Raw genomic sequence first — 110,321 nt, 5'->3', positions numbered from 1 at the left:
CTCTAACTTGAATGCAAAGAGTTCATGAGTTGTTATGTGGGGTAACGTGACGTAATACCTCGAACCATGAATCAGGGGCGACGCAGAAAGCACTGCATGGTAACGCAGTATATTATGAAGAAATTAAGGGGTTTCGAATTAGGAAGCAAATGTTTCGGATGAGAAATCAGCTGCAAGAAACTGAAAAAAATGGTCAAATGGAAAGCTTAGCCTTCCTGGTGGCACTGTCTGACAAAAATACAATCATGTCTGGTACTAGATGAAACTGAGGTTGCAAAGTAATGACCCCCAAAGAGCCCCAAAGCCAGGCTTCTGTTCCAATTCTAGGAACCAAATGTCTTGTAGGACTGTTGCAGAAATTTTTATGTTTTAAAATTTTTATATTTACTTGCTGTACTGCTGCATTGTTTTTACCCAAATTAAATGCAAACCACAACATTTTCTGCCAGATAATATTTATATTTCTTGTATTTGTACCTTCCTTTATATTTGTACACAAAGAAATCACTGTTTTAAAGATAGCAGAGGGCAGATACCATACTAGCTTATATTTTTATTAAAGAGCAAATGTAAGTGTTTGTTATGTAAATGTTTTATGAGCCAGATCAGCATTGTGTCATGTCAAGGTGGTAAATGGCAAAAAATACATAGGGAGAGAGCACTTTCAGGAGCACAGAGGAAATGGCAGCAGAGGCATCAGAGAAATGTGAGGGAACAAGGTTATGCGCCTCTGGAAGTGTGTCAGTTGGCAAAGGGGTGAGGAATGGCGCGACTGTTCTTCCGTTATCGGCGTCGAGGTTGCATTAGGTCAGGGTCAAGGGGAACAAGATGAGAGGGAGAGGGGAGGGAGTGGGGCCAGAGGAGGTGGGGGAGTGCGGAGGGAGGAGGACCACACCTGGTGAAGGCACGCTTCAGGAGAGCGGTGGAGCACACGCTCTGCTAACACGAGCCAAGAGAAGCCAAACTGGACGAGTTTAGGCAGGGCTGCACAGCCAGTTCTAACCTTGACATGTGTCCTGACTGACGTAAATATAACTTTATTGGATAGTGATAGCTGGAGAGAGACAGGAAAGGCAGTGAGAGAGGGGATGACATGCAGGAAAAGGCCCAGGCTGGAATTGAACCCAGGCCACTGTGGTAAGGACTCAGCCTTGATATGCCCCTGTATTTAATATGTTCCCTCTCTGTAAAAAATCTAATTAGAAAGGTAATCTCATTATTCACAGCACCAATGTGTAACAATATCCTTTCACTAACAATCATGAAATCCTTCATTTCCTCTCTACTTCAGATAATACATACACATGGAAAAAGTCTCTGACTAACAACAATTGATGTGTGAAAGTATAACTTAAAATAACTTTTACTTCATGTGGGTAAAAGTGATTATCCATAGATTAGGCATTGTGTTCAATTCTGCCTCACAGATTGTGGCTAAATCAGAAGAACTCGATCAGTGTCTTTGGTCGGTGTCTTTCATAGTGCCTTTCAAATACTGTATCTTCTCCAGAGGACACTTTAGATGAGATCACCCTGACATCCAACTCCAATATTCAGTTTGATTAGGATTTGTCCTTTAACGTCCACATAAAACAAACTTCAAGGACTGCCTTTTTTCCCAACATAACATTGAAAAGGTGCGTCCCGTCTCAAGCAGATGTAGAAAAACTAGTCCACCCATTTGTTACTTCTAGACTGGATTACTGCAACTCCTTGTTATCAGACTGCTCTAATATGTCTCTCGGGACTCTGCAGTTGATTCAGAATGCTGTTACATGTGTATTGACAGGAACAAAGATCATATTTCTGGGAGCCAGAGCTTTCAGCTATCAAGCTCCTCTTCTGTGGAACAAGCTCCCAATTTGGGTTCAAGAGGCAGATGCCATCAACACTTTGAAGAGTAGGCTTAAGAAGTTGATAGAGCTCAAGTTAGAGCTGGCTCATAACTAACTATCCCATAGTTATGTTTGTATGGTCCTACACTGTTGGGGAACTCTTACTAATTTCAGATGGCTACCCACCAATGAGCCTGGGTTTACTCAAGGTTTCTGCCTGTTAAAAGGAAGTTTTTCCTCACCACTGTCACCAATTGCTTGCTCATGGTGGGATTTGTTGGGTCTCTGTAGATAATATTATAAAGAGTATGGTCTAGACTAAACATGAGCAAAGGTGTTTGGGGTAAACATATCAACTGACCTGTGGAAAGACAACCTGAGACACACCTGTTGAAGGAAGAGTATGTAGAATTTAGTGACATCTAGAAATGTAGTTTCTGATTGCAACCCCTTTGTCTCAAACTCTTCTTTCTAGTGTGAAAGAGAAACTAGAGTGGTTATGAAACATGCAAAAAGCTGTATGTGGTTCATTTGTTTCAGGTTTGACTATACAGTATGCTGTGATGCTTTGTTGTGCACAGATGTTGACATGTCTGAGAAGTGTAATTTTTTTGTTTTGAACTTAAAAATGTGTTTTATTAGCTCAGTACTGCAGAAAGAGACACCTACACTTGAGAATATTGTTACACTTTGGAGGCATTATTTACAGCTTCATTCCAACTGCTACAGTCCTTCAACTTCACATATCAGGTTTACCAGAGGTAAACAGAAAGGCGTGCCATCCTTTCTGACTTGATATGAATCATGCACAGGCACACTGTGGTGTATTTTCGTCATACGGTACAAAATATTCTTCAAACAACTCAACTGGCTGAATCAACTCTTTTGGACAACTCAGATTTGATGTCATGTTTGTTCTATTGGCGAAACACGAGTGACGCATTGCATTTTCTTAACTGAAACAAGGTCATTTGTTAAATAAATAAGCAATTAGTATTGACACAGTGCTTCTTTGTGCGTACCCTACGCAGAGGGAATAACCCACACAAGACATTATATTAGAAACATTAGAGGTAGCATATCGCCATGTTTCATATTATACATGTAGTCATTTAGACAATGTTGGACTTTGGTTGGTGGAGTTGCCAAAGAGCTTGGCATTCACAAGCTATGTTGTTCAGAACTCAGAATGCTAATAGTAATTCTGCTGCAGAAAGCACAGTTTGAATTTGTGGATTTGTTCATTTACAGCTATAAAAAAAGTCTGCATTGAACAACAACGACAAATCAATGCAGTCATTAACAATGCCATCTGTTTGTCTGTTATTGTTTTCTTTATATGATTTTTTAATGTTTTAGTCATTTTGTTAACCGTGGATGTGACCTCTGTCATAAACATTCTCATCATAGTTGTAATGGTTGTAATCTTAGAAATACATTTGAGCTCTGTTTAAATATGTAATGTCCTGAGCATGCACTCGGGGCTCCGTGTATGTCAGACGTCCTTGAACAAGCACACAGTCAATTTTCTTTTGTCCCTGCTATATTGATACACAACAAGTATGCAATTTGACAACAAATGTTGACTGTGATTGATCGAGCAAAATTATGACTTCACTGACTTCTGCAAGGAAATCAATACTGCATGCTTTGGAAAATAGAAGACATGGATGTAAAGTAAAATAAAGGCAATCAGTAGATAATTGCATTTTCTTGGGAAGGTCATTTCAATATTCATGAGCTGATTATGATCATCAAATAATATTTATATTGTGCCTTTCTTGTCTTGCGACCACTCAAAGCACTTTATGCTACACACACTTCACATTGACTCATTCATATAGGCTGCCATGCAAGGTGTTGACTGTTCATCAGGTAGTACTTACTCATTGACAAGAAGCCATGCTTAGGATCACTGAAGTTTGACCATCTACAACTGAACAACCTCCATCCACTGATGAAGACTCCAGACACTCCTGGCCTTCCATCCATCTATCCATCCATGCATAGCCTCTACTGGAAGAGTATAAATGTGTCTACTGGCAAAAACTGTCACAGCAACGTCTTATTAGCAAAAAAAAAAGCTGTGGTTGCGAGAGTTTTACCATAATAAATACGGTATAACTTTTTCTGCTTTAATAAAATATGTAAAATATTAAATGTTAGTGCTTTACTGTCTCTAATATAAAATGTGAATGAAGATTTGTTTTACCATTTCACCACCTTTACTAATATTACAGTAATATGATATTAATACAGTATTTTACTGTACAATTCTCTAATATAAAATACTACTTTATTCTGTATACATTTACCATTTACTTAAAATGCCATATGAATAAATATAAATGGTCAGTCATGTTTCATAACATATTTTACGGTCTACTGTAATGGTCTGGCATTTTTCACCGTAAAATCTATAGACATTTTTTACAGTGTAATGTTAACCACTGATACACATACATTCAGGAGTGACTCGGTGTTGTGGAGGGTGTGTGAGCGCCACAGCTTTACAGTAAGTTACAGACTTCTGCAGTCTTCTGGGTTAAGCTTTTGATGGTCAGTCAATACCTTCAAACAGCAGCCTGGCTGCTTTCTGAACCACTTTATCTTGTCGTCAGAGGATAAAAGCGTAGTAATTGTAACTGGTAAAATAGTACAATTACTTTTCAATGACTAACATGCAGCAATAGAGCAACTGATTGCAGCTTTCAAGTAACATGCCCAACATTACGAAGATGATAACATGCGGTACCAGTCAAAGGTTTGGACACACCTCATTCAGTGGTTCCAGGTGATTACTCTGAATCTGACTGAGCGAATGCAAAGACTGTGTAGGGCTATCATCAAAGCAAAAGAATCTAAAATATGAAACATATTTGACTTTGTTAACACTTTTGTTGTTGACCATATATTTCAATACATGTTCCATGTTATATGGTTCCAAGGCCTTTAATATTAATCTATAATGTAGAAAGTAATAAGAAATAAAAACAAAACATTGAATGAGAAGGCAGGTCCAAGCTTTTGACTGTTACTGTACGCAAGTCAACACTAAAAAATCATGTCAAGGTCAAATATTTCACCTATGATGGGATCAGTGATGAAACTAACCAACTAAATTCAATGAATCATTTAAGGCTGGCAAACTGTAAACATGAATCTTAGGTTGTATTTTGTTTCATTATTTTGGTGTTAATAACATTTTACTCACCAGTGGAACTGTTGAGATCTGAGAACATGGCATGGAACAATGCTCAAGTCTGATAAATTGTGCAAACTGATGCATGAAGATATATTGCAGACTATGTTAACTGACTTCTAATGGTTTATTTGGCTAATTATACAGATGATACAGAGATTACTCACAATTATAAATATTACAGCCCTGACTGTGATCAAAGCAGTGGTCCCACTGTGAGTTTGAGATCCAGCTCGACTCTTATCACTGTGTTTGAAACATCTATGTGTTTTATCAAAGAGAAAGAGGATGTTGGACTTCAGGTACAGATAACACAATCGCAGTGGTTGGCATTTGTGAAGGGCAGCGTGTGATGCTTTGTGCCAAGGTGAGACCAGAAACACCAACACATCAGGCAAATAAACACCCTTCACACTGATAATAACATGTCTGTTCTGCTCCCAGCAGATAGTGAGGCACAGGTCTTGCACTCTTATATAATCATCTATAAAATCCATCCTCCGGGTCCCCCCCGCCCTCACCCAAACCATCACTGATGTTGTTGTGCCCAGGGGGAGCTGCAGCCTTGACTGGCTCTGATCTGATTAGAGGCTTGTTAGGAGGGGCGGGGGCTGACCTGTCAAAAGCCAGTCTATCAGCCTTGAGGAGATAAAGTGATGCCTCCTGGACCTCCGGCACTCCACACTCATGATGCAATCAGCCACCCCTTGACAACCATCACTCACTGACAAGATAACCTGTTTGTGTGTGTGTAAGAGAGAGAGAGGGGGGGTATTATTATTATTATTATTATTATTATTATTATTATTATTATTATTATTATATTATTATATTAAAGCATCTATGCCCCCTGCCCTTTCTAGAGTTCATTGCTCCAGGCTGTCTATAATTGTGCAGTTTCTATCTATGTAGACATCTGTGTGTTATAATCTCTTTGTAACATATATACCAGCACTCTATTTGGTCATGTAGAGAAACCTTTATATAATTTTTAGACCATTTTATTGATAAATTTGTATTATTTATATAATAATTCAAGAATTTTATACTTGTTTTGGATACTTGCTACACAACTACAGTCTGTCTGGACAAAAGAATAACTACATTTCATTTAAACCCTGTGACTGACTGTAGTCTGATCTATAAAGGACAGTTTATCTGCAATAACTGTGTGCAACAGTAAATATTAAATAACATGACAAAGAGTAGTCTTGCATAGTAAAACCACGTTGCAGAATATAGGCAGAACAGGAGGTTAAGCAATAATTTGATGTGCGGCCACTGAATCTAAAGCTACAACCAACTGCCAGTTAGCTTAGCTTAGCATAAAGACTGCAAGCAGGGGGAAACCTGGATACGCGGGCTCTGTCTGATGAGAAGACAATCAACTGTCCATCATCTCTAAAGCTCATTAATTAAGGTTATGTTCGATCTTGTTTAATTCATACAAAAACAGTGTTTTAAAGGTTATGTGTATTTCTTGAGCGGGCACACTGACTTCCCGGATACTGCACTCACATATCTTTGATGCTGATTTTCTCTTTGAACTTTTGGTGACAAAGCAAATAAGCGGATTTGCCCAAATGTCAAGCCATTTTTAATAGAGGGACCCAGCAGCTCATTTTTTAGCCATGCAGTGTCAGCTTAATCTCACCACGCTTTCATCCAGGATGCTGCGTGCAGTCACCGTGCTCAGCTATTGTTGGTCAAGAAATTGCTCCAGTAGCTCAACATCATGCGTGTAAGCAGCAAGCAATCACTCCTCACAGGTAATGAAGACATATCTGTGTTTGTGTAATCAGTTTCACAGCTATCATCAGAGTCGGTTGAAATAAATGATCTAACCTGCAGGCAAAGACAGTGATATTAAGTGAACATCTATTACATGTCAGTGACTGTAAAGGAAGCTTTCATAAATCCTAGCCTTGATCTTGGAGTATGAGTGAAAACAATCTGATGACCCTGCCTCAATACTTTTTATTATCTGCCTTTAGTTTTTTGATTAATGATTTATCTGTGGTCTGTTTATGTGTGATATTATCTTCCACCTGTAGAGCTGCCATTTGTAAGATACAGCCTACTGTAATATTGCAAAGATAATTTATCACCCTGCATTTATTACTCATATATGTTATTTAGTTCATGGAGGATTGTGGTGTTCATATTTTCATGTCTGTTTAGAATTTCTGATCTGGCTGTTACAGCCACATTCAACTTAATACAGGGGTGTCCAAACTTCTTTTAAAGAGGGCCAGATTTGACATTGTGAAGATGCCTGGGTGCCAATACTAACATTTAAAAAATGAAAAAAATGAACAAGAAAAGTTGCATACAATTGAACTGTTCTATAGCAATTTTATTTTCATTGTCACAATTATCTTTTTTTTAATGGCACTGTCACCAAATCTAAACCAGTCAGGCGTGAACGAATCTAAAAAACACCTTTCTTTGACATCTGGAGTCAGATAACAGAATAAACGTTAAACTTGCATGAAGCTGACAGATCTTAAGATCATGTTCATTCTAAACATGACTTACTATGACAGTGGTTCTTAACCTTGTTGGAGGTACCGAACCCCACCAGTTTCATATGCTCATTCACCGAACCCTTCTTTAGTAAAAAATAAAATATGATTTTTTTTACTGGTGCACAAAATGAACCGTGCATTAACATCACCTTGTTCAAATAACAAAACCAACACAGTGCATGAACTCACAACAACTTACCTCAGTGTGACTTCTGCTGTTGCCTTTGAGAGACCAGTTCAGATATGCGTGGCTTCACCTTGGCAAGTGCCAGTCTCATGTCATTTTCACAGCAAAGTCTGTTCCTTTTCTTAGTTTTTATGTCCAGCATCCTCGAAAACGATTGGTCACAAAGATATGTTGTAACAAATGGTATAAAAAATTCCAGGGCGGAGGCTCCACCGAACCCCTGAGACCGACTCACCGAACCCCTAGGGTTCGATCGAACCCAGGTTAAGAACCACTGTACTATGAGTAATGCAAAGTCTGTTAACATTTAAGTCTAAAACGTATCACTCTTGCTTTTGTCTTTCACAAAATCATTCAGAAATTATTTTTTTAATAAAATTATTTTGTGTCACATCTACAGGTACATACAGGTACACCAGCAGTTATGGCCTTAGAGGTTCACGTTTAGCTTCGTTATGTCAACCAAAAAAGCCAAATCCAAACTTTGGACATGCCTGACTTAATAGAACTAACTGGATATTTTCAGCTCCTAAAGCATCTGCACCGTACAATATTTGTTTCCTAACTAGGATTTTCCTAAATACATTGTATAGACTCATCACATATAAGGCTATAGAGTGGTGTAGAGAGGCGCCTATATCTTCTTATTTTGCTGTGTTCGGGACATCTCTTTGTGTCAATATTTGGGCAGTGGGTGTGTAATTCCCAGCCAATAACATTGTGCAGGGTGTGTGGGCAGTACTACAGTGGCTCTGAAGTGCAGAACACAACAGCACACTATACAAAATGACTACAAAGACCGCATTCGCCATAGCTTAGTCAATAATTCCTTACCACAGTTTGGGCTATATTGTTCTTATTCCTCATGTCTCTATTCAAACTAGCTAGAACTTAGAAACTCAAACTAGAACTGCTGAACTTTGCCTAGTTATCAGTCAGTATCCCTGAATAGATCATTACATCAGTTTCTGTGGTCTTCTTAGAAAAGCCAAAAAATGGACAGAAAAATGGAGGACAGCCTGTGTACTTGCATAACGTTCACATTTATTTGGTTTCAAGTCCTAACACATTCTAAACATGCTTTTAACACGTAATGGATCACATTCTTCACAGGTAGTTAAAGTAACAAGAGCAGACAAGAGATTGTGGAAGAGAAAAACATATAGGCGTTTCAATTGTCTGTTCACAGGTGATGACAGTGTGTAAATCTATTTCTTCCCTGAGATATGTCAAGATTTTTAGACTCTTACTTCCCCAAAACTCTTCACATCTTGTGTTCCTGTACAACAGGGTTCTAACAGCGGTAAGGGAGTCTGCTTCAGCAGAAAGGACAACTGAGGCATGGTTTGGTAAGGTGAGATCTGGAGGTTTAAGTCCAAATGTTAGTTGCTGCAACTTATTTAAAGCTCTTACTGTGAACCTATGCTCCAGATCTCAACTTTCCAGAGTTATAACAGCGTTGAGGTTGGACTCATATGTTGGTTTGCCTGTACTGACCTTTTATCAGAGATAGGTAAGTGGCTCCTTCATGAGATCGATAGTGGTTCAATAGTACTAGTTAGCCTTTACTTGCTTTAAAGGATTTTTTTTTACAACCTTTTGTGTAATACATAGTGTTAGTTCTGTGACTGGACTAAATATACAAATCAGATCCATGATTAAGTTTAAAGGCAGACCTGTTTTTTCTTTTCTCCTATTGTAGGGTAAGTAAGGCCATGCAGCTTCTATTTAACAGTCATATTAGTCCAACCCCAGTGACAACACTGCAGTAGTCTGTCTGTGGTCGAGTGAGCTAAAGCATGTACACAGGAAAAGATGAGACCACAATTACATTTTCTGATTGATAACCGGTCATAGACTGCATTGATAGAGACAGATATGATCGCAGTCCCATTGTTACCACTCCTTGATACCTTGAACTGCCTTACTGGTGAACAACAATCATGGAGCACAATGGGGAAAAACACACACACGCACGCACACACACACACACACACACACTGGCATATCATGACGTGGTGAGTATAGTGTACACAGCAAAGAGCCATTCACAAGATAACAAGACGTATTCCGTAAAGGTCAACACAGGAAAATAAAGCACTGGTTAACTGCAGCAAGAACGCATCACGTGAATGCTTAATCAGTATGCTGACATTGTCATTGACATTCTTTCATCTTTGGTATTGGATTCACGATAACAGGGCAGAAGTGAAATGGAAGATGACGCTAATTTAACATGGAAGGAAAAAAAGAGAAACTTAATGGAGGAAGAGGATCCCTGAAACGAGAGATTAAAGAGAGTAAGAGAGTGTTTGGTGTGTAATACTTTACAGTCGGAGGTCAGAGAAAATAAAAGCTGCTGACAGCAGGCGAGTCTGAGGTAGAGACGATTATGAGGCAACAAGTTAATGTATAAAAGAAAAAAAAAAAAAGAAGAAGAAGAAAAGTTGTTATAAATCTGAGGTCACTGAGTGAAACAAGAGACACATAAGAACAGAACATTGGTGCAATGAAACCAATAAATAAGACAAAAATCACCTATTTGAAATTAAGCAACATGATGACAAATAAAGAGGTAGTTTCAGTACAGAAATTGCAAATGACATATCCCTTGTCTGCAAAAAAAAAAAAAAAAAAAAAAATACAAATATAGAAAATAAAAAGAATACTTGTATCCAAATATGACGGTTAGGAAGTCAAAGCAAAGGTAGCCAAGGTGAGGTTTTATTTTATGTTGACGAGCAGAATTTGCTGCTACATTAAAAGAAAAATCCCTCTTCAGATCTTCTCCACTGTCAGATCTTAGAGGTCTGATGTTCAGAGCATTCCTGGAGTGACTTTGTTGTTGGCCACCCGGAGCCTTACTCTTCTACTTCTTCTACGGTTAGAAGTATTCTACATTTCCCCAGACTGACATTACAGATGGGCAGGATTGTTAAACATCAGTGCAATATGGCAGCTCTAAAGAAAAGCCCCTTACATTCTGACACTAACATTTAACTCTCAGCAGTGGTTATGGATTTTTTTGGGGGGTGGGTTATTCTTTTATAGACACATCACATCACTCAGACTTCTGTTTCATAAAAGTACATATCCCTGAGATTATGTGGTTTAAAGGGTCAGTTCACTAAAATTACACTGACAGAGGTAAGTGAGAAAATGTTGTCATTTAGGTGAAATGACCCTTTAGCCTCAGAAGCCTGTGTCATGTGACTGATGCACATTTATGAAATGGAGAGAGACAAATATTCTCCACACACCCATCTTTAGCTGCTCTGACAGTTTAAAACATCACTGTCACATTTGCATTGTAAAATGATTCAAATAATACATAAAAGGCTTCAAGATGTCAGTATTGTCCATATAAAACGTGGCTGACATAGCCTGAGTAATACTTCTGTTTTCATAACCACTGTTGACAAGGGAATGAGTTAAAAATAATGTCCCAGAAAAAAAAGAATTCAAATGATATAAAATGATAGGGGTTGTCTTCACTCTTTAAAAAAAAAAAAAACAGAGACAATGAATACGTGAAAAACAACAAAAACCCAAAACATTCACAATAACTACAAAGGTACATGAAAATGTATAAAAATCAAAAGATGAAAAGAGGCTAACTGGAACATTTGAAAGAGGAACACTGCATTGGTCTGGTGGTGTTAAGGCTGCACACACAGAGGTGGATGGCATTCTGATGATGCCTCTTGCTCCATCCATCACCAATGCCAAGAGAAAAGAATCCTTCATGCATGCCTCCCCTTCAAACTACAACCACATTCACTGAATGAAGGGGGGTTGGAGGATGGAGGGAGGGGACCTTGAGTGAAATAAAGTGGAAAAGAAAAACACTTTTCTACAGAGGACCTACAATGTCCTGGAACCTACGTCTACTAATAATACAAGTACATCAGCGTGGTCACTGAGGAACTCCTGAATGCAATACATAACACTCACTTTACCCTGTTTAGATCCAGGCCAGCAGGGACCTGAGAGAGAGGAACACACTGGGTGGGCAGTGGCCGAGGTCGAGGGTCAAGGTCTCTGAACCTCACCGTCGTGTGCAAAAAAGAGAGTCGTTGCGAGGACTGCATTTTGTCTGCATTTCAAATTGTTCGTACATCATGAAACGGCTAAAAACTTGAGGAATCTAAGAAGACACTTCAAGCGGTTTGAAATGATCATCTCATACTTCAAAAATAAAGACCATTTCCTATGGCTTTTTTTAAACAATGTGCATATCTGTCAAAGAGTGTATGCAAGCCGGAGGTAAGTCACCTAAATTCTCTAAACCTGGCCTAAACTCATTGAGACATGGACCGGATCAATCACACTGAATCCACCGCTTTGCCGGGTTTAAGTGACAATCTGCAAAATGTGCATAAGCCAGTTCATCTAAGAAATGTCAGGCCAACCTTACCCAGTAAAACTCTGAGGACCATACCTCAACCAAGTATTAGGTCCACACTTTCTAGTGACCCTCGGAGGTGGCTCAGGTCCGGCTTAAACTGCTACTGATCCTGGGTCTGTGCAAAATTCTGATTGGACCTGACAGGACCTGAAAACAGTCTAAGTTTCTCTAAAACTGAACTGGCCAATGGAATTTTTGAACGGATCGGAATGGTTCAAAACTGGATATGCTAACAGAAGTTCGCGCCCTACACCGGATCACTGATCGGTTCTGTATAAAGCACAATTTCACAGACTGTCCCTTTAACCAAACACCGCCTGTACCATGGACCCTTACATTTAGGTGATAGTGTGTTGAGCGCAAGCTACAATGCATCAAATTCCTGGCACTAAAGGCAGCAGAGCCCAAAAGAAAAAAAGCGAGTCATCTGACAAGAAGCAGAGGGGAAAAAACAAAAACTGGGGATCACGTCTCCTCTGTGCATACATGTGCGCACAAGACTGTACACACGTTTAGCAGCATTTAGAATGAAATCCGGCAACATTACTCGTCTGTCCAGCAGAGGGTTCTCCCCTCTGACACAGACTGATTCATTTCTTATCCTGATCCTTCATTGATAAGAAATCTTTTTTTTCCTTTCTTCTTTTTTTTGTGGAGCTATCAGCTTCCTACCCATCAGTGGGTGTTTGAAAAAAGCATTGCATAACACTTTGGTCAAAAAAGAAAAACAATAAAACTAAAAACACCAAACCTAGCTATCCCCCCCTTCCCCTGCAATAAATCCTTACATCCCCAGTCTATGATTGTAAAAAATACCCGTATGCTCCTTTTTCAATGAAGATCCCAAAGATCCAACAACTGTCACCTTAACTCATGGAATGTTAAATTGACAAGACCGCCTCCCATACGCAGGATGTCTGAGAGTCCATGCAGTTAAGTAGCTCAGTTTTGCTAATTTTGCATTTTCAGCATAATAAAACACTGTTTTTCAATCTTTGATTTATGCAGCTCCTTTGAACATTCAGTCTCTGATTGAGGTGCCAAAGCATCCACAGGGATTTGGTTTTAGACTGGGCAACTCTTCATTTAACAGCAAGAAAAGGTACCTGAACATAGCAACAACATCTTCCTGAGGTAGTCTCAAAACACTCGTCATGTGTCTGTCCGCCCCCGTCTGAATAAAATAAACTCTTTTTAAGTCTAGCTCTAACAATAGCAACACTGACACATTGAGCAAACTGGATACACACTTGTAAACTCCAAAGACCAATGCATCTACGAGCATTTGTTTTGTACAGAAGCATGTGCACAGTGTAAATCAGCATACATTCAGCTCTGTCGTGTAATAAATATATAAAGAAAAAAGTTACAAAAAACAAACTAGCTGCTTGTCACATTCACAAGAGGGGAGACCAGTCCCTCGACTCATGGGGTCGGGAGTGGGGGTGGGGGTGGGTCTAGTTTCCGGAGGAGGTGGTCACGCAGGGCGACGGGCCAGTCCTGTAGCTGGTCAGGCTGGATTTGCAGGAGTGCAAGACTGCTTTGAACAAGAGGGGGAGCTGCTCCAGAGGGACATTCACCAGCTTCCCTGCAAACAAACACATGAATATTTTTAATAACATTCACTAACACAATGGCTATTTTCTATTATGCAAATTCCATCAATATTAATACTGTGAGTCATATCACATTTAGCACCCTGCTGCTTTCAGATTTTCATTCACTAATTAGTTTCAATTGTTTCTACTCAACAGTTAGACATTTTGAATTGAAGGCCAACCAGAGCGGAGGGGGAAGATGCCCTTTGAGCTGTTGGAAGGTTTTCAATATGAAATGTCAGTGCAGGGAGTGTCAACTTTCATAGACAGTAACTTAACATGAAACAAAAAAAGGGGCAAAGTGGAGGAATTGAAATGTATTAGTGAGTGGGAACTGTCCTTGAAAGAGGTAAACTCAGAGCGGCAAAGTGGTGAGTGTGACACGGCTTTAAAGTTGTACTAATGGAATCGGTGCTGCTGAAAATGTTACGCTGAATTTATCGAGATAACAGCGAAGCATTGTGAAGGTTTGCCGTTTGCATTTAAGGTGGGAGCAAGGAGGCTTTCTCCTAAAGTGTGTTAACAAAACAAAACAAACGATGAAATAAATTGCGCCTCTATGCAGGTACGGTGAATAAAAATCATTATATGAGAATTTAGAGAATTTGTGGCTGACTCAAATCATGGGCACATGGCACAGTAGGAAATTTTACAGGCAATTTTGTTCATCAGTCATTGGCTGGCTGATGGAACCATATCATCTGCATTAGTATTGTATGAAACACAAAAACAGCTCTGAGTCTCCAGCATCTAAAACAAGAAATGTATTGGCCGTTGCACTACACAGTATTTCAAGGCCTTACCTGCAATGCAGCGGATCTCCGGGAGACACATCATGATCTCAGGGAAGCGTTTGGGCTGGTGTGGATATTTGTATTCAGTGTAGTCCTGACACACATACCAGTAGCGCTTGTTCAGCTGCTCGAGCTGGGAGATGTTGGACAGTCCTCTGATATCTGAAGGGATACAAATGAAAAGGGAGTCATGTGGGGAATACAGTAAGGGCCAGGAAAGGCTTCGGCTCTGTAATAGCAGAGCTTGAGATGTTACCTTGGTTTAGGAAGTTGATGGCTTTCATGCAGGCGTACTCCTCGTTACTGATCTTCAATTGGTGAAACTTGCGGAACAGATATATCAACCTCTCCATCACCTCCATGCCGTCCTCGCTGAAGCTGAGGAATCAAACACGAGCTTTAGTGTCAAGTCAATTGCTGTGTTACCTTTTAAAGCTATACTCTACAAACAAAGAGTTTTAGATGTCTACATGTTCCCATTAAATCTCCTGTGGTGAAAAAACACTTCAAAAAATATAAAATCCCTGTAGCCCCATTATCTTAAGCTTCTACGCTTCAATGAACAAGGCAGAAATTAGGGAGGGAATACGTCAGATCTACTCAAAGTGCTTAAAGAACGTCTTGCCAATCCCACAGCTTTTTCAAAGGAAGACTCACAGAGTTTAATTGCACTCATCACACACTTTAATTTGTTGTACTTCTGGCTTTCATGGCTCCTGTCTGTCTCAGACACTTTAGTGCTGCCGCTGTAAATCAGATATGTATTTAACTTGAGGCAAATTGACCACAGCTTCAGAACAGCACTGTACATTTGGAGAATGTGTGTCATGAGGTCAGATAATTCTAGTCTGATTTACACTGAGCCAGACGCCCCCACGCACCACTTTCTACCTAGCGAGGGACATGCAGGTATTTCACATGCCAGACGGTGCTAGCCTCAGCTCTGTCCTGAGCCCTCCTGTTCACGGACCACTTCACTGGCCCTCGTCCAACAACAATACTGTCATAGGGAAAAATATCAAACCCGCTTGGAGATACTGAGCTCACAGAGTGGAATGTCTGGCCTTTGTACAGGACTGTTGTTGCAGTGGGGAAGATTTAATTCCTGATACTGACCTTTCCTCTGAGTGAAATATGGAATTGGCATGACTCCCAGAGACAGAAACTTACGTTTAATATGGTTTATATGTTAATGGTGTGATAGCCTCCATAAAAAATAAGTAGGAGGCAGCATGATTCACTGCAGAAAAGATATTATCAACACATATGAGTAAGGGTAATTTCCTCCATCATTCTGCTGATGTGTACATAACAAGCTAGCATTGAGGTACCTCAGTGCTGTGCAAATGACCTGCAGTCATGTTATGTTAATGAGCTAGCAAACATTTGGTTTAAAGAACTACATTTTCAAACTCAGATTTGGTGGTGGTGTAGAGTTTAGTCTAACATTCACCATCCTTTTAGCTCTGTTTTGGACTCCACCTCTAACTTTTGAGACACTATTTAGCCAAATGCTCCAGCATGTTCGTCAGACAGCCGCTAACTTTCTCTCTCCGCTGTTTGATGCAGAGCACGAAGTGTTCAGTGGTTTTATCGGAGCTTCTTCACTAAAATCAGCTGAGGAGAGTGAACCAAAACAGTACAGTTCAGGGCAGAAAGACGATAAAACACTTGATAGAGTTGAGGGGGACTACACAGTTAAATACACAGTGATGATTCAAAGTATCAACTGTTCTTTTTATATTACGCATAATGATTCCCCCTAGTGCAACTGTACCCACATTTACCCTGTACCTGTTGTTTGACGGTTACAAACCAACTCTATGTCTAGTGTGGTTATGTCTTGGTGCAAAGTGAATACAGCTGCTAGACTCTTTCTTGCATGAACAGTTGTAAAGTCACAGTAACCCCTAAATTGCAATGAAATTTGAGCAATTGACCCCTCTCCCCTCTCCAAGTCCTTGCCACTCACCCCTGCAACTCATCGTCAGACGGCGTGTACTTGGCGGTGACGTTGGCCAGGTCTCCGAATATCTGGGCACTGTAGATGGTGAGGCAGGAGAGCAAGATGAGCTCCTGCCAGGTGGAGCTGAGCAGACAGGTGTAGTCCTCTATGGAGAGCTCGCAGAAGAACGGCAGCTTCTTGATCCAGGAGATCTGGCGGAAGAGCAGCTCGTCTGCCAGGCGACACAGCAGGGCAAACAGCTCTACCTGTGTCACTTTGTACCTGGGTCACACGATAAGACAATAAGGATTAGGGTATGGAATGGAGGTGATTTTTATTTTAGCAGCTTGTAAATTTACCATGGTTAGTTAACAAGTTAGTAGCCATTAGCTGTGAAATCAGTCCGATTGGGTCTGTGTCTTTTGGCAGGTTTCGGTTCTGCATGGATGTCTGCCCCAGCTTTCAAATAAAAGACAGGTCGACTTTGGTGGTCTTTTTTAGGTTCGGGTATTGATCTTTGAACTTGTTAAGACTTCTCCTAGGTGACTTCTGTTTCCTGCCCTGTCTGCTTTCTTGTCCCGTCACGACTGCATATCATACACGTGTAGAGATAAAATTTTTGACACTTTCCAATGTTTTACATGGAACGCTGTCTGCTTAGCCTTCAGCATTTTCTTTTAAATTCTCTGTTGGCTGAGTCACTGATGGAGACAAAATACCCAGTCCTTTGGCCATCATTTATTAAAAACACTTGAAGAAATACAATACAGAGTGGTTTGAAGCCTTTTTTGTAAATGAAATAAAGAGACTATTTTGATTTAAAAGAATCTCTCAAACAGCCAGATGATGTGAACAATGCAGTATTGAACCTGAAGTTTTTTCAAGTCTGTGCCAGCAGTTTGTATTTAATGGGCTAAAATCCACTGGAAGGATCTTTGAATCACTAACCAGTCTGCTTCAAATCTGCAGAATGTACCCTGTATCTTATGTATACATTGACTCACCCGTCTTCTATGAGCATAGGGGTTGCTAGGGGGGCCAGGTCTTCAGCAGCCACCAACTGCAGCACCAGTGGGTGGGACTGTGGGTAGAGGCTGCGGGGCTGGGGGGCCAGCAGGCCAGACTGGGCAGCATAGCTGAACAGGTGAGGTAGGAGCTGGTAGTGTGTGGACATGGAGGTGTTTATGTACTGGTCCCTGAGGGCTGCCGTGTAGCCGTTCATTTCCACAGAGCGACTGGAAGCACATAAAGGTCAAAGGTTACACACAGTACACACTCTCTCAGTACTTCTTCCACCACTGCATAGAAGCAAATCTGATACTTTTGGAAATACACTTGTTTACCATCTCACCCAGAGTCAGATAAAAAGATTGATACATTTCAGATCTGTGTGCACGGTTTAGAGTGAGGCTAGTAGTTTCCCTCTGCTTCCAGTGTTTGTGCTAAGCTAAGATAAACACGTCACAGACCTACTAGATCTCTGCTGCACTAAAGAGTTTTCCTACAAATCACCTTTTACCTCCATTTTAGAGAGACGCGGTGGAGCGCCATTCTCCTTTTGTCTTCTTTTAGAAACTTGGAGACAAAACTTTGCAGTTCATTTTGTACCTGAACACACACATTCTGCTATTGTTGTTCATTTCTGCTTAGATTTAATTTGATAAAAACAAGTATTCATCGGAATTGCTATCTGGCTGTGTGGCTGTGGAGATAAACCTAATGTTTATACAAAATGAGACTAAAATAAATACCGCCTTGCGTGTACCTAGACAATATTTGTCCTTGGTGAGCGTAGATAGACAATGTGCTCGTCTCCATAGCAAGAACAGCAGATAGTGCAGAGAGTTCTTTGTGTTTGCTATCATCACCAAGCCTGAGGAGCTGCATATTCAGGCATTCTTCAGCTGATGAATACCTTAACTAAAGTCTGGGTGAGATGGGAACGAGGTGTTAGACTGTCAGGGCCAGCTCATTATCTCAATGGTGCGCCCCACCATGGCGCTGTGTGGTGGAGTAGCTGAGATGAACAACTCACTTGGATGACAGAGTGGAGGCGGGTGATGGCTGGTTGCCCTCTGAGGCTCCGTTGCTGGGCGAGCTGTGGTCGCTGTCGCCGTTGTTGCCCCAGGTGTGCTCCGGGGCGTCCTCCTTGAACTCCTGACCCGACATGATCCGCTCTATCTCTTCCTCTGTGATCTAAAACACACACAAAGAGGGTTTGAGCTTACAGCACATCCTCATGTGACCAAAAGCACTGTGTCTCAGTTCAATTGATTAGCACTGACTAGCACCGCGCTGCTTTTCACTAAAATGTTGAGGAGCAAGGACACAAACACATAATGAAACAGAGAGCTAGAGAAAGAAAGAAAGGAGGCAAACAGGTATGTGTACACACACACACACGCACACGCACACACACACACACACACCTAAAATAATAGAATCCTTGCAGGTCCATACAGGGAGAAAACACAGACAAAAGGTATTTTGAAAGGCATTAGCATGCCAGAAAATATAGTGTCTTGTATCTGTGGCTCGGGTCAATTCACTTTCATTTCTATCAATTCAGCACATACACTGAAACAGCAATTCATTCCATTTTAATGACAGAGAGGTCCTTCTTTCATTACGGCTTCGAAATAAAGCTGTCTTTTAATGGAAGCGGGCGTTTGTGTGTGTGTGTGTGTTTTCCTTTTTTCATCGCGCTGAATTGAGTTGCAATGAATTGACCACATCCCTCTCCTGAATAGTAGCTCAGTGGTACTTAGCCTCATGTCACAAATTTTCCTAACCATTTGTTCTCTCCCCAGTGTTAATATTGAAGCCAGGGCTGAATAGAGAATCATCATCAGCTACACGATTATACTGATGATACAACAAGGTCAGGGCTCACTCTCATTACATGCTTCATGAGTATTCCTACACCCAAATTATTAGCATTGCAGCACTCCAGCTCACTGTTATTTAAGTGATTGGTTTGTGCTCTGAATGCATTCGCCGTGCGAGGAGTTAACTCCTGGGACTGTGTCAGAATAACATGTATAGAGTGACTCTGAGCTGGGAGGGGGGGGTCAGTGAATGCCACAATAAAAACAAAAAAACACATTTGTGGTGATTGTTGCATGAAGTCGGTGATTTACCTGAACAGGTCCGATGCTTTTGTTCCTCCCCCCCGGCATGCCGTCTTCCCTGATTGCTACGTGACAAAAAGAAACAACAGAAAAATAATTCCACATAAGGTCCTTTAACACAACATGATCCATGATTAGTATCATAGCTCTACCTAGTGGCTGAAGCAAATCACACAGTGCTTTCGTCGTTTATTTCTCTCTAACATAACTTCTCCTGTTTGTATTGGCTGACAGACACTATCTTTTCTTTCTGTTGTGTAGGAACAGTTTGTTAAGTAAATCTATTTCACATGTCAAGACAAGTTTGTTTTAGTCAAAGTATTCAGAGAATAAATCACACACTGTAAAATGAGGCAGAGCTCTGAACAGTCACTTACAGTTGTTATCCACTAGGGGGTAGCGTATGCTAACAGCCTACATGAGGACCAGCTGCAGCCCGGGCCTGCTTATTCATGACTGAGCTGTATGCATGTCACTAAGACTTCAAGAGGAAAAGTGAGCGCAGTGTTTAATTGGTAGAACTGATGTTCATCCTTCATCTGGGCTTTGAGAGTAGGCTGAAGCCTGTTTTACACATTTTGAGATGGTTGCCCCTAACTCAACAGGACTGATCCATCAGGAAAGATAATCCAGAGTTTGGGCAGAGGTGGCAGCAGATGAATCCCCCCTGACATGTTTGATGTTTTCACAAGTAAACTGATTTTATTTGTTTTACAGGCTCTACTGAACAGAATGATGGAAATGACTTTGTAATATTTTTTTTAAAACATGCTCTGCTAACTGGTAGAGTCAAGATCTTAATGCAACTAAAATATAGTTCATTATAAAAGCTGGTATTGCGCACAGTCATGCTTTTACAAAAAGTAGATATTTGTTATTTGTTATCATATTGTGCTTTTTAAAAAATATTTTAAATTCAAATATAACTGTGAATTAGTTATATCAGATGAAAGTAGGGTGAGACTGATTGGACAAAGCCTGATTTAATCCCAGTGACAAACCTCACTGTGGAGGCGGTGACACTCCTGTCCAAAGAATGTGTCTGGATTTTATAAGAAAAAGAAGCGAACAGTGGTTTGTAGAAAACAGTAAAAAAGAGCACCTATCACCTGAATGACTGTTGAGCTGTATGCCCACAGATACCACACAGATAATCTGCTGCTAAGGGTGAACTGCATATTATAGGATTTTTATTGTTTTATATGGCACTTTATATGACTTAGATTTCTTTTTTTGTATTAATTAATTAATTAAAAATATATTTCATGTTTATTGTACATGAAAATGCAAAGCTCATTATCAAATCCAATGTGAGGTGTCTGTGATGTGGCCGCACTTTACCTTTGCGGTTCATCCCCATCTGCAGACACTTGAGCAGGCGGCAGTACTGGCAGCGGTTGCGCTGCTTGCGCGACATCTCGCAGTTCTTGTCGCGACTGCAGCGGTACACGCGCTTGTTGCAGATGCTGCGCTTGAAGAAGCCCTTGCAGCCCTCACAGGAGATGATGCCATAGTGCAGGCCTGTGGCACGATCTCCACAGATAAGGCAAGTACGCTGGTCAGCTGGATCATCTGCAGAAAGAAGGAAAGGATAAAGAAGAGAAAGTTTATAACAGTTTTCCACCCAGTTCTTTACACTAATTCATCTACTCTGTGAAAAAATAAATAAAAAATAGCAATGGTGGGTGCAAAAACCTCGCTGAAGGCACAAGTTTTTAATTGAGATCATGGGGGCGGCTCGGGCTTAAGCACTAGCCAGGCGCTGGCTAATCCAAAGGATTCTTAAGCTCTAACTCTCATTATGTGAAAGTGGAGGTGTAACAGGCATCAGGACGAGGAGCGGAGAAGACTCGTGTATGTTTTATTCAGCAGCTCTGATGAGAGGAGGCAGCAAGCTAAAACGACACGACTGATTTGTTTACAGTCTCTCCTTTCTCTTCTTTTAACAAACAGGGGTATCGCATGAAGAGGCCTCTTTCTAGAAGACCTATGAGACCTGTTACCCTGTCGAAAATGTTAAAAATTGCTCCATCCATTGATTTGTGACATGCAGTTCAGGGTATTTAAACTTGGATCTATCCATTCAGAGCCCATAGTGTCCTGTAAGATGTGTCATCTTGTAACTTGCTCTTTCAATTGGTGGCTATTTTTTAAAATGCTTTGAAATCCACCAGAACCCGTCCAGCCCGGGCTGTCTATGCCTGGATGTTTTACACTAGCGCTCTCTCAATCATTAACCTTCACCATGTCTCCTAAAATGAGCACATGCTTTTTGCTGATTACTCCAAATTGTGAAAAACTGAAGACAGAAATAGGTTAGGGAGGTCATTTGGAACACGTGTGAGGGGGATATTTAGGGGCTCAGGGTAGGAGGAAGCGGGGGCTCACAGCAAGGAAGTCGTGTGGAACAGGATGTCTTAAACAAAGTACATTAAAAATAGCAGTAGAACATTATAAATGACGTGATGTTGAGACTGGCTGACATCTTGCTGACCATGACCGAAGAAAACTTTGAGACAGCATAAAAAGAAATGGGTCCAAGTCTTACACACTGATTTAAAATGATTTGGAGTGTATGATAGAACATATGCATGTGACAAGGTGGGGAGGGGACCAAGGTGGCATCAAAGAGAGTTGGATCCTACTGAGGACCATCCTTGTGAAGCTACTTTACTCATGAAGGAGCTCTAAAACTGGAAAGACAGCAATCTGGGAGAGAATCATCTCTTAATCCCACATCTACCTCCAGGCTACAGAATGCACATCATCAAACTCACTGAAGAAGAATTAAGTCGAAGCACATTCTATGCTGTCCACAGAGTTAAGCTTTGTCACACACACACACAAACCAAGAAGCCCTCCACCCCACCCCCGCTAACAGCCGCAGAGAGCAGATGGGTTGGACTCCATGGTTACAGAGAATAGCAGAGCTCGGCTGCAGCAGGAATGTGGCCTCCACTGATGTTAGATATCCAAGTGCGTTTCCAGGTGTTGGTAGCACTGCATATGTGGAAGAAAAACGAGTAAAGCCTAGTGTGAAGTCACTTGAGGCTGAAGAAGACAACTTGACAACAAAAAAAAAAACTTGGTCACACCAAGTAGATATATCTACTGACAAATCAGCATTAAGGGGTTAAAACGCAAAAAGCTTTCGAAGCACTGTTCTGCCTTCAACGGTTCTTTTCAAAGGTTCGGTTGCAGCAGCAGCAGATGGTGTTTCAGATGATGTCCGTGGTCGTGATAAACACAAAGTATGTGGACAACAGCATGTGCGCTTCCTTAAAGAGCATGAAGTAGACATAAAGGTCTGAATCTGCTGTCCAGCGGGTTAATGCTGCCTGCTGAGCCCGGAGATTAACCTGGACATCTGATTAATGTAAGACTCTTGTGTAATGCAACAACCTGCACTGTACACAGGTGGGACCTTTAGCCTCCTATGGGATTCTGTGGTTTGGAAAGCCAATAATGGAGGCAGACAAGCCGGTTTCCTGCATGGCTCAGTGTGTAAGACAAGGCGGTGACTGAACGTTGGGAATTGAGCTCCTGCTGGATCTTTGAGGGAAGATTACTGCATATGTTTAAATGCTGATGCAATACTATAGGAATGGTACTGTCACACATTTCTGCTCCAAATAAAGTTAAATACTACTAATATTAATTATTATGAACTTTGTACTTCAATATCATTATCTTATTTTTTAGAGACAATTTGTAACATGTTTCCAGGGACTACAGATGACTCACATTTACAGTAATGTTTTGTTAATGTGCACTGTCCCTGTTAATGAAAATAAATATGATACTACAGTATTATTTCATACAAAGCTACCTAAAGCAGTTTTATTGGAAACAAATGAAAGCTTTAAAAGGTACTATATGTTTGAGTGCATCTTAAATTCATATAATTAACTTAACATCTGCTTGATGTTGTTACCCTGTTAACCTCATGGGACATGAAGAAACCTGATATTGTGTCAGTGCTTGACCCAGCCACCCATCGCTGATTAAAAGGTGCAATGTTTTGACAATAAACAGACCAAAGTGACATCATCTTTAATATTCAAATGAGCAGGATTAAGTTTTTTGTGTGTGTATATAATTTAAAGGGCCAGCTCATCAGAGGCATGTGACTGGGCTAAGAGCTAAGCCTCCCAGAGAGAGGGGGCTTTCATAGTGGGCTGCAGGGTTCATGTAATAAAGGTAATTAGAAGGAGGAGAGGAGGGGGGTGCACATGGCATAAAGCCTCTTCCAGATAATGAATGGTGAATAGAGGACTTCTAAAGCCTGGAGAAAGATTACCATTTAAATGGCATGAGGTTTAAATTTGCTGCCTGCTGAAGACTGCAGGGGCAGCCATACTGTACAGAGACAATAGGGCATCACACGGTGAAGCCATCCTGGGATTAGAATTTAACCATTTTGGTGATTAACTCTTTACAGCACAGAGGTTAAGAGGACTCTGAGTGGAAGCTCTGCCAGTCAGAGAAAGGAGCACACACTTTACAGAGATGATTAACAGTAATCAGTCATGAGAAAGTGAGAATACAGCCTATCTAATTAGGGCTATAACTAATAATGGTTTTACTTATTAATTTATCTGCAGATTATTTTCATGACTAATCAGGTTTCGTCAAGCCCTAAGCAGGACATCCTCACATTTAAACAGATAGACCGTTGGTGATAATATAATCAGGATAATGACTGATTAAGTGATTAATCAACTGATCTTGTTTTTGATCTATAAATAATGCAGCACCTTAAAACAAAATAATTCACTTCCTGAAGGCCAAAGGTAGTGTGTGGACCTGCTCTTAGGTATTCACAAATGTCCCACAAACATTATACATCCCTAAATTTGAAAATGTAATTGTACAATACATTACTATAGACTGCCTGTATTCAAAGAATCATATCTATGTATGTATCCCTGTGTTTACATAAAGGCCAGACTGCAAGTTACCGAGTCTAACTAAAGATATAGTACTCATGTAACTCTTCGTTCTTGCAGTGTGTGAAGGTTCTACACAGTGCTCGTGTAAACAGGGGTCAATTTAATGTATACTGGCACACATTAATAAGTTGTGTTTCTTGTGTTAGGTCTTCCTACTGAATGAATGAGGACCAGGCTGAGAGACACAGAATGTATTCTCAAGTGTGAGTTGAGGGACAGTTCAGTAGAGATCCAGCTGTTGAGTTTGGGGAATAAAGCAGAACAACCCCTTCATGAAGCCTGAGCAGAAAGAGCGGGTAAAGCTCTCACCATCCTCCTCACACAGCAAAAACAAACAAACAAAAAACAGCGGAAAACTTATTTTAATCTATTGTGATTAATACACTTAGCCATGATGTTACTGTAAGTGGACCACATGATGGACCCAGGCATCATAAAACACAAGTCACCTCAAAAGCCGGCCATTTGTCAGCCCATGTGCTCTTTCAGAGAACACATTAAAACCATATATTTCACTGACCACCCTATGTGAAACGCCTGACTTCCTTCAGCGAGGTAAAACACAATGGCTATTAGTTGCCTTCACTCGGGCTTATTTGCAAAATCTGTCACCCTGTCTTTCAAGTGCATGGCCACCATATAAACTGGCTGATTCACACCTTCACACACTTGATCTCAGATTGTCACGTCCTATGACTCCTCCTCCTCCCGCCTGTAGATGACAGTTAAATATTCATGACATTTACATCACTTCGTAAAAAAAAGGTTCCATCTGCAACACGTTTGACCCAGGGTCTGTGGCAGTGTGGCAACATTTCCATCAGGTAACATTGTAACATTGTAAGTAAAGCCAACATTGAGATCGTGTACATTATTTAAAGGGTCAGTTCACACAAAGCACATTTTGTCTTATCCATAGTGGAGATACCCGTCTGTGAGATTTTCTTCATTCACTCCACTAGAAGAAATGAGAAACATGGGCCATTACTCGTGAGAGAGGGTCTAATAAAATATGCTATTCGGTGCATTGTGGGAAATGTAGTATCCATTGTTTTTTTTTCAGCTTTATGGGACTCAAGTCAGAATATTTTAGCCTTTGCTGCTACTGTTTTTCTTATTTTATTTGCCTACAGTGATGGTGGTATGAATGTATGGTTGATTAGATGTTAAGATTAAAGATATGTCAACTTGGAAAAATATTTCCACTATTAAGTAAGAATTTTGAATGCGCTTTCGGTGCAATATTTCTCATTTATGCGCTGTTTTTGTTCAAAGAGTTGGTAAATCACTGATTGCATGGTTATAAAAGGAGACATGACGATGAACCCCGAGGTGACAATAAAGAGTTATAAAAGCACTGCTTCATCTTGAACTCCACCCTCTGTTTCTCTCTAGGTTGGGTGCAGGAACCCCCGATGCTCTGTGTCACCCCTCCATACACACACACACACACACACACACACACACAGTCTCACCCCCCCAAGGCCCATTAAAGGCTGCATTGTTTCCCAGGGGTCAGCCTGGGTTTCATTCCAAACTTTAACGCAAACCAGGAAATGCAAGTCAAGCATTTTAAGCCCCCTCCCCATCAATGGCAAAGACAAACAGCACTCTTGTTTTCCCACTGCTCCCAAAGTGTCCCAGCAAATGTTCACTGTAAGCCAACTGATTGAGTGACATGCATGTCACTTGTCATGTGGAACGTTAAGATCTTTTCATCTTAAACACAGCTAAAGCTCTTAAATGTTTAATAGCAGCCTGTTTTTTTTGTGCTATCCCCCGAAAAAGAAACAAGAAAACTAAGAAACACAGAATGCTGCTAGAAGGTGCCAGTTTAATCAGTGTCCAGGTTTCACCGTCTCTGTGACTCTCTGTGAGCTGCATCATGCTGAGAACAGAGATGTATCGTGGCCAAATCTCCCTATTGTCCACACCCTGCACACACAAAGGCTGATGTGTGGTGTAAAGCAGCCTTTTAAGTGGCTAACAGAGCAACAAGGCCTGCTGCTAAAGGGGTTTTCTCTTTAGGTTTTGTCTCGGGCTTTCCATCACAATCGTGCCCAGCTGAGACAGGGAGCGGGGGTTGGAGGAATCTTCTGTACTTTTCCACTACTGGCACCCTCCCTCCCTTCCTCCTTCCCTTACTCCTTGTGTCTCAGCCTTTCTTCTTCCCTTCTTCTCCTCATATCTCTTCTTCTCCTCTGAAACTTATCTCTCCTACCTGGGGGATAAAGGGGAGCATCCCCCCACTCACCCAAAGACTATGACTGGTATGTACACGGCCACACATCTAACACATTCACAGAGGTTAAAGGCATCTCAAGACCCTCTATGTCTCAGCATTCCTGGCAGCCCACACTGTGATGCTAATCTTTAAAGTTACGTGCATGCAGTTGCAGATTGGGCTCATCCATGAGATAATGGTGACCTGTTGACATTGCTGTCCTGATAATATACACCCAGGCTTAAAGGCTAAATCATTAGCATTGAGTAATACCACACAAAGATAGGCTACATATTAATGTTATGCTAATGTGAGCCACGTGTGATGATACTTTGTTAAATAATGTGGGGACAGGCCTCGACTGTAGGAGTCTGGCTCACTGTCGCAGCTTTGTTTGCATCTGGAAGGATCATTTAAATGTTTTCTTTTATTCTGAATAAGTTTTAAGGTGCGCATGTTGAAAACTTCAGTGAAAAGAACTCACACATTCAGGCTGATGTGCCCTTGTACTACTCTTTTTCACTCCATATGATTAATAGTGCTGGTATCTCTTGAAAATGTATGATACTGATGTCAATACAATCTTCACAACCAGTACCATAAACCTGTTTTTCCATTTAAAAGGAGTCACAGTTCTCAAATGTTTAATGAACACGAAGAGACAATGAATGTGATTCAATGTCAGATTTTTTACTGAACAGTTTTTTATGCTCACTGTAAAGGACATTAAGGTCAATAATAAACATGTTGTACAGCTCTTATTATTAAAATGATCAACATTCTTTGTTGCTGTCTCTTTTCACACAATGTAAATGAAATGTTACACTAGATTTTGTAAAACACGAGGAAAGAAATATCACTTTGTGTTACTGTATATTTTAATGTCAATTTGAAAAATGTGAATGGTTTGCTGTGTTGAACCAGATGAACAGTCAAATGGGTAGACCTGCTTGTTCACTTCAATTAGTGTTCTTCTTTTAATGAAGTTCACGTTATTTTAGTTCATTTGTGTGATATGTATTTATTGTTTACACTGACACAAAGAAAGAGTTTTGTTAAGATATCACTGTGTCCTGACCGGCTTCCTTTCCTTTGCAGAACATGAAACCTCTGCTTAAAGACAACACAAACTGCTTTTTGGCCTAGAGCTCCTTTTTAATGCCGGGTCAGCACACACTGATATGAACCATGTGGTGAGGTTTACAGCTCAGGCTCTGTGATACATGCTCATATAAAAGTGCTGTTAATGAATGTTGAGTCTCCTCTTCATTAACAGGAGGGGGGGTGCACTTCCCAGAGAGCACAGAACAGGAGGATAAACTCCCACTGATAGTTCCCATACAGGAAGGAGCACAATACTGTAAAATGTCCACCATTTAAAATGTGGAGCATCTTGCTACATACAAATAAGCAAGAACTACATTTGCGATGCATCTAACAAAATGATTCAATTCTGTGTGTGTGTGTGTGTGTGTGTGTGTGTGTGTGTGTGTGCTCAGGGGGGTGGGTGCAGGGCAGTTGAAATAACACACCCTTGGAAGACAAAGATCTGCAACATGATGGACTTGATGTATGCTTTGACAGTGCTGGGGACACGGAGATGGATATGTTTCAGTGAATTTGGGTGTGTGCGTGGCCAGAATGAGCAGCCTCAGTCACTGGCTATTTATAGAGCAGTATTACAGAGTCACAGGAGTCCCTGACCTCCCCCCACTGTTACTATTGATCTTCACACAGCTTCTGTCCCCTGCATCTACATCCACATAAACAACCTCTCACCCTCCCCTTCGGTATTAGTTTACCTCTTTCAGCTTTTCTCTGTGAATTTCTCTCTAAAGAACAATATCAAAACTGAAGGCTCTCCTGCAGAATGAAGGTGATACAGAAGGAGAAGTGTGGAATTAACCCTCCCTCCACTGGAACACAACCAACAACATGGCTGCTGCTTGGGGGATTAACACGAGGGGGGAGGGGATGAATACAGTAACATGGTTCCTCCACATGCTAAACCAAAGTCCTTGAAGGAAAATATCAAACGGAGGACATACTGCCAGAAATGTGTTAATTGTGTTTCAAGTCCCCGAGCGCCGATTTTGTGTCGGGGATTAGAAGTTCTAATGAAAACGATTCGTATGAACCGCACGATCAATGAACACGGCGAGATAAATGCTTATCAAAAGGACGCGCAACAGTGATGAGCAGTCCATCCAGCACACTTGTGGTGAGTCACCTTGCTTTGCCATGTGGACTATATCTTAAGAGTGAGAAAGGATCGCATTCCAAATTCCTGCAATACAAGAGGAGGGAGAGGAGGGAGGAGTGGTGGGCGGATTGTGTGCTCTGGGTGGGATGTAGTGTGAAAACTGCCAAAAGAAGGTTACTTCACTCTGGCATTTAAGATCATTCAAATAAACAAACAGAGCGACCAAAGAGCGATGAGCTAAAAGCAATTTGGGCAGAGCATCGTCAACAAAGTTCAAGGAAAGGTCGCCCATTAACAGTCTCTCTGAATGAAATTACATCGTGATTCAAAACAACATGAAAGGTAAAAACAAGAGGGATGGAGGGATGAAGGGAGGGGGGGTTGAACAATATGTGAAAGTACTCTCAGCTTTGGGGCTAGTGGTGACTGAGGAGTGGGCTGATCCTCATCATGGCAACACTGCTGATTGTGTACAAACCATAGCCGCATACCAAAGATCAATACATATGGAAGCGCACGGGTGATTCACCACCACGCCGAGATACGTCAAAACACACACACATGTAAACAAAGCACTTGAAGGCATCGATCGCAGGGAACGCTGTGAAAAGCTCGGATATGTCTGCTCATTAGCCCGGCCTGAGAATCATTAACAACTCTCAGCATAAAGGCTGACTAATGACAAATGTAGCACAAATGTAGCATACTCACACTGCAAAGAGGAGCTTGAAAGCAGCATATGTCTGGAACTCATCTGACTATTCTTTCAACACTTACATTGTACTCATTGATGTAATTTCAAGGCAAGGAGCTGTTTCTCAAATATCCTATCACAGAAAGTGTTTGCATTATGAAGCAATATATCAGTTTAGGAGATTAACAGGAAATAGCCTCGTCAAGCAAACGCAACATTGATAAAAAGAAAATATCAAGTCACCAGAATGCAGTTCTCTGATCAATCACACACAGCTCTCCTCTACCATTCACACACAATTATGCTGAGTATAAATATGGCCCACTAAAAGAAGGCAACATCCTTCTGTTCTAGTCTCCCTTACCTTCCCATGTATCCATTTCATGCTTCTCCCAGTCTGCCTGGACCCCATTCACACTGGACTCGGCTAAAGAAAAGCCACTGGGCCTGGTCGCCTCATGACTCTTTTCTTTCTCTGTCTGTCTCTCTCTCTGTTCTCTCTCTGCAACCTCTTTCCTCGACCGCCTGCCCCTCTCTGACAACAGCCAGAGCTGAGCAATACCACTGGTCACTTTACTGCCTGGTCACATGACCGCAGAGTTCAAGCCACGGGGTCACGGCTTGGCTTGAGGTCCAATGACAGCTAGGGGTTATCTGAGTGGAACTGATAGTCCTATTTTCGCTGCCGTTGAACAATAACCCCCCCCCCCCCCCCCCCCCCACCCCCCCCCCCACCCCCCTCCCCCACCCACCACACCCCCCCTCCCCCCCCCCCCCCCACCCCCCCCCCCCCCCCCCCTCCCCCCCCCCCCCCCCCCCCCCCCCCCCCCCCCCCCCCCCCCCCCCCCCCCCCCCCACCCCCCCCCCCCCCCCCCCCCCCCCCCCCCCCCCCCCCCCCCCCACCCCCCCCCCCCCCCCCCCCCCCCCCCCCCCCCCCCCCCCCCCCCCCCCCCCCCCCCCCCCCCCGCCCCCCCCCCCCCCCCCCCCCCCCCCCCCAACCGGCCCTCACCTAAATTAGCCTCCCCTCCCCTCGGCCATGCCTCTGGCACTTCTGAGGGGGACCAAAGTGCATGTCCAAGCATAAACAGAGATTCAAGCTGACAAAACACACAGACATTAACTAATTGAAGCACTTAGTGCAACAGAGAAAATGGATAAAGCTAAAGTTTCACAACTTGCTTGGTTACAAAATGAGCACAGTGTAAAAGCCAAAAGAGCTGATGGAGACCACGAAAAGTGCTGAGGTGGAAGGAACCACTTTCTGTTCCTGTGCATCCTCCATACGGAACTAATATCAGCTAAACCTGTATGTGCTTCAGTAGTCCAACAAGGTTTCATTCCCCCATCACAAAATACTGTCCTCCACCATCTAGAGCAATGTCAAGGATATTCTCTAACAACTGCTGGCAATTAGGAATTGTAAGTACAACTTAACGTTACACACTGTGGTCTATAACCACACTGGTGATTATGACATGCTGTAACCTCAGATATTGAGGGGGAATAAATAAATTTACTGTAAGGCATAAATTTAAATAATCTGATGATCATTTAATGGGTCAATTAAAATTTAACTGCAAATTTTGTTAGCCTAGAGGTTAAATAACATAACTGGAATGTCTCTGGTTTTATTCTGGCCAGGACTTTCATTACATGTTGCCAAAAAATGACAAACATTTGTGGATTTGATCTTACTGCTTTTTTCCTGTTTTATCTTCCTGTTAAAGTTTTTTTTTTGTCAAACAGAATAAACTACATGAAACCATCACTTTTATGCTAAATATTGAAAGTAATTCTGAGTGAAGTATGAACCGCCGCATCTTACAGAGGCTCACGCTGAACCCAAATACTTTTTTAGTAATGACTAAAATGGGATGAAAACTATCAAATACTGAATGTTAGGTTTGAGTGTTTGGTAGTTTGTACTCCAGATGACTTTGATCATAGAGTTCCTGATTTCAATCAAGCTTTTGCCTCTTTCAGGCTGTATTCTAATTGTTGGTATTGACACATACTAAACCCAGGCCTTCGATACATGGTTCTAGAATCCGTCTCCAATTTCCTGCTCTCACCTTTGACTTCACTGACCATCCTGTAAAAATCCACAGAAAGTTGAATTTGTCTGACGTGATTTAGCTGTAAACCTGTGAGAGCTACAGAGGGATCTTACCATCCAGTGGATTCTCTTCCTTCATCCCCTCCAGTGGCCTGGCTAGGGGACCATAGTGAGAAGCATCCAGTGTTCCACCAGTGTGCCACACCTTAAACTCAACTGCCCAACCTGATCCACTGTGTGTCCAGCAGCCTCCTCTCTACCTGATTCTCACCTCACACTACAGTGGACAAGTCTGCCCTGATCATCCAACCAGTCCCCCAGCCCACCCTCTCCAAAGCCCCACCCTGCTAATACCACTTGTTCACTCTCACAGCAGCAGTACCCCACCCCACCCAACCCCAACCCCCCATGTGAATGCTAATGACCCGGCCGCACTAGGTCACATATAAGGAGCTTTTCACATTCAAATGACACACGCAGAGATAGCTCATATGAATGCATACAGGCAGAGAGAAAACCCGAGATGTGCTGCTGGGCTCGTGAGGATTCACAGAAGCAGCAGTCAAGCTGTCATGCTGGGCGAGTTTGTAAGCAGGTAGAAATATGAGGACACGACTAACCTGTTGGTGTGAAGCCAGTCCCACCGCCTCCCACTTTACTTTGCACTAATACCATAAGAGTCTGCTACCATATGTCACTGTGTCAAAGACAGTGCTTACAGGCAGGACGTGGCCATGGCATCGTAATTGGATGTTCACATGCAGATTTGTGCATTAATATTCTTTACAGCTCAACAAGAGTTAAAGGTTCATGGATATGAGAGAGTAAATCAACCTAAACCTGCTACACTCATGCAGATTGCAACATTCTGCAAGCAGACAGAAATCTTTCCGACAGAAGTTCTCATAGTTTAACCGGCTTTTTATTTTCACCACATTCCTCATACCAGCAGATTCAGAAGCACGCATTGTTGACATATTTTCAGTCTGTTTGGCATAACCTTCCTTGTCAATACTAATAGGAAGTCTAACCTGAGCTGTGCAGGGAGGAGGGAGCAGGGGGCGCCATATGTCACCCTTGACCTTAGCACCTTTCCTCCCATGCGGCAAAGATGAACAGCATAATCAGCCATGTTGCCTTTAACCTTGAAGTCAACTGGAGCCAGTGCAGTGCTGACACTCTGCTGATTATCTGCTGTCATGTGGCCAAAGGTGCTATCTCAGATCGGGACTTCATATGTGTGTTTATGAATATATATGTGTATAAATGGATGTTAACTGTATTTGCACTGGAGTCCAAACTGATTTGATATCAGGGATTAGGGATGATTGAAATGTCAAAAACTGAAAACATGTCTCGTCAGATTTGGTCATCATTCTTCTTTCATCAGGAAATTCCTGATTAAAAACAGAACTCTATGACATTTATCAACCACAACATCCCCTGACTTCTGTTCCATCTCTCCTCTCTCACTTCTCTTTCTGTTTATATCACATAAAGACATTAGATTCAATAGAAATCAAATGAAAAAATGTGTTTTGTAGAAAAATCTGCATTCCTGGGGTAATGTTCTAGGAACAGTATGGTTTTAGTAGCTGGTATCATATCTGCGCTAGTTTGGGAAACTTACATGATACAAGCCCTACATGGCATGATCGGATATATATAGACAACTGATTTGAACTGATCACAGGATCATAAAATAACCAATACAGAGATACAAAATATGTTTGAGGTCATGAAGAAAACGTGGACACTATTTGCCTGCCTGGAGACTACATGAAAATTAGCCTTTCTTGCTAACTCCGGTATATTTTCAAGAAATGTTAAATAAAATGATCAATGGATAAAATAGACAAAATGAAACCCAGCACTGGGAAGGCTCAATTAATTAAGAGCCATAGAGGCTTCCTGTGGTTTTAAGTAAATTACAGACAGCTGCACGAAACACAAATGAGATTTTAAAAGGATGAGATCATTTTAAACAGACTAATTGTCAGACTTCACAGAGGAGTTTGTCATTCGACACCGTCATTAAAAAGATCTAAACTCCTTAAAAGCATGTTGCTATATGTTTGAGACATGAGAAGAGGATTTAAAGTGAAGATCTGATCTTAAATCAGCCTCGGGCAGCCCGAGCATTCTTCTCTACAGTACGTTAGTTCTTGTGTTCTGGCTTTTCCTGCTCCTGGCACACGGCAGCGAAGGCCTTTTAGAAACCAAAGTTGTTAGCTAAAATGCTAATTTGCTTCAATGTCAGCTCGACTGAGCTGTTTTGTGACTTGTTTCTTTGCATTTCCCTAAACATTAGAGTAACAAAGGGCATTTCTTTTGTTTGAGCTCCCCTCCCCCCTCTGCACACTGTCACACATGCCAAACCTCTCCGCTCCTCAGACAAAGAGCTTCAAGAAAAACAGGAATAGGCCACACTGCCCTTAATCTCCTTCAAATACACTGTACATTCTTATTCCCCAAAGCACGCCACAGCACCAATCCCTTTCCAGAGTATCAAAGAAGAGCAATCATCTGAAGCTTTTCCAAAGCACTTCCAGACCTTCACCATCCCACTGCTGCTGTAAGGGTTACTGCCTGCACTGAGTATACATTACTGTATACAACAGAGATAGAGTTATGAATCGCCAATTTACCTTTTATTCATTTTTAAGTAAGAGTTAATGATGAGATGAAGGTCCCTACTTTTCCCCTGTATGTATACAGACGCAGAAACCTAAAAATAGCTTCTTCATCCTGCTTGAAGGTCAGTAAGACCACCCTCAAGAATAAACAGAAAAGTAACTCTCATTCTGTTGAAAGAAGAAGACGAAACAGGAAGAACAATGCTCAGTGCTGTTTCTGTGGAAGACTGGTCATGTACTGTATTTTCAGGAGTCGTGCAATTTTATTTTGTAAAGATTACAAACATAACATCAACGCGTTTGTCAGTAAGGAAAAAAATCTATACTGCTAATTTATAAGCCCCCCATGGGAAGTAATTATTCAAAATTCAAAAGTTATTACCTTATATCATGAATGTGTTCTTATTGTTTCAAGGGAAAAAAACGTAATTATAGTGCCAAATTATGTTTTATTTGAAAGATTTCAGAAACTAACATGATTTAGAATGATTAATCAATTATCAAAATAATCACTGAGTGTCCCGCTCACAATCACCTGATCGATGAATTCAATCTCTGAGCGTTGCCAAGACAAACTTAAAGGGTCATAAGATGATTCTCAGATTTAAGAATATGTTTTGTCCTGACTTTTGTCCACTCTTTGCTTTGTGAGTATGATGAAGGGGACACACAGAGTTCACTGATTTGTTTGAAGGTGTCACAAGCTAAAAGGGTGATGTTATGTTATGTCATGATTTTTGTGTCTTGGTTGGTCTTTGACTGTTTTGCGGTCAGGAGTCACTTCAGGGGCAGCTCCTTCTGTTTGTTCGAGGTGATCGCGGCTGTACAGCAGCTGACCTCAGCGTTTTTGGGTCGTGTCCACTCCTGCAGATTAGATTTACAATGATCCACCTTTTCCCCCGGATGCATTTGCTTTTTGGAGCCCTGATGACCAGCAGATCAATGCAGCTGTTCTCTGCCTTAACTTCCAAAGGGCATATAAAACTGAGGTGACCTGGCCACCATCTTGGAGTTAATGACCACTAAAACAGCCACTCACACGAGCCATCCTCACCAGCCATTCATCATGCTTTTAATTGTTCTGACAGGGAGGAATTATCCATAGACTATTCTTCTGTTTCTAATTATTTCAGTTTGATCAATGTAATACTTTCATGTTAATGTTTGAGAAGGTGCATCTAGGTTTTATGTTCTCTCACAAGTTACATGAACAATGAAACTTATTTTACAGTGGAAACTCAATATAACTTTAATCAATGACGCCCACCATGTATGAGCCAGAAAATATGCAGTACTGCTGCTTATTATAGAGTCCAAGACATTGAGCTGTAACTCTCATTTAACTCCTGTTTGCTTACACTATGGAACAGGTTTTGGCGAACAGAACAGGACCAACCTGTTAGGTCGAAAGGTAAACCAGAGTCAACTTTCAATGGGGGCAAAGTTCCCCCCTTTGCCACTTTAGTTGGAGATCCAACCTCATTTCTGCAGATTCATACTGTAAGAAGCTGGAAGACATCAAAGTCTGAAGACTCTGATGGATTATTGTGTTTTGGTTTTATGGGCTGAGGTTACAGGAGTTTATCCTCTGCATGATTCACGATTTTCTTTTCTTTAAGAGATGATTAAATGTTAAATATATTAGTGTGCTCTTTATAAAGTCTCTTTGGTCTCTGTGTGGGAACAGGAGAGGGCTTACCAATATCACTGACACAGGTAATATTACCAAGGCCTTGAGTGGACATTGTAACTATACAGCATCAGGATCCTGGTGTTCATGCTGGCTCATTGTGACACTATGATGATTCACTGGGAGACTTGAATAGGATAAAACAGTCCTTCATGTTGTTACTCATTTGTATTTCTCTGAATGACTGAATGCAAAAATAAAATAGTAGCTCAAAAAACAGCTCTTGGATTCTGAGGGACAAAATCCTGACAATGACACAAACTTTTTCTCTAGCAGCGGGGTATAAATCTGACCTGTTACCCACAGGAGGAATTAAATTACACCATGCAACATCAATTCACAGACATGTACACAAAGTAGATTCAAATATTTTCAGGTCAGATGTGTACCCATCTCTTATATTATGTTGTAGGAATGTGGACGACCTCTCATCAATATGCCAGCCAGTCACTAAACTTACTACGAAACACAGAAACTTGAAGAATATGTATGGTTTTACTAGGCCAGGTCAGCATGAGGGGAGGTCAAAGGTTAAACTGTCTTTTGGTCACAAGACTGTGAAGATGAAGTGGGTCTTCCCACTGTCTTATAGTTTTCACAGTTTTCACAGTGGGCTTCAAGCATTTTTTCAATACTGACCTCACTGTTTGAGAACTACAGCAGAGTCTGTACTGTCTGACCAAACAGTCCCTTTGAGAACAAAACACAGATGAGCTCAGAAAATATTCAAGATATCCCAAAAGGCCAACGACAACTTCTGAATTCCACACATAGAGAGAAAGACACAAAGGCTTTACAGAACATTTAGATGCACTACCATTTTTTTTCTATGAAATGTCTCCGGACTAAGCAGCTATGGAGCACAGTGGCAAAAATAATCTTGGCCCTCATTCAGTCCACGGTTTCTCTCACTCTCTATGCATTGTGTATGCATTAGTTTATGATTATGCATTAGTTTATGGGAATTTAACAACTCAAACATGTTTTTAGGACTATGTAAGCACAATATAAAGAAATTGAATCTTTCAAACAGGATGTTAAACTCTGCTCTCAGGGGCCTCAAGATCTGGTGTTACTTTTAGCATTTCAGTTAAATTGCCTGTGAACCTGGAGCCTTCAGGCCACCTATGAGTCATGGGGCAGCTGTGTCGCTGTTAATCAGCTAGGTTTAGTGGCATTTGATCATCATCACCATTAAAGTCATTGGTTAAATTCAAAACTACACATGAACATCGCCTCAGCTTTCAGACACAAAACCTATAGAAAGCAACAACTTCAAACGGCTTTAAACTTTAAGCTGTGACTCCATCGATTCACTTATTCCTCTCTGTCATGAACGCTGCACCGTCACATGATCGAGCAGGCTGCGGTGGTAGTGTGGTATTTATGGGCTTTGGCAGCCCTGCACTCCACCACCAGAGGGCGGTATCACACAAACATGGATTCCCTGTGGGTCAGCAGCGTGAGCTGACTTGTTCACTCAGGAATATCAAAACAGGCTGATCAAAGTGGAGCAATGTGTGACCTGAGATGCAGCAGAGCAGCCGTCATAATCTATAGATGTGGGCCAGCAGCTTTAATGATGGGAGGGTGCTGAGGGGGCTCTGGCTCCAAATCGTCTTATCTGGTGCCAAACAACCAACACCACCTTTGATGTTGTTTGGTTTCTGTTAACAGAAGTGGTTTCTCTTCCAGTGGTGGATGACTATTCTGGATCAAACTACAGATTTTGCTCAAAAGCCAAAAGTATTGGGCTCGTATTACAAAACATTAAAGGTCCAGTTTGGAGACAGGAATGATGTTCATGGCTTGTACGGTATATTTGTAGAAGACGTCTGAGCTCCGTGCCAAATATTTGGAAGACTAGCTGCACACTCCTCACGCAGATCAAACAAATGCAGGCAAGCCCAAACAAAAACCACTACAATCAGGTCTTAGAGGAAGCTTCACAGTGGAGACCCCACCCCAAACCTCATGTGCCTAACTGGCATGAAACCTCTACACAAAGCAGCTGATGGAGAGGAATGGGTTTACCCCCTCTCTGTCTCCTTTGAATATCCAAAGTTAACAGTCATCCATAAGTGGCAGCTGTAACACCTGAGCCAGTGATAAAAAAAACATTGTTTAATATCAGAACTGTTCCTCACAGGAGCTACGATTAATGGCTACAGCTGGTAAATGAACTTTTTAAGGATGCACACATTTAACCACTTTATGCATGAGCAACATGTATAATAGAACATGAAATGTATGACTTAGATATGACTGCTAGCGGACTTTGTGAGAACTGCTATGCAGTCTTATACGTTTACACATTTTCATACTTTCCATGTGTTGATGTGTAATGAAGTCAGCAGATCTGAGGAGAATTTTCTCTCCACATGCCATGTAGCCACAATCGACATAAAACTGGCATCTGCAAATGTGCTTTTTTTAAAAAGGAGGATGAGACAATAAGACGTAGAATCTCTGTGTCTTTCTGCCATGTCGTTAATGACAGGTTAGGTTGGCAGCAGGGTGTCTGCTACGCCTCCTTCAAGAGAGCTGCTGCCGAAAGCCTGAGTGGGACTGGAGCCTGTCAAATTACAGTGGGATCCCACCTCACTTCCCACTCCCTCTTCTATCCCTCTGTCTGCTGTCTATCTCTGCTCCGCCACTCCTCCTTTTTCTGTCTTTTGTCTGTCTGTCAGTATCAGAGGAGTACATCTCATTTTACGACGCAGAAAAAAACACACAAAAGCGGAGATGTTCTTATATCTAAGTGGCTGGACGTGCCTGTGCCACCCACTCAAGTCTTAGAGAAACATTGGACAGGAATTTGTGTGCGTGATGCTTTGAGGGTATTTCTGGAGTTCCATCAAAGGCAGATTTTCAAAATGGCAGCCATGAATGACTGTGTCCCACAGTGCGAAAGCTCAGGGGAGTCTGGATGTGCCGGCTCTGAAATACGAGTATTTGATAGAATATCTTAGATTCATTCTAAAAGATTGTCCAACTTAAGCTCCTGCTTTGAGGTCTAGAAGTGTTTTTTGAGAAAATATTTGAACATTTTTATACTGGAATACTTTTCATATGTCACACTGATAAAAAAAAAAAGAAAGATGGCTCTCAGAGGCCATTTTCTGCAGCGGGTAACACAATAGAGGTCCCTACAGTATCGCCTCTTTAGCCCTTCCCCTCCCATATTCCTCATCCCTGCTTTGTCCATATCTAGCTCATCCCCAATTTCTCTCTCATCCAACACCCCACCCCCATATACTCCCACCCTCACCCCCTCTACATCCCACTCTATCTCTTAACACCACCCACCCTCTACCCCCACTCTCTTCTCTCTCTCTCTCCGCCTTTTCTGTCCAGCCCTCCTCTTCTTGCTCCAGAACTGTCAGATGGCATTAGCTCCTTTCACGCTCATGGCCTGTAGGAATAACAGCGGTGAACCTCGCCGAACAGCGCCATTCTCCTGCTCCAGTTAGCTCTCCACTCAGCACAGGCTGTTCACAAATACCAATGTTATTCACGTTGTGCCACATCACTTACACAACATGCCCCACTAAAGGGCAAAGTTAGGCAGACGCAAATCTCAGCGGAGAAGGTCATGGCGCTGAGTAAAGATACGCGTGCATTGTATAACACGGTCATGCTCGCTCATAATTATCAGCTCGTCCCCCCCGACTCAAGGATCGACCCACAGCTTTGCTAAGATCTGCCTCACGTGGATCAAAAACGGATCCACTTCTTATCTACTTATGGAGCCACAGGCCTGAAAATTTGTTAAATATATCGTGCTCAGCTTATTTCCCATGAAGTTTCAGCTGCAGGGCAAGTTGTGGTTGGTATTAAAAGCCCACTGTGACCAATAAGCTGTAAAATGAGCAGAAGTTTTTATTGTGCGGAGAAACAGGGTAAAATGATTCTGATAGAGCATGCATACATGTAACAGATGCTTCGTATAGGCTACTGATTTTCATGCCAAAGCTTGTCCAAAGCTTAGGAGTCGTGCATCTTCAACATCGACATGTGCATTCAAATCACAAGCAGACATTTAATGGTGTGCATGACTGCTGACATTAGGTACAACACCGCAAACTCGGAGAGCCAGAACGAGTCAGACCAAACCAGCATCCCTCGGGGTGAGAAACTGAACACCTGAAACTAATCTAACCCAGTTGGAGAGCAGATTTCTACTTAAAGCTGTTGTCACTGTGTCCACACTGATTATCTGTCCATTTCATTGAATAGTTTTGTGGGCTGGAAACATGCAGCATGATTAATTACTTAGATTTAGTTTGAAGGTTAGCTTAACGTACTTACTTTTGACTAAGCCAGTCCAGACAAATGAAGGAGAGAGGAAATAACTTTAATATTAAAACTGCAATAATTGATTAATACACCGCAGTATTACAAGTGTGAAGGAATGTAAATACATTCTTGAGGGGGGGATCTGTATGGGCAAGGCAATTATCGATTTGACACAGATAGATTAATACAAACATGAGGAAAGTGTAATTTCTCATCACTCTGTACTCGACAAGCCCAGCATGGAAGGAAGGCTTAGAGGCTAATAATCAGAGCAGATTAGCCTGAGCTCTGATAGATGCTATGCAAGCCTGCTAATCATCCGAGTGATAACCATGAATCATCCAATCGCAGTCAGAAATGAGCAGTGTGTTTCAAATTACGATTCTGACGGAATGATCTCGGTATCAGCGAGCGATCAAAGCGTCTCTCTTTGACTTCCATTTGCCTCCTCTAGCCCATGTCGCAGTAATTCCTCCGTGTTAACAGTATGTGTAAGTCAGTGCATATTAAGTGCGGCTAAGGAAGGGTGGGCGGAAACACTGGAGCTTCAGAGCACCGGTGTGACTGTGATCTCCGGCCTGCCTGCCCTGTGATTTAGCCTCGAAATGACAGACTTGCCCCTCATTGGGCTACGGGTGGAGAGCTAATGACATGCTGCGTGGGCTAACATGACTATTAGCCCACTCTGAGCAGCAGGAACTGACAGGAACACAATTCTGTCATTACGCCCTGAGGAGACCTCTAATCAGGGAGGCAGGGACACTAGGAGAGGCCAGTCGCACTGGTTTCGGCATGGAGACAAAGAGGTAACCGACTGGCTCTGTTTTACCTCAGCATTTAGAAGGGCCTTCAGGCTGATGGGTGAGTTTCAGGTTGTGACATGATGAGAAATTGTACCACAAATCATGTGAAAAGATTAGAATTTTAAGTACACATTGCTGTTTTTGCATGCCAAACAGCAATGGCATGATTCAAGAATATCTGACCTAGTTGCTGCTACTTGCAAATGAAATGTAATGAGCATGGCAGCATATATTTCTTCCAACCAACTCTCATTAAATGTGTTTAAATGTTTTGATTCCTGTCTGCAGGCAAGTTGTGCACAAGACATTTAAAAAGAAAAAAAAAGATGGCAGTGAATTCTAGGTCTGCAACATTTATTTTTCTTATCTATTAATCTGTGGATTATTTCATTAGAATCATACAGCTGTAGACAAAGTAATCTCACAAATAGGACATGGTTGTATCCATTCAACTGAACTCCCTCAGGGGTTTTGCTGCTACAGCCTCATTTGGTCTGCTATAACCTTGTAGCTTATAGTTAGTTAGCCAACTTTAGACAACTATTGTCATGTGACTGACATCACTGTGCTTGCGTGGTCTCCTTGGACGGGAGGTCATGTGGATCTGGTTCTACGTATTTGGGGACACCTGAAGTTGCTACACACCCTCCTGGATCCACTCTTCGCTGATGTTAGCAGCATAGATCTTTCAAGTCATCAAAATGTGTAGATACAGTTTTTTTTCTTTTTTCATCTCCTGCACATCCGTCTGTCGTAAACAGACATTGAGGCTAAGTTCCCCAGTTCCTAACCATCACCTTTGGATTTTCTTTTTGCAGTGAGTGAATTGTGACTTGGTAACACTGAATTTAGCAATATAATTGTGCTTTACTGAATTGACTGACTTCCCCTTGTGTAACGCTGCTACAATGCAGATACTAACCTTTCTTTGAGAAGCAAATGGCCAGAAGAGTATGAAAATAAAAATGTACTTGAAACGTCATACATCATCTTTAAAGTTTACACTATCTGCAACATATAGAATAACACCCATTTCCACTCTCCTGGTAATATGTGCGTTTCACCACATAACTGACACTCCGTGAAATGTCCTAATGCAGTAAACCCCACTCATCTTACACTTCAAGCGGATTAAGGCAAACACTGAGAATTATTAGGAAACAGCACTGAGGCAGGTTTGCCCAGGAACATTCTTTCCTGCAGTAGGTGGAACACAGGAATGTGACAAGCCTCCACGCTGTAGCCCACAGCCTGTATCACAGTGTTAATCATACATTATAATCAGCCCGGGCACATACCTACCTGTCTGGGTAAGCTGCTGTGACGATACAGAAAGATCCCGAGAAGTGCTCCGGACTTAACTCATCTGTTTTAGACCGGATCTGCTCTAATGGATGTTATACATTATTGTATATATATTTTAAAGTGCATTTCCTATTCATGGAAACTGGTAGATGTTGTCATAGTGGTGGATGCTCCAGAGTAATAAGTACTATATGCATTATGTGCTTGTATCTGATATTTAAAATGATTAATAATGTATTTTTTACTTCATGTGAAAGAAAATGCATCACACAATGACACTATTATATGGCAATAACATGAGCAATCGTGTTGATACTATCCAATGATGGTGTATACGTATACATACAGTATATAATCATCACAATCATCAAGACTGATATCTGTGTATTAAGTATAGTTAATAAAGGTCCTGTATCACTGCAAATCCTGGACATCTTTCTTAGACCATCATTATTCAGTGAATCTTTGCAATGTTTATTATCAAAAAGAGAAAAAGCAAATAATAAAGGAAGATCCCAGAATACACCACGGAAGCAGCAGCAGCAGTAGCACTTAAGCTGGTAGTAGTAGAAATACATCACACTACAGCACATCAAGCAGTTGACGATTTAGTTTGTTATTATGATAACATGATTAAACAGCACTTCATAGGATCAAAACTCAGTGTTCCACTTACCCAGATTACTTTCATTGATTGCATCTGTGGAAACAGAAACAAAGCCTTTATCAATATGCATGATCAATACAGATGGAATGTCAGGACATATTTAAGCAGTGAGGGTCCAGCCTTGTTCACTGGTAATGTTATGTCTATGTGCCAAGTCGAGACACTCGGCCTGACGTGCTGAGGCCTGCACCGCAGGAAGGAACAGGTATGCATACTGAACCCAGAGCAGTGTTCAACTACGGTGCAGGCAAATCAGTGTCAGGTAGGTGGGTCCAGAGTTCATTTAGACATTCCAGTGTTACAAACATTTTTGTTTCTATGGTAGAAGCTTTTTCTGGAAGTGATGTGGAGTCATCTACTGTAGCACAATTTTCCAGTTTGCCCAAACTCTTAAATTTGGATAGACATGGGACATGTCAAGGTCAAATTTCAATGAAATAGAAATCAAATGTTGGAAAAATACATATTACTTACATTTAATAGTCCTGTTTTGGTTATATAAGAAAATAAATATGGCATAAAGCAACGGATCAATGTTTTGCAGAATCAAACTGTGTGGGTAGTTGTGTGGCGCGTACAACACTGAAAATTTGCATAATGCTATAATGTTAATAAGATGCAGTTAATTATAGAATCCACAAAATACGGTCAACAATTTTCATATCTCTCTGGTGAAGCCAAATCTCATTACTCAGCCTATCTGCATGGCCAAACATCACGATCGGAGTGAGTGAGACAATATGCATTTTTATAATACTTTAAAATACCAACGGCAATGCACTACTACCCCATCCCCCAAAACAACGTCAATGCTTGTTAAACCAATATTCATTATAGAAAAAAAATAAGCCATGTCAAATGTAGCAACGGGGCATGTGTGAATATTTAACACTAGTAAATAGATGTCTTAAAAATTGCGCATAACACCCCGGGTTGACTTATCAGATTAATCTAAAGGCTACACAACCCCTGCCCTCCTCGTCAGCAGCTTAGTGAAATTCTCCTGACATCCTCACACCGAGCGCGGAGAGCAGAGGCAGCCTTACGAGGCAGAAATGGTGACATCACCCTGAACAACAGCTAAACAAAATAGGCCACAGCTGTTTGGTTCTTTAGGCTACAAATTAGACTCAATATGTCACAGAGCATCACATCAGAGGGAGGTCTGTAGAAATAAGCACTGATCCGCCTCTGTTGGACTGAGCCTGCTGCTATCTCTTTCGGCTTGCTTACTTTCTGCGTTCTGTTTTCAGACATACACATACAGAGCTCATGCTAATTTGCACTAGATGAAGAATGAGCAACCGAGGGTGTATTGTTAGGGAATGGATGAATTATGGAGGGATTTAAATAATAAATGGTCCCTTTTGAAAGAAGGGGGTACTCAAGGAGGTAGTGGGACACTTTGTGGAAGCCATAGACTCTCTGAAGAGATCTGGGGCATATGAATTATACCTTACTGGGTCCATTATCTCTTATCAAAGCATCAAATGAATTATTCTGTGGGGGCCATCGTGACTGTGCGCTGCTATAGTTCCACTTCAACGAGAAAGCAGAAGTATGGAGTGATGCTTCCATGCACACACAGGGAAACAAAGATGAAAACACCTTGCAGGGATCAGTTAGCTGACAGTATGGACACATTAAGCCTCCATTTATAACAGTTCATGAATCCTTTAATGATACAGATCACATCAAACACCATCCTTACATTTATCCTCAAGATAAACTTTAAGCAATCCTTGAAGGGTTTGGACAAGCTATTCTAGATACACAGGAAGCAAAGGGAGAAGAGAAATGGGAAAAGAGGGAAGGGAAAGGGTGGGAGATCACCAGTGAAAAGGGAGTGTCACCCCTATAAGTGTAGTTTCTCAGACCTCCACTTAGAGACTCTAGTCTAAAAATACCCTAGCCAAGCTCTGTGGGAAGGCTTCCCCAAAACCCAACTCAATATTTCACCAGCAGCATATGGGGAGCATCTCGTCTCTTATGGAGAACCAATCACCATTTACAGTCATTCTTGTGTGAGTCTTTCATTCCTGACACCCAAGGCAGTCCCACATACAAAGTCTCCTCTTCAAAATCCAATTATTTTGATGAAGGCCAGTGCTGACTGCCAGTCAAAGCACATACAATAGAGAGTTTTCAAGTGATCAGGTAACCAGGGAAATACATTATCTGAAAATAAAGATTGTTTGGCCCTGCTCCCCCTTCTGTTGATTTCCCACAACTTTTAAGGTATCTACGACCTTCTGAGAGACAGTGGTTTCACTTGTACTCGGTCACTCTACTGCAGTTTTATACTCCCTACTCCTCATACTTAGACATTAAGTCACCATTTTACTACAGTCAACATCTTCAAGGTAAGCATGCCATGTTTTGTGCTTGCTGTGAAGTTTCTTTGTGAATGCACCCACAGAGGGGCACTGGGGGGTGTTTTGCTATCAATCCTTACTGACCTAGAGAAAATGCTGAAAGAAAATGTTGAGCCATTGTAGCCTACATTTTCACAGCAGCTGATGTTTACTTTTAGTGTGCCTTTTCTTACTGCCCAAAAAGCTCTGGATATGGATTTTTGGTGAATTGAGCCTCTCTCTCTCTCTCTCTCTCTCTCTCTCTCTCTCTCCTGTGCTATTGCTAGAGTAAATCTAGGAATGGTTTGTCATCCTTGGGCACCAGAAAGAAATAGAAAAGTCAACCGGCTTCAGCAGACACTATGGCTGAGTGCAGCAGGTGATGCTGGAGTGCATTAAGATGTTGCTAATTAATGCTAGATGCTCACTCAAAAAAACAAGATCTGCATAGAGGTCACTTTGACAGACCCACAACACAAAATTAGACAATTGGGTCTCAAAACTGATTGAGGGTCAGTGTGTAAGATTTGGCTGATTTATTTGTTAATATAATATATTTATCAGTGTATAATCACCGGAAAATGAGAGTTGTTACAGATGCCATGAATCCTCTCCCACAGAGTCGGCCATGTTGTATCAGCATGTGCAGAACATGTCATGCCACTTCTAGACACTTTAAAGATCGGGTCTTTTGCATTTTTTGGCACACTTTGCGGCCACTGGAGTTTCTCCTTCACAATCTCCTGCATAGAAGAGGAAGATGAGGCGAGGGTGCAGTCAGCAACTACAGTGTTAAATAAGTGTCAATAGGCTTAAAGGGAGGTATGTTCAGCGGGCGAGTGTTTGCCTTTACTGAAACATTTCTCTGACTTCAACAATGATGGAAGTTGCTGTTTGTTCAGTCCATTGATTAAACACTAACTTGGGGGTTAGCATTTGAGCGTTTGATTGCTTGAAGTGTTTTGTGACTTTATGCCATGGTCAGCAATCTAATAATATAGCACCGCAATAAATTGCAATGCCTGTTATTTTTGTAGAGTCGTACAGGGCTAGCTGAAATGCTTACTTTGGTAGGCGGACAGGATAAGAAGCTTAGGTTTGAAGAGAACTCTGTCAAAAGAAATGCCACTCAAGTGGTTATAGTTTTAATAGGATATACACTGTAGATCACCCAGGGAAATTGATGAGATTTGCAGTAATCTAAAGTGCAGTGCACAACTACCACAAGACTACATTTAAAAAACACATTTGTAATTAACTGAAATGACCGTGGTGCTAATGTGACATGAACTCAACATGTTGCCATAGTTGTACTGATTGCAGCTTGGATAGAAGTAAAAGGTAACAGCCCTAAGCCTGTATACCTGGCCAGAATCAACAGCATCTTTTTCTAATCCATAGCCCTGATCATAAAAGGAGGTCTCTGGTTTACACACATTTTATTTAAAAATCAGACTGCTGCAAAAAGCCAACAATCAAGGTAAGTAAATAGCTTTTTTCTCAAATCATCACATCAAACGGATGAGCTGACCCACAGAAAACCAGCAGCTGCTCGACACAGCTAAAACCTCCACGCCAATGAAACAAAGAGAGAATGGAAAAAATGGAAATCTGGATGATTACCATTTAATGAATGATTTATTCAGCATTTTGGGCATCGCACACCTCGACTGTAATGCTCTTTGATGTCAAAGGGAATAAGACAAAGTAGAACAACTGTAGAAGCAGTATGTGTCCTGGCGTGTTGAGACACCTCCAGCCCCTCTGCACTGTTTGTGTTTGGTCTGAAACTGCAACAGGATCTGAGGCCCAGGCTGGGGATGTCACTCCTCAGCTGGGTCCCCTGGGATGTCCTCCCACCATCCCGCAGCTCCACAGACCCTGTGGAACCCTGAGAGAGGAGGGTTGGTGGGGGGACTGGGAATAGTGGAGTCACTCCAGTGATGTTCCTTGTTCTTGCTCACCCTCGCATTACCCTCACTGGCCCCATCTTGACACCCAACCCCTGAGAAGCCGCAGCGCTCAAAGTGAAGGTCAAAGAGCTAAGGAGGACACGCGGAGACAGCCTGATCAAAGTCCAGCAGCACCTTCATGTCAGCTCTGGAAATCTGAGCCCTTCTAATGTTCAAATCCATTCTCAAAAAAAACAAAAAAACATCCTATTTTAACAATAAACACAGCCTACTCTTTCAGTGCAAATCAACATATTGGAATCACCTCTTTTTATTCATTTCCATAGATTAGAATATGTAGAACATTAATGACTTAAACAATCTAATCCAGCCTCATTTGATTCAGAGCTAAATTAAGTGACGGTCATTGGAAGAACAAATATAAAGATGGAGATAAACTAAACGGGAGGCCCCTGTTCAAAGACCAATTCCCATCATTTGTATTAAGCATAATCCATATTCCACGCCATCCGATGCACCTTGTTATTTTAGTGTCTGTGGCTTTTCCACCACATGGTTATGAATGACAGTGCTGAAATAAGGATAAAGAGAAAATATTTTTCATTTAGCAGGGGTTTGTGAATGTTTCATCTTATTGCTCAGATGATGGCCTTTAATGCCACAGCATTCATAACCCATGCCTCTTATCATGGCTCCCTCCAACACTTGATGGAATTTGCCATCGCACAATGGTTGGAAAATACACTTCAAAGGCAAGACGCATCTAATCTCCTCCACTCTGCACACTGCAAATTTGCTGTGATAATAAGATCCTGCCTTCCCAAGCGTTCTTAGGGATCTGAACCAAGGATGAAAATTTCATCTCTCTCTCCTTCCCTCTCTCTCTCCATTTCTATCTCGCTCTCTCCCATTATGGCATCACATGAAGGGGGTGGGGGATGGTGGTAGTGGTGGGGAGGGAGGTTGTGCTGCAGTTTGAGAGAATCTCCGCAACAGCAATACTGCATATCTGTGGAACCCATCCCATCCTTATGTAAAAGCCCTATTTTACCATTTTATTCTAAACACACACACACACACACACACACACACACACACACACACACACACAAGAAGAGAGACACACAACTGACAGCACAGCACAGTGCCCTACTTTCCACGTGGCCCAGAAAGATGAAGCATGACTCCCTCAGAACTGCTATGGGCACAAAAACCTGGTTCAGTGCATTCAGTCAGGCCAGTGCACATCGACGAGCAGCCAACCTACCAATCACATTTCACCAGAGAGCCTCCGCTGCTTTAACTACAGCTTGCAATGCGGAGACATGCCACTAAGATCCCAAAACAGCACCGCATCTTCGCCAAAGTCACAAGACAAGTGGAACTACAGATGGGAAGGCAGGCAGGAAGCCCTCCAGGTAAAGTTGTGTGTTGTGTTTAGTCTGGCGGAGGGCAGGTTGAGGACAGGCTTGTCATCGTAGGCACAGCTGCAGGACATGCTGCAACAACACCCCCCACCTCCGACCCCCACTACTCGATTCCCAGCGCCCTACATACACCACTCCACCCCCTCCAGGTTATCGGTACACATGGAGAAGGTTATGGATGGAGATGCTATCACAGAGAGTGCATTAGCACAACAAAGAGGTGTTTTAGAGAAAGGCCCGCCAGGATAATTATCTGATCCCTTACCAAGATGCTGTGTACGATACAGAATAACATGCTAATGTGAAGACATAGTGTTGAGTGTTAAGGGAGGAGATGCAATTCGAGCCATGGCCATACCAAAAGAAGAAAAACATCACTGTGAAATTGTGGCTTTCACCAGCTTATAACCAGAACGCTCAAACTTTTGTTCCTTAAAGATTTCATGTCCAAAGTTACATATTTTCAATGAAAGCCGTGTGTGTATGAGTCAGTATGTAGCCAAAGTATTGTTGACGTGTATCTTCAAGTCTTTTTAAAGTTTTCCAAAAACAAAAAAAAGTACATCCAAAGCACTTGCGACGATACTAAGCTCATCCATACATACACTGACATGAATTGGTTGTGACATTGGGAGACTTCACGTCAGTTTGAGGTTCAGTATACTAAAGCCCTCGGATTACTAGATGACCTGCTTTACCACCTACCAGCCATGTTGTTAATTTTCTTATTTTTTAACTTTTGATTAAGATTGGCTGAAAGTTTTCATTTGCATGTCCTGGACTTGCATGTAGTGGACAGATACAGATAAATCAATCTTATATTTAACCCAGAGGTCGACTGTCTTCTTTAAAACATTTCTTATGAGTAATGTAGGCATTATATTTCAATATGACACAGTTGACATGCATTAATAAAAACACTGTTATGAATTTGAAAGGAGGAACCCACTCATATCCTCAAAGACCTCAAGACAGGCTCAGTTAAAAGCCTCTGTTGTAATAGAACACAATGTTGGAAACAACAGCCCAATATGTATAAATCCAACTTCACACTTTTATCATCACTCCAGAAGCCGCCTCCAAATGCTACACCACTGTCATGATAGCGATACACTTGCTTCTTATAAGTCTAACATCCCCAGAATTATGTCTGACAGCAGAAGAAAGAAAGACATGTCAGTGACAACAAATCTGTATTTTGTGATTTGCGGTCCTAAAACACAATATAAGTGAGACAGAGAAGAAGTGAGTCCTTAACTTTAGAGAACAGATCTGTGTGGGCCTGCATGTAAAGACTAATGATGTGATTCAGGTGAGTAAAAACGACATGCAAGGCGAGGATAGGTGGAGTGACTCTGCCGTCCTGACCTCTGTGTGAGGAATCTTCTCTAATAATCATCTCAGTCTCACTGGGAGGCAATCGGTGCCAGAGCAGTATTTTGTTAAGGCCAAAAACAAAAGGCTTGTGTGGCAGCGTGTTGCCGAACGTGGAGCGGTGCATGTTATCCAGGTCAGAGTGATCTAATCAGGTGTGAATGAAAGCACTTGGCGGCGCTCCAGGCCTCGCTATGCCGTCATCACTCAGGGGGAAGGAACACACACACACATACACACACACACACACACACCTCACCAGACTTGTAAGGGCACTTCAGCGCAAAAACTACTTCCACAACACTACAGTACATAAAGTAGATTACATGATGTATAGTATCTGTGTAGTGTGGACCTGGGTAACCTATACTATATATACTATATATACTATAACTCAATTTCATAAGTGCTATATACTTTGAATATAATATATATATATCTTCTGAATTGAACAAAGTTTTCACATGTCACTGTGTGGCACAGATCACAGTATGTAGTTTGGACTGGTAGCCATTGCGGAGCAAGGCACTGAACCCCTAACTGCTCCCAGAGTGCACTTCACTTCACATTTGACATGTCTATAAACTCTGTTGATGCATCGGTGTGTGTGTAGTTGCATTTTGGGCCTAATTGTGTAAAAAAAGAGTGAAAAAGAGGTTTCCCATCAAGGATTAAGAAAGTAAATCATTTTCTTCTTCAAGAACTTTACCTCCAAAACTATAAACAACAATAAGACACATAAATAAAAGTTCAATTACATTGTTTAAAATTCTTGCAAAGGACACATCATTGTAATATCCAGAAGCTATGGATATGCAAATATTTTTAATTTCAAAAACGTTACAACTGCACTAAAAACTCCATTCCCAATGTACGCGTGCTAAGGTCGCAGTACCCAGAAGTACTGATGTTTAATACCTAGCCCTCACCCAGACGACTCCTTTCACCTATAGTTCAAAAACTTTCATCGAAGGGGAGATTTTACTTTGCATTGTTTAAGTGTGATGAGCTTGTCTGTGTCCATTATGTCAGATTGAGGCTGCCCTATTTACGGAATATGGCAGAAATAAAATAGAATGTGTATAATTATGTTTTCATCAGTTTATAATCATATGAAAATAAGTATTGTTATATTTTCATTATCTTAGAATGAGTCTTGTATATCTGTCTTCTTTCACAGAGTCCTCAATGTTTCTACAGAAAATACTTTAGATTCATTTATTATTTTTTTTATGTTAATGAGATATTTAACCAAGGTAAGCGCACTTCACTAAGGATCAATTAATAAATTTAAAAACCCTATAATAAATCATCCACTTATGATGATCTAAAACAAAGAAGAGAGCTGATTCTCACATTTGACACAGTGGAACCAATCAAACGAGCTCAAATAAGGAAATTAAATTGAAAAGAAAAAATTAAAATTTCTATTCATCAAATCATTGTTTTAGCATTATCCAAAAATTATTTGGATAAATCATTTCAATCATTCAATCATTTCCTTTTTAAAATAAGCCACACATTCACAGGTTTCATATTCTCATACATAATAAGTATACATCCTCCATAATACCTCCATAATGTCTAAACAGTGCAGTTTAAACTCCAATAAATGACACAAAACTCTCATGGTGTTTTTTTTTCTTTTCTTTCCCTGAGCAGTGTCATCTAAACTCCACCCAAAGCGGCAGCCATTCAATAGAGAAGCCTTCCACTTTCAATGGTCTGAGCTCAGGCCAATCACAGCGTCCCCTGCCCCCCCTTGGCTCCCAGGCCTTCAGCCAACCGCAGCAGCCCTCGTTCGACACGTGACTCTATGTGCTGCTGTCCATCAACTGCTTCATATATAGTGCATGCAAGAAAATGTGGAGCAGTTCAATAACTTGTGCTGTAGCCAGGCTGTGTGCGTGTGTGTGTGTGTGTGTGTGTGGGGGGGGGGCTCATGCACGTGGGAATGTGTGTACTTGTTTACCTATGTAGCACGGAAGGAGAGAGAGAGAGGGAGGGTGAGATAGAGAAAGGGAGAGAGAGAGAGATTTGTAAGGCACTTGTATCTGCAAACTACTGGCTGTGGTCCCACTAGAGCTAGGGAGATCTGACTGAAATACAGTGTGAAAGAGTGTGTGTGTGTGTGTGTGTCTGTGTGTCTGTGTGAGTCTGGGAGAGACAGAGACACGCAGGCAGACAGACACAGAGAGAGAGAGAGAGAGAGAGAAAGAGAGAGAGAGAGAGGAACCCGTTCAACCCATTTCAGCAGCAACTTTTCAGCCTGTCTACTCGAGGTTTCTCCACGAATATGGAAGCTTTTCGCTCTCTTGTGTTTGATCCCCCCCACTGACATCCAGTCACCGCCGATTCATGCTGCCCAACTTTTGGCCACGCTTTAGGTGAGTATCTGAACTGCTCCTCTATCTTAGAGTCTTTTAATTTCCAACTTCACTGATTAAAAACACTTGCCATTATCACTTTTCCACTTATTCTGATTGTGTTTTATACTAACATAGGAGCTGCAACTCCATTCAAAAGCTCATGACTATTTCTACAAATTGATTTAAAAAAAAAAAGTTTTTTTATTTTCACATTAAGGTCATTTTTAGTTATTTGTGATACGTATGAGAGCATTTGTGCTTGGTACAGTTTGTATAAAGCTGTGTGTGTGAGTGTGTGTGTGTGTGTGAAACCAGACAGAGGCTCTGTGTGTGGGAGAGTTTTGAAAAGGATGTATGTGCGAGAGAGAGGGAGACAGAGAGAATGTGTGCGCCGGACAAAGTGTGCCAAGTGTGAAAAGTGTGTGTGTGTGTGTGTGTGTGTGTGTGTGTGTGTGTGTGTGTGTGTGTGTGTGTGTGTGTGTTTGTGTGTGCGTGTGTCGTTTTTTTTCTAAAGCTTGCTCTGTGGGAATGCGGACTGCGGTAGCCAGTAGCGATGTTTGACTGGGAGGAACTGAGCCAGACAGTAGACAAAAGCGAGCAGGGCCGTCCAGACAGGGCAGGTCAGCCATTAGAGGCTGCGAGCAGAGGGACAGGTCAGCCAGCTGCTGCTCCGCTCCTCGAGGGGAGGGGATACCCCGCCTTTAGCGTTAGAGTGAGGGTTAGAGTTGCGGCTGGGGTTAGGGGTGACCATGCTTCACTTCATGACCGCCTCTCAAAGTGCTCACCTTGCGAGGCGCCCTCTCCCACTTTGAGAAACCCCCGGCGTGCTTTGTAGGTCGAAAATTAGGCAGTTGAATGAACTAAAAAATATATATATATATATAAATTATTTCCCTTGAATCACCATGGAAATCTCCCAGCGCCGGTTTGTGTAGAAATTTGGCCGGTGCCTTTTGTAAAGCAGCAAATCTGAATTGAGGAATTCAGAAAAGCTGACGTCGATAACTTGCTGGAGTTAACAAAAACTACCAAGGTGAAGGGAGGAAAATGCAGCAAAGGAAGTGTAAATGTAGGAGGCGGTTAAATATAGACAGCAACAAAAGAGGAAGAAGAGGGGACACTGTGATTTTCACAGAGGTTGTTTTTTTCTATTCCCTTTTTCGCTGGTTTTCCCCGCCGGCTTGCGTGGGGGTCGCTGGCTTTGGAATGCATTTAGTGACAGGAAACACTGGCTGTCCCTATACTTTTTTTTATCCTAGTCTGCTTTTGTCCAAAGCTCTTAATCCACTACAAAAAAAGCCGAGAGTGAAGGAGTATAGCAATGATCAGAGAAAAATATCGCCCCGGATCACACATGTACACCACACTCGCCGCCGTGGTCAACCCTTTATAAAAAAAAAAATAATAAAAAAAAAAAAAAAAACAGACTCACAGACAGCACAAAGGCTTAACACTAGGACAAACAACACGCGCACATAAACAAGTCTGCATTAATATCCGAGGGCTGGCGGTGATGAGAAAAAGCAGCTGTTGAAGCGACGCACAGCTGCTATAGTTACTGAAAAACAAGTGTCATCACTTTAGGTCACAAATTCAGATCAACAAAACAAAAACAGTCCTGGCCGATGTCTGGAAAACATTAATTAGAAAAAGACCCGGTGTGTGTACATGTAGCACATCTGAGGCTCTCCGACTGAAAGCAGAGGACAAGTCATTCTCTGAAATGCCTGTACATGTAGAGTCTTGTTACCCAGATACACATCTCAGCCTTCATCACCGGCAATGGCTGGCAACTGAAGTCATACACTCTGTAACCCCAATCAACAGAGCCTTTCAGTGAAGCCGTCACTGAAACGCATGCTTCTCAACTATGCACTTCAGCCTACATACAGCCTCTTATACAAGAGTGCCGTGTCTCTGGAGGGGGGAAAACACTGCTCTTTCAAAAACAGTGACAGCAACAACTTTACAAATTGTTGAAGGATTACAGATAGTAAAGTCCTGTGTTGACAAAATGATAACACTCCTCTCTGTGGAGGCGAATTTGAGGGATTACATTTTTTTGTCCTTAAAATGGCTACGCAGCATTTAGGTTTCCAGTATCACTTGTTGATCAGCTAACATCGTCTGTCAGTTCAGAGAAGGCAGCAGTTGTGTAAGTGGCTCCCGTGACCCCGCACACCTCGGCCCAGACCAGCCTGGCCCAGCCTGAGCTGGACTTTGGTCCCAGGCTTGGAGTTCTATAAGTCCCCCTTGCTCCCTCCCAGGCCTGTGTGTGTACCTGGATTTGAATAGAAACCAGACAGAGATGCCCCCCTCCTCCTCCTCTGTCACCACTCCCGCACGGGACAATGAGGATTTGTTAGTGCTCAGCCGTGAGCCTGCTGACACAAAGCGTATACCCCTCAGTCCCCAGCCCTGGAGTGTAGCAAGCTGCAGCACAGGCGGGCAGGACACCAGCAGGGGGGCCTGGGGTGGGGGCTGGGGGAGTGGGGGCAGTTTGCAGGGGTGGGATTAGCAGACAAGAGCTCTGGGTTGGGGGATGGGGGCCTGAAATGAACAGGAAATTACTGCCTTTGATGAGGCAGAGGCAGATTCGCGCAGGCTGAACTCCTCCGGGCCTCTTCTCCCGGCCGTAAAAAACCTGTTTGAGCACAAAATGTCAAAACACTTCAAGGCCCCCATGTGTCACTTCCCTCTGGCTACGATGGACTTGTTAAGTCCATACACAGGTGCTAAGCAAACACTCGCAAAAGTTTGCGCTCCTCTCTCTTTCTCTCTCTTTTTTCCCCCCAGCTACTTGCTGCCCCCTCCCCAGCCTTTCCCTTCCTTTCCTCTTCCTCCCTTCAGACGCCAGCCCCTGACCATGTCATGGGAATCCTATTAAGCTCTGCATCCATCTGACCCATTTTCACAATCTGAAAAAAATAAATCACAGCTCAATTTATATCACACTGCGGGGGAAACCACAGAGCCCGGCATTTATATTTAGCCTTCTGCATAAATATTTCAAAATCCATGAAGGCGTGGAAAATATTGTAAATATACTGGTCAGGACATGAAAGGAAGAGGAGCACAGATGGAGAGATATATGAATGTGTAAAATCTGGATTTCTTATGCTTTCTATGAACCATTATTTATCGCTCAGTCAGGTATGAAAAAAAACAGAGTTTGCCCAACATAGCTGCTGGGGCCTTTAGCAAACAACAGGAGGAGGGGGTGCTGTGTTAAGTCAAATTTTCTACATGGCTCGACCTCCTTCACAATCAAATAATGATTCAGCGTCAAGTCTACTGCATTCTTTCCACTGACACCCACTACATTTGAATCTCAAATGTCTCAGAGAACTCCCCGTGTACGTGCGTGTGTGTGTTTGCGTTCCTGAGTGTGAGGGGAGATGGTAATGTGTGTTCAGTGAATATCAGGGTCGATTAGAGAGTCTCGTCTGGTCGGGCTACAGCAGATTAGACAGGCGGAGCAGATACAGGCCGCGGGCTGGTCGTCTGGCGCTCTGACCCACATTGCGCTGATGTGCACGTCACTTCCCATAACACAGAGAATCGGACGGCACATCAGCTGAGTGCGCCGTGATCTGCATACCCTCCCCGTGGGCGAGGCCTCGCTCCCTGTAACCTCATGCTGTCATACGCCAACCCTGGCCGTCGCACAGGCTGACTACAGGAAGTGTTGGATGAGTCACAGTGAGGCATCGCCATCACGACTTTTGGTCCTAACTGTGTGGGCGGTAGATTGGACATGCTAGCAGAATGTTGACCTTGATGTTAATATACAAATATGTATACAACATTTAATCTGCAGAATGTCAGGTCAAAGAAGTGAAAGCTTGTGATAGAGAATCCTCTGTGCTCCACTTTTAGCCAAAGGCAGCATGTATCAAAAGGAATATCATCTTCTCTTTAGAAGGCGATGACTCGGACAGGGTTTTTCCATCAGGTCGTTGTTTATACTTTTCTGAGAATGAAGTAATGCAGTTTGTCAAGCAGTTTGAGTGTTTAGTTTAAGGACGGGTGGCTTTTCAGCTGAACCTTCTTCTTTAACTACCACTCCACATGTCCCTGCCCTCTGCAGGTGACGCTCAATGGGAGTTTAAGGTTTGGTTAAAGTGCAGAACGTTTACAAAAAAACATTAGATTGACTCTGATCTCTCAGTCTGACATTTCAACAAGTACTCGGACCAAAAATATGTGTACTCAGGCAGCCAGTCATCGGCCTGTGCTTTCATACTTATAGGTATATAAAGTGAGGCCTCTGTGGTGGTTCTGCAGATGGCTGACCGAGACAGGTTTGTTAGCAGGCTGCCTGAAAGATAATTGGCAGCTATGGAGTGAAAAGCGGGCTCAGCAACAGATAAGGGCCGTGTGGAAAGCTCCATAATCACCATGGATTAGCAAATGATAAATCATGGGTTCACACAAGTATGCTGTCACTGCTGGAAGAGCTGGAGAGAGAGAGAGAGAGAGGCAGGAGAGAGCGGATGAGGGGAGATATGAAAAGAGTGGGATAGAGAGCATGTGAGAGGGAGAGAAGAGAGTGAATAGTATGGGAAGATGTGGATGTTTTTGCTTTAATTCAAAAGGAAAAACACAATAATACCATCTAGCAGGTCAGCAGGAGAGGCAGGCTGAGAGGGGGAAATGAAAAGAGAGGAGAAATTAAAAGCTCTGCCAACACTCCGGCTAATACAATCTTCTGCCTGTCAGATTACCTTCTTTAATCCAGAAAGGTTTAACGCCTCTTAGAAATCTGAAAGGAGACATGAATTCAGCAGAGATTTTCCTCTGCTAGAGAGGAGGAAGGTGCCGGGGAGGAGGGTTAAGTCTCTGAGCAACTCTCCAAAGCACTAGCCTCGACAACTCTGCTGCACAGTCGTCAAACTGCTATGCAGAGGATCAGCCAATTCAAACCGCCCCAATGTTTGACTTAAACTGTCTGTCACAGAGTGATGCGTTTATGCATCTCTAAAAATATCATACATGAGCTCTGTGTGTTTTACCCGGAGTGAATGGCTGCCTGTCTTTCAGAAATACATACAAAAAGATGAGCTTAACTTTGGCTTAGGCGGAGATGATCAGGTCAACAGAGCACAAAGCGCAGCACAGCGCATTAAGGACACAGTGTCCCTGCTACTGCGACGCAGCGACAAGCTCCCCTACTGGGACTGATGGCGATGCTTTGAAATGTTTGTCACACAAACAAACAAAAAAAGAAAAAATGGCTAATGTGGATTTATGGGAATAAAACGCCACCATAGACCAAACACAGAGAGGATAATGGCCTTGTTTAGTCTAGTCAGTGTAGCAAGGCGCTGCCAATGCCAGTATTAGAGGGTCTGATTTCAACTGAAGCTAAAAATGGAGGACAGTGTGGTATAAGGGGAAAATGAGCAATTTGAGGTAAAAATGTTGCACTTTGCGTATCTAACTTTGTCTTCTGTGTTTATGTTTCTGGGTTTTCTGGGTGCAGCTCGATTTTGACACCAAAATGAGTTGTTTCGCTTGTTGTCCTCCTCTTTCTGCTAAACAACATCAGCAATTATTTAGATAGACTAGGTCTGTCTGGCTGTAAGGTGGCAGAGGCACCATCTGGTCAAAATAAAGGTCAATCAGTATCCAGATCATTCCCATGCTGGCCCAACCTGCTGGCTCCTGATAACGAAAATGTGAAATCAAAATTGCCGCTTGTGATTTTCACTCCTCTGCTTCCCTGCTCTGTGCCATTTCTAAATCTCCCAGTGTGAGGCTTCCCTGCTTTGTGGGTGGGGTGGGTGCATGAGACGGAGGGTGTTTTAAGATGATGATCATGGTGATAGCCTGGTTTTCCTGCTCCCTGCTGTTTATTACTGCAGTCCAGGGTGCAGCGAGTTCTAGCACCAGGCAGATGAGGAAAATGCTGATCCCCGTGCTCGCCGACGATCCCACCACTGCACTGCGTCGACTCGACAGATTAAAAACATGGATTATGTGCCATAAGTGAGCGTTGTATAACTTTTTATTCAGGGTTCCTTGAGGATAAATTCTGTTGTTGACTCAATTAAGGCCCTGAGATTCAAATCGACCGTGTTCCTGAATAACGAAAGATGATAGTTGGAGCGAGGATTTTGGGTGTGAGCTTCGACAACGCTAGCGTTCAAACAGGGGCAGCGAGTCTGACCTGGGGATAGTCTGTTGAAGATAAAAAAGTGGCAGCGAGCTCCAGAGAAATGTCACGGTTAAATCCAGAAGACAACCACAAAGGGCTCTCTCATCCCGCTTTGTTAGAGATCCTCAAAACTGCTGCGAAAAGAGCCCGGGATACATATTCATCAGCTTCAGCGCTCATGACTCAAATGCGCCGACAAAGCTTTGGTGAAGAGAGGAGTGTGACATACAGTGCATTTCTCTCGGTCATGCTGCGGGAGTGGATAAGTCAACTAGAGCCAGACTGACGTGACGTGATCAAGTGCATCAACGCTGGGTTTAAAGGTGCACAGCAGTGAGAGAAGAGAAGAGAGAAAAACAGGGCCAACAGACAGTCATGTCAATCAGCTTTGGAAAGGCAGAGGGTGAGGATACTCGCTGGTGCAAGAATAACTGAGGAGGAGATGGGAGAAAGGTAAGTCATAAGGCGGTATGATAAAGGCGGTATGATAGAGAAAACAGTATGTCCTCGTCAAGAGAGAGTCACGGGTTAATGCTGAGAAAGGAGCTGGCAGCAGAGATAGGGGCTGGCTCAACCACAGTTAAGGTTGCAAATGAAACCCCTGGAGCCTTGGCAGGATGATCCATGGCACGTGGAGGCAGAGTGTTTCTGGAAAGGCTTGGCACCCCGCCTGAAGGAGTCCCTATGCTGGAGCAGGGCCGGCCTGGACACTGCTGCCTGTGCCCAGGTTCAGCCAGTATGACGATTCAACGGTCACAAATTGTTTTATGCCACCTACGACCCCAAGAAATGCACTAAGACCGATGCTTGACGGAAAAGTTCTCTAACTATTCAGCTGCTTTTTCCACAGACAGGGTTGATTTGGGTTTTTGTAGGGTTATTTCTTGCCAATACTGTGTATCTTTGGTGAGGGGAGTTTCCAGCACTTTGAGGAGTGCATAGTAACCAACCCAGTTACAGTCCAGCAATCTTTGCATGTGATCATCAAGATATGATGATCTCCATATTCTCTCTCTTGAACTGGATCCATGGGACTCCACTGACACAGTTCCAAAATGGTTTACTAGAATCAAACCAATATCTACCAATATACAGCTAAAGCAGTTCAGGCCATTTCTAAATATAAAATCATCAAATTACATCATACTTCATGCGTCATGTGAATATTACTGCCAATGCAAGGGCATCATTGGTATAGAAGCATAATTTATTTATTGACTTCCACATTTTATATCAGGACTGATTTATCAGACCATTCACGCTTGTGTGACAAACGCATCAGCGTGGCAGCTAAATATGAGAATGTTTGAATCCTCTGCACTGCTAAATCTCATTATAAACTTCTTAATTCAAGCAGATATTAAAATGTCCAATCTGACTTAAAGCCTATTTTGTGACTGACACAGCAATTAAGGCATATTTTGAATTTGATTGAGTTTGCCCACGAATAGGATCACACATGGAGCCAGTGATTTTAGCGATTTTAATCTCCTCATGCACTTCCATTAGGGGATGTCTCGCAGTGCCAGTGGACGGTGAAATAATAATTGTCAAGAGGTGTGATGGGATGGGAAAATCTGTAAGAGCATATGCTGGCAGTATGCCCGAGTATTTCTGAACAAACATCTGAGCTATGCTGGAAGTGTCAGGTTAACTGTGGGTACAGTTATGTGAGCAAAAGATTTACTATCGAGGAAAAGGACAGATAATAATCTAGTTTTCAATATCAAATGGCAGGAATTGATGCTATGTATTTTCAAATCTTTTAGCTCACATGATAGGCACACTTCTTGTGAGACATGTGAGATTCTGCAGAATGAAAAGTGAAAGAACAATTTCCCATGAAAAAAATTGGGCCTTTTTCTTAACAGAAAACCAGAAGGTGGTTGTGTACTGTGACAGTTGGAATGTCAGGGTGTGGACTGGAGATTGAGTTATTTTTTGGGGGATGTCTGCATACATTCAGCTTCCAACCCAGGGACATCAGTTCTTGACTCAACATTTTAAGTTGCTGAATTTGTCAGATTTCACCTAAAGCTTAACTGAACCCAACCTCAGCTCTTACAGAGACAAACAGTAGAGCAGTGAGTTATTGTTCATGGTGCACAAACTGAATTACCCTGGGGTTCAAGTATGAGAATATATTCCCACATGGATTTTAGCCCGTGTTTAAATCTTTGAACTTTTTACAAGGCTTAATCCTATCTAAAGAAAACCCACAGCACTATGGTTACACTGATAACTCTGCATATAAGGATCTACTTTTGGGTCTAATCTTATTCCTGCCCTTAAGTTCACCATTTTACACAAGAAACAGCTTAAATGCTGTGTCCAACCCGTGCAGTCCTAATATAACATGTATGGTACACCGACTTCAGGAATTTGAGCTCACTTTTGCTTAATTTTCTTGCATCTGTGTTGCGTTGGCCTCGTTTCCGGCAGCACGGAGTCCTGACTTCAGACCAGCCAGCTATGCAGGCAACACGACTGAGAGTACACTGTGTGCTTCTCATTGTCCAACCCCTGGAATGTGCTGACGACGCAGGGTTCACACTGGTTCAGTCACACTGTTGCACTCTTCACTCTGGCTCTGTCAGACTCTCATGCTCACCCAGCTATTTTTACACATGCAATACTTTTGCGAGTTTGTCAGTTATGCAAAGTGTCTTGGGACCACGCCAACAGTGGTATTATCAAGAACCCTGATGCGGAAGTGTGGCCACGCCTCAAACCGATGAATAAGTCAGCGCGCTTGTAGGCTGTGAACATACATACATTTCCCATAAGTTCTCCCAAGTGCAAGGAGGGCGGAAGTCAAGGCAGATGAAAAAAAATTAAGAGAGGGGAAAGAAGGAGAGATATTTATAAATGAAAAAAACCTCTGTCTGTCTTGGGCATGCAGCCAAAAAGTACATGTGCCAAGGAGGGAAGCCATTGAAGCCGGAGCCAGAGGGACTGAAAAAACTATTACTTCCCACCTTGTCTGTGAGTAGAAACACAGAGAGAAATTAGGAAACTGTGGGAGAATTTATTCTTTGGAAAGAAAAAGAACCAAAAGGCATTTAGCTAGTAAGAGCGTCTTAGAGATAAGAAAACAATAGCTGGCCATGGCTTGTACACTGTTGTAGGAGTATGAATAAAACACAAAAGCTACTGTCCAAAAGATTGTTGTTGCCAATTATTTATCAATATATTCAAAAGCCTTTGTCCATCACCGTGTTGGTTATTTTGAGTCAAGGTGAAAATCATTTTTAAGGTGTTTCTTGACCTGACCTCTGGGTTCTTGTTTGGGCGTAAGCACTGAAAGGAACAATGGCAGCCATGAAGACAATTAATGGAAGACATGAAATTGAGAAATATTTTAATGTTATATTGAAGTCTCCTGGTCAGTGAACCGTGTCAAAGCCAGAGAAAGTGAATTGTGCCTCCTTCTTCCCAAAGTGTTCATTCATTATGCAGAGAGCAGGAGAGTGTGGCTTCGTTCTGAAAGCCTGTGGAGAACACACAGAAAATCTGCAGATCCAATTCTCTCATTTTCCATCTGATTGATCTAACAGAACGTGAGTCCTACAGAACTGCAACAAATCTCTCTACAATGAGCTGCATCATATATTCACTACCTCCCTAACAGGTTTCAGTACCTCTTCGAATCAAAACCCTAACCTACATAAAGTGCGAGAACCCGATGTGAAAAGAGGATGCAGAACAAACAAAATACAGTGTTCTAAATCTCTTTTCTGTGTTGAGGGAAGCGGGCGAAACAGGGGAGAGAAAGACAGAAAAGGAGAGACAGACACACAGACAGAGAGAGCATTAATAAAACATGACTGCATGATTTTCCAACCTCAAAGAGGCGAACACAGGAAGGCGCACTCCCAGAGCAGTAGCTGAGGTTCAGCGCAGGGTGAAGGGAACAGTAATCTCTAACTAGCTCAACACTGCAGTGCACTAGTTTAAGCTGTGGGGCACAGCAGCCTTCTCTGATCACACTTGTGCCAATTCGCCGCCTTCCACAAGCCTGACTGTCTTCTGTCCCTTATTCATGCCATTTCTTATTCTCTTCCCCTTTTTTTGTTCTTCTCGCTGCAGGCTGACTGTGAAAGAAGCGCAAGGCTCGACGGAGACAGATGAGAGTTTTGTTGGTAGTTTTGCAGAAGGCGACGATGATGACAACTATGATGGCGTTCACCGTGTCTGCAGGGCTATTTAAGGAAACCAAAACCTTTGCATCACCGCCTCTCCCCGCTCCTGCTGGCTTCTCGTCAACGTCATTTGAACCTCCACACCGACAACATGGGTGGCAAAACATCTTGGCATGAAGTTGCTTCGCACAGGCCAAGAGAAACACAGAAGCACACACACATACACACACACACACAGGATTGTGATCCTCACAGAACAAAGTTATACCTAGCTTGTCTTTCTTGCTGTCGATTAGCATTACAAAGTTAGCATTTTCCATTGTGTGAACCATCTGTGGGCTGCTGGGGCAGACATATAAAACACTGACAGGTCTGACATCATAACAGGCTCACGAAAAAAACATAATTTAGATCTGGATTTAAATTGTAGACATTTATATATGTGGTTTGAATGGGAACCAACAAGTGAGGGACAGATGAGCTGCTGTGATTTTCCACTTGTCTGAGTCAAACTGCAGCAACAAAGCCGAATGAAAATAAACTGGGTAGCTTGATTTTTGGTACTCGTATGTTGATTCTTTTTGACAAGTCAAATAGCTGCCTATCAATCAAACAAACCAACGGCGAGACACACAAAGTTCTTCCTGGTGCCCACAGTGAACATTCAACGCTGTCGGTGAGTTTGCGCTCTAACCAAAACCATCGACCGTTGACTGTACCCTGAGGGACACCACAGCACACACTTCTATGATCGTCGGGAAGCCATACATTGTGACATTTCAGTTCCGCTCTCCCCCAGAGCAAAATGCAGAACCACCACACGTCTGGTGGTCAAACCTGTGACAGTCAGTTGGCTGGAATGGCCGGGACATATTTCATCAGGACCCCATCAGCTGCAACGCTGTGCGGTGTCCACTCTTAAGGCTGCAATAAACATTCATTGCTGTCGGTGGGTTTACTTGAGAATAACTCACTGATCAATGAATGCAGACTGCGGTTCAAACACCTCAATAACCAACGATTCTGACAAGAGCAACTGATGTGTAAGAAGAAATAAAGAAAGATGTGAATGGTAATGTGAAGAATAAGGTAAATCTTTTTTATAAATTCTAAATCTAGATTGCATGGACCGTGTGCAGTGTACTGACATAACATGACATGAACAGCTTAGCATTAAAGTTCAGATTTTTCAAATAGTTACCACTAGCTGTGTGTCCAATATTTAGAGTTTAACGGTGTTTCTTTATTGTTCAAACTGATTTAAAAAAATAATAAAAAATACATTTTTGAATAATTATAGTGGATGGAATTTTATTCATGGTGCCATTGATAAACTTTGATATTCAACAGCAACATCTCATGTAAGATATACTGTGTCTGATAGTCAAAATAACACTCTGTTAACAGTTTTAAATTTGATTTGATTTGACAGTCTATAGTCCAAAGTAACAAGGACATTTGCTTCTAGGAGAGATGTCAGTAATTTTACTGATTAAAAGTTATCTTTCAAAGCTGTGAGCACCACAAACAAGATTCCATTCACCTCTATTGTATCAGCACGGCGGCAGACATCTCATTGTATAATCACTTTGAATAAATAAAACCAAAACTATCTGCTTGACTAGATACCACTCATGGTAAGTGATCATTTGGATAAATCACACGTACATGAAAGCATAGAGTTTCAGGTATCGTATGTGTGTGACAAATTCTGCAATTAGTGGCTTTAACTCTTTTCAGTACACTGTTAATAAAAATAAATCAACTTGCAGAAACTTGAGTAAAGTAATCTATAACAGTAAACAACACATTGAGAAAATACTTGTAACCCATCTTTGAGCACAAAGATGTTCAGTAGGCTGCAGGATTTTTGAGGCTCATACTAAAACCTTTTAATTCTTGTTTTAGACAAGATGTTTTATTTAACACTGGCCTTGCATACGCTGAGGACTGAGGCTCTTGATTTCACAGACATTCATTTTATTTTTATGTTTTGCTGCAGCAGTGAAGAGATTTCAGCTGACAGTCCGATCCAAAGCACACGGGTAGGGGGTTTGAGCATGTTGCCTAAAGCAGGCTTCCCACCATAACGCACATGTTAAATTCCACGGCATTTCTCTGCTTTTCCATTACTAATGTGACAGTTTCTATTGTGTTCCGTTGTTGTTTATTAATGTTGTCCACTTTCCACTCCTTGCCCGGGCTGAAATTCAACTGCAACAAATGTGTGAAACAAGCTGCAAAATCTAGGCGGCTCTGGCCCACAAAGCTCCTGTTCTTTGTATATTCTAGTGTACATTCATCTAAAGTTTGCATGTCTACAGCATTTCTCCAAAATCCATGATACTCCAGGAATTCCATGACCAAAGGGAACTCTGTCAAGGACACATTTAAAAAAACAGACAGGCTGCTTTGGGAGTTGTACCTGGGACTTTTGGAATTAAATTACAGGACAGTCACCCAAATATACTGTAACTAAAATGTAACACAGAGGTGAAACAGACAAACATGCTAAACTGTGCCTCAGTTTAAATCAACCCCCTCAAATATATGTGTTTTTAAAAAGTGAAACAATCTGTGTCCCCTCGATTCTTGGGAAGTTAATCAGCCTCGTAACTCCATTTCAGTATGTAATTGCAGGAGATATAGACATATGGAAATAATCTCACAGTAATTGCCCTGTAAGGTTATGTTAACATGCTGGGAAATTTCAAACACATATGTGTTTTGGAACTTATCTGGCTAGAAAAAGTTTTTTCCTGTATTTACAGTGGTAAAGTGTCAGAGGGGACAGAGGAGAAGCAGTTTGGGGTTCTTCTCATCTTTCAGCTGTCTTAATGAAGAGCAACCTAACACTATTTCTCCACACTCACTCACACACAGACAGACAGACCTCCAGTCTTAAAGGCAGAAATCTTAAAATGTAAAAAGATTTGATTATTATAACTTCCGTGTAATATAAAAATTATTACTCTGACATTGTCTTTGATTGATTTTCAGGGTAAATTGTGTAAATGCAAAGTGTCCATTTGTGTATTTCTAGTACAAAACAATCCGCAACAAGTCAGATGTGGAGAATAAATTCTTGTCTTTCTTATTTAGTCTTTCTCTGAACTGGATTCTTGTAGCAGTGACACAATAGACAATTCTATAACATCAAATCTTGAAGTCTGCAGCTTTTTAAAGCTCTGGGATACATTACTCACCTTAAATGACAGATATGTCTAAAATATAATTAGCAAATAACTTAATGAAATGTCAGTGCAGGTTTGCTGTGGCTTTTGTAGCAGGCCTGTATGCGGTGCATAAATATGTTTGCTACATATATTAGTGCCACACAAAAATCTGTTTGTTTATCCCTGTGGAGTTGGGCTTTGTCATCACACACTGTGAAGTTATAGGCACTGACACTGGGAACAGTGTGACCCACTTCTCCCTGACCTGGAAATACTCCGCAGGCTGACCCCGAGTCTAACACTAGCGCAAGCTGCATCAAGCAAGATAAAAGGGATGGTGATTCAAATCTAGGCTAATCATGAATTATTAAATGCTAAAATGATAAGAAAGCAGGGAGGTCAGCAGCAGCACATCCCAAACACTTTGCGCACTCACGCCATGTTTGAAGTGCAAAAGGCTGGGGCACCCACGGGAGAAAAAAAAAGGAAAATCAAGTGAAAGAAAAAGGTTCTTTTATTCTTTATCTATACATTGACTTCAGTCAAACACAGCCCGTAGGCTAACACTGAAATCCACTTTAAAAGGAGAAAAAAAAAACACCTCAAAAAGGAACAAAGAGAGGGGATCTGAAGCGGCGTCAAGTGTTTGACTGCTTGGCTGTGTAGCACGTAGGAAAATCAAAACCTGGTGATCTTGAATGACTTTTGGACACAGGCATATAAAGTTAGCCCAGTTATGTGAGGACAAAGGAAAGGCATGCGCTGGGTTCCAGCCAAGTAGTTCCATATGAGTGTTGAGTTCATTGGGTCCAGGTGGCACGTGGGAGCATGCATCACATGGAGGGTTCAGCATGGCTCTACTGCCCCCCTATGGCCTGGAATGTGCGGTGCGGCAGGAGGTCTGTCATGAGGCAGTACTCATGACAGACCATTGAAATTAGATATTCTTCCAAAACCTAATTTAAGCCATCATCTGGGGTATCACGTGCTTTTTAAATAAATAAATAAATAAATAAATAAATAAATAGAACTTGATACCATCATCCACAATGATTATCCATTAGGACATGGAATGCAAAAATTTTAGGGTGTATATATAACATTTATTATTTAATCTGTTTTTATATCTGCATGTCTGTTTACGTTTACTGCAAAGAAAAGAAAATTGCATGTGAATCCAGTCAGCGAAAACACTCGGGGGGCAAAGTTGAGGCGAGAAAGTCTCGTCCCCAGCTGGTAATGATTAACCACGGAACAGAGGTAGTCACTAAAGAACCCTGATAACCCTACTGGCAACCTGCTCAACAGCTATTGGTCAACAGTGTAGTTCAGGGGGGTGAAGGGGGTTTTGAACCGGTCAGCCAGAGGTGACCAGAGGTGGAGTCATGGAGTCAAAACATACTCTGATTGCAGGTCAGGAAACAGATTTTAATACAAGTGATATTTGCTTCAAGAGACTTGCTTTAGTTAATTTTTAAAGAAAACGTCGGACAAGATGATGATTTATGTCCAGTACAAGAATCCACAAAGATGAAAACTCATCCAAATGGACGAGAAGAAGTGTGCAGCTACAGCTTTACGAACTCCTGCATTTTACCACCACCCCAAAGAGCTACATCTGTGCCAAAGACACTGCACCCTCACCACGAATCAGTCCCCAATAAATGATCATCTGTAGGTTCGTGAAAATTACGATGGATGCTCCAAGTTTGGGGAGAAAGATTTGGATGAAGGAGGGGGGGAGTCAGGGAAAAAGCACAAAACTTTCTCATTTGAGATATCAGAGTTGATGTTACTACAGGGCTAGTGTTGAAAAACAGCTGTTGCCAACTCAGCTATTTGGCCCCTGACCTGGTTTTTTTGGTCACTGAATGGGGGTCTCTGAATTCCCACCCCTGTCAGAACATTTACAAGCCTGAGGAGCCCTGCTGCAGCCTCCCTTGACCCCAGCGTCACCCTTGCCCAGTGCATGCACCGAGGCATCCTGGGAGTAGAATAGGGCCAACAGAGAGAGAGGGAGAGAGAGAGAGGGAGGGAGAGAGTGAGAGTGGCTGCAGCCAAGAGCCCACCTCGTCAAGTTTACAACCCAATCAGGCTCAGTCTCATAAATCCACGCCTCCTCCTGCAGCAGGCAACAATGCTGGCCATTCACTGTGTGCGCAGGTTTAATAGTTCCTCTCCAGCTTCCTTCCACTTCTTAGCAACCCCCTACACACACTCCCTTTCTCCTCTCACAGGTTTATAGAGGGAGCTATGAGAAAGTCCAGGCCAGAGCTGCACACAATCAGGTCAGCGCAGAGTCACGGCGAGGTCAGCTGTTTCTGAACTGTGTCCGACCTCTGACCCCCCCCATGGTGCCACCTGGCGCTGCGATGGCAGCCAAGGGAGTCCCGAGTGAACTTCGCCTGAACCTGGACCTTAACATTGGACCATTGCCTCACCCCTGGCCCTTTGCTCCCAGTTTCCTCTGGGCCAAGACTCACACATTTCTGACATTTTTACATCTCACGTTTATCCATGACACAGAGCTTCTTCTGGTGATGGCACGGAGTTGTAGCCTTTCAATCAGAAGATACCTTCTTTGACCACTCGACTAACACATGTCTACACAGACAGAATAGAAAAGAATAGAAAACACCTTCCTGAAGTAATTCTTATAAATCTGTAGTAATACATCAGAAGCTGAATGTTGTTGTTGTTCTTCTTCTTATTCCACACACACTTAGTGTTTTGGAGCCACTTGACCCAGTCTTACAGAAGAATCTGCACCATGATTATTGAGTTTATACTCCCCTCTTGTGGATTTGACAGGAATAAGCCATTTAATTAAATCGCAGCACTCTACCTCTCTTTACCACTAGATGGAGCTACTATCTAATGATTTTATTTGATACCACAAAGCAAGATAGTTAAGGCTGTAGAACAGGGAAAGAAATAGTTATAGTAACTAGGCTGGAACCTTCTAGCTGTAACCACTGGAGAATAAATGCATGTTTGTGTACTCACCCATGCTGTCGTTCTGTTCAGACTCCAATGGATGGTCACTGTAAAAGCCTGAGAAAAAAAAAAAAAAAGGTAAGGTCAGCTGTATTGTCTTTCACAGAGTTGTACATACTCACACATATACTGAAATGAAGGATAACGGTATAATAAAATTGGGTTTTCTTGGACAATGTCCACAATTCGTTCACAAACATCAAGAAGCAACCCAGCGGCATAATTAACCAGGGCAAACACAAGTTCGATAGCTCTTTTTGACCGACTAGTTCCAAGAAATAAAAGAAGTAAACTCAGTAACTAAAGTTCCATTTGTCAAATACAACTTTCAGACACATGGAAATACAGAGTTATCATGTTGCTATATGTATTTATTTATTGTTGTCTTAATGAAAGAAAAGGACATGTGCAGAGGTCTAAGTATTTTTTAGACCACGGCTTGAATTGCTTTAAACCAGCACAGCCTGCACAAGCTGCATTTGAGGGAACGTGTGTGAATCATTCAGGTATTAGTAGCACTAATAGTCCATTTGAACATGAACCATTTGAAGTCTGAACTCTTATTTGGCAACTAAACTTCGACAAGTTGTATCTAACACAGCGCATCTTTGCCTCTGAATCTACATCATATGTACCTATATTATTTAGAAATGGCAGTACTGAGTAGTACTGCATGTAGTAGTAGAGTAGTACTGAGTGAGAGCAACACATCACATCTGCCTTGCAGAGACAACTGCCAGTTCAGTGAGAGCAGCAACTCGCACAGACTTGATACATGATTCATGTCGATGTTCACTTCCTGTTATCAGCCGTGACATGAAGTGATGCCTCTGGTTATCAGTGTTAATGTCCCGCATTAATCACTACTTTAAAACATGAACTCTAAATGAAAAAAAAGAGGAGATATTGTGTGTGTGGTCCTCCGTCTCTTTCAGTTTGTCTGTTATTTGTTTGAGATTGGTGACCTCCAGCAGCAGCACAGATCTGCCAGTGGTGACGGCTTCTTTCAACGGACTGGCTCTGAAAACTATTTCATTTCCAAATCCAGTGTCTGACACGCCAAAATCTGACAGCTCACTAATGCCAAAGAAGAGGTCAGTCCTACATTTCATCAGTTATTTCTCAAGAAACAGCTCAAACTGCATTTTTGCAAACTAAGTTTTTAGATTTTTTTGTATGCATAACCAGGAATATCATTTACATTTTACGTTTTTTATTGTTATTGATACAGCTACACTAGCCTTTTCCTCCTGTGCTATCCAGGCAAACCAAATTTCAATGGTGATTTCAATCTTTAAGACTGACCTCACAAGAAATCTACAGCATTTGATATTTTATTATTTTTATTCATTTGGACGTGCAAATACTGACTGACTGTAGTCTAGACTACCTACATTGAAACAAAGTCATCACTAAGACCAGAGTGTACCAAGCCTGACACAAGACCATAAGGTCATGGCATGAATGGCATTTATCCAACAGCACTTTACACATTTTTTGCTGCTCATTCACCCATTCATGGACACACTCACGCACTGATGGCAGTGAGCTAACACACAGGGTGCTGATCTAACCATCGGAAGTCAGTTAGGGTTCAGTGTCTTACCCAGTGTGGATGTGAGGAGGTGGGGATCTATCTGCCAACCCTGTGAAAAGCAGATGACCCGCTCTACTTCATGAGACACAGATACCCTATGAACAGTTTCCTTTGAAAATCTTAACTAGTGGTTGAGATGATTTTAGGTCAGGGGCTTCCCATAGACAGTCTGTAATATTTATTAACTGCACAGTGAATACTGTATCAACTGGGGTGCATTAAAATAGGAGGGGTGGACCACACTGACTGGACCAAATCTGATTTTTAATACACCCTGATATCATCTGACTATCATACAGGTTTAACCAGAACTCCAGACAATCTGCTTGCTTCATATTGGTTACCCTCTTGGTGTCTGAGCTTTATTTTATACCCACTCCCCCCCCCCCCCCCCCCCCCCATCTTGTATCCATCAGCAGCCTGCCATCTGTGCGTCCGGCATCTGGAGACATGGTGTCCACTTCTCACTTACAAGGCACCCGGCAAGCACCATCACTCACATCCAGACGGGTATAGAGTGTGGGCTGTCGGTGCCTCAGATCCCCCTATCTGTGTCAGTGTACCAGCCTGCTATCAACAGCTGTAGACCCCTGACCTGACACACGCCAGCTGCCCCCCCCCTCGCCCCACAGTCAACACCAGCATATGTTCTCCCTGGAGCATACACCAACACACACAAGCTCTGTTTCAACACACACGTGCCTCAGTCGCCCTCCCCTGAAAAGACACATACACTTATATTGACGTTTGACACACACACACGCATTCAGATGAGAATTAATGTCCGTGCATTCAGTTTGACTCCCACCTACTGTCCCCTTTTAATCTCGTGTGCTGGGGTTACAGATTTATACATTACACTTTAAGTGTATTAAGTGGTTAATCAGATCATTTTACTTCCATAAAGCCATTACTGAGCTAATTTTCTAGCTAGCAGCTGGCTGGCTATCTCACTGTAGCAGCTCTGGACAGAAGTAAAATGTCTCTCTCTCTCTTTTGTTAATTCTCCTTTTTTCTTATCAAGTTCTGTGTGTAAACCAAAAGTCTGCATGCTAAACACAGGGTTTGTAAAATGAAGTGCACAGGTATAACATTGAATGTATAGATGTAAATATTAAAGTTTACAGGCGTAAAACTACATCTTCAGACATTAATGATGGTCACCATCTTTTAGCATTTTAGTCTTTGTCAGTGGAACTACCAAAGAAACGGTCGACAATGCACTTTGTGGGTTATCTGGAGTAACAGGAAGAATATTCATGAAAAGGCTTTTTTTATGTATATTTATGTTACCCTGTGTGGTAATATACAGTGCTGACTTTTAACCAACTCAACAGGTCTCCACAATACAATGCTATTTAGGTGACACCATATATCACACATATAGTTTTTAATTTTCTGAAACTCAGACTCAGCATTAATAAAATCATGACTGACCATACTGATTACTGTCCATTGTCCAGACTGTATTAGTAGAGACAGTGTCTTTATTTTATCTATCTACTAGTTAGACTTGTTCTGGAGATCTGCAGCTAAAATGTCATTATACAGTATGTTGTAGTGTGATTGTCTATGTGAAGATAAAACTTGTTTTGATCTTCCGTGGACTAAATTTATTGGTTGGCTGCAGTCCAGCAAGCTTTGATCATTTTTCTGCTCAAATGATCTTTGAACAGAACACTAGAAGGTTTGAGGATATTGGTCAATCAGTCCTCCCACACACCATTTGCTGCTTTCTGCTTAGCTCTTAATAGTGGCATCTCTGGGATCAGGATTAAGACTTGTTTCGGTCCATACTCCAAGGCTGCAGTGTTGGCTAATAATGGCCCAGCTACTAGAGAAGAATGGAGCTCTCCAGTGTGTGGTCTCTGTTGCTAATCCTCATGACAGTTTATTGACCATTATAGCCCGAGGCTGGGAAGGCTTCCAGCAGCAGCCAATACAGCCGGAGCCTGCTCCGCTGTGGCCTATTGTGTGTTGACAAAGAAAGGCTGCATCTTTAACCTTTCACCTCTAAAACCTCCACAACCTCCGGCGCAATCAGCTCCCCATCAAAATAACATACCGCCTCTTGTCCCCTTGGTCTCCCTCCTTGTGGATGGAGACATGCTATGCAAGCCCAACATGGTATTTACCACAAGTAGCGCACTGCATTAGCATTTCAGCTGCTCTGACAGGACTGGGTAGAAGTGTGAGTGAGTGATACATCATAGACATCTTCATGCTTCGAGCATGTTCTGAGCACTTTACTCATGATGAACTCATCATTAACTCCATCACTGTGGTTTATCTGGCCAAATATTCACTGCCTGTAGAACCAAGCAGCAGCCACAACAGCTTAATGGTTGCTCTAATGGCTGCTACACACTGTACTGACTCATATATCAACTTCATGGTAATCAATTTGTCATTCCAGATAGTTTTAAAGCAGAAATGCCAACAGCTACGGTTTCAAACTACAAGTCAGAGTCACCTACAAGTAGACACACATGACACTGTAATGTATATTACAATACAACATAATTCACATTCTTTACTAAGTGCCATATGGCTCGACTTGTTGGTGCACGAGGTCCTCCACCCTCCTAAATCTTCAACCTGAAGCCATTAGCACTGCCCAGGAATCCCTCCCCAACATTCATGCAGCCCCTATATCAGTCCATCACTGTCCCCACTTTTCTGTCCCAGATGGCTGGGGTTCCGCATGGCCAGCGGAGGGCAACGCCAGCCTGTTATCTGAGTAGGTTGGCCTCTACCTGCCAGCCTGGCCGGCCCTGGGCCAGCCACGCTCTTATCTCGGCGCTACAAACCACACAGTCGCCATCTATCACATATCACACGGCCGGCTTGGCTCCGAACGCCACATAGGACGCAGGGCAGGGGGTGACAAAGATGTCAAGAAATGAGCCAGTAAGTCAGTTTAAAAGGCCAAATTTAGGCGTTGCCACTTAAGCCTGGGGTCACACTGTTTCTTTGAGCCTATGATACCTCCACATTACCATGAATAAACCCATTAACAGGATATTCTGTCCCTCTTTAGCTGAGCAGCAGCAGCAGAAATAACTTCCAGAAGTATCAGTGCATTTTCTACCTCAAAATGAGACATGTGGAAATGAATCATTTAAATTAGCTTCAGTCTGTTAAAAAACTAAAATAAAATCACACTGTCTGCTCACATTACTGCTGTTTTAACACCGACTTCTACACACTGCATGGCAAAGCCAAAGCATTATTATTATGCTTACATCTCTCAGAGTCTCCTGAAAATGTAAGCAGCTAGTGATTGACTGATGCCCCGAGGATAGCACAGATGGGAAATGTTTTTTTTTTTTAAGATTACATGTTAACAATACAGTTACAGGTTGTGTGACGTCAGCTCTTTGCTCACTCACTCAATCAATCAATCAATCACCCCACCCGACTGTAAGATGGATGAGAGGAAGCAGCAGCCACAGATAGATCATTGTTTTCACTCTGCAGGAAGGACAGAATGAATCGTGTGCTTGCTGAGAGGTCAGAGCAGAGAGGGCTGGTTTACCCCTTGGGCACCACTCGATCCAACCCCCCCACCAGCAGAGACACCCAAGCATGACAGTAAGGAGTTTCAGTTTGCCTCAGACAGCCTTGAAGGAGCAGATAGGGATATAATCAAGTAGACAGGGAAGATGTTGCCACTGTTATGCGACCACCCGGCTTCAGGGGGGCTGCTGCTGCTGGATCGCTCTATCTAGCTGGCTGCGATCAAAGTCCTTTATGTTAGGTAAATGTTGCTTCCAGTGGGTGTGAATGGCCTGCTGAATCTGAGAGGGGTGCTACCTTACACAGGCCAGCCCTCAAACTGTATAGACCCCTCTTCAGTCTGGGCCCTGATTAGCCGTTTTGTTTTTAGCAGAGAGCCTCTCAGTGCTCTGCAGTGGATATTGCATATGACAGATTGTGAAGGAACTCGAGTGTTGGCTTCACAGGCTGCTCCACGGTCATCCCTTTGACCTCTACACCTGACCCTTGACCTCAGTGTGTAACACAGCGCAGCACAATGTCTACTCTGTCCTCCCCGCTGCTTCAGGCTGACAAAGCGCACAGCCCAGTATAGCGCTCACCTCTCAAACGCCATTCAAGTTCACAGAGCACGCTCCGTGCTCATGGGTTCACTTTTTGGCCAGCGGAGACATTCTACTGCCTGATCATCCAGAAGGGACAGAGGGAACATTTTCCCATGGATGACTACGAAAGATCTGAAACTTTTTGGAAACATTTTTAATATCATGAATATTAAAAAATATAAACATTAAAAACATTTTCATCACCTGACCTGGACCAGAAAACAACATCTGTAAGACTTAAAGTCAATTAAAGTCAACATAAAAACCTACATTTACTATGATTAACTAAAACTTACAAAGTTAAACATATTTATGTTGAGATTTATAATGTAACGTCAGATATTTTAAAGCTTGTCAGACTTATTGTATTGTCCATGACATAAAATATATATAGTGCACAACATAATTGAAGCTCTTGAGCGCTGCGGACTGTTAAGTCTAAAATTACAACCACATGTTGCTCAGATGTTACTCGTTTTAATACACACAACTCTCTCTCTCTCTAAAGTCAAGGAATAGTCAAGCATTGTGGAGAAATACACACATTTCCTTTCTTATCAGGAGCGAGACACCGAGATTACCAGTCTCATGTCTATGGGTTCAATACAGAACTGGAGACAAAGAAATGCCTAAAGAGCACTGATTAACACGCTGTAGTGTGTTTGTTTAATCCGTTCACACAAACACACAGAAATCGACAATTTGTGGTTTTAATTGGAGTAAAGAAACAAGCGGATAGTAGGTGTATTTTGTCCCTTTGGACAGGGCCAGGCTAGCCTGCCTTCAAGTCTTTATGCTAAGCCATGTCCTGACTCCAGCTCCACACTGAAAACATAATCCTCTCATCTCACCCTCAAAATGTGCCTTCACATTTCCAAAAATACTAAACAAGTCAAACTGTACATAAAAAACAAATCAAAAAGCGAGTCACTGAAACTAAATAATACTATACTGTAATATTAGTAATCCAAACAGAAGGAAGGAGACACTTCCATATATAGATTCAGACAAAATATTTAAAAATAGGTAATATATATATATATATATAATATAGTATCTCTATATATATATATATATATTTACACAACTTTACATGTTTTAACATTTTGCCTTATTCTTAAGTATAAATGACTTTAACTAATTATTGATGGATATTTGAAGATAAACCCTTATTTTTATTTAATGCTACAGTGTTTAAGATCAAACAATGGAGTGAGGACAATCTTTTTTTTCCCGCACACTTCAGTGTATGTTATGTTAAACTAATGAATGTATGTCTTTATCTGCACTAATCCTAGCGGCCGAGGGTGAGGGTCACGCTATGGTCAGAGGGGCGGGGGCTCCGTCACCGCCGCTTGACACGCTCAAAGGAGCAACTTCCCTTTCATCATGCCAGGGGTCAGAGTTTTACTACCTCACAGAGCCAGCGAGCGTACTGCACTGTGCAAACTCAGACCTATAGCAGCCATCTGATAATAATCATCTTACAAAACCAACCAAAGAACAACAAACCAGGGGGACTCGCCGTGTTCCTTACATTCACTTCTCGTTAATCTCAGATCAGACTGCCAGCTTCCTCTGATCACATCTGACATGTGCGCTTCAGAGTAAAACTCAAAAAAAAAAAAGTTGACTAACAGAAGTTAATGTTAAATTGCAGCAGGCACTAACTCTTCACCTGTCATCTCTACTTTAGCGCATCTGTTCAGTATCTAGAGCTGTTTTTTTCATATAAATAAAGTAAAATGCATTTCAATGATTTATTTGTTATCTTTGTCATTTCTATGTAATTTTAACTGTGCAAATATATATATATTGAACACATATATTAAGGTACTGAAGTTTTCTGATGTTAGAATTTATTACTTAATTTGATGTCATTTTAAACTCGATGTCTGTATTTTTTGGACAGCAAGACATCTGAAGACATCACCTTGGGCTCTGGGCATTTTCTGACATTTCACAGACAGAAAAAACATCAGATTTATCAATAACGGAAAGGATTGTTAGATGCAGCTCTACAGCGAGCACACTGCCCTTTTAGTCCTTTTACAAATGAGGTGCAGAGCCGTTAAAAAGATAAACTCGAGTGAGTAACCAAGGAATGTTTGCTCTTAACTGTGTGTGTTTGTGTGTGTGTGTGCTAAAGTAATGAGGACAGTAAGTGTTTGGCAGATTCCTGTTAAAAGAGCCAATGTGCACAGCTCTGTGTGTCTTTTCTGTTGACTGTGAAATGACTCTGGTGCCTGCCGATCGGCTTAGAAATCGGTGGAGGAGGACTGTGCTTCAACGACCAATCATCTTTAGCAGTTGCCATTCTTCTCAGCATGGCTGCACCTTTGCATCCATACCCAAAACAAATTGCTTGTATGCTCAGGTGAGTTTCTTCCAAATTCAGATATCCAAAGAAGAAACACCTAGTCGTTATGAGTGCTGACCCATCTAAAATGGAAATAGTGTTTTTGAACTGCTCTTTTATAACCCCCACGACAACTGCATCCTCCAGCACTGCGGTTTCACAGGAAAGCCATCCCTGCTCTACATACCAAGTTCAGTGTTTTACAGCTGCCTGTAAACTCATCCTCCACCCAAATTCAAACTCAAATTGAAGACATTTATGGCCTCTGGTCGCTCTACGTGTTGAATATCACAGAGGCTTGACAAAAGTGTCGATCGCCAGCGTCACTGTACCAACTGTCCCCCATACTCACTGTAATCTATTCCCCTGCAAAAATATGGTTTATGGCAGCGTGACTCTTCCTCGCCCCTGTCACAATCCTCCCCCCTGTAGCTCATTAGCAGCTGTTAGAGCCTCAGGTTCTGCCAGGATCAAGCAAGCAAACATCTCAGAGAGCAGCCTCACTGCCATCCCAAGCCTGTAGCTCATGGATCAAGTGGAGGTTGTAAATACTTTCCTGGGTTACGTGCAGGTCAGCAGAGAGCGGGCCATTAATGCTTCAAGAGCAACATCCCACTGACCCTGGTCACCGTTCCCATAGTGCTCACTCACTGCCACCTCCCCCCATGTGTCCATCGCAGTCCACGCAACAACAAAATCGAATCAAAGCAAGGTTGATAGCGGTGTGGAGGATGATAGAAATGTTTATGAACTTAAAATCATTTTAAAATCACGTCATTATTAGATTCTTGGAAACTGACAGAATTTTCTGGGATTTTTTTGTTTCATTTTATAGATCATGTGATTCATCAAGAATGTTGATGACTGATTAACAGTTTTCCTCAGGAACTGCATCCATCACTTTTTGAATTAACGTGGAGATATTTATTTATTTATTTATTTATTTTTAAAATCATTTCATGATTTTTCACAAGCTTCTTTAGTTCATGGTGTGATTACTTTTGGCAATGTTTGTTACAGTGGACGGAAACACAATTTATCTCTTGTTCATCCACATACTGTTGAAAAACCTGACATCGGTGGTTTGTACTAAAAATGTATTCCTGAAAATAAACTTTCTGAAGCGACCCACTGAGGTTGTACTTTTCATGTACTTGCGTTGCCTTGAAAGAATATCAAAAACTTGACAACTTCAAAATGTTTCACAAACTTAAATATCAGTAGTGAGTTGTCTTTTTTTTAAGACCTTTTAAACAATCCTCATTATAAATAATAAAATAAATAATCTATATAAATAAAATAATAAAACCTTGATGCACTGAGATAATTACATTACATCCTGAGGCCATTTCCCCGTGTCCACTGTAGTGTGATCAGTAAATTGACATTTTGTACAATGTTTAATAGTGAAATGCAAATAGGTGTCAGATTAGAGACAGTCTGTGTGATGATGTGGCTTTACTGACACTGAACTGTGACCATGTCATGATAAGATAAGAGGACAATGATCTTTGTGTTGTGTCCTGTTGTGTTCTTGCAGTTACATCACCATCTAATCACTCTTTCTTCTGACCACACACTTGTGGGTTGCCTTGAAACAGCAGCATCAGGATGAAGGACAGCCTTTAGACCTCTCACCAGAGAGAAGACCTTCCTCAGCAACACTGGCCTCATTACTCACACAAAGTCCTCACCATTCAATGATTCTATTATTTACACAATATATCGCTTTGTCTGTGAATGCTTCTTTTGTTCCTTCTAACATTGATCGGTCAATTAATCCTCTTAAATATACTAAAAGTACTGTGCAGCAAAAACATGAAGTTTAATTTATTCATACTCAAATTCCAATGAAAAAATACAATCAACCTGAGAAAAACCAATGCTGTCTAACCAGTCCAACCAAATCAGCACAGACTTCAGTCATAATAGAAAAGAGTAGTCAGTATGTTAATATTAAATTTAACACTATAAATATAAATGTGGCAATTTATTTTAAAATATAATAATACATTTTAGTCGTGCTGCCAATCCCTAGTAACAAGCATTAATTATGTGAGTTAGATCGTTTCAGTTTTTAATTTTCAAAGGTGTGTAGTTTTAATGGAGCTTTTATTGTTTGCAGTTTTATAGTGTCTTTATTACAATACTGTCAGGGACAAGAGTTCAGTTCAGAAATGGTATAATATTTTTTATGTTAGTTCAGTTTGTTTTGTAAGTACACAATATCAGATCTGTTTATTTTTGTTAGTTTTTTGATCGAGAGAAAAGGAAGACGCAAAAAAAGAGACCAGATCAGGCCACTCATCTACTGTTACTGGAGGTGGAAATTAGGATTATGTAAAAATAGACTTTTAATTTTAATGTCAGGACAACTAAATATGTTATATAAGAACAAGATGATGTTAGATTTATGCTTGCATTCTTATGTGTTTTTCTGAGATGTAAGTGGTATTAAGGAGATGAAACAAAGCAAATGTTTCTGCTAAATGTTTCATCTGACCAAAACAACGACAATAATCCGTTCGGCCTGTTTTAATTTCAAAATAAGTCAATCCAAGCCTTCACTGCTTCCTCCTTCATTTGGCCTTTTTTACAGCACATACAGGACCTCGCTCTGATAACACTTTAAGATGCCTTCATTCATCTAATGTAGTCTTTAAATGGTAAAACCATCTGCTGTGGAGCGAGATAAATCACTCTGTTTGAAATGCTAATCAGCCTGGCTGAAGAATTTTCTCAAATCTGGTGAAATTATCTTGGAATGGGTGGACTCCTGAATTTACTCATTCAACTGGTGAAAAACTCATTTTCTTCAATTAGCTTGATTTGAAAAAAAAAAAATCATTGCAACAGGAGGTCATATCAATAGCCAATGTTCCCTGATGATTGATCTGCATTGAAAAACCAGAAGCTGCTGCCAAACTGCTGTAAGAAATGTGACATTTTAACATTTAGTATTGCACTAAAAACCTTTAAAGATATTCTAGAACATGTTTCCGATTCAGGTCCTGAGAGACTTCAGATTGATCATCTGACCTCTGCTGTATTTACTTCAGACTAAAAAACATCCATTAAAGATGCATTTCAGTCAAAACAGCAACCAAAGTATCGTTAAATACTGCAGAAAATAAGAGAAAAACTAAATTCATTTGCTGAAGCATAAAATAAGAATCAAATTTAAACCTGACTGTAACAGAAGACTAGTGCTGCTTGTTTCTGGAACACATATCTAAATAAAATTTGATTTGCAGACATCACTGAGGACCTCTCAGCAAAAAGCTTTTTTTAAAACTATTTTTTGACACTTTGTAGATTAAATTATTATTATAGAGAAAATAATGAGCAGATTAATTTATGGTGGAATTATCAACATTTGGTGATTTGGCTTTTCTTTTTTTTATCTTAACACTACAAAAATGCTGACCTCCAGTCTGTAAATATTCTTGGTGTTAATGTCCAGGTCTGCCCACCTTTTCATACAAGATGACACTTTTTTTATCCAAATGAATATAACTGTCCTGTTAGAGTTAGAGTTATATTACAGAGCAAATTTAAAATCCTCGATTTGGTGTGTGTGAGAGAGAGAGCGTGAGGTGAGGTGCAGCTCTTGTCACTGTGCTGGTGTTGACACAGATCTACTGATAGTGGAGGGAGTCAAGTTAAGAAGAAGAAGAAGAAGAAAACACAACATGATGGATCACATCTGCCTGCTTGGCCCCCACCCCCGTGCCCCTCTCTCCCTCCACCCAACACTATCACCAGCAGCAGCAGCAGCAGCGGCAGCAGCCCCTCCTCCTCTACTGTACTCCTCCTGGCTCATCATTCAAGCGTCACGGCGGGGGGTTTCGCATCCTGTCCCCCGCCCCACCCACTGCCAGCCGTCCCCTTCACCCTGCCCCGAGGGACAGGACAGGACAGGACAGGATAGGACAGACCCCCGAGCCAGAGCAAGGGGGGCTGACAAAGCACTTTCTTTCAGCCTATCTGCCCCGCGGTGCCAGCCTGCAAACCCCCGAGGCCCAAACATGGGCTCCACACAAATACTTAGACCCCACCACCCAACCTGTCCTCCTCCTCCTCCTCCTCATTCTCCTTCTTCTTCTTTCTGTTCCTTCTCCTTCTGCTGAGTTCAATTACATTAAAATAATCATACTTCACTGAGCAGAGGGTGCAGCAGGGGCAAGGCAAATTCCTGGTCAATTCAAAGATCAATGGAAATTGAGTTTGTTCTTCAGATGTGTTTATGTGGAGGAGCAGGAGCTGAAGGAAGCTGTGGCTGCTTTGTTTTCTGTGGAACAATGTGAGGGGATAGAAAGGCTTTGACAGTTAACACTTCTCACCGGTCACTGATGGGTTAACCAGCTGGACTCTAACATCTGTAACATCTGTCATTCTTCTACAGCTGCAGCTAACAATAATATTCTTTATTAATTAATCAACTTCTTCTCATATCTGTTTTTCTTTGCCCGTGTCAGGAACTTGAATTGCCTATCAAATATAAAAAAAACTGTCCTGCCTTGAATTTAACTAATTAATGTGTTAGATCATGGTTTGGTCTACAAACGGTCAGAAAGAAAGTGTTAAATGTCCATCACCAAGGTTCAGCCTTTAAGCTTAAAATGACTTAAACAATTAAATAAATAGCTGTTGTCAATTATTTCACTGTTGATCAACTATTTATTATAGTCTCCCTCACCCACAATTATTATACTGTATTATATAACATTTAGAAATAATTAAAAATTGGTTTTAAACTTTTTTTTCTTAAATAGACTATTAAAGAACTGAACTCAGAGTAACAATGTCAAAATAAAATCCTGCAGACTATTTATAAAAACATGTTCATCTTTCTTTGGTTTATTCCATGAAAACTCAGCATTGCTTTCTTTATTTATGCTTTATGCAAAGCCTTTGCATCATAGAGATCATTTGATCTTTTCAAATGTTACTTCATAGTTAGTAGGGCTGCTTTTTAAATTATTATTATTATTATTATTATTATTATTATTATCTGTTGATTATTGTTTTATTTATTGATTCATTGTTTTATTTAAGATGGTATGTTCAACCAACTGTCCAAAGGACGCAAATATTCCAAAAGGAAATAGAAGCAAATTGTCACATTTAAGAATCTGAACACAGAATGTTTGGGCCTTCTGCTGACAACGAATGACTTTAAATGATGAATGGAATTTGATTATCATTAGTTAGAATAAAGATTTTAAAAATCATTTTATGTTTATTTGATTTTTTTTTTTCTAAAATGCTCTGTGCTAACACCACGATTAAAGAACCAAGAAAAGTTTTGTGGATGAGACAAATCCAGCAGATTTCCCTGCAGGCCTTCTTTTTACCTTTATGCTCATTAAATCTACAGTTATTACACGGACACGCAAACACAGGCCATTTAAACGCACCCTGAAGTCACGGTGAGTGTGCTCAGAGCAGGCAGAGTTAAAGGAATTTTAATCTTGGAAATGTCAATAAATCTTCAGTCACCCGCACGGGGGCACGATATGAGACTGGCGCCTGGGACAGACATTGCTGCAAGGCATTGTGGGCCTTAGTTTGGGCCAGTGTGGAACATATTGAAGAAATAAATGGTCAGGTTAGAGGAAGGAGAAGTGAGCTGTGCGTAAACTTTTGTCACAGTGTGATCTGCAACGTTAGCAGCAAAGTCAGTGTCATGTAACAGCCGGGAGGTGAACACGGTGCAGAGAAATCTGCTATCTAAATTCAACAAACTATGAACCCATCTTTCCTCCTTCGGTTCCATCTTTTGCACCCTGTGCCGAGAACGCAGCGCCGGATTTTGGGGGGACTAAAGAAGCTAAATGGCTTCAGGGCGTTCTCCAAGTTCAAAAGTTCACCTTTTACGATCTCCCCGAGCCTGACTGACCACCTCCAAATAAAAACATTCCGACCTCTGTTCCCAGCAAGCCCAACTCTGCTATCACACACACACACACAGACACACACACGCACGCCGCACACACGCACACACACACGCACACACACACACAAGCAGAGCCACTGATGCACAACATGGAAACAAACCAAACTCAAAGTGCGCCTGTCCTCTCACATCTCTCACGTCATCCTCACTTCACTTGTTAATAATTCAATGTGTGTAAAGTTAAAGTTGATCAAATGAACACACACACACACACACACACACACACACACAGGTGTGTTTTCTTTCCTGTGCTCGCGCGTTAGCATGTTCAGTTTCGTGCAGCAGTGATGGGCGCACGGTGCAGCCGTGCTCACGTTCGGAGGTGAGGGAAGGTGTGACGGACAGAGTGCCGTGTGTTGTACAGTACGCTACATGTGCGAGTGTGTGTGTGTGTGTGTGTGTGTGTGTGTGTGTGTGTGTGCAGGTTCACGCTCCGGTTCGTGTTTGCCTCACCGTTAACGGACTTGGCGTTGTTTCTCTCCGGGTAGTCGAACCCGTTCGTCCTCTTCTCTATCTCCATCCTCCTGCATGGGCTGATCCCGAGTCAGCCCCGACGTCGCCCTTTGCCGCCACGTAAAAAGCTGCACCCTGTTGATGGTGCTGGTTGGAGGTGACAGTGCTGCTGATGCTTTCAGGTGAATGAAGCTTGCACTGCGCTGTCCCTGTGTTCGGTCCCGGCTGGCTCACTGCTCGGACCGCCGTCCCATGATTTAGCTTACTGCTTCCAGTCAGCGGGGAATGACCGGGTCCACACCCCCAGGGCTGGTGCGTTCAGGGACCATGAGGAGGGTGGGGGACAACAGCTACTTACGTCCAATTAGAAATCAGACACAGAAGCACGTTCACACGTTAAAGCAATGTAACCTTTGAGAGAAGATGTTATACCGTCTGAATCTCACAAATGGTTGCGTTTATGAGCAAATAATTAATAATAATTAAATGTTAAAGAAGCTAGACAAACTGTTGCACCGCGTCACAGTGACTGTAATTATGACTTTTTCGCACTGTTTAAATGCAGTTTCTGTTCTTTAAAACATGTAAATATCATCACTCGTGTTTCATTCTTACTGTGTATACTACATGAACTTACATGAAGTAACCCGCTGCTTTTGTACAAGTGCAGTGTAGTCGCTCCTCGTCGTCACGTGATACCGTCTCATTTTATGAAACTCGCTTATTCCCACATGAAGTGAAGGCAGCACAAACACACAACAGAGATTACGCAACGGGTGGCCTTTGTTCCGCATGCATGCTGGGATATGGAGTCCCGTTCTGAGTCCGAGGCGCTCGCAAGCCGCAAAGCTAGCGCGCTAATGCTAACAGTATCGTTTGTTTTTGTTAGTTAAGCTAATAAATTATAATATAATTAAATAATATGTTTCAGTAAAAAATAGAGAGAGAGAGAGAGAGAGAGAGAGAGAGAGAGAGAGAGAGAGAGAGAGAGAGTGTGTGTGTGTGTGTGTGTGTGTGTGTGTGTGTGTGTGTGTGTGTGTGTGGTGCCCCCTGGTGGTCACACTAACGTGTGGAAAACTAAACGTAGCCTGAAGCCAGCAGCTTTTAGCCAAAGCACACACGTTTGACCACAAAGAATTCTGAATAGCAGCATTAGCTTTTTATTTTCGTTTTTATTTCCTTTAACATTTATTTTCTGTGCTGTTGTCACAGTGTAGAGGGTGATGAAGGTTTCCAGGTAGCCAAAGTTTGTTAATTAAGTCAACTTTATTGTCAAAGCTGCCATATGTGCAGGACATACAGAGAATTGAAATAGTGTTTCCTTCATATCCCTGGGTGCAGACGGCAATAAAAAATAACATGAAATATGAAATATATACATGTAAGTTAAATGATATAAGAAGAATACCTCAAATCTAAAAGATATAAACAGTATAAATAATTATGGCAAATATAGAAATATATTCATTGTGTATATCTGGCGGTATAAACAGAATGAACGGTGAGGTCTATAATAGATAAATAAATCCTGCTGTCTCTGACTGTAACTGCGTAGGTCCTTTGTTCCCATGACCATACAGCTTTTCAACGCCTCACAAAAAGTGCTACACACACACCGACTACATAGCTGACGTGCAATATTAATTCATCGGACAATAACTGAACTATTACTGTGCAATAACTAGTAAAGTAACGTGTTTCTCTTCTCTTACCTCTCTTTCTCTTTCTCAAAACCGTGCACCACATCCCACCCCCAATCATTACCTTGTTTTGCACTAATATTTATTTATTTATTCATTACCATGACAGGCATTTTACTAGTATGACATTTTTTTATTTTTATGACATTTTACTACCTGGTGTTTTTGGAAGACAGTTGAGTGAATGTATGTATGTATGCAGGGCATGTGCAATGACTGATAGGCTGGATGTGTTGTTTTTGTGCAATGTGCTATGCGTTTTTGCTGTTGCTGTTGTTGTGCTGATATGTTGGTTTTGTGTTTTGTGTTACATGTATATGCTGCTGGACACCTTAATTTCCTTCGGGATCAATAAAGTATCTTTATCTATCTATCTATCTATCTATCTATCTATCTATCTATCTATCACGCATATAACGTGTGGAGAAGCGTGCGCCTCGATATTTTTTACTACTATAAAATGCACAAACAAAAAAACACATTTAGGATCGAAGAGCAGTTTAGATCAGTGGTGTCATGTGTCATGGTATGATCCCTTCTTGACAATGTGTATAATACAAAATGTATACTTATATCCAAAAAGAAGCACATTTATAATAATTGTAATAATAAATGTGCTTCTGTATGTGCACTGTATATTACAGAGTATGCTCTGTAAGATACAGTGCTGCAAATAGTGTCTTACCCACACAGAAACTAAGTTAGTTATAATTCATAAATATTTGATAAATCTAACGATCGACTATTATCTACCATGTGATTACACAGCCTATCACAGAAATATCGGCGTTTGAAATAAATGATGATGAATCCTGTCAGTGCTGTGAGGACAGATTAGGTTCGTGTGTTTCTCTTTATGTCCTGCAGATGTCTCTACAGCCTGCTGTGACTCTCTGTGAGTCTCTGCTCCTCTCCACAAGGTTCCAGTCAGGCAGCTCCAGGCCTACTGTGTGTCAGCTGGTTTCACTGAAAACCTATTTGGTAATATTGATTATAAAGCCCCATATCACTTGGCATAATAATGGCATTACTCTAAATCTAATTTTAGAGCATAATGCTTTCAGTTGTGTGCTTCGGGCACATGTTGCATATTTGCGGCCACATTTTCGCCCAGGGCGCAAATGTGGCCAGGACCGGCGCTGGGCTGAAGCACACAACTGAGATGATTAAGATCTAAAATTGAGTAATGCCCTTATTGTGTTCTTTATAATCAAGATTACCAAACAAGTTTTCGGTGAAACTACACCATTTTCTGGAAATGTGTGCACGTTTCTTATGATCTGTTTGGTGTTCTGCACGCACTGCCTTTGCGTCCAGTCTCTTATAACCCGGGACATCGCAGGACTTTCAAGTGAATCATTGTCCAGCTGATGGCGCCAAAAGCCCTTCACATTTCTAACACGGCATTCATTTCTACCCATTAGCACTTCTATGGTGCCACTGTTTAATGAGCGACACTGAATTAGTTAAGTGTGTGAAAATATATAAAGCTATACTGTATATGGTTAGAAGAGCCATATAGAATTTAAAATAATATCTAATTTAAACAACAATTGCATTATTATTGTTCTTCTTCTTATTGTTGTTGTTCTTCTTCTTCTTTGTCTTATTTTTATTATTATTATTATTATTATTATTATTATTATTATTATTATTCTTATTATTATTATTATTAGCTACAGCTTACAAATATATTTTAGACAATAATGTGCTTCCAGCTTGTCAACAGTTTGTGTTTGTCCTTTCCTGTTTGACTGACAACGTCCACAAAACGCTCCATAAAATTTCTTGTTTTCTTATTATTATTATTATTTTATTATTATTATTATTGTTGTTGTTGTTTTTGTTGTTAATATTATTATTTTTATGTTATATTATTATTATTATTAGTAGTAGTAGTAGTAGTAGTAGTAGTAGAAGAAGTAGTAGTAGTAGTAGTAGTAGTATTAATCAAACTCATCCGTCCTGTACGGACTGAGTACACACTGTCTGTGCGTAAACCCCTCCCATCCGTGGATGACAGATGATGCACACTGTGCGCCGGGACTGAGGGGGGAGCGCCCGGTGCAGACAGGGCGCACTAAACAGCACACACGCGAACCATCCATACATCCAGTCAGACGGACACACACACACACACTATATGATCCTCCCTATGTGAAGAGGAGATGGAGTTAAAATAGGTTGTTTTACTCTCTGGACCGAATGCAGTGACTGCCGCTTTGGATTTTTGAATTTCACGCCTAGACACTGAGGAGAGAAAATGTGGAGATACACCAATCTGTTCGCCTGTCTGCTGGTTTTGTGTAAGGATGCGTCCTCACAGAGCAAGGTAAGAAAAAAAGACCGAAAAGTTTTAGTCCTGTTCACTTCCAGGGTCACCAGGCATCAGTGCTGTAGTTGTTCAGACTCAGTGATGGTCAGTGTTTAATCACAGCAGATCCTGTTATAAGTGTCCCAGCCTCCACTTAGTCCTCGCCTATTAGGTGCTTCATGTTCCGTGTCATGGTGCCTCTGCCACAAATTAGTGACTTGACCAATACCCAACATTTTCCCCAAGCCAGACCTTTAAATTTCCTGTCTAAAGCCGGCAGATGGTTAAGGTTATGTGTCATTTTTTATGATTGGAGGTAATCCTCCCAATGAGGGCTTTTGTGTGACATTGAGTAACAATAGGTTCATGTAATAATACCTCCAGAGTGTGCAGGCCTGGTGCCAGCAGAGTGTGGGAGAGATGGCACTCAGTGGGGTAACAGTAATATCTGGCTGCCCCTGTTTGCACAGCTGCTGGACTCCAGTAACCCCTCACTCTCCCTCAACCTAATCCAGCTCCACACACACACACAAACACACACACACACACACGCACACACATGCACACCACTAGAAGATAAAAACACATACAGTTCACATTATGTATGAAGACCAGAGCCTCTGTGCATATTTTTGGCCAAGTATGGTGTGCAACGGTCAACAGTTGTCTGTTCTGGATTCAATCAGATACCAAATCAGCAGCAAATGCAGCAGTATAGTGGTCTTAGTAGTAATACTGATAGGATGTAGTAGTAGCATTCAGAGTAGCAGTAGTAGCAGTGTTTGCAGCTCGGTTAATTATAAGACGGTGAAAATAACAGCATGTGGTGGTGTGAGTAGTGGTGAAAGTCTTTGCAGGCCCGTGTCGTTCCAGTGAATGGAAATTTTAATGCTACAGCTTACAAATATATTTTAGACAATAATGTGCTTCCAGCTCTCAACAGTTTGTGTTTGTCCCTTTCCCGTTTGAACATGACAACGTCCACAAAACAGCTCCATAAATTTTCTTTTGATTTTTCTAGTCTTGTGTGAAGAAACATGATTGTCCTGCACAAAGCCCTGACCTCAAACCACATCCCAGCACCTTCGCGATGAAAAGTATCTGTGATACTCGTGTAGACTGTGAGCCAGATTTTATCACCCAACATCAGCTGTTTAGACTTTGTTGAGTCTGAATGGGAATGAATCCTTGCAGCCAGGTTCCAACATATGGTAGAGAGGCTAAAAACCAGGAGAGTGAAGCCCAATAATGCCCATATTTAACCATCACATATAGCTGGAATGTTTGACTGTCTACATACCTTTGGTCATGTAGTATAAGTCTAGTAAGATGAGCTATAGAAGAGAATTGTATAGCATGTCATTTACTGCTGAAATTGTGCAGAATACCGGGTGGTCTACAGGTTTAACATGTCGACGATGAGTCTATCCAGGCACCTTTGTCGCATTTTGTTCCCCAGATTCTCCTGCCATCTATCTACTATCCATCCATTAAGAAAGGTATAAAATGCCCCCACAAGAGTATTTTAAATAAAAACAACAATGCACCAAATAAAATATAAAACATATATATTATATTATTTATTATATATAGTATATGTTTCTATATTAATGATTAAATAGACAAAGATATCACATTGAAATCAGTTCGGGTCAGAGTTCTTTAAAGTAAATGGTTTGTTTGTTTGTTTGTTTGTTTGTTTGTCTGTTTGTCTGTTTGTCTGTTTGTTTGTTAGTCTTTTTCTATCTCTACATATAATGGTATAGTAGGCAGCACTGTCACAGCTCCAGTCTTGTTGTAGCACAGCCATAGTCTCCAGCCAGACTGATGGCACTGGCATTAATAAGAGACAAAGTCTGCTTGGAAAAGGGCATGGGGGGCACCAGACAGTGGCGTGGGAACCAGCCTGCGCACCTGCTTCATGTTTTGGTGGCAAACAAATCTGAGTACAATCAGTGCAAGGTCAACTGGGGGTTAGAGAAAGACAGCAGACTGGGATGCTCAGCCCACAGTAGCAGAGACCTGATGATAAAGCATGTATTCACTTACAAATGCTGTGAGGTGCCTTGTAGGCTTAGATGATTGCACACAGTGTTCATGAAATAACATTTTGTCATGCCATGTTGTGTCAACATGACTTCATTTAATTGGGGATGTCTGTCAAGTCTCCCTGTTTGTGGTTAAAACAAAGCTGCACACTGTTGGAAATGCTTTTGGTATCAACGGTGTCAGTGCGAAAGGGCCAATATCTACCACCCAGCCCAGGTGCAGGAACCTGCACATGACCAGGCTTTCACACAGGTCTGCCCTTGGTTGGCTTATTTTCAGAATGGTCAACATGGATGTTATACATCATATTTTAGACTGTTCTCCACAGATTGTGCAGATGACTTCTAGCTTCCTCAGACATGATTTTGACCCTTGAACAATACATTGATTACATTACAACTAATTTAAAGTTCCAACATTAAATGAATCTGTGTGTATGTTAAAATACAGTGTGCTGTATAACCATTCAGAAAAGCTGCATTTGTTGTCAGTGAATTACAGGGATCCGTAGCAAATCATGTTTAGAAAGAAAAGAGATGAAGAAGGACCTGCAGGTCACCCAAAATCTTATCACAAGACATTTCAACACAGCCTTGTTTTTATTACTGACCCATTTGCTCCCCACATGTTCCCAAATTCTGCATTTGAAAGCACTGTTGGCCTCTTTTTTTTCTCAGACATGTAATGTTTTCACAGTTTGGGCTCTTTTCTCTAGGCAGATCCCTTAATCCTTAAAGAGGAAGATTTACGATCACAGATATACTTCAGCTTTACCCTCTCTCTGTCTGCAGTATACCTCCTAATTCTTGTATGGTTTATGAAAGGCAGATTTTTTTTACAGGTCTGGGACATTGTGCCAGGCTGTGCTCTGAATAAATTATGACATCCATAAGGTCATTTTTTAAAAGACTAAGCTTAAAACCCTGAAATTCACACATGCATGTACAGTAAACTAAAAACTATAAAATGTATTCAACCCTTATGAGCAGCACAAACAGAACACATGTCTTTGTGTGACATAGAGCCATTTTGTATGTATATCTTGTATTTGTGATCTGGTTATGTTGGTTATTTACTCTAATGAAAAAATTGGTTAAATTATACATTATTTAACTTTATTAATTCATTTTATTGAATATTATAAGTGTCAGATGAAAGAAAATGATGCATACAGTCCATATTACCTATTTACAAAATATAAATCAGCTAATGAATTATAATATATTGTTATTGATGAGGCTACACATCAGTAAATAAAGTAGATGAAATCAATACCACCATCACCAGCTACAATTCAATGAATCAACTGTCATCAACATGACACGACCCACCAGAAGTTTGAACTTTGCATTTTTTTGTTTGTTGGCTAAATAAATGGATAAATGTAATGCAAAATGTTTGACCGAGCAGTGGTACACTCTGCAGCTCCCATAAACATCTGCTGTAACAAAACATTTGGGGAAAAGCCACTGGCAACATCCGTCATTCCACCCACCAGACACACGCTAATAATGAGTAAATGTCTCTTTGTGCTTATGAATGGATTATTATAGTATGGTGGATTTTATTAGGGGGCACATTGTCAGCTTGATTCATCCAGAAAGCAGACTGATTTGATTGTTAGGAACTAAATGAACTGTGCAAATGTGTCCAAAAAAAAAAGAATGAAAAAAAGGATTTTAACATGACAAGAAAGGAAACTTCTCATAAGTCGTTCATTAAGCCCTTTTATAGTATAACAGTCACAATGTGCTGTCGTGACTGTGAAGAGAGCGCCTGGACACAAACAGCAGCAGGAATGTAGATGTGTACCCCGAAAAGCAGAGAGTGGTTGATACACTTTATGTTCAGCTAATTAACATCCCTGTGCTAATGCCAGCGATTTTTGTTTATAGTCTGAGCTGCTGACCTCATGTTTCATCTCCAGACTGAGGGCTTTAATAGAATTCCCCCTTTGTTCCAAGTTAATCTTTACAGTGGCACAGTAAGACTGTATCATAAGCAGCGCTAATTAGATTAAAAATCAGGCTGACTCTTAAGGCTGGAATGTGGACCCCGGTTTTGGTCTTGAGTACCCTTGACAGGAGATGATGTGGATTTTTTAAAGGGATAGTCCATCCTTTAGAATCGCAAGCTTGATGGGCTTAAGACTAATGAGAATTAGTATTAACGCTGCCTTTTTCTGCATTTGTGGGAAAATAGTTCAAAAGGCAAGGAGTGGAGTGGGGGGGGTGTTTGAATTAGCTGCGGGTCATAACAGGAACCACGGTACTAATATTTGCGTTTGAAGGTTGAAGCATGCAGCTGAACATTTAAGCTTTGCCACAGGATACCTGCACTGTCTGCCTTTTTCACCACACAGTTATCACGGTTGTGATTGCCAGCTGGCAGAGAACTAAAAGCAGAGGATATCCTTGTTTATACGAACCAGGCTGCAGATACGACTGGCCTGTGCTACTGAAACACTGACTACATCAACTTACAAATGCAGCAGCCATTGTGTAAAACACATCTTGTGTTTTTTTAATAGCGAGCACAATTGGGCTTTCACTTCATCACTGTCAGGGTGTGTTAGCCGTTAAAGGCTGTGGCTGCTGATCTAATGGGGGCCCCTGTGGCATGCCAGCTCTTTTCCTCCGATTGTGCAGACATAAGTTCACGTTTTAGCTGTATTCTTTTTGACCTGAAACTTGACTGCACTTGAGAGGTCAAAGCATGTGTTCAACACTCTTCTCTTAATTATTAGCACTCTTAATTGTATTGCCTGTTCTTATGCTGGTAGGTCAGCTTGGCATGAGATGCTGGACGGTCATGATAAGGTGCTCTGCGGTAAAGCCTGTAAGCTAATGGTTTAGTCTTTCTTGACTAGACAAAACATGAAGCACCAAAGTAAATCTGGCCGGAATTTCTCTGACTTCTCCAATTTAAAGCAACTTAAGCTAATGTTGCTATGCAGCAGTCAGTGTTTGGCTGGGGTTGAACAATGCAGCTCAGCGGACCTGTAGGCATAGCCTCTGCTAAAGAAGTTTAATCTGCTAATCCACTCTGTTTTCATGTGGCTGTAGGATTTGTCAACCTGCTGCCTTTTCGCTTGACATGGGTCAGGATTGGCCTGGTTCTGCACACAGGAGTCCTTCCCCATATTAGACCACCCCCCACCATACCACCACATCTTCCCCCATCACTCAGCCTGCATTCCTTTACTAATGAGCCACCACCTCCTTCACCACTCCTACCTCAGCTGCTGCCATGCTACTTCCTGGACTTCCTAAATTGTTATAATTGTAACTATGGAAATCAATTAACTAATATAAAACTAACATAACCAAATCACAAAGCCACAATTCTGGCTACCTACCTACGTCACTCACTTTCAGGAATTTAATTTAGCTCTTCTGTGACTCCTAAGAGACAGATTTTTAAAAACACTTAGCATCCTGCATTTCAGCTTCAGTCACTTGAGGACAGGACCACAGCCTATTTATGAAGAATCTCTGTGTTGCTGAACTCTCTTCCTGATAAAAGTGATACCACATGTGCACCCATCCTGCATTTTATAGAGGTCCCTAAATCTCACAAGGAAATATGACGGTCCAGAGCTCCTCCAACACATGATCCAACAGCAGTGACTCCAACTGATGGAACTAAGCTTGACTGATACTAGGATACAAGTGAAACCTTATAAATAAACCTTAAATATCTTTGTGGTGGGTGCTAAAGTGTCAGACAAGGGTTTATTAGACTGAGACTTTAAAGGAGAACTGTTCACATCAGGGTCTGTTTGGTGTTGTGCGGCAGTAGCTCAGTCCATAGAGCCTTGGCTTGGGAACCGGAGGGTGGCCGGTTCAAGTCTAGCATGGACCAGAAGGTGGACTGGTAGCTGGAGGGGTGCTGGTTCACCTCCTGGGCACTGCCGAGGTGCCCTTGAGCAAGGCACTGAACCCCCCAACTGCTCGCTGGGCGCTGCTCTGGGGTGCTGCCCATCACTCCACCATCTCTCTCCACATTGCATGTCTATGAGCCCTTGTATGTGTGCATGTCTATGAGCCCTGGTATGTGTGCATGTCTATGAGCCCTGGTATGCGTGTTCAGGGTTAAAATGCATGTAAAATAATAAAAAAAAAAAAAAAATGTCCCCATTGTACTATTGCACATGTATGTGAAAAGTTGTGAAAATGTTGTACAAAGCCTATTTTGTCTCCAGGGACACTGTGTAAACCCTGATAAGTTACCTCAAGTGATATCACTTGAGTCAAAATAAAAAAAAAACAACAGCATATGACACACTAGTTTTAGGCACAAAAACCTCTTGTTTTGGGTTAGAAAAACAGTATGTTAATCCAGGGAGTTACTCAACTAGACTCTTCTCAAATTGGATAGTTGGTTGTTGAAGCACTCCTTTCACTGTGAAATAAGGGAAGGTGGATTTTATTAGACAAAGTGAAGAAATTCCCAGAGTTCTCAGTAGACCTCAGTCTGCCAACACACAATCACCACCTGAACATTTCATCAACTATGCAGTAAATCTGTGTAGCTGAATTCTTGTGTGAAAGCTATCACCACTGTACGCCATCTTGCTCTTGTCTCACATAGGAAGAGTGTGGAATATCTGCTCAGACTGCCATGCATTGCTTCCTGTTTATTAAGTAAGCCATGACCATGGACTGCCAAAGCTCTGTCATCATACATGGCAGCCAAAGGCCAGCTGGTGATGCAGAAGTCTTATGAGTTATGTTTGTCTGAGGCTTTCCTCTGAGTCTCACCGGCTAACATTCAAAAGAGGGGAAGCACGTGTTTTCTTTGACTTTCCTGGCCTTGTTTTGCTTCCCTACAATAAAAAATGGATTTATTATTCGTGGAAGTCCAGCAGAAGGAGTTAGACTAATGGAATAGAAGAGTGAAAGAACTCATGATTTGCCAGCGAAAGAAAGAGCAGCACAGTTCAGCATATGCCTTCAAACTTTATGGATTTGGATAAACATTAAATTAAATTATTGCTCAGCCCTAAAACTGCTTATTTACTACAGTGCCAAAATGAAGAGACATTTCCACTTCATGCATCTAAGAGACACATATAGTGACAACAAACCAAAAAAAATGACTCAAAATACATTTTCTTTGGATTTTAAAATGGCAAGTTCTCTCTTCCAGATCTTTGGAGAGACCGAGCCTGTCCGGATGACATCAGAGGGTTCAGACTGCCGCTGTAAGTGCATCATGCGGCCTCTAAGCAAGGATGCCTGTCAGCGGCTGCGGAGTGGCAGTGTGCGTGTGGAAGATTTCTACACGGTGGAGACAGTTAGCTCAGGTTCCGACTGTAAGTGCTCATGCACTGCCCCTCCGTCCTCCCTCAACCCGTGTGAGAATGAGTGGAAGATGGAGAAGCTGAAGAAACAGGCCCCAGAGTTACTAAAGGTAAGGAACGATGACATTTAAAGACACTATATAAAACAAATTAAAACTGAAATTCCAAACAGAAACAATAATGATCATACTTTTTTATGTTTGTCACAATTTTTTACTTTTCTTTTAATTTACAATGTGAACTACACATTCTTAATTCCTAATTTGAGAAAGAGAACCAAAAAATACATTTTGTCATGCTTGTAAAAGGAAAGTCCTTCCAGTTCCTTTCATTCTTCATCTCTCTTCTTCGTGTGCTGACTATATTTAGTCATCTAAAACATGGTTTTTGAACACGTCAGCGCGCCTCTGCACATATCTAAGGCACACTTTTATTTTTCAGGAGAAGCACGCTATGTACTATATGAAACAAAAGGCAGCTCCAGATGTTCGATCTGACTCCACTTTAAACTATAGATTAACCCAATAACTCCCTGAAGGAAATGATTGCATTGAAAAGGAAAGGTCTAAATTAATTAAGATGGACTCTGAATGAACCCCAGGCTAAGAGCACCCAGCTGCCTAATTGAGCAGTGTGCGGATGTCAATAAGGGTAATCACAGCAAATGTTTCGGAGGGCACTTAAACTATTACTGCAGTTAAACAGAGGCACATTAAGCTGTCAGGTTTGTGTTCAGGAGATAGTGAATAACATTAGTACTTCTCCTTTCATGGCATGAATGACCAGCTCCAATCCATGGTAGACCTCCTCGAGGGAACACTTTACAGCATGGACCTAATGAAAGTCCACTCCTACATCAATAAGGTGGTTTCCCAGATGAACACCCTAGAAGAGGTAGGTAAACAGCTAAACTCAAATACTTCCTTGTGTCATTATGTTAGAAGACCTGTTTTTGAAAAGTGTTTTTTTAGATTCCAGCTTATGTCATTTAATAGACAGTGATACCTGCTTTAATGATGCTGTTATCTTGCAGACAATCAAGGCAAACTTTACACGAGACAATGAATTTGTCCGGGACAGCATGATGACCCTCACCAACCAGTTCAAGAGATATGAGAATTACTCCAACATTATGATGAGCATCAAGAAGGAGATCTCCAGCCTCAGCCTGCAGCTGCTGCAGAAAGACTCCTCTGAGAGCAAAGCACAGGTTAGAAGAAACATCCTCTGTCTTTCTGTGTGCACGAGTTAGCATTAGAACAAAAAGTAATTGGTAGTGCTGTACTAAAAGATGTAAGATTAGCAGTGATGTTAGTCAGCTGTTAGTCAGTGCTTCAATCTCAGCCTTAGGTGTCAGTCTCAAGACATTATCTCAGACTTGTCTCGGTGTGGTCGGTCGACAGTTTCCTCTCACTTATTACAGTCTTTGGTCAAAATCCACCCACCAGTACCTCACCCAAGAAAATCTGGCACATCACATTGTATTGTGAATTATTTGAACTATTATATTTTATTAGATTTCAGTTTTTGTACAAATTAAATATGAATGGCATATTGTGTTATTGTGGGTTTTAGATTCTAAAGGTGATTTTTTTTTACCATTAGAGAGAGACAAGCTACCTGTTTTTTGTCTTTATGCTAAGCTAAGCTAACTGACTGCTTGAGGTACTTTCTATTTACTGCACACACATGAGAATGGTAGTGATCTTCTCATCTAGCTGCAGAGTGCAAATAAGCATATTTCTTAAAATGTCAAACTATTCCTTTAAATCTTCAAATAGTTTTATATTGACAGTGGATCAAATGACTATGTAAGTAAAGGAGACACTCGTAGTGAGTAACTTTCAAAGAATTATCACCAAATTCTGTAGCATCTGTCAACTCTATAGTTCGCTTTAGTGTCTCTTTTATTTGGTTTTATGGCCCACTCATTTACTGATTGGTTTGGTTTGGTTTGGTTTGGTTTGGTTCACACTGCTCTCAACAGCTGGTGGAGACCAAAATGGAGCTACTTGGAGAGTAAATATTGGACCTATTTTTTTCACATGACCAAGTGAATGTTAATGTTATTCTGTGTGTGCTGAATGTGTTGAAAGCGTGTTTCTGCTGCCTCAACAAGAATTGCTGTAGCTTGTAGCGTGGTACTAAAATATTTGGTTTTGTCTTCACTCTAGCAAATAATGACACATTTAGGTAAATTTACATTTAAGTTTCCTTACTGTTTCAAAAAGTTTCAAACTATTTCAAAGAACTGTAGTTATTATAGCTGAAGAAATAAAGCTATAAGAAATAAAACACAGTGTGAAGAATATTGAATGATTGTGATTTTTGGCCCACAAGTAGTCTCCACTACAGACCTTCTGTTAACACAGCAGTGATGCTTTTGTAGCAGTAGTAATAGTTTGAGTAGTAATAACAATGGCATTATTAACACTACTAGTAGTAGAAATATGATATCACAATATATCACAATAATATAGTAAAAACACTGTGAGACATTATCAATAGACCTATTGCATGTCATTTTCAAAGGTACACAAGCTAAACACATTTTATGTTTAAGTCAACATATATAACCCTCCAGCCAATATCACTTAGTGTCCTGGCATAACCTGAATGTTGTTGTTTGTTTACAGGACACAAATGATGAGAAAACCAAGGAGGCTGTAAAAATACCAAACAAAAAGGCCCCTGGAGCCAAACTCCCACCCAAACCACCCAAAGAAAAGGTCGTAAAGCCCAAGAAAGAGGTCATTAAATCTGTGAAGCCAGTCAAGCCTGACCCTACGGCCAAAGCCAAGGTGGTTGGTCACCAGCCCGGCGTGGTAAGGGGCATCACATACTACAAGGCTGCCAAGAGTGACGAGGACGAACACAGAGGAGGTGAGAGTTTTCATCTTAACTGTGAGACACAGCAGAGTGGCGTGTTCATAGAAATCCACTCTCTCTGAGCTAAAGCAAACATTGTGCTCACACTTTAGCTGAGTTTGCTCTCCCATCTGTGTGCAGTCATCTGTGCTTGATCCAGTCTGGGTGTTGCAAATCACCCAAATTCGTTTCTTCAACAATCTAACCTGACCCCACATGGCACTTTGCTGGATCAGGGTCAGCCAGCAGCCAGAGAGTCGGAGAACAAGAGTCAAGATCTTTAGCTGGATTTAGTCTCCAATAGAGGGCGATGTAAAGTTTTCCTGACAATGTTGATTACACAAAGAGATAAGGCTGTAATAATGCTGCAACAAGGGAATAAAACATGGAATCCACTGCTCTGTGACACAGTGTCCCCTCGGTATAAGATTTATTCCGGTGTTGTTTTTAGCAAAGCTGGTCTAGTCAGCGCAGGGCTGGATTGCTGATACCCATTCACTGAGCAGGAAATCCAAATCTTTTATTGGCAAAATACGTGGATCTGATGGAATGCTGTGTCAATGGAGTGCTGCCATGTCCATGACATGCCACAGCTTCACTCCTTACAACAATGTGTGAGGACCCTCTCCAGTGCAGAGAAAACATTTCCTGACTCCTTCCAATCCTCTTTAAGTCTAGATGAGTGAATAGGTATGCTGCGTTTGCACAGGGCACACGCACATAATGCTGTCAGACCATGTGTTCTGCCGTGTAAGTGAACCTCAGCGAGCCCAGCCACCCATGTCAAATTACTGAAACCAGTCAGTTGCATTTCCATAATCTCTGGCAAAGAGCAGCATGCAGGATGCCTTTATTCATAAAGGGAAGGTCAATAAAACTTCATGCTTTTTTCTGAAATCCCTCTTCAAATGTAGTTACAGTGATACACATCTCACTGAGAAATGTCCAATGTCAGCACTGTTTTCTACTGTTCCTGTTCCTCTCAACTGAGCAGCTGAGTTAAGCGACACGTTTGCAGAAATTGACACAGATGGAAATGTTGTGTTTGATGTTACTCTTACCATTCTGAAAACTTCAGAAACCATCTGGCTGCAACAAGCTAGAATGCATTTAGACATGCATTTAGAGATTAAGGCTTTTGTAGCCATCGGATAGATTGGACAGCAATAAATGCAGGTTGATGCCTGCATTGCCATGCAACTTTGACAATAATAAAAGCAAATACAATATTTCTTTGTTAATTTTCATAAACTTAAAAGCTTATGATATTGTTTGGAAAATTGTTGATAATATCATGCATAAAGGATTGGACAAAAACTGGCATGGTCCCTCAAGAACTACTTACGTGTCACTTCATCACAGTTTAAAACAAAGTAAAGTAACAGAAGAAGTACAATGTGTGCCCCATCTGCTTTACTGAAATCAGATGAATATCACTCCTGATAACAATTAAGTGCCCTCTTTCATGTATTCTATATTTAGAGTCATTTGATACACCAGAAATGTGATAGTCGTACACATGTTCAGATTCATGCAACAGATTCATGTCTTTAGTTTGGCTTGGAAAATAAGGGTTGCATTCAATAAAACAGACCATAAGGAACTATACTGTTGAAGTCTGTAACTAAGAAAACAGAAATTTGATAGATTTTGTTGTGTTTTTGACTAAAAAAAGGAAAAACAAAGCCTCTGGAACAGCATTTAGAACTTATAGAACTCCAAAACTAGGAAATACGATGTATGCCGATCACCTCTAGAGGCAAAACTGGAAAAAAAGCCATCATAAAAGGTGTGAGATGCAAAGATCATACATGTGCACACACAGACAGTCTTAAGCCAGAGGCATTCATGTGCATTCAGTAGTGTGTTCCAGCTGTTTTCTTGTTCCCAGCTGTTTCTTGCCACTTTCTAATTTTAATTTTCACAGATAAAGTCTGTAAATCTGTAACTTTTTCCTTTAAAGAATTACATTAGTGAACATTACTGACAGAGATAACAATGCAAAATACAAGACAATGTTTATTGGTGGAGGAAAATCCAACAGAAGATGAACAAATTAACAAACTTACTCCAATATTGTGTTTTTGTATTTATTTAACAGTGTTGAAATGAAAAATAACAATAAAATGAGATTTAAAAAATTGAGATGAGAATACAATGAGTAAAATGTGTAAAGACAGAATACCATTCAAGTTTTTCAATTTAAAGGTCAGAGGTCCTTACACACACAATGTGAGTCTGACACAGTGTCTGACCAAGAGTGAAAGAAATGTAACACTATATTTATACAGATCCTGCCCTGCACCTGGCCTAGGGGAAAGTTCAGTTATCTCTGGGAAGTCCTCTCATAATGAGGAATCTGACCCTTCTTAATCTTATCTTAGCCACAAAGGTTATCAGAAGAAAAACTCCTCATTATAAAGACAAAGAACCTTATGAAGACACTCAAGAAAATAACAGTTACCTAGTAGTAGAGCAGAGTAGAGTGTAACGGATACATTTGGTCCTTATTATTTAGTTTTAGTGGTTATTGTGGGAAAAATTAAATTAATGTTTTTTTGTCATTTCATTGATAAAATTAACTCTGTCTGTTAGATAATAATAGAGGCATTTCATTCAAACATAGCGAGACCATAACACTTGTATGAAATCATTCTAGGTTGCAGCTGTAATAACATGCTCTTTGTTAAAAGCAATATGCTGCCTCAGTATTACTAGAAACCAGTTTAAGCTAATAGACAGCAGAAAAGGGTTAGGGAGGAAAAAGAAGAAAGAGGTTCAGAGAAAAGGGAGGAAGCTGGTTTTCTCTGTGTGCTGCATTGCTAATGTGCCTTCTTTGATGTGATCTTCTGGAACACAGCAGACTAAAAGTCTCCCGCTGTCAAGGATCCATACTGTATGTAGTGTACAGTGAATGAAAGGTTTCAAAACTCTTTGTAAAAGTGAGTTGAAAGACAATCTAGTGACACACAATACTGTCTCCAGCATACTACCCCTGTTACTAACCACAAGAAGAAGCAGCTTGTGCAGTATTACTCTTCTCTGTTGCTACAGGATTTGTTGTATTTTGAATAAAAACTAGCTAACTAACTTTTTCTTCGATTTATCTTCTATTTATCCTCTCCTCCCTCCCAGACAATTCTGGCAAAACATACACGGTCCATCACATCACGGAAAACCAGTCCGAGGATGGAGGAGCTGAAATGGTCCTGGAAACCGTGGAGGCCACTGTGGCTGAACCCATTGCCACCACTGAAGTTCCTACTACTACACCTTCTGCCACCACCACAACTACTAGTGCAACAACCAGCACCACTACTACAACCACTACTATAACCACACAACATGCACCAGCTAATGAAAGACCAGCTCCAACCATTGTGCTGATGCTGGACAACTCCAACAACAATAGTCGTCCCACTCTCCACAGAGCAGGTATGTGTTAAATAGCTCCATGTGAAAAAGCTCAGTATTATGTTGCAGGTTGTAACTGCAGTGATTGAGGCAAATTTAGCAGCAGAAACACATGTAGGTTCAAAATGTATGTAAAATGTGAAATGTATCAGTGTGACATTGATTTAGGACCATGTCAATGCAAGTCATTCTCTCCCAGGCACACATGTTGAATGTTCTGTTTGATTCTTCCAGGGAAGATCCTGAGCTGTGAAGGGACTGTCGCTTCCATTGAGCAGCCAGAAAAGCAGCATAGTTATGGGCGCAATGAGGGGGCCTGGATGAAGGACCCCCTGGCTAAAGACTCTAAGATCTATGTCACAAACTATTACTACGGCAACAACCTGGTAGAGTTCCGTAACTTGGACAACTTCAAGCAAGGTGTGCTTCATTTAAATCTTTTCACAATGCCCCATTTACCTGCCATTAGCCCTACACTTAAGCAGTATTTATGTTTTATGGAAGGGTTCAACAGGCTTACCACCATAGATATCTAAGACTTTGATTCTTAGTTCAGTGTTGGATTTCATGGTGTCCATAGTACTAAACAAATGTATCACATATGATATAACACCTCTGTGTCCTCCATTAACATGCTTCCTGTAAAAACCTGTAAAAAGGCAGATAGGGAGGGACTCATGGACACTGCTTGGCATTTACAGTACAGTTGTCAATAGCCCTTAGTGTGCATTACACCCACACCGCTATGTATCTCTGGAGGAGATCAGAGGGAAAACCAGCAAATATATTTCAGGAAATGACTCAAATATCATAAATTATACCTGAAAATACATTTACAAGATGACTGCTCTTGGGCTACCGTAGCCCTGACATGTAGTTACATTTTTAAGAAGGTGCATGTTTGGCTATGATATGGCCCATATATCAACATTTATAGTCTGAAGTGCATTTTATTTAATTAGCCATGAGCATCTGGGTGGCATGCAAGTCCACTGTCTGCCTCTGCTGCCTATTTGGTAAATATCAGGACCTTTTGAGAATTAAAAACAGGCATGTTTACTTGGTCCAAAGTCAAAGGTAACCTAATTAATAGCCATAACTACAGCCACAATATTAACACATATTTTACAGTATGTTTTATGTTGTTGGGTGGGTTAGCAGCTTTGAGTTTTGTTTCACACTTGTTCACTTTTACATCTTTTTCTAATCTACAAAAACATATTGGTCTAACGTTGTTGAGGTTGTTGACATTGATCCATGTTGATTGTCCACTGAGCTCTTTGAGACTGATGAGATCTGTGGAATGCAGGTCTCGGTTGTTTCACGGCTCCAGTGGGTGGGAAAATCAACTCCTTCCACATCCAAATCAAGTGAGGAATTGGATTACACTCTCTAAGAGATTTAAGATGATCTCCCATCGTAGGACTTGGCTTGTTGATCTAGATGTGTTTGGACAATGAGCTTTCTAAATACACTTACATGTGAGGTATCCTATGGTGCAGTGAGCGCACAGCTGTGTGCGGATGACTAGGTATTTGGAGTGGCGGTGATGCCTGCTGTTCCCTGACATGTGCTTCGGCCTTTCCTTTGAACTGGGCACAGTGGAGAGGGATTAAGATTGTGGGCCGGCCTTCGGGATGAGGATGGTGGGAGGTGTTCTACTGCACGTTGTTTTTGTCCTTTACCGGGCTTTCCATTTATTATCATTACCTAATTCAGACTTCCTGAGGTTGGAAGGTTAGGATAGCAAAAAGGATGTGATTGGAAAATGACACCTGACACAGTATACAATGTGTTTGTTCAGGAGTGAACTACTAAACAAACTGTGTCACTGTCACATGAAGCCAGTGTGTACACAGTCTGGTATTGTAAAAACACTGTCATTGGCTCAATGAAAAGGACAATATAAGCTTTGAACACACACTGTTAAATGTATCCAATTCATAATCAGTAAATGATAATAATAAATAATGATAATTAAGCACAACAGTACCACAAATGGGTCTTGATCGTCCTGAGGTTTTACTTTATTTTGCAATAGTGACCAGCTTGCTATATAATGTCCTGCTTATTGCATGGTTGACCAAACACATTAATCATTTAAAATGTTTTAAATTACAAGCTAAGCTTTACCACAAGTTGGCTCCTCACTGTCTGAATTGTCTAGCAGAGCACTTTTATGGGGCAAGTCAAATCTCATAAGCATGATCATAAGGAAATGGCGTATCAGTTGCAAGTCCAAGCAACAGAATTTAAACAGTTTCCTTTCAAAGTTAAATGAATAGTGTTTGCATAGCTGAGACCAGGCTCTTTCTAATAATATTCAAATATTATGCCTGGCTATTCTACATCTTTTGGTGACCACAATTTCACTCTGGGAGGCTATAATTTTTCAAGTGTTTGTTAGTTTTATGTAAATGCATGAACACATGGATGTGCATTCATGGTTGCAACTATTACAAATTTGCACCTGTTTTATGTTATGGTATCTTATGAAAACACAAGCCTTCAGCTTTTTGCTTTCAAGTCTCTTTCAAGTCAAGTTTTTTCATCAATGTTTCTCAAAATCGTCTCCCTTAATACCACTGTTATGAAAGACGTTTATTTCTAATATGAATATTTTATTTTTGATTATTTTTTAATCCTAAATGGAACTGAGTGAAGAACCAGAGCTAATTTGGTAAAAAGGGGATTACCTGATCCACACTTCTTTTGTTTGTTGACCCATCATTTCACCTATTCTTACCATCTTGCTGACATATTTGAACTTGTTACTATTCATGAATGTGTGCACACAAGAACGTGACTACATAACAGGCTGTGACTGAAAAAACAATACAGGAATTAATTAATTTAACTCAAAACTTTGTAGTATTCTCTTATTTTTTTGTGGCCTCGCTGTAGCTGAAGTTTGATGAAAGAGAAAGTACTAAATATAGTCTAGCTTTTCTTGGTGCCACAATGGAGCACCCACTGGTGATAATGGACCCTTCCACATGGGAAGTTATGGGCCTTGGTGGAGGCACTCTTATCAGAGGTGAAACAGTGGTCTGTTTTGTGCAAAAAAATGTGTTCATTGGAAAATGAGAAATGAGTTTCACCCATGCTTTCTAAAATTAAAGCTAACATAATAATCTTGTTTCTTGTAGGCCGATGGAGCAATCTTTTCAAACTGCCTTACAACTGGATAGGCACAGGCCATGTGGTTTATAACGGAGCCTTCTACTACAACAGAGCTTTCACCAAGAACATCATCAAGTATGATCTGAGGATGCGATATGTGGCAGCCTGGACACTGCTGCATGATGTGGTTTATGAGGACACTACCCCCTGGAAATGGAGAGGCCACTCGGACATTGACTTCGCAGTGGACGAAAGTGGCCTTTGGGTGATCTACCCTTCCATAGACTACGACTACAACCAACAAGAGGTGATCATCATCAGTAAACTGGATCCTGGAGACCTGACGTTGAAAAAGGAAACAACCTGGAGGACAGGTCTCAAGCGGAACTCCTATGGGAACTGCTTCATCATCTGTGGTGTCTTGTACGCCGTCAATGTGTACAACCAAAAGGAAGGTGAGGTGAACTATGCTTATGACACCCATACCAACACCGATGCCATCCCACGCCTACCCTTCACCAATGAGTATGCGTACACCACCCAGATTGACTACAACCCCAAGGAGAAGGTTTTGTATGCCTGGGACAATGGCCATCAGCTCACATATCAGGTTAACTTTGTCGACCAGTGAGCACAGCTCACAGTAGACATGCCAGTATGGCACCTACATGTATGTATTTGACAACCTAGAAGCAGCCATATTGGACTCAATAAGACAAAGGATGAACCTACACCAGCCTTCCACTACCAATGCATGCTATTGAAACACCTGACCTCACAGTGTACCAAACATACAGTACATGTGTCAAATGTGTATTGGGATGTGACTGTAGGATATGTCAATAGAATGGACAGTGGACTGCAGAAATAATCTCACAGGTTGAGTTAAAGCTCATCGGACAGAGTTGACAGAGTTTAGAGAAGAGAATTATTTTTTTTAATTATTATTTTTATGTTTCTTTATGAAATGTCAGCAGGCTGGCTAACAGGCAGACAGATAGGGATAGAGATATAGATAGCTATAAACAGTTAGTTTAAATTAGACATTTGTAACATCACTTTTTGATTTCGGAAGCATTTTGAAGCTCACAGTTTTGATTGATCTGGTATATGGTTTCTGAGACCTAAAAACTTAAATCTGAGTGAGTGAGATGGGCTCACATCAATAAGTACATACTTTTCCAAACAGGCCTTAATATCTTTCTCAACTATCAGATAAGTTTATGTTATCATAATTTGGTCTTGGTTGCTGCAATTATTCCTTATACCTGCCCATACTGATGTCAAGTGATCCTCTCCTAAAACAACTACACAGTAAAACACGAGAGAAAGAATTCCAGTTGCACTCAAAGCGCCTTTAGACTACATATCTCATTCACCCATTCACATACATTCATACACTGATGGCATTAGCTGCCATGCAAGGTGCCAACTGCTCATCAGTTTACACGGAACAAAGACTTTGGATGTGGATTTTCTATGCAGTTTCTAACAGTAGGGTAACTTCCACAAAACTGTCCCGTAAAATATGCATGGTTTTTAGACATTTATAAGACAAGAGTCGATTGTACAAGTACTTCAACCAAGGTGATATCAGAAAGAGTACCAGGAGCTATCCACAATATTTGCCAATGGGAAAACAAAACAGAACCAAGGTTCTGGACCAAGGTTCTGTTTTGTATGATTTAGTGGCATCTACAACCCAACATTTGAGGATTTAAGGCTCATTCTAAGGCATTACTATACACTAATGAAAAAACATAGTTATGAATATTATGTTCCATTTCTGCTATAATCTGTAAATGGAGCTTCCTAAATCTGACACACTGGACCTTTAGCTCAACCAATGAGATTATTTCTGCCTACACAGGAGTGAGAATTGTTTGTAAAACTAAATCAGCTATTGTTGCCTCCATCCTATCACCAAGCACTTTGATCATGAATCTGTTTTGATTATTATTCCAGCCTCCTGATGTTGTTTTGGGGGTGGTCTTGAATATAATATTAACTCCTGAAACAAAACAGTGTACACACATTTTAAGATCAAATGTTTTAATATTTACATGAATTCATTTGACAATATCATACAATGTTTTTTTTCCCATTCATCTTGTAATATTTCTATGTTGTATAAAAGTATGCAGTTTTTGTATTGTTAATAACATTTGCATAACCACTACATTTGTTGTAATTACTGAGTATTTGAACATTTTTACCAAACAACATGTCTGGTCTAATATGAAAGTTGCACTGTACCAGGCTGTGCTATCTTTAATAATGGACACCATAAACCATGAATGTTTTTATTTTTGACAATGGCTGACAGTACTGTGTGAGGCACATAATGGGATATAAGCTTTAAGACATATGAGGTAACTCTTACAGCACATGATTCACAACCACATTACTTTGGCTGTTCTTGAATTAACAAGTGTGTTTTGTTAAGTTTATTCATAAAGGCATACTGATCACAATAAAAGAATTTGTTCAATTGCAAGGTCTTTATACATAAATAATGATGTCTTGAAATGTAACAGAACACTTGAACACAGCTGTGTGTGCATACTATGAAATAAAATTCCCATTATGAAAGTCTGCTGTGAGCCTTACAGGTCAATCTGCAGTGACCCAATAAATGGATGGTATGGGATAGCAGGACTTGCCTTGTCCACCTTTTTGAAGGGTTTCCAACCAGCGACTCAGACCTGATTTCTGGATAACAATGCTCTCATGAGCTGTGTTTAGTTCTGGGGTAAAGGTTACCATGCTCTGTTTGATCTCAATCCCCAAATACACTAAAAGGAGCAGCCCTGGGTCATGGTAATAAGGGCATGGCTGCCTAAATCCTTGGACGGGGATTTCTTGTACTTCAGCTCCAAGTCATGCAATCCTGGAGGGAGACCTTGAAATATACCAAGAACTGAATGCTGGGTGTGGTAGGTCCACACATGTGGTCCTCATTTAAGAAAATCAACTCCCCTATTCTATTGAATTCTCTATTAAAAGAACATCTCGGTGCACTGTGCTCGTCTTTACGCCCACATAATGAAGTTCATTAATGAATACAAGGCATGGCTGTAGGTTTGATGAGCACAGCACTAATGGTGTGTCCAATCATGAACTCTGTCACGAAAGGTTGACATGTTGTTGTAATGGAACAATGATGTCCACGCTAGCTTTGGTGATGAACACTGACAATTCACATGACCTATGCTGCTTAGGTCCCAGCGCCTCACGGCGAACACAAAGGCTCTCCTGTTGCTAAATTAGGACTCATATTGATCCTGTTCATATCATCAGGGCCTCCTCTTCATCGTGTATCCTCAAGTCCTCAAAGTGCCTAGCATATAAGGCTTTGTTCCTGTGTTACATGCCACTGGGAAGCCAGGAACTGCACTGGTGAGCCGTATCATTCATGTTCAAGAAGTAATTTGGTTAATGTAGGAAGATGCTGTCCTCCACACTGCAAAAAGGACAAATTGGATTACCTATTGGTGACTATGCAAGGCTGTTTGACTTAATTCAAGTAAAGTACTTGACTTAATTAACGGTTTCATCTTATTTGGGGTTATGTTTAGCTAGATACAAGGTACTCATCTGTTACAGGTCTTCCTGTATGCTGTAACACTTATTTTAAGCTGTAAAGGTTCAAGACAAAAACATCTTATTTCAGTGTAGTCTTTTAGCGTGCATGAGTTCATTGTGTCTCAGAATAATCATGAAGACCTTACACCTGTATTGTCATGGCTACTGTGGTCATGACATGCAAAAAACATGAAAGAGAGTCGGTGTCAGACAATGTTTAGTTTGTCTGTTTGTCCTGAAAAAACAAGGCAGCTCAACATGGCACACTCTGTGGAAGAAGACCTGCAGTGTCTGTAGATAACAGTCTCATTCTAGGTAATAAACATAAACATTTTTATTTTCAGTTGATTATACACTACATTAAAACATAGTTCTCAATATCATATTCCAATTCTGCCATATTTTATAAATAGGACTTCCTAAATCTGACACACCAGACCTTGAAGTAATTTGATCTTGTTATAAGATCACTTGGACATCCTGATTTTTTTTAAGGAAATCACATCAAATGAAAATCAGACTGCACTGGCATCAAAATTTGTTTGTTTGCTCACGACTTAAATATTTTCACTTAAATCTGACAAGGCATTTTACCCTGAGATGTGAGGTATTTTTCTCCCAAATTGGTACATTCCATTAATTACCTAACCAAATTTTAAAAATCCAGTACTGCAAACCTCTCTATATTAGTACATCTAACATAAAGAGAAGCTACACACATCCAGCCAAGAATAAACTAGAATCCTGCCTGAAGAGTACTACTTTTTTTTTTATCTTTCCCAGAATAAATGAACTTCTTAAATGGTAACTTCTATCAGCTATAGCTAATTAACATAAATAAACATAACATAACATAGCATAATGAATCCTTTAATCATCGTCTACATGCTCTCTTCTGCAGCCAGTGTTTGTACTGGCCAAATTTGTGAAATATTAGAAGCTGTCATGTCCAGGAAATGTTGTTAATTCATTCAGTTTTGTCTCATGTCTATGTTGTCCTGTGATTTTTGTCTTTTGTCACCAGTTTTACTTTCTCCCTTTTGTCTGTTTTCCCGCCCTTGGGATTACCTGCCTCCGCCCTGATTGTTTCCACCTGTGCCCTTACTGTATATACAGTACTATTTTATTTAAAAGTAATAAAAACGATTTTTCAGAAAGCATTCATTATTTCCGCAAATGTTTCATCCTTAGTCTGTTTAGAGAATTTAAAATGTAATTCAATGTGCAAAAATTTCCGGGTGAATAATGACTTGTTGACTCCAAACAGTTTAAAAGTTAAGGACTTGATTTGACACTTCATGGCCTGGACGTAAGACATGTGGCTCTGCCAGAATCAATCTGACTGTTGAAACACAAGACAAGAAATGACGTGATGAATACTAATAGCAGGATTTTTTTTTTTACAGCACTTTGAGTTACATATGCTTTGACTCAAGTTGATGAAACACATTTTTCATAAGAATCGTGCAGAGATTAGCATCTTGGTGTAAGGTTTACATTTGAAAGTCTCCTCAATACCACATTGCAAACACATTGAAGTACATGTAATGTGGAAACAGGGGTTGTGACAATGAAGAGAACTTCAATGTGACTTTAATTAAGACCCTTTGGGCTATTTCCTGTAACAGTCACTTAAAAGAAAGAGTTGGCTGGACAGGATGTAAGAGCAGAGCTAAGGACAGTGAACATGTAGACTATCCTTTTCGAAGCTGCATGGAAACATATGCTTGGTCAACCTTCTGTCAGTCTGCTAAGCTTTATGAAATCTCATGTGTAAAATAAAGCCCAAGGGTCTAATACTCAATAACAATCCAATTGTGAAGTTCTTTCTCTGAGCTTTTTCTGGGAGCTGGCAGACGCTCAATAATGTCTCATGTTCTTTTCTGAGGGGGCTTTCCTGAGGTTTATGCTATCGACCGAGGAGCACACCAAAGAAGGCCATTGTATGAGATACAATAGAGGCCTTTGGAAATTATGGAGGAGGAGTGGTTGTGTCGGGACCTCACATCAACATTTTGTAGAAGAGGCGCAGACAAAGATGCAAAAACACCCACAGATTTTGGCATGTGACAGAGGCAAAACACTGCAGGGCATAAACAAATTTCAACAAAGATGATTTAAGAAAGTGAAATATTCTTACAAATACATTCATACGTCATCTTGATAAAGTGATGAACTCTTGCCCCTGCTTCCTTTTGATCTGGATATAATAGAGTCTTTCAAATGGGATGACAAGATAACAGGTAGTCTGGCAAATATAGAGAGTCATAAATAAATCACCAAATGGAATCTAATGTCTCTCCAAAATAGATGAAAGTAATGTTCTGGCAAGCAACCGAGCCCCATCTGTTCACTATGGTGACAGAAAAATCTGTCAACAAACAGGAACAATAGAGCTGCTGCATGTAGATGAATGCTCTATA

The 110,321-nt window shown here is 41.3% G+C and overlaps 2 protein-coding genes and 1 long non-coding RNA gene across 5 annotated transcripts; 2 read left to right on the top strand and 1 right to left on the bottom strand.

The window, feature by feature from the left end:
* Positions 1-8,776: 8,776 nt before the first annotated feature.
* On the bottom strand, positions 8,777-84,221 carry nr6a1a (nuclear receptor subfamily 6, group A, member 1a). Of its 3 annotated transcripts, XM_027277839.1 has the most exons (12): positions 84,178-84,221; positions 83,541-83,890; positions 69,079-69,126; positions 43,167-43,190; positions 20,970-21,200; positions 19,638-19,693; positions 18,533-18,693; positions 17,502-17,732; positions 16,525-16,779; positions 14,809-14,930; positions 14,562-14,714; positions 8,777-13,748 (listed from the first exon to the last, which is right to left on the bottom strand). In XM_027277839.1, exons 2-12 carry the CDS (start codon positions 83,605-83,607, stop codon positions 13,618-13,620), a joined length of 1,479 nt encoding a protein of 492 aa, XP_027133640.1. In that variant the 5' UTR covers positions 83,608-83,890; positions 84,178-84,221; the 3' UTR covers positions 8,777-13,617. The 3 variants fall into 3 exon arrangements, with proteins under 3 accessions (XP_027133640.1, XP_027133641.1, XP_010745482.1); XM_027277840.1 differs by lacking the exons at positions 43,167-43,190; positions 69,079-69,126; positions 83,541-83,890; positions 84,178-84,221 and adding an exon at positions 31,872-32,033; XM_010747180.3 differs by lacking the exons at positions 43,167-43,190; positions 69,079-69,126; positions 83,541-83,890; positions 84,178-84,221 and adding an exon at positions 30,066-30,236.
* Positions 51,776-63,450, top strand: LOC109139774 (uncharacterized). Its single transcript, XR_002042302.2, has 2 exons — positions 51,776-52,612; positions 62,844-63,450. It is a non-coding gene; the product is annotated as an uncharacterized LOC109139774 (long non-coding RNA).
* Positions 84,222-87,268: 3,047 nt separating the features above from the next.
* On the top strand, positions 87,269-106,963 carry olfml2a (olfactomedin-like 2A). The gene is made up of 8 exons (XM_010747179.3): positions 87,269-87,572; positions 94,755-95,018; positions 95,695-95,802; positions 95,942-96,118; positions 97,545-97,791; positions 100,912-101,211; positions 101,425-101,610; positions 104,340-106,963. The coding sequence occupies exons 1-8, from the start codon at positions 87,504-87,506 to the stop codon at positions 104,942-104,944; spliced, it is 1,956 nt and encodes a 651-aa protein (XP_010745481.1). The 5' UTR covers positions 87,269-87,503; the 3' UTR covers positions 104,945-106,963.
* Positions 106,964-110,321: the final 3,358 nt, after the last annotated feature.

Source organism: Larimichthys crocea, chromosome III, assembly GCF_000972845.2.
Source record: "Larimichthys crocea isolate SSNF chromosome III, L_crocea_2.0, whole genome shotgun sequence".
Lineage (NCBI taxonomy): Eukaryota > Metazoa > Chordata > Actinopteri > Sciaenidae > Larimichthys > Larimichthys crocea.
The sequence above is the reverse complement of the archived record's forward strand: the minus strand, read 5'-3'. Positions and strand labels throughout refer to the sequence as shown.

What these genes read in the sequence shown, in the direction of transcription:
- nr6a1a (XM_027277839.1), bottom strand. Translation starts at nt 83,607, where the DNA reads ATGGAGATAGAGAAGAGGACGAACGGGTTCGACTACCCGGAGAGAAAC. An exon ending in GCCTCCACTCTGTCATCCAA is followed by an intron (nt 17,733 to 18,532) that starts GTGAGTTGTTCA and finishes ATGTGCTTCCAG; the next exon opens with TCGCTCTGTGGAAATGAACG. An exon ending in GGAGATCCGCTGCATTGCAG is followed by an intron (nt 13,749 to 14,561) that starts GTAAGGCCTTGA and finishes GTTTGTTTGCAG; the next exon opens with GGAAGCTGGTGAATGTCCCT.
- olfml2a (XM_010747179.3), top strand. Translation starts at nt 87,504, where the DNA reads ATGTGGAGATACACCAATCTGTTCGCCTGTCTGCTGGTTTTGTGTAAG. An exon ending in CCTCTGAGAGCAAAGCACAG is followed by an intron (nt 96,119 to 97,544) that starts GTTAGAAGAAAC and finishes GTTTGTTTACAG; the next exon opens with GACACAAATGATGAGAAAAC. An exon ending in CTTGGACAACTTCAAGCAAG is followed by an intron (nt 101,611 to 104,339) that starts GTGTGCTTCATT and finishes TGTTTCTTGTAG; the next exon opens with GCCGATGGAGCAATCTTTTC.